General features: G+C 39.0%; 2 protein-coding genes across 9 annotated transcripts; one reads left to right on the forward strand and one right to left on the reverse strand.

Annotated features, from left to right (window-relative positions):
* The first annotated feature begins 38,723 nt into the window (after window positions 1-38,723).
* Window positions 38,724-68,403, forward strand: SGCE (sarcoglycan epsilon). Of its 8 annotated transcripts, XM_062605035.1 has the most exons (13): window positions 38,724-39,000; window positions 45,993-46,097; window positions 50,059-50,181; window positions 52,622-52,779; window positions 55,446-55,518; window positions 56,189-56,387; window positions 57,048-57,210; window positions 59,523-59,734; window positions 60,483-60,509; window positions 61,220-61,408; window positions 63,036-63,079; window positions 63,918-63,952; window positions 65,589-68,403. In XM_062605035.1, exons 1-13 carry the CDS (start codon window positions 38,886-38,888, stop codon window positions 65,637-65,639), a joined length of 1,494 nt encoding a protein of 497 aa, XP_062461019.1. In that variant the 5' UTR covers window positions 38,724-38,885; the 3' UTR covers window positions 65,640-68,403. The 8 variants fall into 8 exon arrangements, with proteins under 8 accessions (XP_062461019.1, XP_062461014.1, XP_062461013.1 ...); XM_062605030.1 differs by lacking the exon at window positions 63,918-63,952 and having other exon boundaries at window positions 38,851-39,000; XM_062605029.1 differs by lacking the exon at window positions 60,483-60,509 and having other exon boundaries at window positions 38,851-39,000.
* Window positions 68,404-69,149: 746 nt separating this feature from the next.
* On the reverse strand, window positions 69,150-99,358 carry CASD1 (CAS1 domain containing 1). Its single transcript, XM_062605028.1, has 18 exons — window positions 99,087-99,358; window positions 90,848-90,944; window positions 90,046-90,166; window positions 88,490-88,534; window positions 86,488-86,550; window positions 84,812-84,856; window positions 83,819-83,942; window positions 82,120-82,334; window positions 80,720-81,145; window positions 80,212-80,301; window positions 79,500-79,619; window positions 78,391-78,547; window positions 76,814-76,893; window positions 75,860-75,961; window positions 74,366-74,506; window positions 73,692-73,769; window positions 72,638-72,730; window positions 69,150-71,601 (listed from the first exon to the last, which is right to left on the reverse strand). Exons 1-18 carry the CDS (start codon window positions 99,217-99,219, stop codon window positions 71,335-71,337), a joined length of 2,397 nt encoding a protein of 798 aa, XP_062461012.1. The 5' UTR covers window positions 99,220-99,358; the 3' UTR covers window positions 69,150-71,334.
* Window positions 99,359-107,628: the final 8,270 nt, after the last annotated feature.

The following is a 107,628-nucleotide window of genomic DNA, read 5'->3' on the forward strand; positions in this document are numbered from 1 at the left end:
CATTGAAGAAAAGAGACATAAAGCAGAAATTTAAACATTCTATTTCCTTTGTGAATTTAGGCTAAGCATGCAGAGTGGCTGAAGAGCTTAGCGTGTACCAGGTGTGTAGCAGGAAGAGTTTTATAATTCACATAGAATCACAGAATAGTTAGGGTTGGAAAGGACCTTAAGATTATCAAGTTCCAATCCCCCTGCCATAGGTAGAGACACCTCACACTAAACCATGTCACCCAAGGCTCTGTTCAGCCTTGAACACTGCCAGGGGTGGAGCTGGGAACTTCCCTGGGCAACCCATTCCAGTGCTTCACCACCCTCACAGTAAAGAACGTCCTCCTTATATCCAGCCTGAACTTCTCCTGTTTAAGCTTAAGGCCATTGTCCTATCATTAGAGTCCCTAATGAAGAGTCCCTGCCCAGCATCCTTACAGGCCTCCTTCAGACACTGGCAGGCTGCTATGAGGTTTCCACGCAGCCTTCTCTTCTCCAGGCTGAACAGCCCCAACTTTCTCAGCCTGTCTTCATATGGGAGGTGCTCCAGTCCCCTGATCATCCTTGTGGCCCTCCTCTGGACTTGTTCCAACACTTCCATGTCCTTTTTATGTTGAGGACACCAGAACTGCACACAGTGCTTCAACTGAGGTCTCACAAGAGCAGAGTAGAGGGGCAGGATCAACTCCTTCGACCTGCTGGTCATGCTTCTTTTGATGCAGCCCAGGATACGGTTGGCTTTCTCGGCTGCGAGCACACACTGAAGCCAGCTCATGTTCATTTTCTCATTGACCAACACCCCCAAGTCCTTCTTTAGGGCTGCTCTGAATCTCTTCTCTGCCCACCTGTAGCTGTGCCTGGGATTGCTCCCACCCAGGTGCAGGACCTTGCACTTGTCATGGTTGAAATTCATAAGGTTGGCATCAGGCCACATCACAAGCATGTCAGGGTCCCTCTGTGCCTGTCAAAATCTCGGAGCAGATTCTCCTGGAAGGCATGCTAAGGCACATGAAAAACAAGAAGGTGCTTGGTGACAGCCAGCATGGCTTCACTAAGGGGAAATCCTGCATGAGCAATTTGGTGGCCTTCTATGATTGGGCTACGGAACTGATGGACAGGGGTAGAGCAGTTGATGTCATCTACCTGGACTTGTGCAAAGTGTTCGACATTGTCCCACACAACATCCTTGTCTCTAAATAGGAGAGACATCAATTTGATGGATGGACGACTCGGTGGATAAAGAACTGGCTGGATGGCTGCACGCAAAGAGTTGTGGTCAATGGCTCAATGTGCAGCTGGAGACCAGTAATGAGTGGTGTCCTTCAGGGATGAGCGTTGGGACCGGTCTTGTTCAACATCTTTGTCACTGACGTGGACAGTGGGATTGAGTGCACCCTAGGCAAGTTTGCCGATGACACCAAGCTGTGTTTCAGTTGATAGGCAAGCAAAAGAAGGGACACAAGCAAACATTAAACAATCTGTGAAACAACTGAAGCAATTTTAAAGAGACTAATTCACATCCAATTATGTAAAGTTAATTAGGAAAGTATCCACTACCATATTTACAGAACCAGAGCCAGAAACATTAAATCCTTTTTCTAACAGAAATTTTGCAAACAAAGTGGCCATTTTAACCCGTAACTTATATTTTAAACAGTGTACCCAAGAAAACATTTGTATCATTTCATGGCAGAATATTATACTTCAGTAGAAAGTAAGGCAATGAAATGGCTCACTTATGGTGACAGCCAAAGTACACAAGAAATCTCAAGTTTTCCACAATGAGAGATAATCACAGAATCACAGAATGGTTTGGATTAGAATGGACCTTAAAGCTCATCCAGTTCCAACCCCCCTGCCATGGGCAGGGACACCTTCTATTAGATCAAGTTGCTCAAAACCCCATCCTTGACCACTGCCAGGGATGTAGCAGCCACAGCTTCTCTTGGCAACCTGTGCCAGGGCCTCACCACCCTCATAGTAAAGAATTTCTTTCTAACGTCCAATTTAAATCTATCCTCTGACAGTTTAAAGCCATTTCCTCTCATCCTTGTAATATATATTTATGTCCTCCTTAAATGCATTATAAGGAGACTGTGTAGACGTTCAAGCAGACAATACCCAGCTTTGACACAGATTCAGCTTGGTCACTGACATCAAAGATACTCAAACTTACTAATCACTTACAGAAAAATTTTTAATTTACATCCTAATTTTCTCAGCTCCTGTGTTAAAGAATATTATTATAATCTCAAGGACAATATATTAATATTATATTATATTATATTATATTATATTATATTATATTGTTTTTTTGTTTTGATTGATGTGTCACTTTTCAAGACAAGACTCCTCATGTATGAGCATGGCCATGCAGCTAAGTATAGAAATCAGAATTCTGTGGCCTTTTACATTTTCAGTATTTCTGTGACAATCTATTTGACTAGAAAGTATTTTTAGGCTCTTCTAAAGCATGATTGACATTTCTGTTAATTCCTGAGCAACACCAAAATGCTGCACAGAATACTTCAGGGAAGATAAGAGACCAAGGGCCTCTTTACTACGTTAGCATAAATTCAGAGTAACCTCACTGAAGTTACAAAATTACTCTGCTTCCCAACTAATGGGAATCAAAAATCTATTCATCTTAAGATTTACATATGATACAGTATGACTGTTATTTTACTTGCACTGGTGTAGCTGCACCATTCAAATGACTCTGAATTCGCACATATGACAGGGAGAGAGGCCCAAGCTGTTTAATGGGACAGCATCCCTTTAAATTATACCTAGTATCTTTTAAATTGAGGCAGTCCTCCACCACTGAAAATAATTGCTTTTCTGTTATTTTGAGATGTGTGAATTATATTTACTGATAAACGTGACTGTTTGGGTGCCACTGAGGGGTTGTTCTGAGTCACTTCCACGCTTCTAAGCCACTCAGGTTTTGAGATACGGATTTATTTGTGTAGCAGAGCAGCAACACAAGTTTTTCCACATGGTTCAGGCAAAAGAAAAACGTCATTCCATCATGTGTCTCCTGTCAATGTCTTTCAAGTCTTCCAAGATAAAATCTGTATGTACACGTACAAATGGAAACTATTTACTTATCCTGATCTTTGGCTAAGAAAGCCTCTCTCTGCTATCCCGCCAAACCACTGGCAGGGAGGAGGTTTTTCTTCTTTATACATATCACAGCGTAAACAGAATTGAGATTTCTTTTTTTAACACTCAGACATGAATTCTTATTACATAATCCAATTTAAAGAGAAAGATCTTGTCTGAACAAGATACATACATTTTGGCAGATGAGGAACGTTCAAGCTAGGGTTCTCCTGTACCAGAGTAGCAGGAGTCTAAAAGTAAACAGCAAACAGCTGTAATGACGAGTTGATAACCTTTAGTTTCAAACATAAGCAACCTGGGATTGCAGTTAAGTGTAATTCTTTTCTATAGGAAGTCATTAATAGTTTAAAAAAGAGGGCTCATTAATATCACTCATTTGGCACTTTCAGAAGATTACACTGGTTTTACATAGAACATCTCAAACTACTTGCAAGCTCAAGAACAGTGCTAAAAAAAAAAGAACTTTGGCCTGAAAGATCTGAAGAAAATCTCTGATAATGATAAAAAAAACCTGCATGTTCTAGTAGTTTATCAGAAAGGCAAATATTAGCACTGTGAAGGCCTAAACTCAGACTTGTAATAGCCTTTTCTCAGTTACAGTGAAGACTATCACATCCATTCTTAAACATTCTGCTTCTAAATTACTCAAGAAATGCATGGTTCTGGTTGGACGAAAACAGAATTTTTACAAGGGAAATATATGAATTATACACTTCATACAACTACTTACAGAATTGCACTATTACTGTACGCACTATTTCATACAATAGTGTATGAAATGGTGAGTTTGCCTAGATGAAAAGCTAGAAATCTTAAGAATGGTCAAAAAAACTGTATTTCACATAGCTTTCTCTCATGGGCCCTCAACACTAAACTCTGAATTGATAGCACAATGCAGACAACTTTGAGTTACCAGCTTAGCTAGGGTGATGCCAGATAGCTGCAGAAAATATATGGTCTCACAGGAAAGGAAAAGCCTAAATGTTCGATCTGTTAGGAATCAAATTCTGGCAAAATTTCTATTTCATATTAAGCTGTTCAGATGGAGAGATTGCTAGGAAACATTCCCAAAACCAGATTCTTTAACAAAATGAGTAAGATACTCCAAGGTAAATTATACCTGTCATGTACTTCATTCGTCAGACAAGTCTCGTACATAGATACATGGTATAGAAAACTCTCCAGCATCAACAAGAAAGATGTAGTCTTGGAAGTATTACTAACACAACTATTCCAAACCAGAAAAGCAGAAATAATGGACAGTTGGAAGCCTTATAATAATTTAATAATTAATACAATTTCTTAATAGAAAATATTCTAACAAATTTCACTTTCTATTGAAAAGAATTTTTTTCTTAACAGTCAGAATCTAGAATACAGAAATTAATGGGGTTTGGCAGCCTGTGCAAAAGCAGTATCTCAGAGTATTTCTTGTGCAGTAAATATCCATTGTTATTCTGAGAGAACTCTTAGTGAGCCAAACAAACTGGCAGAAGATGGAGAAGTATACTTTACGAGTGTACTTAACACTGTCAGTATATAACACACAAATCTGACTACTGACTTTAGCAATCCTTACCTTGCCAAATCAGGTAAAGTTTTGTGCTGTGAAGAGAAGACAGCAAGTTCAGCTTTCCCCTTTTCCAACTGACTGACTATTTGAATTCAGTAGCACTTTGGAGCCATCCTGGAAACAGCAACAGGTGACTTCTCACAGAGAGAGAAAGGCTCAAGTTCACAAAATACAGCATCCTACTGGTGCTTTGCAGTTAGCAAGTGGGAAAAATGTTTGTCTGGATTGTTCCACTGTGAAGCTGACGTATATGCCTCTATTTGAGCTCACACTGTAGGTGTCCCAGGTCCTCCCAGTAACGTGAATGTGGGCTGGTTATGGTTATATTAGTGAAATTTGTTTCTCCTTTTTCCTTAAAAAAAATCTAGTAATTAGAAGAAATACAAATGAGAAAATAGGTGTTTAGATCAAAACAATAATCTGTCACTTAGCGTAGAACCAAACATAGTTTCCCATACTTTGGTTCCCTGCCGCATACTTGGATTGCATTTCCCCCTACCTTACAGGTACTGTCTTGCTAGTACACCCTCAGTGAAAACTCCCTCTTAATTCTCTCAGGCTAGATTTGGTAGCCAGTTTAATTTAGTGCATAAAAGCATTAAATACGTAATTACTATGTTCTGTATGGCATCAAATAATGAATGCAGGCCAGCTAAAAATATTCAGTGATTTTGGAAAAGCTGTGTTTTTTGACTAAGCATAGAAACCACATCACCATGCCACTGTAGAAATACAAGTTACCAGTTAGAGGTGTCTATAAATAAGCATTCTGTGCTAACAATAAAGCACTTGTATAAAGAGAAAGAGAAATCAAGAAGGGTGACCACTTCATCACACCATGGAAAAACAAAATGAGAACACTGATCCATCCGTGGCAGTGTTCAATAACAGGCTGGACAGAGCCTTGGGCGACACGGTCTAGTGTGAGGCGTCCCTGTCATCACAGGGGGGTTGGAACTAGAGAATCTTAAGGTCCTTTCCAACTCAACTATTGTTGAAATACACAACAGAATTAATGAATTAAAGTCCACAAGTTTCATCATCTTTAAGAGAGGGAAGGAACACTCGCATTAATCAGTATAGAATTATAGAGGAATACAATTACATAAATATTTGCCTGAAACAGAATAAGTAATTGCATGAGGCAGAAGAAACAAGCTTTTGAAGGATCTAGGCCATTGCCCAAGACAAAAATACACAGGAATAATTGCTATAAGGTAGCCAGCTTTCCACAAGAAAAAAAAAATCAAGCCACCGGGAGAACAGAGAAAAGAAACAGCACAGTTCTACATGCCAAATAAGTGGTCTAATATTAAGCTTTCAAGCTTGTAATATATATAAAAAAAAATTTAAAAAGCAACCATCAAGGTCAGTGGCAAGAAGCTCTTTGGCTCTTGCTGTTGGATGACAGGGGCAATGCCACAGTTGTGGTTTCAGTGCCTTTTTGGGAAACAATTTAGCATGGAAAATAATACTGAGTTTCTTTACTGTTCTGAAAAATTATGTTCCATTAGCTCTGTAAGTACAAATGAAAAGTGCATCATCAGACAAAGGGAACCTCTTGTCTTCTGACTACTAAGTTAGTGGCTAAATCCATGTAAGATACCTGGAAAATGAAAATATCCATTATTTAGAAGCTCCACTTCCTGTGCTTCAAAAAAAGGATGGCATTCTGGAAAGCTGCGTTCTCCTACGATTAGTCTGATGTAATACATATTTCTGGTAATAACAAAGTAGGTGCATGCTCTCTTAGAAGGGAAGTGACCCATCTCTAGAAGAACTCCTAGAGAAGTTAGAGAAGTTAGAAGTTAGAGCTTCTCTAACTTCTATCAAAAAGTGTTGGAATACGCCTGCACAAGGGGCTTAGGCAACGGATCCTTGGTTCTGCAGAAGAAGCTTCTATCTAAATGAGAGGTAAACAGGATTCTTGCTACCAAGGAAAGGTACATTTACATACAAATCACCCATCTTTTTTCACCAAACAAGTTATGTCTGATCCCATCATTTGCAGCTTTACTATGAAGTGACAAAGAGACTGAAGAGCTCCAGGATGCATCTGATGAATGGCACTCAGGGCTGAGAGAGCCATTGATTATTCAAGTGCCCCTGTTTAAGGGGGACCATTTTCATTCAGTCAGGCATGGAGTCATGCACACTTTAGCATAATAACAAGATCACTTAAGATGGTAGTAGGGCTTGGACCTAAATGTTTGTACGTGCTAGTGTCTGGGCAGCAAAAGCAGGTACTGCAAGGATGCTGCTTGATAGTTTAATAGAAGTAAACATACCAAAATCAGGAGTCTACAAGTGAACTGGAAGGGATGCAGGACCAAGAAGAAATAGGATGCAGAATTTTAACTGTTTTTCCAAGGGCTTTGCATAAATTTAACAGTTACGGTAAAATTCTTTACAATAACATCACATAAGTAGTTTTTCCTCTGTATTGTGTTGGAATTGCTTTGCGTAATACACCTCTTACAAATGACCAACCTCTCTTCCAAGCACTATACTGTAATCTGAGAAGAATGGCTGTAAAGTGAGGGGGAGAGAGGGCTAGAATGAAGGCTGAAGGAAGGAAAGTGAGATTACAGGGGTCTAAGCTAGTGCAGACCTACTACCCAGCTGTCTGCATTAGTTTCATGCTATGCCGCATGAAAGAGAAAACAGTGTTTAGGAATAGATGGTGAGGAGGTGGAGGCAGAAGGAAATGCAGATGGGTACAAAACTGACAACAACCTGTCAGATCTGAGAAGAGGGAAGTTGTAAGGAGTGTATGAGGAGGAACTTGACCGGTTTTGTTTATCTCTTTTGGATGTAGTGGAATTTTCAGACAGGGAATAAAATGATTGAAACAAAAGAAGATAAGGTGGCTGCACATCCATGCCTCTGTACAAGCAGCTTCAAGAGTTCTCCCAATGTCTTGACTATGATGATGAAAACTACGCTAACAAGCAATGGCATATGAACAATAAAATTTTGGAACGCATCATGTACTAGCTCGTAAGTGTCTTGGCATGATGTAGAATCCAATAAAAAGAAAGAAAAAATTGACATATATTTATATCTCTACAGAAGCTCTGTCTAGAATACAAGTCTTCTCTCCCATGTCTGTCTTTCCTATCAGACATAAAATAATCGGCTCCAGTTGGGGTAGGTTGTATGGTAAAGACACCATCTAATCAGTGGCCCAAAATCCCAGCTGTAGATAAAGTTTTGCTTTGTACTTCAGGAGCTCCAGCTTATCTCATAATTGGAATAGCTAAAAAAGTTTTTAAGAAGGAAAAGGAGGGAACCAACTCAGGCAGAGCAACAAATGAATGATTAGCCTACATGGCAGTGCTCCTCCCAGATTGCACAGAGGAACGACTAAGGGCAAAACCCCAGAAACAACAGGCAAGTAACTAGGGTGAAAGAGGGGGAGAAGAAAAGAGCATTTTCCTAGTCTCTTGTATTGGAGAGCCTACTCAATCAGCTTTGCACAACTGCTCTACAAGACTATATATGGGCAGTGAAGAGACTAATCTCATCAGGCAAAGAAATTTGTTATTTCACTGCAAGAAAAAAAATAAATGGATATTTAATATAGCATGAGATAGTAGTAACTTGTGGTGCTACTACTGGTAATGCACAGTGCCATTCAGAGAGGGAAAAAGAACACAGTGCACCAAGTCTTCAGAAACAGCTGAGAGAGTGGGAGTTTAGATCAAACCTAAATTCACGTAGCACTCCAGTTTCGCCCATGCATGATGTTCTAAGCCATTTGTAAGTGCTTTGGAGGGGCCATCAAGAACTATACATAGATGTATGCCTACAAACAGATACCACATTACTATTTTACTATCTTTGCAAAAAAATAAGAGAATGCTAGGCATAAGTTTAACTACATTCATTTTTTCACTTCCCACAACTGTAAAGCTGCCAACTCCCTGCCAGATGCCTGAATAAGATTCATGGAATGCTGGAGGGAGTATGCACCAAGTAAGGGAGTTTGAGATTTTGCTTTATCTGGGTTTCATTGCTCTCTCTCCTCCCCAGACACCAGATGGTAGCATTATCATGGATGGATCATTTGTTAACAGGGATCTTCTCATGATTCTCAGTGTAAGAATCATTTTATTGTCAGCACACAGGGCACACCAGGTTGGTCTTGTATATTAGCTGTTTGAAGTTTAAAAGGACAGCTGAGACAACCTCCCAGAAAAAGAAAAAATAATGGAAAAAATCTTTTTCATTGCAAAGAGAAAACACTGAATTCAATTCTGTCTTAACCACTGTAAATTTACATTGTATCAATGCATGAAATTGGGTTTTATCAGGATGAAGATTCTTAAGTCATCAAAATATTCTACAGCTTCCTTGAATTCATTATGTTTAAAAATTATGAGATATTCAGTAACATTGGGAACTGATAAACAGAATGAGGAATGTCTTTCTGACTATACTGAATCATCCTGATCACTAGGAAAGGAAATGTCAGTAAACCTCCCAAACTGTGAAAGCACTGAGTTGTTTGAAAATTACATTTAGGACTCTGAAACTATACTGTAAAGCTAGAAGTATGGGCAGTACACGCATACAGCTCAACTACCTGGTTTTAGGCAAGCTTTCTGGTTGTTGCGCATAGCATTTTCTATTGCTCTTAAATGCCCAAACCACTTATTTTTCTGAAGCTTGCTTTCAGTGCTGCTATAATAGTGAACTTACTATACATCCAGCAGAATTATCTGTTGGTGGTAGAACAAAAAATGGGAAAGACTGTTGAATAGTGAAAGCAAAATGAGATTTTTAGGGAAATACAGATGTATATATTGCCACTTGGACATTTCTTTTAATATGTTGAGTAAAATTGAGGTTCAGTAGTAGTACGAAAGGGTAAGTAAAGTATCCCTCAAAAGACAATGAGCATCACATGTTACTGGGAAGCAGAAAGAGAAAAAAATATTATGATCAGAAGACAGGCTGGACAAGGCACTTTAGGATCTCTAAGAGCAAGTAATCCACTTACACTCCTCCCTCCCTCCCCTCCCCCCTTAATTTTTATGGGTCTGTTCATACTGATGTTTTAGAAAACTTGCTTAGCTTGAGAATGAACAAGCTTATACTGTTTTATACTGTTTCCATTCATACATGACACTTACAGTTTCTGCCCTTGTAGCCTGCAGTCTGGCAACCAGTGCCAGCAGGAATTTCAGGGATTCAGAATCTTGAGATTGAGGCGTTCATTTTCATCTGCCTTCTTTCACGAAAACCTTTGCTCTATCAAATCAACCTATTGCAAAGATTGACTTCTGCTACATTGCACTTATGAGAAGATCAACCTTCTGCTCCCCTCCATTCTTCTTCCTTCCCTCTCAAACTGTCTTAACTGATGTAAACCATTTGATTCAGCACTGAATGGCAATCACTGACCATGTAGCCTTGTTTAACTTTTTGCCTTTTCCATTACATTTGTAGTAATCTTGAAAAGCACAAATTTGAAATCAAATATCCAACCATCTGCAACTACTACCAGAACTGAGATGATACACACTATTCGCAGATTGAAAATACCTGTAATACCTTGCACCACAGAATATAGAATTACCCATGATACATACCAGTTGTCCTTGTAGTCAGAGTCAGCAGAGCTAGAAATCTTGAGTTTGATCATGCCATCCATTTCAGTGGTAACAAGGTCCTCATGGATACAACATCAAAAAGAAGATTAAAAACTTGTTGCTGAAGAAATGAGAAAGTTTGCTAGGAGATAAGTCAGTAGGGGTATGATCCTCAGGCCACATAGGTGGGGAAGTTCAAGAATTTTTTTTGTAGGAATGAGTCATGAATTCTTCACTAACTGATTCATCTGTAACACAAGAAATTTTAAAGAGGACACATACAGAACAGTCTGTGTTCTTCATGGAAGGCTCAAAGTTGGAGAAGAAAAATAGATGCCCCAAAGGAGAACTGGATTTTTTAATTAGTGTGCTAATCTTGGGCATGATTAAGAGAATATTTGTTAAACTTTTTGCCTTCTGAGAGCAGACTGTAACTCATCACCAAAGAAGAGACTGGTTTTTAAGTAAGAGCAATTGTTGCAGACTGTACTGCCTTAAAATGTTCTCAAAGTACAGATCCACATTAATTAGAAAACTGTTCACGTCTCACGCACTACTGCTTGTTCTGTATTGCTTCTGGAGAAAGGAATTGATTTTGTATTTATTTTACATACCTTATTTAGGTGTAATTGATTCTGTTATTTCAACCTGTGCAAAAATACGTGTATAAAGTAACAAGATGATAGAAGCTAAGAAAGCAGCAGTCTTAAATATTGGGCAATGCCACAATTACTTCTACGTACACTTTGAAAGCTGACTTGGTATGTGTTATCAATGGCAGACAGTAGGAAATTACAGAGATGGTGCTAATTTTCCTGTGCTTATTTCTTTGTTTGTACAAGCCTGTACAAAGAAATCCAGTAAAGTCCAGACCAGCATCCTGCATGAATTTTTAAATTTTTTCAAACTTACTGAATAGAAAAGGATATAGACCAAATTCAAGAGTTCTGCTGGTGGGCTGTGCCCATGTCAATAGATACGTTATATAAGCAAATACGCACCAAAAGACATTACCTTCTTCCCAGTAGGTAGGTGCTGGAACTCTTCTTTTTGCCTGCTACTTCTTAGTTGAGCTAATCACAGCACCTAGTAAAACCACAGGGGAAAGCTAACTGCTAAGCACCTCCTGTGGCATAATCTTATCCCACTGCATATGCAGTGGCTTTGCTCTACATGGTTACAGAGCAGAGAGCAGCATGAGAAAACCTTCTGCACCTCCCACATTGGGATGCCATGTTTATACAGAGAAAACAAGGAGGAGGTCAGCTCCATGCCCCTTGACTACAGAGTCTCTTGTACAAGCTTGCTCATAGAAGTGGGAGCAGAGCTTCCAGTATTGTTCTCTCTTCTTCTCTTTACCCATGCACACAGACAAGGGTTAGGTACATAAGGCCACTGAGGGGTAAGCAGACAAGGAGGGGAAGCAACCAGAGCATTTTTCCCCAAGGCTTCTGTTTAGAGAGGTCAAGAAAGCCTGACACAGTGGTACAATCGTGTCTCATAAAACACAGTCATGGACTCAGTTTTCCTAGAGCTCGTGTGGGAGTGCTTGCATGTGGTGGGTTGACCCTGGCTGGACACCAGGTGCACACCAAAGCCTCTCTATCACTCCCCTCCTCAGCTGGTCATGGGAGAGAAAATACAATGAAAGGGTCATGGGTTGAGATTAAGGGCAGAGAGAGATCACTCACCAGTTACCATGAGGGGCAAAACAGACTCAACTTGGGGCAATTAGTTTGATTCGTTACCAATCAAATCAGAGTAGGATAGTGAGAAATAAAAACTGAATCGTAAATCACCTTCCCCACACCTCTCCCTTCTTCCCGTGTGTCACTCCTGATTTTCTCTACCTGCACCAGTCCAGGGAGATGGGGAATGGGGGTTGTGATCAGTTCATCATGTGATGTTTCTGCTGCTCCTTCCTCCTGAGGGGAGGACTCCTCACACTTTTATCCCACTCCAGCATGGAGTCCCTTCCACAGCAGAGAGTCCTCCACAAACTGCTTCAACGTGACTCCTTACCACGGGCTGCAGTTCTTCCTGAACTGCTCCAGCGTGGGCCTCTTCCATCGGTTCAGTTCTTCAGGCACAGACTGCTCCAGCGTGGGTCCCTTCCGTGGGTGCAGTTCTTCAGGAACATACTGCTCCAGTGTGGGTCTCCCACAGGGTCACAAGTCCTGCAACAAACTTGCTCCAGCGTAGGCTTCTCTCTCCATGGGGCCACAGGTCCTGCCAGGAGCCTTCTCCAGCGTGTGCTTCCCACAGGGTCATAGCCTCCTTCAGGCATCCCCCTGCTCCAGCGTGGGGTCCTCCACAGGCTGTAGGTGGAGATCTGCTCCACTTCCATGGGTTGCAGGTGGGTATCTGCTCTGCTGTGGACCTTTGTGGGTTGCAGGGCACACAGCCTGCCTCACTATTGTCTGCACCATGGGCTGCAGGGGAATCTCTGCTCTGGCACCTGGAGCACCACCTCTAGCTCCTTCTCCATTGACCTTGGTGTCTGCAGGCCTGTTTCTCTCTCTGGCTGCAGTTTCTGTTGTGCAGGTCTTTTCACCTTCTTAAACAGGTTAACCCAACGGCACTACTGCCAGAGCTGATGGTCTTGACCTTGCCCAGCAGTGGGTCCATCTTGCAGCCAGTTGGTATTGACTCTGTTTGATACAGGGGAAGCTTCTGGCAATTTCTCACAGAAGCCACCCCTGTAGCACTCCCCACTAGCTATGAAAACCTTGCCACGCAAACCCAATACATGTGGGAACATTTTGCCTCTTGAAAAGAGCACAGTACAAATCCCTGGCAGGCTGCTGCGTAAGTCACAGCCATGTTGCCAAGGACAAAATCGTAACCCCAGTTATTAGCCTAGATCCTCTTTTAGCATAAGTCAGCATTGCTTGAGTCACTCTGCATCAGCTTAACTACATAACACCAGAGCATCTGCTGAGTTCCTGTGAGCCTAACTCCTCTGCTATGAAGACAGGCTTTAACTTCCATGAAATCGGGAACAGATCAGTCCTGGGGAAGGTCATGCTTCCAAATATATCAAATTGCAGTTGGGTCTTGGGTGCTGCTTTTACTTGCTCCTGAACAAATTACTTGCTGGTTGCTCTAGGATCTTCTGGTCTACCAGTCTTTCTTTTCTTAAAAAAAAACAGACTTCAGTGAGTTTAACTCAAGGAGTAATATGGTAAAGGAAGGGCCTGATATTTGTTCAGATACAAACAGTATGATGCTTATGTAGTAAAAATAATCCTGGGATATGTCATACACATTGTAATATCTAAAATACAAATGAGTAACGTAACGGTTCAACCAGTAGCTCTAATAATTATCAATGGGTTGGAATTCTTGAGCTGCTTCCCACCTTGTAGGAGTTGAAGTCAAACTCTTTCGGGATTAAGTCTACTCTTTTCTCCTCTTACCTAACCTTACTTACTTACACTTTTAGGTTTCATTAGAAAATTTCATAGATTTAACAAATTCCAGACAGACTTCTTTTTTTGAAGGATTACTTAGTGGTCACTAAGTTACTTCTTGCCAAATTCTGGAATAATTGCCTCAAAGGTTTCTGTAAGGTAAAATATATTTGGCATGCATAATTGGAAAAGACAACATAAACCATACATAACATCCTTTAAATAAACAATTACAATAAGATTGGTTTACACAAGATGACATAAACAAGTATGCAAAATTTGCTGGCAGACCTATCTGGGAAGGTCATTAAAATAATTCTACTTTCATGCTTCTACCCTTCATTGGGAATCAGGCTTTTTTGTTTTATTTATTTATTTAAAATGGCTACTGTTATTCTTGCAGAGAAAAACCTGCCCAGCTTACTGATATTAGACATGAATGTCACAGTAACAACCTTCTTTTAAAGGACTCTTGTAACATTCTGAACAGTGCTTTTTCTAACCTAGTTTTCATTTTACAAGCTACAACCTAGTTTTCATTTTACAAGCTTTTCATCTCCTAATGAAGTTCAAATAGTAAAACTGACAATTAAGTATATCAGAAAGTAAGCACAGAATAAACGTATTTGTAGTGATTCTAAATTAGTTGATGCTTGTATTTCTTCAAAGAAAAGTTTAGATACTGAGAAGACGTTCCTTCCTTGGATGGGCAGGAAAAAAAAAATGCGTATCTGCTAGTTTTGCCTCCTGCTTGAGCAGTGCACTTTACAAAAGAGTGAATTTTATATTAGTATTGTTCTACCAAGATTTTCAGCAATAAGAACTATATAGTTAACCCTGACTTGTACCACATCAAACTAAGATAAATTCCAGCAGTTTGAGAAGAGTGTGGCTGTACATTCAACAGCCAGGATTACACAAGTTCTTCTCTAACCTAGTAGAAATATAGGCTCTCTGGGGGAAAAAGGTGCCTGCTGCTTCAGTGAAAGCTTTCCTAAAGCACCTTCATTTGTATAATAAATAGTGAGAACTAGGGGTCCAATGTAGAGAAGACCACAGCATATAATCATAGCTGCTAGAGAAAGTCACTGTAAATTTGATGGGATTTCAGGCCAACTTAGTTAGCAGCACCAAACATTTATTTCAGTGAGCGTGACAGCAACATTTACAAAAAAATGAGTGTGTCATGCAGGTCTGTAGATTAGTCTAATTAAAATGAATTAACCAACTTAAAGTTTGATTTTAAGTACAATTTTCACATGAAGACAAGCCCACTGTCTTGGAGCACTGCCCACAATTATCACACTTGGACATTTTGTTCAGAGCAGACATAACATTTTTTGATAATATACAGTATGTAGGATAAAGCTGCAGCAGTTTGTCATGGGTGGGCTGATCCTCGCCCACTTGAGTTAGACAGGTTTTGGAGGACTTGTGAGAACAGCAGAGATCTTCTCTCATGATTAATAAGCACGCAGCATTGTTCAATCTCCCAGGAAACGATGCTTTTTGATTTGGGCACGCTGTGATGAAATGGCAGTTGGATCAGCCCTGTCCTTTGTTCCACTGTCTTCTATCAGATGTTTATCTGCTGTTCTTATATGATTATCATTACTTTCTCACTGCACCATCCAGACCTTCATGACAAGCAATAGCCCCGATGCCTTTTTCTCCAAAAGGATAAGTGCTTGAGATTTATGATTCATCAGTTTTAACAGCCTTCAGTTTCTCCTCTAGTAGTCATCCTGCCCAGCATCTGTGGTCAACAATTAGGGATCTAGCTCAGAGAACAGTAGGGAACACAGTGTTAAGCAGCCTACCAATATTAACATTCAGTGGCTTGTTATATTCCACATCCACAAAGACCGTAGACTGTAGGAAAGAGAAGGAAAGGTCTTTCCCAGCATGACTTCAGTTTGGTCAACTGGTCACAGGAATAAAGAATTTTGCTGATGTTCTTCATGCCTGAAAGTTGAGGCAGCATACTGCAGAGAGCAAATTTAAGAACTAGGTAAACACTTGTCTCAGTCAAGCAGTAAGATGTGAAGAAACCCTTCCAGGCTTTAGAAATACAGAAATATTCTTCACTTGTGTTTACCTTTAATCACCACACCTGTACAGGGCAGTAATTTAACACAAAGTCATTTTAAAGCACACAGTAGGAAATATGATACTAGAACTCAGGCACATAGTGAGCACTAGTTTAGACGGTTAACTGCACACCTCTTGCTTGCAGGGTTTCTGTGCACATGGCTAAGAATGCCCAAACAAGGTCACCCAAACCCAGAGGGTAACAGCTTGTCAACTTCATATATTCCTGTGCCTCATATGCCTCATCTGCCACCCATCTTCCTCCTGTATTAGCTATTCTTTGATACTGGCAGTAATACAATTGGGTTTTTATCTCATAAACCAAACAAAATACTTCTTAAATGCAGAAAAAGCCTTTTAACAGATTTTTTTAATGCATCTCATTTTATTTTAGCTTCATCCACAAGCTAAGAAAAAATATCTTAACATTTGAGTCCTCATTTTTAAATAGTCATTGCCTTCAGTGTTTATAACATACTCATTACTGGTAAGAAACAGAAATGGGATTTCTTAATTTAATCACTGGATTAAATCACTAATCACATATGTTTGATATATTATACAGTGCAGAAATAAGAACAGCTATTCTCCCTCAGGATCTATTATTTCAACCAATTGGGGGGGGGGGGGGGGGGGGAGGGTGGTTCCAAACACTGTAATATGCTCTATATATGCACTTTATTTTGTTCTCTCTTTATGTTTGTGAAATAGAGATCAAAATAATTACAAAGGTGCATATTAAATACTTAAGCTCAAAACCACTGGAAAATCAGATGTTGGTATGATGGTAAAGAATACAGAAAAGAGTTTAAGAGAAAATGTACTTCTTTATACCATACCTTGCCATTTGCCCTCTTATAATTCAAACTTCACTCATATTACATTAAAGCTACAAGGTAATGGTCGAATTTAACTCTCTGTACAGAATACACTTCTGGTCTTTTCTGTGCATCAGCATTTACAGAAAACTGGAACTTCGCTGCAAGATTAGTGGAATCTTGTTTTCTTCCCCTTTTGGAGGTCCTCTTTTCGTAACAGGTATCACAGACCTAAGAAAGGGCAGACACTGCTCTATCCTCTCCACCTTTTTTCTCTACAAGAATGAAACACACTATCCCCATCTCTTCTCAGTATTTCAGGAAGATAATCCCAATGACTATGGCAACCAAATAACAGCCAGTTTAGTAGATCATGTCATTGGACTTCAGTGTGACTTTATTCATTACCTAACATCACTCTTGAGGGAGTTTGCTGCCTCCCACAGAATCACAATAAACAACCCCCATTACAGCTAACACTGAGTCATGGTAAGATACACTCAATGTTGTGCAAAACCCAGGACAGGTCAATTCTGGACAAGTCAGTGCTAGCACCTGGAATGACATCCCCAAGGCTGTTTCCTGCAGGATCATTCAGTAGCCTCTAAAATGCTGTACTCACCAGGTGGCTCTATCCATACATGTAATCGAGACATCTCCCCATGACCACTGCTCCCTCCTCATCTTCCATCGACTATGAGTATTTGGATTTAACAGAGTTTCCCTTTCTCTCATTCAGAAAATCTACAAAGAGGAGAATATAGTGGTTTTCCCTTTTAATACAGCTAGTATGAACCCTACAGGTACACAAAGCAGCACAAAGCAGACTTGGCGCCCTTCCAGATGTCTTTTTTTTTTTCTCTCCTTCAAAACATAATGAGCTGTAGTGCCTCCCATTAAACACCGAAAAAAGTAAATCTTTGCCCACTGGTAAAAAGCAAGATTATTATTTGACTGTTTCAAGACTCATCAGTTCTCATTCTCTGGTTCCCATGGAAATGATCCCCAGTGAAGTTTGAGAGGGGCTCTGCGCAGCAGAAATGCTGATAATAATGGAGAGAATTAAGTTTCTGCAGGGGAAAATCTTAAGTCATCTCCAAATGTTATGCAGGCCCTGGATGGCAAATCATCTGCTAGTTTCATTTTTGCCAATAAGAAAGTAGAAATGAGTAGTTTGCCATGTTGATTTTTAGTTCATGAGATTTTTTAGGGAAAAAGTGTACTGGAATAAGGAGGTTATTTTCTCTGAACAGAGACCAATGTAATCAGCATAAAGTAAAGAGTACCCTACTAGGCTGATATTAATCTAGTAATACACAATGTTTTCTGAGAGATTTTGTGTCTAAATTTACAGATAAAAATTATGTCAGCAGAGGTACATCGACAGTCTCCCTTGAAACAGTGAGAATGTTTCACTGAACCTGTACTACAAATTAATCTGATAGAGCAAGAAGTAATACATTACAGTTGGAAGTGGCCCAGCATCCTCAACAGAAGAACACAGAGGTAAGGGATATGGTAAAAAAAAAATAAAAATAGGAAAACAAGTATTCACTTCAATACAAAATTTTCTAAAATTCATGAGCACTCTATTAAATTCTGATCCCTGATGAATGAAAAGCAATAAGCTCTATAATGACAGTACTTCAAAAAAATCCTATGCTTAAAACTATATCTATTTATCTTCTGTAGAAAGAAGTTACATAGATTTAAGATAAGCTGGATGATTGAAAGAAGCAGTTACAATGATAAACAACAATGCAGAGACATGATTATCAGGTAAAGTATTACATAAATTATGATTAGCAACTATTTTATATCTTGTTTATTTTTACAGATTTGGAAATAGAGTACGCAAAGAAACAGAAAAAGGAGCTAGGGCCCTAAGATGGGGCCCTAACTCAGTTAAGGCTACATTCAACAGGGGACTGAAAACACCTACATAACTGAATAGTAATTCCAAACCCATAAACCAGGCAGCTGCAAGTACCTGCTCCAGGGGCACCTCCCACTCAAACAAGGAAGTTTTCTAAAATTTCTGCTGCTGTGCAAGCAGAAAATGAAGCATCTCAGCAGCTGTGTCACTTTTCTGTTCTACCTGAGACCCAAAGCCCCCCGGTGTTACCCTGACCCCAAGGAGCCCAATACCTGTGCTGAGAACATACCCAGCCTACAGCAGGAGCTCAGAGTCCTTCACAAACACAGCCAGAGAGGAAGAAATTGTTGCAAGTTTTCATTTTCACACAGTATCCTGCTGGTTACAGCATTCACTGGAAGAAAAGAAAAGAGGCACCTGGGTGAAAGGCCTCTTCATCAGGAGGAGGTTCCCCTCCTGCCTCCTCTCCATCTCCTGTCTCAAAACCATGCTGAAATACCAAGCTAGAAGGTAGACTAAGCATGGGGTGGGGAACAGAAGACGTGAAGTCCCCTGAGTAGTTAGAGCTGTCATGTGAATTACACAAAGACTGCATCCCTCACTCTAGTTTTGGAGTTGCATTTAAAATGCATGAACAAGCCTGGAAGCTGGAGTCCAGAAGTGAACCCTCCCTGCCGGGAGAGCCAGGCCAGAAGTCATTCTCCTCTGGGCCCCAGGACTCCTGCATTCCTCCCAGCCTACTCACACAGCCTTGGCAGCGCCGCTCCCTCCCCAGCTCCAGCCTCCTGCTGGGGCAGTCTGCTCTGTTGGGCACTCACCCAGGGCCTGGGACATGCAACTTCAACATACAACTGCCCAAGTGAGCAGCAAGCCCACACAAACTTCTCAGATTAATGCTTATAAATCAGTGATTCATGTATGAAGGGTATGAGGAAGAACCACCATGGGTTTCGTGGGTTTTTCTGTAGTTTTGTTTTACATAAAATACATAGAATGATAAAAGCATGGGCCAGAACTCAGAGAACAAGCTTTTCATGCACTGGCAGGAAAGGCAGTGTGCCAAGGGAAGGAGGTGCCTATTGCCCACGAGAAGCTAAATGCCAAAGCTGCAGAAGGAGGCAGGATCTCAGAGCCGTCCGTGTTTTCATTAATTGGCTCAGAGTGGCTTCCTGCTGAGTGCTGACTCTTTCAGATCACCCTTCCCCATATGCAACATCTATCACTCCAACTGTTTAACAGAGGTAATTAGGGTGCCAAACACTTGAAAGTTATGCACAGGAGCCCATTTTCCATTTCTTCACTCTGTTTTTTCATGTAGCCTTCAGCCTCTGCCGACCACTGTTTTCTATTTGCTAAAAAAAGATAGAAAATAAGGTTTCTGTTGCAGAGGGGTAGCAAGGATGAATATACTGAACATTCTAATGCTCATTACTATAGTAATGAGGTTTGTAGCACAGGATAAACCTCAGAGATAAATTTGCTGTCTGAAATCTTACCTATGCAGGCAGTAAACCTGAGAAGAAAAGCACAGTATGCAGCAATACCAAATGATTAGAATATTGAGGTGGTTAAAAAAAGACTGACCAACCAACATCTGTGGGAGGAAAATACCCCTACAGGCTATGCTAAAATCACAAGCTTTCTGCACAAAAGCAATAAGCAGCAAAACCACCCTCAAGATTCTGGCCCAGTTCTGCTGCCTACATGAAGGAAAGACAGCAATAGCTTAGGCCAGTACTTATCCCTTTGCAGCGGTGCAGCACAAGCAAGGAAGGGGAAATCACAAAGAACTGGCACAACCAAAATGATATACAATTTTTCATCTCCTTGGTTTGGGAGGGGAGGAAGCAGATGAACAGTTGCAGAAGTGAAAAGCTTTGGCATAAACCAAAATGGGGCTCAGACTTCGACCCTGCTGCCTGGAGAGACACATGTCTGCTTCTGAAAGCTGAGATTTCAAAATCTGGCTTTAAGACAAACCAAGATGGAATTTTCCTAGCTAATGGTTTCCAAACATGACTTTTGGAAAATAAGCAAAATGCTTAATTTTCTATCAAGTAATGATCCTGTACAACACAGGACAAGAACACAGAATTTAGACTTTAGTATCAGAATTTTCTATTTTTCTCAATGCAACTTCAGTGAAATCAACATGACTTGATAAACATTCTAAAATAACTGCTTTTTTTTTTTTATATTAAATGGTTTGTGGAGTTTTTGTTCTTCCGTACTCACAAGTAAAATTAATGATAAAAACAAAATCACAAAAAAAGCAGGAACTGAACACAAAGATCAAGTCAGAAATTAAGTACTAACAACAAAAAAAAAAACCAAACCCAAAAGACAGAATTTTAAGGATACAAGAATGAATGTAGGATGAAGAGGCTCTGTACCTTATAATGCCTCAGGTGAAAGAGTATATCTATCCAGAGTTATACAGGGTTTCAAAATGGTAGTCCTTGCCATTTAAAGTACATTGACATGGACAAGATTAGTGGACTTTGTATAAATCCTTAATACTTCTGGAAGCCAAGAGCAAATACACTACAGTTTATCAAATTAAATAGTTACTTTCTGATGCTTTTGCTGAGCTGCCTTTGCTTTATCACTGTGCCACAGGAGCATCATTTCAGCACAGATTGATAGCAGAGCCTCCCTCCTGTAGATAACAGAAGTCATGGGCTGAAACCCAGAGATAGAGAGTTTCCTAACCTCCCCTTCCTTCAGGCACAGAAATACATTTGGGAAGCTGCCCATTTTTTAACTGAGTCACATAAATTCTGTTTTATATGTAGAAAAATACGATAAATGGATAAAAATTAGCTCAGTCTGCGAGAACCCAGATTTTTCTAACATTCACCATTATGAATGGCTAAGAGCTGCAGAGGTGTTCAGCAGAAGCCCTGGTTTGGAAGCCAAGGTTGCCATCTTTTGGAATTGCAAGTGAAGTGTGCAGCTCTCAAGCAGTGCCATTGCATGAGGTCAGGAAATGGCAGTAGCTTAGTGAAAGAAAGTTTTGATCAGACAAACCATATACATTGCTAAAAAGTCTCCACCTCAAAGTGTTTTAATCGGTAGTAGCATCTGACTTCAGAAGAGATGCCCACGCTTTTCCTGTCATCAGTACTTACAACACCTAGGTAAGTTCAATACTGGTTCTACAGTTCAGTGTGAAGGATCCCAAATCAACCTGTGCATGGAAATGCAACATTATCTACTTTTTGAAGGGAGCATATGGCATGGTTTTCCATTTTAACCTCCATCCAGTTCTTCCCCTTGTCCCCATGCTCTTTAATTCACCTCATCATCATCCTGGAGGCAAGTTGGCCCACTGCTGCTTACTTGGGAGTTTTTCCATCTCCCACTTGGTATAGGGCTCCAGCTACCACCCTTACTCTCTTGCATGTCCCATCCCACACTCCAATCTCTCCTAACTGTGCAGCTTGTGTTGCTCTTACAGAAGGTGCCATCTTCACTCTCCCGCATCCAGTGCGCGGCAGATGGGATAACAGGCAGCCTGTTTCCTCTCATGGCCAAGAATCCCTTTTTCCAGCTCAGGAGCCATAAACTGTCAGCAGATTAATTAAACCATTTCCCAGAATCATGAGATTCAGTTCTGCTCCTCAATTTCAACCAGAGTTGTTCTGAAACCCAATAAAATTTTCATTTGAAGATACTATGCGAAGGTCATATGCACAACTGTGATGGAAATATCTGTATAAAGCAACTCCATCATTTCAGATACTCAGAACTGGACATGGCCTAAGCATCCTGCTCTAGATGACCCTGCTCTAAACCAGGATCTAAACTTCCCATCAGTTCACAGTGCTACGTATTTGCTTTCCAACCATATGTCTCCATGCTTTTTTCCCCCTCAAAGGCACTCCTCTGAAATATCCACAAACTTACAATTCCCTCCAACCTCCAATTCACTCTGAAAAGCCCTTTTGCTATGATGTCTGCAAAACTTGATGGTTGGTGGGTTTGTTGATGTGTTGTGATCCAGGCACTCTCACTGCCCTTTTTAATCCTTCTGTGCTTCTGCAGTCTTCTGTCATCTTGTTTTATACTTTGGGTATAAACTCTTGGAATAGGACTAGCTTTTTGCTCTGTGATTATATAGCTTCAAGCACTTTATGCATACATATGTACTATGGTAAAAGAAAACAGTACTAAAACCCATCTGATGTAAGTTTAAGAAAGTACATTATCACTCTTATTTAAGTACATTGTAACTCTTATTTTATCACTCTTTTTTTTTTTTTTTTTCCCAAGTAGGTTTTCATTCATTTCACTTAAGTTTAGACATTTAACTGCCAGAGACCTCACGGAAAGTCAGATAAGCATCATCAGCAAGGTATTCATCTCACTTACCTCAAGACACTTACCTCAGCCTAGTATGATCTACCTCTCTCTCTTCATTTATTAGAAAAGGATCATAAAGACATAAAACCTAGCCAGCTGAGATTATGCAAAAGGACAACCTTTTGACTAGACACAACCCATTAGTAAGCATGTAGCTTTGACAACTTTTATTTAGATGGCCTGGACAAAATCCCGTATTTTCTTTTTCCCCAAAGAATGGAAGAGAAAAAGGTCAGTTCTCTTATAACACACCATTGATGCAATTTAGCTACAAGTTTATGCTTTACTATTTGGAGTCTTTCTTCAGAGAAGCTGGGAGGAGATTCCAGTGTGCATCTACTTGTTGCTGTGCATTGACCCTGCTTTTTTGGGAAAACCACCATTTTTCTCATCACAGACTGTAAAGCTGCCATGAAACAGAAAAACCCACTCAACTGAGCTATTTAAGTTTCAGTTAAACATGCTTAAGACCTGGCTTAGGCATTCCTAAAAGATACATAAATACTTTGTAAGTTAAGACAATATTGGAACAGTACCAGTAACCTAAAATTCTGTCGAGGACTGAGAAAGTACTACTAGAGTAACTCCAAAAGTTCTGGTAATTAAGATCTCCTGTAAATGGCATTCAGTGTTCTGACATTTATATTTGGGTGAGGAAACAGCCTGTTAGAAGTAATAATGGGTAAGTGTTGTGATACAGAAAATACGGAACTCTAACAGTCTGTAATTAACAACTTACACAGCCATGCAGTTAATATCCTGCCTTTTCAATATAACAAAGTTACACAATGACAGTGAGAAAAATGAGTTTTTTTCCCCAACAAGCTGACCAAAGCTGTGCAGTGTCCTACACAGTTTGTAACTAATATTGAATAAAAGAGATTGAGAGAGAGAACTTTTTGTTTCTTTGTTGTGAAATTCAGTCATGCAGAGAGAGAACAAGTGTTTACTATTCTCTCTGAAAAAAAAGCATCTGTGATGATTGCCAAGAAGGACTTGCACACTAAATGATGTGAAAAATTTTGATCAAAGGCTGGAAATACTTTAAGTTGCATTTGAATTTCAGTAGGAACAGCGATAAAACCCATTTGTGGATATATAGTGGTCATCTCCAGGGCTACTCAAAGGAGACAGAACTCATTCCAGAGCTTGCTATGCTTTGTAAGTTTATCATAATGTAACTGCACCACTGACAAAGATTAGAGCTCTTCATTATTTTTTGAATGGGCGGAGAAGGGGGAAAGAGGCAGGTGGGATTTAGTTCCAGTTTCAGCAGCTTTAACTCGTATCTAAGCATGATTTTACTCACTAAATAGTCTTAGTGATCCTAATATTGAAGTAGTTACAAATAAGTAGCATTCTTCATATATAAATGTAGAGGCAAAAAAAGCTCCAAACCAACAAACAGGCTTTCAAACATAAATATCAATTCAAGATTTAGTGGCATCTTAAAATCAAAGGACAACCTTGCTGGCAGCACACTGCTCAAGATTATTCTAAAGAATCTCATTTGGAATACAACTTACGTTCTTTTGATTGATATGAACTCATCAAGCTAAAGCTTTTCTGAACTGTTTCAAGGCTGAGTTCAAGTTACAGACATTAAAAAGAAGGTGGTGATACAAAGTCTTCAGTCACTGGCAAAGAGGATAGAACAGAATCATAGAATCATTCAGGTTGGAAAAGACCTTCAAGATCATCAAGTCCAACATTACCCTAGCACTGACAAGTCCACCACTAAACCATGCCCCCAAGTGCCACATCTTTTAAGTACCTCCAGGGATGGTGACTCCACCCCTTCCCTGGGCAGCCTATTCCAATGCTTCACAAACCTTTTGGTGAACAAATTTTTCCTAATATCCAATCTAAACCTCCCCTGGTGTAACTTAGGGCCACTTCCTCTCATCCTATTGCTTGTTATTTGTAAAAAGATACTGGCACCCACCTCACTACAGCCTCCTTTCAGGTAGTTGTAGAGAGTGATAAGGTCTCCCTTCATCCTCCTCTTCTGCAGACTAAAAAACCCCAGTTCCCTCGGCTGCTCCTCAGCAGCTGATGTGTGCTCTAGAAAATGCTAAATGTTCTCATGAATAATGGCTCATTGAACTCAAGGTAGGCAGCTGAAGCAAAACCGGACATAGCTTCCTTGGTTTTGTTTCTTTAGTAATTACAGAGGATCAGTAAGATCTTTTAGAGATCTGTATTCTGTGAATGTTCCAACATTTAAAGCTTTAAGACAAAGCTCAGCCATACTGTGGCAGACACACTACCAGCACTTGAAGTTAGGTGTTACTATTACTCAATTTGTATGAAATTGTGAGCTCTTGCTGCAAGCTAGGGCCTGTGTTGTCACACTTAGGCAAATACGCTACACTTTCTGCTTGAACAAAAACTATGCACTTGGTCTGTACAAGCCAAACACTTTTGTTACATGATTATTAAATATTCTTTGTACCTAGCTCCAAAGCATAAGCAATAGAGAAAGGCACAGAAATGCCAGTTAAGAGGCATCATTTGCTATGCCACACCTACTTAAATATCAGATCTTCAGTCTGGCAATTCCAATGAGAATATTCAGCTCTGTTCAACTATACTTACCACGTGACTATGTTTATAATCTTACAGCAGTGTCCCCATTCAAAAACACTCTTCTGTGCTTTTACAGCTCCAGCATCCTCCTGTTTTTCAGAACAACACATCTATCATTTGTAATTGTTCCTCTCTCCCACCACTCTGAGTATTTTGCCAAGTTCTATTGAGTCCCACTTTATAACATGTCCTTGAAAAATAAGCAAGTCCTTTCTCTCACTCTCTGTGGTTGGAACCTTTCTCTGAGCTCTGACAGTCTTTCTTCTCAAGTTCCTAAGCTACTGCTACCTCCTCTGTTTCTTTTTCTAATTTCTACTTGGTACTCCCACAGTTGCTATAAACCCTTCCCACAAAAGCATTCACTCTCACAAACCATGAATCACCTCACTAGCTTCCTCCATCCTAGCAAGCAAATATTTCCAGTTTTGCTTATCCTATTCTTTTGGATACTGCCAATTTTTCTTTCAATCCTATATTCAATTGTCTTCACACTTCCAATCTGACTCCATTCTGGCACTGGTAATGCAAAGTCACTTCCTTCCCCCTGCAGCAAACTTTCAATATCACCTTCTCAAAATATATCAATACCAAACGTATCATTATTCTACATACATTCTTCTAGGAATATTATTTTGCCCAAGAAAAGTTAGGTTTGAGTATTCCTTAACCAAACAACAGGAACTTCCACACACAGCTTTCTACACAGCCTGTGTGGCAGGTTCACATTAGAACTTCACAGTGAATTAAATACTGTAATTTCTAGCTTAATGCAGCTGATCTACTACATAAAGGTCCTCCTACACAGTAAGCTCTCTCATGCAGAGATTTTGTCTTTGTTCTGACAATTTACTGAGAACATGTATGTCTTTAGTTCGTATAATATAGGATGCCTATTCCTTGTAAAAGCAAAATAACTCCCTGCCTTTTCCTTCCTTCCAAAAATACAAACTATCCTCCCTCTCCCTGCACACCCCCCCCCCCCCCCCCGAAAAGCTAATCAACAAACCTCTAATTAAACTGAAGGACTTAGCTTGCCTGGTGGCAGGATATTACAGCTCAGGGGATGGTATATGCTTAAAATGAAATGTTAGTTTCACAGGGAAAACATTCACACTTCTTCTTCAGATTGACAATGTGAAGTGGTGTAGCCTTTATAAAATCGTGTCTCCCCAACAAAATAAAAATTTTTCTTCCTGTATTCTAACTAAGCTTCTAGTTTCAAATTAAACTTTCCTTACTGGAAAACAAAACCAAAAAACCAAAACAAACGAACAACAGTCTTCTGTATATGACACTGCCCCAAACCTCCCATGATTGGGAAGGCTGGCAAGGCTCCGACAAGTTTAAAAAACAAAGTTGACAAGAGTGTTCCCTTGCATTATGGCAAAAAACCCACCCCAGAATCTTTTAGCAATTGCCTACTTGCTGCAGACATTCATTAAAGGTCTCTCCTCAACATGACAGCACAATTGACAAGCCCAAGAAACTCCGAACTTGCTGTGAAATCTTGATGTGGCAAGATGGTTTGGCTACCTCTAAGAGGAGGAACAGAGAGGGGCGATCAAGAGCAAAGAATAAAAAAGCACCAAACAAACAAGCTTTTAAAAGCAGCCTGGAGGGAAGTCACTCACAGATAGGAAAGGCAGGCTGGGGTGTCAGAGTGTGGTCTGGGAAAAATTTTATAGAGGAATTAGGGAAAAAAAAAAAAAAAAAAAGAAAAAAGCAGCTTCTGCTTCTCTCCTCTGGCTTTGGAGTTTTGCAAACTGGAGGCAGGTATACCATTGCCAATCCAAAAGTCACCTGAGCTGGCCTCTGAAGCATGGTGGGAGAGAGACACTCCAAATCATGTCCTGACTGTGACCAAGTAACTGTGAAGGGTAAACACTACCACGTGTATGCACGTCTGTAACACAGACCTGTAGGCACACTGAAGATGGTCAGCATGGTCCAGCCCAGACTCTATGGTGAGGTGCTTATTGTGCAGACTCTGGTTGCATTGCCTGCCCCAGAGTGGGTACTCAGCCAGTTAAACAGAAGCAAGATTTAAACCCAGAAGCACTGTAAGAACTCATCACACAGTAGAATGTAGCTAGAATGTAGTAAGTTTTATAGCACCATGTTGATTTCCCTTCACTGGACAGCATTACCATACTACAAATCAGAGAAACTCACAGGCAAAAGCCATAATGTTCCTTTGAAATGAAAGCAGAGTAGTGGCAAGAAAAAGCAAGAGATATTTCACACAGACAAGCAGAGAGGTCTAAATACTGTTCTACACTGTTTGCAAATCTGTACACGAAAGAGCAAAACCATTTCTGCAGGAACATGTTGAAGAGAGCACGGTGTATTTAATACACTTAAGGAAATACAGTGCATGCATTATCTTTCAGGGTTAAAGAAGGAAGAGATTGACAAAGAACCTATAATTAAAAATTAGAACATTATTCTGAAACTTTCTGTACTAAAATTTTATGCAGAAAATAAAGTGGAGTTATAAATATTTAAAGAGAAGCAACTGAGAGATTTAATGGTAAAAGTTCTAATCAGATTGGAGAGGAAGATGTGTGTGTGCTAAACAGAGATTTAAAACAAATTTCAAAATAATTCAGAGCTACTGTGGGAAATGGAGGTCTTACTATACAGTTAAAACATGCAAAACATTCAGAATGTCAGCAAAACCAACCTCTAATATTAAATCAAGAAGCTTTATATCTATCGTCTGTGTTTGGCATAGAATTTGTTTTGCAAAAGAAAATGGCACAGATCAAGATTTTCAGTGTGCAGAACAACACTTCTGAATAATGAAGCTCAACCTCACTTAAAATCTAGATTTGCTAACAATGCAAGAACTATGGAAATGACAGATCACGACCATAATTTGACTTAAAAGTCTGTAATAATGCTGTGCTAAAGTTCAGTCTCTTGAAAATGACTTCAAAACAAGAGACAGCTATGGTCTATTGGACAATAATATGAAAATCCTTAAAAGAATTCTTACAGAAACCTGAGGAATCCATTACAGATCTTATTTGGTATTACTGCATGACAAGAATGTCAGGTAGGTACTAATGATGTTTTGTGCTCAGATTTATTAGCTTGATGTTGTTGCAATAATATACAATACTCAGCTTTTTGCACTAAAAAACAACCTAGAAAGATTATAGTAATATGGTTTACATAATCCAAAACCTCTGCATGTGTATGAAGGCAAAAACAGGAGGCTGCAACCAACCTGTCCAAGATTGGCAAGTGAAAATATTGAAACATGAATGCCCAGAAAAATATTAATGCATTAACTGTTTGGTCCCCCAAATTTGAAATTACCTAACTTTCCAGGGTGCTAGATTCTAAATTACAACTGAAGTCAATAAGAGTAGTAAAGCACAAGACCCTATGTAGGCTGTTCCTTCTCAGATTCTATCTTCTCTGATCACCTGTCTTCAGCTGGCTTGTCCTCCATCTCTCCAGATGAAATCCTGCATTTCAATAACTCTTTATGTTATTTTTTCCCCTCATAGAATCATAGAATAGTTAGGGTTGGAAAGGACCTTAGGATCATCAAGTTCCAATCCCCCCTGCCATGGGCAGGGACACCTCACACTAAACCATCTCACCCAACGCTCTGTCCAGCCTGGCCTTGAACACTGCCAGGGGTGGAGCATTCATAACTTCCTTGGGCATCCCATTCCAGTGCCTCACCACCCTCATAGTAAAGAACTTCCTCTTTATAGCCAATCTAAGCTTCCCCTGTTTAAGTTTGAACCCATTACCCCTTGTCCTGTCACTACAGTCCCTAATGGCTTTCCCTGCCCAGCATCCTTATTAGCCCCCCTTCAGATACTGGAAGGCTGCCATGAGGTCTCCATGCAGCCTTCTCTTCTCCAGGCTGAACAGCCCCAACTTTCACAGTATCACAGTATCACAGTATGCTGGAGATTGGAAGGGACCTCAAAAGATCATCTAGTCCAATCCCCCTGCCAGAGCAGGAACACCTAGATAACGTTACACAGGAATGTGTCCAGGCGGGCTTTGAATGTCTCCAGGGAAGGAGACTCCACAACCTCCCTGGGCAGCCTGTTCCAGTGTTCCGTCACCCTCACTGAGAAGAAGTTCCTTCTCAAGTTTAAGTGGAACCTCTTGTGTTCCAGTTTGCACCCATTACCCCTTGTCCTATCATTGTTTGCCACTGAGTAGAGCCTGGCTCCATCCTCGTGACACTCCCCCTTTATATATTTATAGACGCTTATAAGGTCACCCCTCAGTCTCCTCTTCTCTAAACTATAAAGACCCAGCTCCCTCAGTCTTTCCTCATAAGGGAGATGCTCCACTCCCTTAATCATCTTGGTTGCCCTGCGCTGGACTCTCTCCAGCAGCTCCCTGTCCTTCTTGAACTGAGGGGCCCAGAACTGGACACAATATTCCAGATGGGGTCTCACCAGGGCAGAGTAGAGGGGAAGGAGGACCTCTCTCGACCTACTAACCACCGCCCTTCTAATACACCCCAGGATGCCATTGGCCTTCTTAGCCACAAGGGCACAGTGTTGGCTCATGGTCATCCTGTCGTCCACTAGGACCCCCAGGTCCCTCTCCCCTACACTGCTCTCTAGCAGGTCGTTCCCCAACCTATACTGGAACCTGGGGTTGTTCCTGCCCAGATGCAGGACTCTACACTTCCCCTTGTTATATTTCATCCCGCTATTCCCTGCCCAACTCTCCAGCCTGTCCAGGTCTCGCTGGATGGCAGCACAGCCTTCTGGCGTGTCAGCCGCTCCTCCCAGCTTAGTGTCATCAGCAAACTTGCTGATAGTACACTCAATTCCCTCATCTAAATCATTGATGAATATATTAAATAATACCGGTCCCAGTACTGACCCTTGAGGCACTCCACTAGTTACAGGCCTCCAACTAGACTCAGCCCCATAGACTACAACTCTCTGGCTTCTCTCCTTCAGCCAGTTCGCAGTCCACCTCACTACCTGGTCATCCAGTCCACACTTCCTCAATTTAGCCGTGAGGATGCTGTGGGAGACTGTGTCAAAGGCTTTGCTGAAGTCAAGGTAGACCACATCCACCGCTCTGCCATCATCCATCCACCGTGTTATTTCCTCATAAAAGGCTAAGAGATTGGTCAAACATGATTTCCCCCTGGTGAAGCCATGTTGACTGCCCCTCATAACCCTCTTATCCTTGATATGCTTTAAGATGGCACCAAGGACAAAGTGTTCCATCACTTTCCCAGGGATGGAGGTGAGGCTGGCCGGTCTATAGTTACCCGGGTCCTCCTTCTTGCCCTTTTTGAAGACCGGAGTGACATTTGCCTTCCTCCAGTCCTCAGGCACCTCTCCCGTTTCCCAAGACTTGGTAAAGATGATGGCGAGTGGTCTAGCAATGACTTCCGCCAGTTCCCTCAGCACCCGCGGGTGCATCCCATCTGGACCCATGGATTTATGGACGTCCAGATTGCTCAACTGATCTCTAACCCATTCCTCATCGACTAAGGCAAGTCGCTCCGTCGACCTGACTTCATCTAAGGTCTCAGGGGTATAGGGCTCTTCAGGACTGCCTGCAGCAGAGTAGACAGAGACAAAGAAGGCATTCAGTAACTCTGCCATCTCTGTATCTTCTGTCACCAGGGCACCCATCCCGTTCATCAGTGGGCCTACATTGCCTCTGGTGTTAGTTTTGTCTGCCATGTACTTGAAAAAGCTCTTTTTGCTGTCCTTGACCCTTCTCGCCAGGTTTAATTCTAAGGAAGCCTTAGTCCTCCTAGCTGCCTTCCTACATCCCCTAGCAGCAGCCTTATATTCCTCCCAAGTGGCCAGCCCCTCCTTCCATGACCTGTAAACTCTCCTCTTCCACTTGAGCATACCCAGCAATTCCCTATTTAGCCACACAGGTCTCTTGGCCCTCTTCCTTGACTTCCTGCGTGTCGGGATGCTCCGATCTTGAGCACGGAAAAAGCAGTCCTTGAATGTCAACCAACTATCTTGGGCCCCTTTACCTTCAAGCAGCCTTGCCCATGGGATTTCCCCTAGCAATTGCTTGAAAAGGCCAAAGTTTGCCCTGCTAAAGTCCAGGGTTGCAATTCTACTTGGTATTCTACTAGTCCTACCACACAAGATCCTGAACTTCACCATCTCGTGGTCGCTGCAACCAAGGCAGCCCTCAACCCTTACTGCTTCAACCAGACCCTCCTTGTTAGTGAGGATGAGATCCAGCAGCGCTCCTCTCCTGGTCGGCTCATCCACCATTTGCAGGAGGAAGTTATCATCCACACACTGGAGGAACCTCCTGGACTGCGGCTGGGTTGCCGAGTGGTCCTTCCAGCAAACATCTGGGAAGTTAAAATCCCCCTAACCACGGCCTGTGACTGTGAGGCCTCTCTCAGCTGCCTGTAGAAGGCCTCATCAACTTCCTCACCCTGATCTGGTGGTCTGTAACAGACACCTACAACTTTCTCAGCCTATCTTCATACAGGAGGTGCTCCAGTCCCCTGATCATCCTCGTGGCCCTCCTCTGGACTTGTTCCAACAGTTCCATGTCCTTTTTATGTTGAGGACACCAGAACTGCACACAATGCTTCAACTGAGGTCTCACAAGAGCAGAGTAGAGGGGCAGGATCACCTCCTTCAACCTGCTGGTCACGCTCCTTTTGATGCAGCCCAGGATACGGTTGGCTTTCTGGGCTGTGAGCACACACTGCTGGCTCATGCTCATTTTCTCATTGACCAACACCCCCAAGTCCTTCTCTTTAGGGCTGCTCTGAATCTCTTCTCTGCCCAACCTGTAGCTGTGCCTGGGATTGCTCCAACCCAGGTGTAGGACCTTGTGCATGATCTGTGACATTTCATAAGCCGAGAGGTTTGGCAACTGTTAGTTACCTACTTTGCCAGTCAGACAACACCGCAACACAGTGATACACGATTAGTTTCTCCTAAATCAAATAGGGCTTATTTGCCAAAAAATATAAGCGCTCCATGTGCAAAGGCATGGCAGTTAACCGAGTCACCTGAGCACAATCTTGTTTATATGTGGCATTTCTCCTGAAAACTAAACACATCTGGCTCCTTTTGGTACTTATTCTCTGGGGAATAAATGTTAATGTTTGCTGCTCTCAAGTCAATAAACATCTCATAAAACCACATCTATACAAGACACAAAAGCAGCCCGAGATCCTGGCTATGAAGTGTACACTCATCAAAACTAGTTCAGATATGTTTAGATAAGGCACGCCTTTGGATCTCAGTTTAGAGAGAACCACATTCAACAGCCCTGAAACTACAGCCTCCACATTTTTCTTGCTACAAACCTGATTATTGTGCTATGTGGTATACTCTTTATTTTTTTAGTCTGTCTTAGCTGCAACCCTTGAACAGCTACTTTTGACCTGGTTCTCTCCACATAAAGTAATACCTCACACAAACACACTGGAGAGCACATGATACTTGTTTAAAATAAAAAATTAAAGTATTTCACTGTTCCACCAAGCAAAGCTTCTTCTGGAATAGAAAGACAACTTGTTCTTTACTCTCTGAAAATCTTGGCTTTTTTTCCTAGCATCACTTTAAATTTCATGCCTTCAGGCTGAAAGCATTCAATTTTTCATCAAAACATTTTCTTAAATGTGCACATAACACTCACATCTGTCACAAGTATTTGCTCTGCTCCTTTGAGGTGTTTCTGCAACTCCCACACTCTTGGCAAAAACTGACTCCAGGTACAAATTCAACACCCTCCTTTATTCATCATCTAGGATGTACTATTAACTTGCTTTTTTTCAAACTTGTTGCCTTAAGCCCTGGGTGTTGAAAACCCCTTTCTGAGGAACCACATCATATTCAGTGTTGGCCCATGTTTCCACTTCTTTGGGTTGAGAATTCATAATGAAGCTGGATCTGTGTGTTGCATAACCCGGCCAACATGATGCTGACATCAAAGGCTTGGTACCTGCAAGAGTTCCGGCTAGGTGTGTTCCATCCGCCCATTTATTTATAGACTCCATCTTGACATGGAAACTACTTCTCCAAAGCACTGATGATTTATTGAATCAAACACAATAAAGGACTTAAGTTCACAGACATACACAGTCTGATGTCCTAAATAGGACATTGAACGTTCAGTCTAGATTACATATCCAAGGGGCTAAATTACATTTGCTACAAGTGCTGGTTCTAGGATAATGTCAGCCCTTTCCAGTAAATTTTGTAATAAATTATTTGGTCAAGGGAGAAGAGATGGACATTCATACAATGAAAAAATAAAAATAAAATAAATCTTATTGCCAAAGATGAGGATTTACTCACTCAGCTTGCATGGGCCAATGTGCTCATCTAGCCCATTGTTTTCTCTAATAATTCCTTTTGAACTACTGTGCATCCAGGGAGGGCATCATTATGCAGCTGCACTCCAGGGCCTATGCTCTGCTAAAAAGAGGGGGAAAAATAAGAAAATTAAATAATGCAAAGTATAAATATTCTTGTTTCCGCAAGCAGGAATATGAAGTACAGAGGACCTTACTCATTACAGTATCCACAAAAGGTGCATAGCTTTGGGCAGCCACATGTTAGCAGAATTTAGAAGCTCTCATTTTTCAGCCATTAACTCTAACTGTATTTCACATATGCTTTTGAACAGACACCCACTCTTACCTTCCCAGGTGGGGGAGGTTTGCCTTGATGTGGATTACAAGAAAAGCTGAAACAGGAATTCTTGTGGATAACTTCAGAATTGATGAACAATGAAGATTCGAGAGTTAGTTCAGAATTTTTAACTAATTTAGTCATCAGACTAACTTCTCTATGTAGAATTTACAAGAAATTATGCCAAGTTAAAACCTAGAGATTTAGAAATGACAGAATTCCCAGGAAGATGAAATAAAAAATAATTTAGTGATACTTACACTGGACTAAGTAGTCTAATCCAAGTAAGACAGGCAGACATTTTAAGAGATTCAGATAATGGTTCTGGTATTCTGGTACTATTTTTTGCCCCACGATAAATATGTAAACTATTTATCCTCTGTGCCATTCTACAAAATGCAGCCTTTCTCAATACAGAGCAAGGAGAGAAAAAAATCAAACTTGGTCACTGTCTAGTGGTATTTGTACTTTTCCAGAATAGCAGCTAGAAGTACAGAAATATTAATTCTTTGAACCAACATGTTCCCTAAAAGCACTGACCACAGGAAAAAATGTGTGACAGAAATCACAGTCAATACTTCTCTTTTAAACTAAGGTATGAGCAATCAGTGATCACCCAGCAGCAAGTATGTCTGAAATAGAAGTCTCATAAAAGAAAAGCACACCTCAATATTGTTTCACTGTCTGCTGCCCAACGAGGGAGAGAGGGGCAAACATGGGCCATGTGTACATACAAAGAGAGTGAAAACTCTCCTATAATGCTGACAAGAACCAGTGTTTCAGGTGCACTAGTGCATGTCTAAAAAGCCACAAGTACTCTCAGACATGTGAAACCATACCCTCTATAATAAGGCCAAAGTACTGACACAGAAGGCTACTGGCCATACAAGTGTTGGGTCAGCAAACTGAAGTAAGTCACATGTGGTCTGTTTTAACTTAGAGTGCACTTATTTCTTCCAAGTTCTTGTTTTTTAATTTGTTCTTGTTTATCACTTCCATATTTGGCCATATATAACCTTCTTTCTCCAAAGCCATGGTATCTTCTGCAGTACTACATTACATAATTCAATCTTCTGAGCTCCTCCTAATCACTTAAAATTCCAGGAAAAAAGATAAAATACATGGGCTAAATCAGGTAAAAACACAGCTCATAAAAATCTCTGTTCAACTCTAGAAGTTAATTTTGAATACTGTGCTTTGTTTCAATAAGCATCTGTTGGGTACTTATAAAAATTCTTAAACCCCTCATTTCTGAGGATTTTTTTGTTGTATGTAGTGTCCTGTAGCATAGCTACACATAAAATACATAGTTAAAGGCTGCATTAAAAACTAGTAATATACCGCAGGCACAAATTACCAGCAGATGTCTACCAGCCAAAAGTCTTCCAGTAAACATGAGAAAGACAAAAGTACAGAAGAAAAATGTAAGAATCCTTGGAATGTAATAAAAGGTGTTGTTATGAACTCCTAAGGTCTTGCAAACTGGAACACGAATTGTAGTTGTTCTTTTTATGTCTTACATAATAACTTGGCATACTAGTCGTTACCCTTACTAAAAGCTATATACAGATACACAAATATTTTCCCCACAAGAGTGCCTAAAAAACAAAAAGGAAGAAAAACCCCACCAACTGTGCTTCCTTCTTTTAAACAAAAAATCATGTGGGCTCACCTCTGAAGCACTGAACACTTGCAAGCATTGAGTATCTATAAAGATCAAGCTGGAAGCACCTGTATCCTAAAAGACAAATGTACAAATGCATTAGGTTGTATTGCTTCTGCATGAATCTGTGAAGAGTAAAATAAACCTTCAAACCCAGTGTGCAGAATGCATGGGGAAACAGCAACTGTCATTGCATCCCTAGAAAAATTAGGGGTTTATACTCTGGAATTAAAAAGTTTTAGCTAAAAATTAATGCCAACTCTTTTACTCACCAAAGTAAATGCACTATATATGGAATATGGAACAATTTCTGTAAAAATGTCTCATCACTACATCCCTTTCCATTCATTTCTGTTACAGTCTGTTAAATTACAGTATAAGGAGAAAGAAATACAGAGGGAGTATTTCTAACCAATATCAAGTCAGTGGTGGCTGACTTAAACAAGTTGTTTTGCCCATATCACTTCATTTCATGAATGAGAGGGTAGAATTCTTAAGAAGTGCATAGAATTACCCAAAGTTTCTCAGGTAAATCAAAGTCTGTCTTGCAGAGCTGGGTCAGTTCTGTATGCTTTGGAATCCCAGCCTCAAGATATGACTACCAACAAAGACATAGACCCTCACTCATGTGCAATGGCTGCTGTGAAGGAAGCAGTGGAACAAGCCAGGCCTTTGTGGCACTTCTCTATGAACCAGTAACATGTCTTCTCAGGCAGTGCATCTCACAAGCACACTTTAGACAAACATAGCCTTCTTTCTATGCAGAGGTGGCAGAGCACTGAACACTACTACACTGCTGATACCGTATTAAAAAATGATGGTGGCGGTTTTATAGTGTCTATAGAAATAACATCTCGACATTACTTGGAAAGAAAATGGTAATTAATAAGCTGGTAACAGTACAGATGTTCACTCAAGACACTTCACTAGCATAAAAATTGTTGGAAAACTACCAGCATTCTCACTTGTTAGTCTAAACATTACCATCACAGGATGAGCTAGCTATCTGAGATCATTATGGCACAGTTGCACCTCAATGGCTTTGTATGCTTCCATAAGGGAATGAATCAAAAACTCTCATATAACTTCAGAGTGGAAGCAGGCCTACATAAAATTACAAAGTCTCATGAAACAGAAGAGTACTTCTAGACAGAGGTAAATGAAAGAGTGTGATTTCTGCTCTTAAATATCTACGTACTCAAATTAAAATGTGAATACATTCTGAAAGTCACAGTGGAAAGAGAATAAGAAAAAATCCTTTATCTGGGATAATGAGCTGGCTAAAACGCCAGGGTATCCTGCACCTTAGTATCTGGCAGAACTTCTGTGCTGAAGAGCCTCTTACTACGTAAAGTTCCCTTTCCTGAGATGGATTACTGGAAATTTAGAGCTGTAACAAGCCTAAAGCCAGACAAGGTAAAGTCTTCTACAGTGTCTTTTTATTCCCTGCTTATAAAGAGTTCAACACAGTCAATACAATTTGAGTAAGCCAGGTTATATTTCTTCCTTCCAAACCTCAAAAGCAGACAATCATTATTCTTCGCAAATGCATTTGGCTCACTAGAGTGGAAATGCTTATGAAATATCATGAGAATCAAACTTCCGTATGCAGAACAAAAAAGGGAAGGTCATTTCCACAGATAATGGAAGACTTACTGCAATTTGCAAATATCAAACATGACAACCCACCAGAAGCAGAAAATAAAAGGAGCAACATTTATTCGTTGAGCTGGGGTTTTATTTGTGGAAGGTAAACGAAGATCTTCAACTGCATTCTATGCAATTAGAAGCAAATATTTCACAGAAACTCTCCATGCAAGTCTTGCCCCTGTTTAAAAGGTACTTCTATACTAGGCCATACAGCAAGAGTCACAAATTATTTGTTAAAAAATCTACCCTCCCATGCATAACTAAGAAATATCAAGTTTTAATAATGTGCTAATCAAACTTACTAAATAATAAATAATACAGGTATGGGTCTAGATCTGGTTCTATATGTAGTTCTAGCACAGGGATTACTCTGATAGGTAACATATCTAAAACTGAGAGGGCGCAGCTCCCTGAAATAAATTGCTGTATTTACAGAGCGCTGTGTCCTACTGAAGTGGTTATATATGACATACACATTCACCCACCCACCAAATACATCACCTTTGCCTGCTTTTGACAATATTCTTCCTTCCAACGTAGAGCTTTGCTTCCACATTGGGAGCAAATACTGTGCTACAGACATGAAATGGCAGTTAAAAATCAGCAGTTAGTCCAGAAACCATAATGTGTGAAGTGAGACAGCACAGGATGATCAGACTTGACTTAGGAAATTTGGTACAACCTTTAATAGAGGACACAAAGCTGCAAGACAGCAATGTGAGAAAAGTGACAAGCCTCCACACTCACTGCAGCCTGGAACTTTGGACCCCTGGCCATCCCCTCCACAACTCTGACAGCTGCAGCTGCTGAACACTGACAAACAAACCACTCTGGACTTACATGAAGAATAGTGATATAGAATTAAAAAGGGATAAGATGTTCAGAAAACTGATGTTGCAAGGACCTTAGCCATGATGTCCCTGAAGAGCACACCACACCTGCCTGCACCAGCCAAGCTTCCAAGGTATCCTGCCCTGCCGCTTGTACCCTGGCTTCAAGGGAGGGCGCTGGGCTGCAAGAAGCCAGTAGCACGGTACCACAGCTGCTGCCTCCCCTTTCCCACCGGGCGCGTTAATCGCGCCTCGCTTTACCGCGACTTCCCTCCCCGCCACATCTACACTGCTGGCCTGAGGCGAGAGCGCCGGCAGCCCGCCTCTTCGCGGAGACAGTGCCAGGGCAGGGAAGGCACCGAACCCTGGCACAGACCCACAAGCCAGCCTGTTCCCACCCTCAGGGGAAACGGGTCCTACGGACCCTGCTCTACGAAAGCCCCCCACCGAGCAGCCCAACTAACCCGCGCCCATCCTGCTCCCCCCAACATGGCCGCCGTAGCCGGGGTGTGGAGGGAGACTCCTCCCGACATGCCCCGCGGGGCAGCGGCGCTGCCTGGAGACCGCCGGCGGGGTGGGGCGGGGAGGATGTTGTGGACGCCGCGGGGCGAGGCGGCAGCAGGGCACGATAGGATACGGTGCGGCGCTGCGGGGTCCGCTACGGAGGATGTGGCGGCAGCGCTGGCGGCAGCAGCGGCAGGAGGAGCGGGGAGCGATGCGGTACTGCGCGCCGGGGCCCTGGCCGCACGGCGGAGGCGCGCTCACCACCCTCCTGCTGACAGGTCGGTCACCGTGGCGTTTCACCGCGGCAAGCGGCCACGGGCCTCGCCGGCAGCCGCCGGCCTGCTCCGCGGTGTCTCTCTCTTCCGCAGGCTGCGTGTCTCCTCCCGGTGGTGCCGTTCCCTCCCCGCGTTGCCCTCAGATTGCGGCTCGCTGTGCCCCCTTTTCCCCCGACGCCGTCTGCTGTCGGTGCGGGGTTCGAGCCGCCCCAGCATCCCCCTCTCCGCCACTGCGGCTCCGGTGGCTTCCCGGTGAGACGGAGAGCACCCATAGGGGGTGCAGGGATGGCGGCTTGCCCGCCCCTAGCCTCTGCCCTTGCGGAGAGGACCGCTGCGGTTGCCCTTCCCAGGGCGGTGCGGCGGGGGAAGCGCCCTAGTCCAGCTGGGGCCGTGAGCTGAGAGAGCCCGACCGGGGCGGGGGACGAGGGAGGCCTCGCGGCGTGTGAGCGGGTTTGATGGCGGGGCGCGGAGCGAGGCCTGCCTGAGAACCGCGGGATGGCGGGGCCAGCTCCGCGCCCCGGGCGGGGCAGGGCAGGGCAGGGCAGGGCTGCTGTTCTCCGTTCTCTCGATGTGACAGGGCTGGTGCGCGTCCCCGAGGGCAGGGCTGTTTTGCGTATGGGGGGATTTTTCATATCCGTTCCGAAAATTATTTTCCGGTTTGACCACTTACTCCAGTACTATCAGAATTAAGACTGAAGAAAATCCTGCTCCTTAATGCATATAAACAACAGCTCTCATGCAGTAGGCAGGTTTCACACCCCGCAAGGTTCTTCACAGTGAAGTACTACTAATGGGAAACGCTTCATAGCAGTCCATCCACAGGAATGCCTTTCTGAGACTGTTGTTGCTACCCCAAGAGCAAGTTAACAGCAAGAAATCTATTTCTTTAGGTTATTTTGTGGTCTGAGAGTTTGGTGGTGGGTCGTCTAAAAGCTAATAGTTTGCTCAGTATCTTCTCAAATAATGCCTAGGTACACTTGTAATACTCCTTCAGTGCATAGCCTTATTTGTCATAGTTTACATATATGGTAATAGGATACTGGTTCAGAAGTTACATTAGGCATTGGGTGTATTAAAGATGCAGTTAGCGCCTAAGTGTTAAATTGCTCAGTGTGAGAGTAAGGGTTTGCATTTGTTAGATGTAGTATACTGCTTTCTCCTTATGTGGAAATTCTTCCTGCCTGCCTCTCCTATTTATGCCTGTTGAGATCAGTTGTGGGATAGCAGCTGAGAAGGAACTAGGGCAGTCAAGTCGTTGTACTAATCTGACCCAGATTAAAAAATAAAATATATTGTCAACAGTACTTCCTTGAGTGTAGTTATAGGAGGGAAAAGCTAGCCATTCCATTAGCATGCTTTTCATTAACATACTAGTAGAGTAGCATACAGAAGCACATTGTTTATGGGTGGTACAGCTTACATGGAGGCATTTTAGAGGTCCTAAAGCCAGACATTAAGAAATCAGTTTTAAAGCAGAAATCTATCTTCTAGGCATAACTTTCAGTGTGTAAAGAGAGGCTTATTTTTGCTCCTTAGGTTTTCAGATTTGTTAGAAGTCCATTAACATACTTCAGGAGTTACAGTCACCAAAGTGAAGCCCTTTCTCCAGAAGAAAGATTGTTTCCAATGAAACTAAGAAAAAAAAACCTCAAACCTAAACATATCTATTTTGGTACAGCTTTTGTACTCTTCTCAATTAGGTATTGATATATTTACAGCAGACACTATCATTGTAGAGTTCCTTTTTTTTTTTTTTTTTTTGGCAGAGCTCTAGAAGTAGGGAGGGAGTTGCTAATTTGTAATACTAACAAAGGAATTTGAAAGAAACAGAAGAGCCAAGAAAACAGAGAACACATAGTAGGTTCCCTCCTAATCAGTTCAAATGCTTTTGAAGCAAGTAGTAGCAAGAAGTAGTAGATCAACCAAGAAGTGCTCTAACCTGAGAAGAGTTTTTACATGACTGTCTTGCTGTAGTGTTTTCAGTGTGACACAGGGTACTACAGACTGAAAGCTGAAGGTGTGGATTTCACTATTCACTGCCAAGTGTTTCTGTGTTGGAATTAGCATGAACATGTTACATAGATCAAAAGTATACATTGTTTTGTTAACGGTGTAGTTATGGTGCTCATTATGTAATACCAAAAAGAAAATGTTGTTTATGTAAACATAGAGAGTGTCTCAATGTTGTTACTAGGGCAACACAAACCACCAAAATGCCTTTTAAATGCAGCTAATTTTTAGTGGCAGTCCAAGCCATGAAGGTGAGACTTTAGAAAGAACAATCTAGTGATCAGACAGAAGTCTCAGTGTCTTGGAATACATGACTTCTGAATTCCTTTAGTCTTTGAAATCAGTTGCCACCTCAGAAATTTGGAATGTAATTGCGGGGATACTCTGATAATTTGTATCAAGAGATTACAGAAATATAGGGGGCATCATGGAATAGCAGGTTTACAGGGTGACCATTGATTACACAGGGTGAGTTTGAGCTGGATTGTGGGAACTAGCGCTCTTTTCCTCACCTTTTCATGGAGAAACTAATCTAATTTGGTTCTCAGGCCTGCAGTAGGAGGGAGAATGGTGGTGGGTAAATGTTGCTATTAATAACACATGAGGTTTTTTGTTCTCCCAGTACTTAATTTGCAGCATTCCCAGGAAAGCAAATGGTGAAGTTTCACAGTAAGACTGACAAAATGCCTTATTCAGTTACTTGTCTTAAATGAACTCAGAGAAATATTCAGATGTTACAATAATCAATGGGGAGCACAGAAACAAGTAGAAAAACATTACCTACTGAACAAATATGAGTAAGTATAGAGCATAGAAACATTTCTTGATTTGGTTTGAACTTTTAGGTGGTTATAATAAATGGAGTGCAGAGGAACCTCAGCAATCCACAATGGAGAACTAACACAAATTATTTCTTATGTAGTAGCTATCACTGAAGAGGATTTAATCTGTTAGAAAATACCTAATCTTTATGTGAATTTCCACTGCGAGAATCCACTTTAATTCATAGTAAATTTCTACAGTTATGGTTGCTTATTAGGTATTAGGTAAGAGGAAGGGGTATGGAGGTTGGAAAAGGAGGGAGAGTAGGTACAGTTTCTGCCTCCTCTAGTGACCAGTGGGGCAGGTATCTCAGTGCTGACATCAGTTAGTGGATCCTCAGTAACAAGAGTGAGTGCAAGCTCTGATTTCAGCTGTGGGCTAGCACATTGATGCAGATGGCTTTATTTTCATTTGTTTCATTTGTTTTGAATGCACATTGACAGATGTTTTGTTTCAACTTGGTGGCATCAGTTTGTAATAGTTCTGCTCTGCAGTTCTCAGTAGCCCATCAGAAATCTGTGTTTCCAGCTCAGGATGCAGGAAGGACTCTGAGCCAGATGGGATATGTGGCAGAGGAGTGCAAGGGTATTTTTTTGGAGCAGGGTTGTACATTAAGAGAGTAGGGGGTAGTGGAAGAATGGCCCAAGGTCCTGGTCTGTGGCTTAAAAGTATCAAGCATGTGTTTAGGTCGGGTCCCAGGTGAAGGTATAGGTGTGAAAGAGAAGGGAAATACTGGGTTTTGGGAGCTGGAGCTGTGTGCTGCATTAGTAGTGGGAGAGACAAGCTTGAGATCCTACTTCAAAGAAGCTGTTAGGAGGATAGATAAAAGGTGCAGGATGGTATATGGATGTTAGAGGGCAATAAAGGAATGGGGAAGGTGAAGTTGGTCCATAATCTGTGGGTCCTTTTTTTGATTGTGAGGTGGCAGAAATTGTTGTGGGTATCTTCTCTGTTAAATATTTTGTTAAATATTAATGCTTAAAATCTTCTTACACAAAACCTGTGCTATACAATTAAAGAAAGGGAGAAATAATATTAAATGATGTAAATATGATGTATAGTTATAATACAAATATAATTAAAGAAAAATATTGAACAAAAATTTCTAGGAAAATAAATCTATTAATTAAAGAAAAATATAATGAAATAAATAAAAACCAAACAACCAGCAACACTGTAGCTGCACTTCACCTGGGCACCTTCAAGTCCCTGGCACAGAGCTGTGAGTTGCTCTTGTTATAAGCAGTGGTGGGTGCTTCAGTAACTGCAGTTACATGTGTAACAAGCTGAGGAGCCTGACACTATTCACATTTTTTTCAGCATGAGAACAAGGCTGATCAAATGAATTCTAAACTGTCGCTTTGATAAAATGCATAGTTTGGTTCCCTGTATTCTGTAGTATAAGGCCTTTTTCGTTATTCTTTAATCATATTCACAGATCTTCCCTGAGCTTTCTTCATGTCACTGTGCTTTTTGAAGCCTCATTGTAAGTACTAGACAGCATTTGAACACTGATCATATCTGTGTCAAGCACAAAAATAAAATCTCCCTGCTCCTCCTTGATGTTGCTGTTTGCATATCAGCCATTCTAACCCATCTTCTGCTGAAAGCTTCTGTTCAACCAGTTATTACCTGATGTATGTCCCTAGTTTTTTATCAAAGTCTAGCATCCCTGAGGTGAATGCTCTGTAGTGTGCATATGGCACGCTGCCTTTGTTGCTGGGTATGCGACTACATTTTATTCTATTGAAGTTCATATCACTGATCACCTTTTTACCAAACAGTGCAGACTGTTCTATGTTAGCAGCATGTCATTTCATTATTTATCAATATCCTAGCTTTTGTTTTTACCTGCAAATTTTATCAGTATATATTATACATCCAGGTAATTATATATATATATACATATACACATACATATATGTGTTCGATTGAATAAGGTCATTGCTAGAACCTTGTGAGGCCCATTAGAAATCTCCTACAACAAATTAACTATCCAGTATTCCTGTTTTCTTGCTTGAGATTGCAAGTCAATGGGCAGTGTGCTTCTGGATTGTTTTATTTCACACATGTTATTTGAAATTAAATATATGGTGGTATATATTTATATGAAAACATTACACTGTAAACTCTAGGATATGAAAACAAGCATACTGTTTGCTTTTGCAGTTCCCCTGTGAAATGCAGTGTAGGGTAGAGGTGGACAGGTAACCTCTTTAATCCCCACAGGTAAACCTAGTACAACTTGTGAACCCAAATCAAAAACACTGATCATTTATATTAAAAAATATATTTTGGAACTTTTTTTTTTCTTTTTTAAAATTCCATTTAAATATGCTAGAATGATTTTGTATCTTTCTCAGTGCAAGTGATGCACTGTATATCTAAAGGTAAAATGCTGCTATCTTCATTAGAAAAAATTGTGGGCTTGTCAGAAGTGTCTGAAAACATGTATTAAATCCTTATTGACTGTGGTAATACTCTTCTCCATTTAATTCAGTAATCAACTTTTGTACTAATTGTTTTGTTTGATGCTGGTTTGTAGCTGACAACCTTCTGATTGCCCAGCTCATTCTATTGGAATATTGGAACAACTTTATTTTACCTTTTTTTGAATTTCTTGAGTCTTCCAAGAATTACAGAAAATTTACACTAATGGTCACAGGTAGTACTGAGTTGGATGATCCGTAGGATGTTATGATATTAAGACTTGCAATGTATGCAGATCAATTAATCAGGGAGAAAGTTGTCCATCTTACAAGGCAGACATAAACCAGTGGATGTGAATAGAACTTTTTGTCATATCATATCCTTTGTGTGTATTGAAAATGTAAAGAAACTTAACAAATATTCTTAATTTAGAAACATTATGGTGTTGGTATGGTAATTTGAACACAATTTTTTAATTACATTTCATCCTCAATTCAATTTTATATTTTTTTGTGTATATTACCATTTATAAATGGCTTACTCATGCATAGATTATTTGTGTATCTTGGCTATTGCTTCAGCCAGATCTGTTGGGCTTCCTAAATTCTGTTCAGAGAAGGCAGTATCGGTAATGTAGTATCTGACTGGTGCAGCTATGTCAGCAGAAGTTTCCACAGATGTTTAAACTTCTAATATAAGCAATATTTGCATACTTTGAGTGTTTCTAGTAAGTATTTATTTCTTCCTGCAAACTGGTGTATTTGTAGGCAAGTACTGCTATTTGACGTTTCAGTGTTTATATTTTTACAAGGAAGTTAAGATGCTACTGATAACATCTTTTAACTGGGGTTTGGCATGAGTTCTCACTCCCAAACTATTTCAGAAGAAAGGCTATTTATTATGGCTACTTTCCTTTTCCCAGCATCTGACTGCAGTTGCTCCCCTCTGTACTTTCAGTTGGCATGTAACTATACAAACAGCTAATATATATACAAAGTCATCACAGAGGAAAGGGAACAAAAGAACAAAAAGTGGGAAGTAAGGAATTTTGCTACTGGTGAAATGGAGTCATTCTGTCAGCTCCACAGCTGCTTTCTTTCTCCTGTAATCATTTGTTCCTCACCATGTTTAAACCTTCTTGCACCTTCACCTGCCCTTCAGCTGTTTTCAGGCTGAGTTCTGGCTGTGTGGGTTGAAGACAAACATTTTTAACTGGTTCGTTTTTCAAAATTGGTAATTGGTTATGCCTGCAAGGCAATTCGTCCCATGTGTCTTTAGATGAACAAAGTATCTTTATATAAGCAAAATGGTGCTCTTGGTTATATTACTTTCCCTATTTTGGCCAAAATATACTGTGCCAGTGAAAGTAACTTTAGCTATCTCTTTGGCTGTATAAGAGATTTTTGCCAGTGCAAATATATTTATCAGAGAATGCTTTTCATCATCTTTAGTATCAGTATAATTATGTCAGCAGAAGTGTCTGCAGAGGTTTAAGCATTTCAAGTGAACTTGGCTTATTTGGAAAAGTAAGTGTCAAAAAGCTGACTGTCAGGAAGATTATTATATGTTTGTATATACAAATCAAGCACTACCATTTTTTTTTAATCTGAGGTTCTAAACTCTGACTTAAACCAAACCCTGGTTTAGAAGGCATCTGATCCCATCTGATATTTTCTTTGTGGGAGTCTGTTGATCTGACTAATTTGTTTTTGCATTTGTTTTATTCTGAAAAGCGTTTTTGTTAAGCTGTGCTGATGGCAATAGCGGAACAGTTAACTGGACGACTAAGCAAGCCCACAGTTATATTATCAGCAGAATAAAGGCTGTTGAGAAGAATGGTGAGTTTAGGTTGCAAATTTAAATCCCATGTTGGTTCAGTCAAATCTGCTTTTAATATTACTCTTGCTTTTTCAGTCATGTCCTTGTTTTAGGAATAGATTGGTGTTAGTTCAAGGTAAGTAATTTGGGAATTTTTACATTTCTTCAGTCTTTTAAACATTCACAGGCCTGCGTGTCTTTGTGAGCCTTCCCCAGCTTTTCCTGTTCCTGTAACTTTGCTTGAAATACTGGCTGTGTGTATACCTAATATTGCACATTTTCTCATCGTGGCTGGTTGCTTGGAGATATCTCTGCAGTTTGCATAATACAATAACTTGTCTGTAACCATAAAAAAAACACTTTTAATGTATTTATGTAAAAAGACTATTTTACTGTCATTTCTGCAAGTACACATAGAATATTGTAGCTAGTTACAGTAGCTGAGAAAAGGCTTTGCACTGATTGGCCATCCAGGCAGGCCATCTGGATTGGCCCCCAAATGAAGTTATTTCTGGGATTGTGCTTCATCTGCTAAAACTCAGTGGGGAGAGAGCCCATTGAAATGACAAGAAAAAATTTCCAGGTGGATTTTTTTTCTGAAGATCATCAATATACAGGCTTCAGCTAACATGGCAAATCTTCTGAAATTTCTGAAAACTGGGATCACCTGTATCTGATAACAGGTTCTGGGCTGGAGGCTGATATAGTCTTAGCTGAATTCCTGGCTCTGCCAGTGTTCAAGACCTACAAGAAGAACAACTGGGACAGTTTCTGTACATGTGTCAAAAAGAGTGATGTGTGTTTTCCAGCCTTCAGTTGCCAATTAATGTACCTCTTTCCCAGTCTCTGGAACTTCAGTCTTTCTGCATCAATATATCTTATGATCTACAGGAAGTCCTCCAAGTGATCTGGAAACAAGAAAGAAGAAAGTGCTGTCAAGTTGCTGGTAACTAGTTTTTTTTGGTTTTTTTTTTTTTAATTTTTTTCCCTAGCAGGGATCTGTTGTGATCTTATATGGTGAAGATTTTTAATTTACCACGTTTAGTTTTACAGAAGCCTTTCACAGTTCCCAAGAATTTCATGTACCACAGGGAATTTGGCCAGGCAATTCACATCTGGCAGTCTGCTGTATTAGTATCTAGAAGTTGGTAAGTATATTCATTTTCATCCCCAGATCACCTAAGATGGTTACACATTCATCTCCAGTCTCAGGCAGTGCTATGAAAATAATTGAGGGGTTTAAAAGCTTTTGAGGAAAATAGCATTTCACTCACTTCGTTATTGAAAAGCAGTGATTACTGTAGTGGGCTGAAGACTCGTCATTTTCCTTCTGACTTTGAAGTAACTTTGTAGGGAAAAAAGAAGAGGGCTTCTCTGACAAGGGGGGCAAGAACTTTTGAGTTCTTAATCTCACAGCTGGTGTCATTACAATGTGTTTGTCATTATAAGATAAAATAGGTTTGTGGGGTTTTTCCTTCTGAGAGGCATTTTTAGACTTTCACCAAGATAGCTGTTTTCTATCTACATTAAATCCTTATTTATATGTTTATTTCAGCAATGGAACATCTCATTACTAGGAATAGGCATTTAGTAGTGGCAGTAGTTCCTCTAAACAGACAAAAGAAATGTGTTACTTTTTTTTTCTTTGGTAACTGCTGATTCTTATTTTCCCTCCTTTCTAAAACTATTGCTTATGGAGAAAATATACATTACTTTTTTCCACCATTCTTCCTGTTTGAAATAGATTTTCATCGTAGAGTCAAAGCATTAGAAATGGAAAAATGGATTTTTCTAGATTTGTGACACATTTTCAGCCAGCCACCATGGTTTTTTTTTGTCAGCTTTTCCACTTTGAGCTGTTATAAATTACATTTTTAGCTTTGCGTGAAAATATTTTAAAGGAAATTAATTAGTTTCCATGCTCTATTTACAGATTATTCACAGAAGTGAGTACAAAAGTTATTTTGGTCATCAATTAACTCATTTTAATTATACAAATCTAGTACTTATGTTACGGTACTTAAGTCTACATAACTAAAATTAGAGTAACTGTTTTATTAACCACATGATATTGTAATAAACTATGTAAATTTCAGGATCCATTTTAATTTTTGTCTTTAAGGTAAAATTATTAGAAATATATTCTGTTCAGTACTGTGTTAAAAGCAGTTTCCAAAAGTGGGAAAAAGCAACTGCTGTAGAATCTGATCAATAATATATTCAGAATTTGAGATTATTAATTCTGCAGTACTAGGCTTGAAGACTGGGAAGTATGTAACTAAATGTGGATGTCTACATTACAGATGTCTGCATCTCCTCTCAGCTGCCTCTGCAGTCAGTGGAGATCTAGTCAGTGTAGTCAGGAATCTAGGATATGACTCATCTCATTTACAGGAGAAATTAAATTAATCAAGCCCTTGAAGTGTCTGTTTCTTCTCCACTGACTATAAAAGGAGCCTGACTAACTCAGCAGTGGATGTTGTTTCTGTAGGCATCTAAAATTAGGTGAGATAGATTCCACACAGAGTGCGTGGTTCGAGGGATGGAATGTCTGTGATTAATGCCTAATTAGCAGTGGCTTTTTAAGTGGATCTTGAATATGGAGGTTGGTATAATAAGGCTGGAGAAATTACACCAGGATTGGATGAGATTGATCCACATTTCAAATGTATCTTGCTTATTGAAATTAGCCCTTTTATCTTCTAGGGGGCAAGAGTTTGTTCCTGTGAGTTTCTTATGACTCTGAGGTCTTTCTTGGAGTTGCTCTTCTCTGTGACAGTACCCCTGTATTTTATGGCCTATAATCTTTGGAGATACGATTTATCATCAGGTTTCTTTCAGTTTAGCAAGCAAGGCAGGTAGCTGTGTGTCTCTTTATTTACTGCTTGTGTAATCCTCATCTCATTGACAAAATTTATCAGCAGTGATTGATTCTTTCAGGGCATTAGCTTAAAATGCAATAGGAATATGGAATAGTAATATCGCCTATAATCAGTCCTGTTAAGACATGATGAGAAATACCTATTAGATCAGTATTCTCCATTTACATTTAAAATTCAAAACTTGTTGATAAAGTAGTTTCCTATCCATTTAATACATCCTAATGATTTTTTCTTTAATTCTTCTAATTCATTAGATGTGTATATAGTACTTGTCAAATGTGTTATAGCTAAATAAGATTTGCCTTTACGAACTAAATTTGTACCTACATAAAGAACAGTATATTGCTTTTACATATGCTGGTTGTTCCAAATTAGATTTGCTTTGAGTTTTTTAATTCTGAGTCTTGTAAAATGTGGCTTCATTTTTTTGTTTGGCATCAGTGACACCTGGCTGGCCTATAATTACCCATGTCCTTCTGTTTTATCCTACAATACAAGCACAGCGTCTTCAGTAATGACCTTTCTAACCAGATTCTTAGATGCATGTTACCTGAATGTGCTGGGCTAAGAAAGTCTAGCTTTAAGAACTAGAAATCCTCAACTGAAGTAAATTGCGTTGTCTTTCACTGCACAGGAATTGAAAAATCTGCCATTTCTGTTCAGTGAGGAATCGGTAGCATTGATTGGTGAGGTTCCTTGCATTCCTCCTGTTCCTTATTTTTGTGTAAAATATCAAGAAAACACGACTGTATCTTTCACTTAATGTATTTTTATTCATGTAATATTACAAATAAACCAACTATGACATTACAGTAGCTTTCATTGGTGTTTTTTTTTTATTTGCCATAAAAATAAAAACTTCTGAAATCCTAACATAGCCAATTTTGTTTATTGTAGTCTTGTTGGCAAAGAGAGGGCTTGCTCTGCGTTCTGTTCTTAAATCTATGCAACCTTTTAAAAGCCTTATTAACAGGTGTCTAATATTTGTTGCTTTCCTTCTCCCAGATACCCACATTGCTGTTGAAATGCATGCTGTATTATCTCGAGCATGTCTCATTTTTGCTTTTTTCTGTCTCTTATCTTTCCTTCTGCTTTTCAGTGTACACGATTCTGTCTAAGGTGCACTCTGATCGGAATGTATACCCTTCTGCTGGAGTTCTTTTTGTTCATGTTTTGGAGAGAGAGTACTTTAAGGGGGAATTTCCTCCTTACCCAAAGCCTGGTATGGGATGCTAAGATCTTCCATATTATATAAAAATGTAGTGGGTTTGGGGGTTAAGTTTTAAAAATTTCAAATCTATTTAGCATACCTTATGGTTCAGCATATATTGTTCAAAAAAACAGTTTTTAGTTTCTATTGAAATACATTAAAATGAAAGTATTTGGTCCTACAAGTTTAAAATGTTCTGGTTTGTGATTGTCATTTGTGAAAAATGCATGTAATGTGTATAGTGAAAAATGTACTTAATTTGGGAAGGCCGAATAACGCATTATATATCTAAGATTAGGAAGTATACCTTTCCTTCAGTTTTGCATTATATATGAAATTGTGAAAGTTTAATAATTATGTCTCTTAAAAAAATGTTATTTATTTGATCACTATTTGAGACTTAGTGTGTATCAGGCTATAGGAAGCAGCACTTTGCAAGTGTATAGTAAATTTGAGACAAAATGGAAGATTAAATCAAGTACGAGATTATGCAGTGATGTTTTCTTTCATTTAAAACAAATGCATCTTTGGATTCAGCTGCCTTCTTATATTTAGGAACAGTTTAATGTTAGTAAGCAGTGTGATCTCCTAGGTATGGTGTTTTAATGTATACTAAGGTAAAGCTAAAAGATTGATCATTGGCAGGTTAGAATATGTATAAGCAATCTGGGGGGTGGGAACAGCATTCTGCCTCATATGCTTATCAACAATGAAAAGGAATAATAAAATTGAAATTCTTTAATAAGCTTTTAAATTTATTTGAGAGTACTATTTTCAAAACTCAACTTTAAAGAAAAAAAAAGCTTCTGTTAGCATTGGTTAAATTTTGTTATGGATAAACCCAAATGTTTTAAAAATCTAATCTCCTTGAAAACTGGAAGTTTTTCCTGACACTTATTCTGGAGTCTTCAGTTCATGTAACAGCAGCTGTCAGATTGAAGTTTGCCTCTGTCCCAGTTTTCTCGCAGTTTTGTCACGTATATGTCAGGAATCTGGAAGTTTTACTGATGGATTGTCTTTTGAATCTTTAGAGCCCCAGCCTGTCTCAACATCCGTGTGATTCAAAGGCCGTATGAATCTGATTTCAGATACTGCTGAATTTGCCGTGCCCATAGAAGAAGGTGATCATATCAGAAATTCACTGTAAGGCCAAATGTTACCATGGTTCTTTTTTTTTTGTCGGCTGTGCTGGATCATTAGCGTGGCCTGCCTTGGTGAAGGGTTAACCAGAATATGTCCCAGGCAGTTTTCACAGTTTTCCCCAAATCATTTGTACTGCTGGAAATTTTAATTACGAATGAAATAGGTCAAGTTACTGGGATGTCCCAGCAGAACTGCAAGGGAAGTTGCATGGCACCCTGGTGATGTTTTGGTGTGGTTCTGGTCCCTCTTACCCACAGCCCAATGTGTAAATATATACCTGAAAACTAGTTACCCTTTGGCAACAGGTCTTAGTCTCTTTGCTCCTGTCTAGAGGTGACAAGACATTCCTTTCTTCATTGGGCTCAGTTTCTGCCTTCTGTGCCAGCCTGCCTGTTACCTCCTCTTGTCAGTTGGCCTATGATGGTTGCTGTTGCCGTTTCTAAGCTAAGTTGGAGGAGCACAGGCCCTTGCACTGCGCAGGCTCAGAATGGATTTGCTGAATTCTGTGCCTCAGCTGGACAGTGCTTATGCCTCAGTGGTGAGGATCTGGTAGTGCTTAGGCGTGTTTGACTTCACTTCCAAAAGCTAAAATAAACTGAAGACATGGCCAGACATTTGTAAGAGTATCGTTAAGAACCACAAGACCTGTTGTACTAGTTTGATCTGAGGGGCTTTTACAGGTTGCATCTGGACCATTGTATTTAGTAGCCATCAGTGGATCCATTTTGCAGGTCCTTTTTTGAATTTATTTCTTCTTTAAAGAAAAAATGCTGCCAGGCTGTTAGTGCTGAAGACCTGTGTGTATGTCCTGATGCTAACAGAAGCTTTTGGGCACTGATGATTACACAACTACTTTTTACATTAAGCCCTCCCAGGTACGTTTGGTCCCTGGAGCCATCATCAAAAACATAAAAGAAAGTTTGGGCAATTAAAGTACTGAGAGCTTTGTGCTTTTGTCAGTAAGAAGGTTAGATGCTTCAATTCTAGGTGAGAACTGAACTCTGAAAATCAGACCTACTAGCTGATGAACATGAGCATTCAGTTAGCCAGGATTCTATGAAGTACCAGTACATTCATCTCTGCAGTTGATTGTACTTTTCAGATATGAATTTCTTACTACTTACAAGTGCTGAGTAGGAGTTCACAAATTTCTGACATGGTAAATGTTAGTAATTTTCTTTTATTTTTTTTTCTTTTTTCGTTTTGGAAAGGTTTAGAAAACATAGGATAAGATTTTCTAGTGGAAACATCAAAATCAAAGCATATTGCATTTTCTATTAAATATTCTAATACACCTTTTCTTATCTAGGTGAAATAAGTAATGATCCTATAACATTTAATACCAATTTAATGGGTTACCCTGACAGACCTGGATGGCTACGCTATATACAAAGGACACCATACAGTGATGGAGTGCTGTATGGCTCACCAACTGTAGAAAATGTGGGCAAACCAACCATCATTGAGGTATTTTCTTTCAAAATTTCATAAAGATGTATTTTGGTTTAGAGTGTAAGGTTCAGAACTGTCAACAAGTGTTGCCTCTTATTTTTGATGTTAATTACAATAATTGAAAAAAAGAAAAAGGGCAGGGACTTGTGACGTTAACATTTTCTTTTAAATACCATTATTGGTAGGTACCAATAGGTACCATTATTGAGAGGAAGCCAATTTGCGTGACATTTCATGTTTTAAGGTATAACTAGTAAATAGCAATAACCAGTTAAGCTTAATATTTGTAAATGCAATACCTTTTGATTCATAGAATGGTTTGGGTAGGAAGGGCCTTTAAAGAGCACCTGGTTGCAGCCTCCTGCTATGGGCAGCGGCACCTTCCACTAGACCAGGTTGTTCAAAACCCGACCAACCTGGCCTTGAGTGCTGCCAAGGATGGGGCAGACACAGCTTCTCTGGGCAACCTGTTGTTCACCACCCTCACAGTAAAGAACTTCTTCCTTATATCTAATCTAAATCTACCCTTGATTCTTGCCCTTCATCTTTCTAAGAGGCATTTCATTTCAGTAAATTATGAATATATTAAAGTTTTATACAAAATACAGGGCAAAAAGCTTTGTAAACCACTGTGCTTGAAGAGTAATAGAATTCTGAACTTTGTAACATTCTACCCTAAATATCATTCAGACTTTTCCCCAGTGGAAAATAAAGTGTTCAGTCAATAAGCAGGTGTTTGTTTGTTCTTTTGTTAAATTATTTTTTAATCGAACATTCCCTGGTTCATTATTCATGTTTACTGAATTAATTTTTAATTAGCATTTACATGTATATACTACTCTTCTTAAAATCGCAACAATAACAAAACCTGCTACTTTATTTTTTACAATTAGCTGTCCATATATTTAAAAGCACTAATTATTAATTTAGTAGCAGTTGCAAGGATTAAAGGACTGCATTTTCTGCCATGTATGTCATAGCAGATGAATCAGACACTGTGTGGTTCACAGTGTTAAGGAGAAACCTGCTCATTAACTTTCTTTAGCCATTTTGCTGCTTCAGCAGTACATTTCTCTTAAACCCTTCATGAGTGTGTTGGATTTTTTCCTAAATGGCATTTGAGATATTTTTTTCTTCCTCAAGAATGACATCTCTAAATGTTGAGTTATACTGTAGATAATGTCACCTATGCTTAATTTTATACACATGATTCAGTTTTGATTTCAGCGGGGCTAATCACATCTGTATAATTAATCATGTGCAGAAGTACTTGCAGACTCTGCTTAGAGAAAACCGTTATTTAAAATTGCCCTTTTTTAAATGGCATGTGCTTTGAGATTCTAAGATCTTTAGAACTCCATTCCAAGCATGACCCAAAGTCTACATTTGAACTAAATTTTGCCTAGCATATAAATTAATTCTTTGTGGTCCCCCTCTTGGATGTGGCTTTTGAATTTTTTGAATTAATTGTATAGTATGTGAGGAGGGCAGATTGCATTTGATCCGCTTCCTTATAGGAATGGTTGCATATTCCTAGCCTGAATATAACTTTGATTGTACTGTAATTCCTAAGGTGATGTTATGGGTAGGTCAGTTAATTGGAGGAAGCCTCATAATTAGGAAAGCCTGAGATGATGTGTAGCACCGCAGTATAGCAGGTAACGTTCTCGAGCACAGGCTTTTTTGAGAGCTGCACAAAGATGGTTTGTGTCTGCCTCTACTGAATATTCATTCAGTCTCCACCACTGTCACTACGTACAGGTGCATGGCCCACAGTGGCAACTGTTGGAGTGCAGCTGCCAAGTGGCAACTTGTGCAACCAGAGTTAGGTTTTCTAAGTATTAATGTTTAAACTTCTGTTGAAACAACCTTTTGAAAAATTAATAGAATCCAAGATTGGAAAAAATTATTTTAAAATAATTTTCAGAATTTATTTTCTATTAGTTTTATAATAAAAATGTTACATTATATAAGATGTGATTGTGTCAGGTAAGCTTTTCTTTCTACACTTAAAATGAATCTGCAGAAGATATTCCAGGGCATTTTTCCTTTTCATTTAAATCTCTTAAAAGAAGCACAACATCTATTTTTGTTTAATAATCAATGTCACAATGCTTTGTAGCTCTGTTTGTGGAGAAACAATGTAGTTCTGTCACTGTGGCCACTTCTCTGCCTCTCCTTTGTCCTTGAAATGAATGAACTAGAGCCTAAAATAAGGCAGAAAGTTAAGTCTCTTTCAATTTGTTTTATGAAGGGTTTACTACGTTTCAGGGAAATCATAGAATAGTTAGGGTTGGAAAGGACTGTAAGATCATCTAGTTCCAACATTGCTGTTTATGGTTGCTTTTAAAGATAGCAGAAAAGAAAGAATACATGTGTATATCAGAACACTTATCAAAATACATTATCTTCACATTTATGCCTTGCATAACTGTATTTGGCTATAGACTGATTGAGAAAATTCCAGTATCCTGACTTGAAGGTAGTACTGCATCAAATAAATTGATTTTACCTTTCAAATTCTATATTAATGAATGAATGCTCATACATTTCAGTATAAGGAGGCAAAGTATTCAAAAGGTGGTATTTCTAAATTATCAATGTAATTTTCATTGATGTTTCATTTACCTGATTTTCATATTTGCATTGTTGTTTTGCAATTGTTATGTTTTTCACTCTAGATCACTGCATATAACAGACGTACCTTTGAGACAGCAAGACATAATTTGATCATTAATATAATGTCAGCAGAAGGTATGTACAGAAAACAGCTTATTGTGTTTTGAACTGAGTAAGTCAACCCATCTCATGGGCTCATGTTCTTTTAAGATAAAAAATCCTGTGAAATAGTAGTCTTGTGTTCAAGCCAAATGCAGGGCACAAAAGGGGAGTAAAGGGTTTTCCCCGTTTTGATTCAATTTATTCCTTTTATCCAGATTTTTTCTGTCATGTAGGACTGTTATTCCTCAGTCAGTATTAAAGTCTGTTTGCCTTTTTTTTTTTTTATTAATTTGATTCTCCCCTTTTCAGCATGTTTATATATTTACAGTCTGGAGCATTGCAGGTTGGAATCCATTGTTGCTGCAGATCAATTCTGCCCCCCAAATTAGCATGAGTAATGATAGTCATTTTATTAAAAATAGTAATTTTACCTGTTTAATAAAGATTTGCCAGCTGAGACTCCTCCTCTAGCCTGTTCCTTCATCTCACAGGTGTTTTATAAGTAACCAGTGGTTTTCAGCTTATGTAATAGCTAATGGTAGTGTTTAATTAAGTGTAATCACATCAAAATGAGTTAGTTCAAATCGAAGATTTTTGGAAAGGTTGATCAATTTTAAGATGGTATTATGTCAATCATGATTTCACATTCTTTGTTACGGAGCCTTTGTTTAAGGCAAAACTCTTCCTTTTTCATCACAAATAGATTTTCCTTTACCGTATCAAGCGGAGTTCTTCATACGGAATATGAATGTAGAAGAAATGTTAGCAAGTGAAGTTCTTGGTGACTTTCTTGGAGCAGTGAAAAATGTATGGCAGCCAGAACGTTTGAATGCTATAAACATTACTTCAGCCCTCGACAGAGGAGGGAGAGTTCCACTTCCTATTAATGACATGAAAGAGGGGTAAGCACATGTGTCAGTCTAATGCTTTTGCTTTACTCTTCTTTTTTTTTCTTTTTTTTTTTGTTTTTCTTTTTTGTTTGTTTGTTTGTTTTTTCTTACTGAAAAGCTTAATATTTCTTTTAGGTTTTCTAGGAACCTTGCAATTACTGTTTTATGCTTCAGGATTAGATATGCGAAGTTTACTGATGCTCTGAGCCCCTGTTATATCATGGGTTTATTGTGTTAGATACCATTTCAACAGTTCTTATATATTGATTTTACAATCCAAGGAATATTAATAAATCTCATTAATTATAAAACAGTTGGTAGTAAATATGCTTGTTTCCAATTCTGGTCTTATTTCTGAGCAGTTGTTTGGCATGCTTTTCAAAACAAAGGTGTGATAGAGCATAGATTACAAAGAGAGATTTCTAAAAGCATTTAACATGTAACGGTGTCATTTGTAGTTGTGCTCTTACCTAGTGAAATTTAGTTATGTGTTTCAGGAGCACTGTGGACTTTCATCTGAAAGTGATAAGCTGAAGTATTGGGGGAGTTTCAGTCACTGAGTGTAAATTGCAAGAATGCACTATTTCCAGTTGTGATTTCTAACAATTAACAAGTCCTTTGGGGAGTTGTGAGAGGTATCCTGCCAGCCTCTCCTTTCATCTCTCTCTGCAGTGTGTATGTTATGGTTGGGGCAGATGTTCCATTCTCCTCATGCTTACGAGAAGTGGAAAACCCGCAAAATCAGCTGAGATGCAGTCAAGAAATGGAGCCTGTAATAACCTGTGATAAAAAATTTCGTACTCAATTCCATATTGACTGGTGTAAAATCTCTCTGGTGAGTTATTTGATTATTGCATCAAAATGATATTTGTAGGAGTGCAGTATTTTATGCTAGCTATAATTAAGGTGAGAGTTTTGCCAGCCTGGCCAGACAACCCTGCCAAATTATTCTTTATTATGACTGATTGACATTATTTTCCATCTAGCAGACACTCTTAAGATAGTGAAAGGATTCTGCTATGTAGGCGAAATTCTATTAGACTTGAGCACCAATGCAACTGCCATATTAGATTTCACTAACAGTGGTTTATATAAATGGCCAGAGAACTCTAGAGTTTACAGAAGTAAAAGTAATAAGAGAATCATTTAGGTAGGTGTAGTTCATTAATTCAGTGTGCTCATACTGCTAGTTACTCTTGCATTGCTAAAAAGTGTGTGTCTATATGCATATATATATATTGTTTTTTCAAATACTGAGTCCACAGCACTGACCACTTCAATAATTTTTCTATGCTGTTAAAAAAAAATCTCTCCGAAAATTGTCTAAAACATATTTAATGTTAAAAATGAAGTAGGAAAAGGAAAGAAAATACTGTTGACTAATGAAATCATATTAAATGGTGACATCCTTCTGGGTCAAATACAAGAAAAATGATGACGGAACACTAGACTGTTTGCTATGGAAGGAGTATAATACCCAGAGAGGCTTTTTAACGTTATTTTCCTTTAGTTCTGGTGAGGAAGACCAAGAAATTTTACAGTAGTGGAAGAGAGCATTGCAGATAAGTTTCAGCAAAAATGGGGAAAGTACATAAAGTAGGCTTAGTTGAGTGTTGAGCTGCTTCAGACCTTACCCAAGAGGAACCTGAAAGGGAGGCTTTTGTACAACTGAAAAAACATACTGAGTATGAGAAAAAGTATTTATACATAAAATCAGTTAGATAACTTCCAGCCCTTTCTTTCTATTAACTTTTAAATAGGAAAGCTGATAGAAAGTTGGAAAACACTTGTTTAAAAAAAAAAATCAATTTTTTTACTGTTTACTGGTTTTCTGTTGAGAAATTGCAAAAGGTACCTGTATACTCAGCAGTACTTTCCAGCACCTGAAAAGTAATAGAAGTCTTTGTCAAGAACAAACTTTGTCAAGCCTTTGATTTCCTTCTACAAGAGAGAAGTAGGACAAAGGTGCAGCAGCAGATGTAATTTCTTTTTGATGAGTTTCTTTGATACTGTCTCATAAGCAAACTCAGGAACATGGCCTAGCTTCATGCTAGGATCTAGTGGAGAGCTGGTTGCATAGCAGTAATCATAGTAGAATTACTAAGAATTCCTTGCCGTTCTTCATTAGTATGGAATGCACTTATTAGACGGAATGCACGTACTAAATTTGTAGCCCACATGAAACTTCAAGGATTTGCAGGTGCATTGAAGGACAGGACAGAATTCAGAAAGGTCCTCAGAAATTGGAGAAACAGCCATAGAAACACGGTCTCAGAGAAGCATCGTTTTCTGCAGCAGCCTGTAACCCATCCTTCTTGAACTTGTTACTTGTTTAGGTGCCATGTCATGATGACATGAAGATATCAAGAAAATAAAGGTAGAAAATTGAAAAGTCATGTATGAAAGGGAGTAAATTAAATGCCTAAATATGGGAAATTCAGTAGCAAAGAAAAGGGTTGTATTTCTAGGAACATTCGACATACAAAATAAGTTAAAAATTACTTGTGACCCCAAATGCAGCTTCCTCTGGAAGTTAGTTGAATTAGGAGGTAGAAAAACCTTGGAACTCTGGCTCTCCTGTTGTGGTGCTTCCTGCATCAGGTGGTTGAGTGAGGCAATGGAGCTGCTCAGTCCTCAGCACTCGGTTCAGGCCTCTTGCTTCTTTTGAGCAATGTGAGGGAAGAAGGAGGAAGAAAATCGTAGGTACTCCACTCTTCATCTCTACCACCTTCATACAAAAGAGGGCAGTATTGTTATTAAGGAAGACTAGTCAGAATGGATGAAGTAATCAAAAAGAAATCTGTTAATCAAATAATCAGTTTCCAGTAAAAATGTTTACTGAATTTTTACTCAAGTACTATTTGTAGTTAATGTTTAAAACCAGTGTATTTGGTAGGCAAAAAATAAAGTAGTAATAGTAGAGTGTTACTGCATTGGTGAGAAGCTTTCAGCAAAACGTAAGCTTTTATTGTTTAAAAAGAAATTGTTGGATGAAATTGCATAGCACTTGTCCAGTGTGTAATACAGATTCTTTTCTATTGAGTGGTTGGTTAAATACTGTCTCATTTTACCTTCTCTTACTTTGTTACATAATCGCATTTTTTTTTCCTTCCTTTTTGTTTTTTTTTTTTTTCTCCTGGTTATCAGGTTGACAATACAAAGCAAGTTTCCACCTTTCAGGAAGTGATTCGTGGAGAAGGGATATTGCCTGATGGTGGAGAATACAAGCCACCTTCTGATACACTGAAAAGCAGAGACTATTACTCAGATTTCCTAATTACACTGGCAGTGCCCTCAGCAATAGCACTTGTGCTTTTCCTAATACTGGCCTATATCATGTGCTGCCGACGGGAAGGAGTGTGAGTACTTTAACAGACTAATAAGTAATTATGGATTTTTCTAAGATTATAATTCACAGAAGTTTGTTAGAAGAATTCCATTCAGTTCATTAAAAACATTTAAAACAGGCCAAGACATACCTGCCTGAAATATTGAACTATTCCTCATCTAAACACAAAGAGTAATTTCCACGAGAGTGGATATAGGGACTTTAGTTGTTCAGTTGAAAGGGTTAAAAATCTCAACATACACACAAAACTCCACAAAATTGTGCACAACTCTCCAAAATGCCCCAGACAAATAAAATACTAATAAAGGATCGCTGGTTCAGGACAATATTAAGTAATTTCTAAAATGCTAACTTCTATAAAATAGATTTGGTTGAGGAAATGAACTTAGACATATTCTAAAAGAAAAACACATAAAAGGAAAGCAGCAAGTAACGTAATTTCTGCCATTTCTTACACAAACTACAATTTCATTTTGTCACAGAATTTATTTTAGCCAGAAGCTTGTTCTTTAACTTGCATTTTCATTTCTCTGTGTATATGTCTGTGTGTGTGTGTCTGTCTCTGTCACCAGTATCACATCTCTCTATGTGCGTTCATCAAGGCCTCACCATAAACACAGCTGCAAATGCTGCCAAGTTGCATTTAGCAATAACCTTGTCAGCATTTCTACATCACGTACTGTTTTCATCATCAGACAGATTTAATGTTCCAACTATCAATGCTATTATTTAATTCATAAATTTTGTTTTGTTTTTAGGGAAAAGAGAAACATGCAAACACCAGAGTAAGTGTCTTCTTTCCTGTTATTTTTCTTTTACCATTTAATTTCCATTCTCAGTAGCTTGTCATGCTTCATACATGTGTGTCATAATCTTCTTCCATTCTCTCTAATCCATGGTTTAATTCATAAATGTGAAAGCTGCTTTTAAATCAGAGTCTTGGCAAGGGTAGAAGACCAGAATAAAAAGGGTTTGAAATTAACTGTCAATTCAAAAGTAAACAGTGCTGTTAGAATAAATATGGTAATATGTAATTTATACTTCTGGTCGTTGGACTTCCTAGCCTATATCTTAATGGCAGTGGACAGGAGGACAAATAGCCTGGAAGGTATCCAGTGCCTATACTATGAAGCGTTTTAAAACTAATCTATATGAGTTACGAATCTACCACTATAATCAGGAGTTAACCAAAACTTTTATTTTAACTGCAGCCAATAAATGAAATATTAGCCATAAATTGCATAGTCTTGGATTCTATAAAAAATACTTATCCAGACAGCAAAATCTAATGGAATAATTACTGCTTTAAAAATTAAATAAATCCAATATTGATTAAATTAGCTGTGTAATGGTTTACTGTAATTGCTGCACTCGAGAGTCTGTAGCGTGCATCAAAGTCCTTGTATTTTTAAGAAAAATAATAATTATAAAAGTCTGTCCGTTTTGATAGAGCACTTACAATATGTATTTAATGTTTTATTTCCTTTTGACGTAGCATCCAGTTGGTCCACCACAGTGCTATACAGAAATCAACCAAAGAGCTTCGTGACATGTCTAAAAATAGAGAGATAGCATGGCCTCTTTCCACACTCCCAGTGTTCCACCCAGTTACTGGTGAGATTGTACCCCCCCTTCACACAGATAGCTACGATAACACCAGTATGCCACTGATGCAGACACAGCAGTAAGTATTTAGGGTTATTTTATTCCTTAATACTATGTTCCATGATTTAAATATGGATTCCAGTGCTTGTCATCTGAAATCTGTTTATTATGGAAGTATCAGTAATGACTCTGTAGTTCAAGATTACACTGATACTTGCATTTCAAGCAGAAAGAAAGGCCTTCTGTTATAAAATTAAACAGCTGGGTTTCAGTCTGCAGACTTGGCAAGCAGCTTTGCGTGGAACAGTTACATTTCTGCATATTTTGGAGGAAACCGACTTTTGACAGAGGAATCAATTAAAACTGTTTTATTTTAGACATTCTGCTTCTTAACCCATGTCTCTGGAGTCCTGGTATAAAACTACCGCTGGGTCGGTGGTAGTTTCATACCTGAAAATAGATCCGGACTTTGTAAGTAGTTAGTCATGTACCTGTCACCCAGGGTTTATGTTTGCGATGTTAGCATTGAACAGAAGAGCATATTCCATTACACAGATAATAAATGCAGACTTGCCAGTGAAAACGCTCAGAGCTCTCGGCTGTTTCCATTGTTGCCAGCCTTTCTTCAAGACAGAAACCAGAAACACCAGAAATTTCAATTCCTTGAAGTCCATTTATCAGCAACTGAAGAGAACTATTGACACAGACCCACCTAGAGCTCTGCATGTGCTCTAATCCAGACAGGCTGGTGGTGCTGTAAAAAAAGAAAAAAAAGAAAAAAGGCATTTCTGGATAGGTTTGGTTTGGAAAGGAAATGTTTGGTGTCTGGGTTGAGCAGATGTGAGGCAATGGTCTCAGATGTAGTCGGCGTTGCTTTTCAGTGCTGTGCTATGGCACCAGCTCCAGTTGGTAGGTCCTCAGCTGGCAGGCCTGCACAGCCTCAGTGATACTTGCCCAGTGCCAGCACTAACTTAGTGCTAGTTTACGCGTGCTTGCCTTGAATTCTGTTCGTGATACTGGTGTGTGCCAGAAGAGTATTTTCTTCTCCCTGTCCCAAAGCTAAATGCTACGGGAAGTACAGCTGTGCAAATGATCCTTTGTACCACTGCTGTGAAGTGCTCTACCTTGTCTTTTACAGTTTCCTCTCTATTCAGAATGGCAATTTTTTATGACCAGGGTTCCAAAGGCTTTCTTGAGTAAAGTATTTATCTGCTTTACCCACATTCCTACCCCTGATTCCTTTCTGTGCAAACAACGTTAACATCTGGTAGCTGTTAAAATAGACACTTCAGCAGGACACAAAAACGTAACTTTGCCTTGATGAGTGAAGTGGTCCAGTGTGTAAGACTAGCTGACCATTCATTCCACAGGTAGTAATTGAGTTGCAAATGCTCTCACCTTTTCTGTAACCATCACAGAAAACAAACTTTGCATAACGTCAGAAACCTGCAGTGACTCGTTACCTCTGTTTCACCAAGTCTGGGCCTTTGAACCTAGTTGTCAAGTGGAATAATAGGAACTACACCATAACACTAATTCTTTCTCTGGCATTGACTTGGCTGGCCTTTTGACAGCTCTCTTTACATAGTGAAAACGGGTTATTGCTTCATAAACAAATAAATGATTTTTAAGTACTAAACTTCCATGTATAATATACTTCAGACTTTGTGCGGAAGCATTAAAGATATTCAATTGTTTTTTTGTAGGAACCTGCCTCATCAGACTCAGATTCCACAGCAGCAGAGTGCAGGTCAGTACTGAGAAAATACTGTACCTATTAAGTGTCTGGTATGAAAGAATCACAAATGCATACAGTATATTGACAATGGAAACCATTTTCAAATACAGTAAAGTGTAACAGCATTGTCATTCCAATTTTTTTTTTTTTTTTGATACATCAGGAAAAATTTTGGGATGTGATTGATGGAACAAGTAGGGGAAATGGTACATTAGGGCTCAGCATGAGACCCTGGAATATAATACACTTAACTCAAAAACCTCCTCTTATAAATAATTTTCTATTAAAACAAAAGCTACAACCAGGTTCCTAAATGCAGTTACACTGCTCAGATTCTCTACAACTTGATAGGAAGTCAAAAATTCTAATCCTTGCCAATACTAGTTAAGCTCTGAAGAAGGAGCTCTTTATTTCTGTTATTAAGCATAAAGAGTCGACACTGGGGAACCTGTGGTGAGGCATATATCCATGCTGGAGGTTTCCCTGTCTTAGTCATCGCTTTTACAGCATTTTCCCAAATCCTGATGACTGAGATTGTGGATGGCCCTATCAGTGTATTGACTAGGTGCTGGTTGCTCTTTGTAGCTGGTTTATCAGGTATGAGAAAAAACAAAGCCAAAGCCATGTAAAAGGGGATAAGGATCATACAAGGAAAATATAGAGGCCAAAGTTTAAGTTTTGAGTATTGAAAGAGGTATTTAGGCAGAACTTGAGCAATATATACATACTGAGTATAATACAGGAACTACAGCTCCAAGAGGAAGGCTTGTTTTAACTTAGGAGTTACATAAACAACTCTTTCTTTTCATTCAAAATCCTTCTTCTTCATTACTGCTTTCGGGGATTAAAGGAGAATTTCGTATGACAACATTTCAAAGATTTGAGGCAAGTATATAATAGATGCGTCTGCCCACGTGGGGTTTATTTTGTGGTTATCTGGAAATTAGAAACACATTTATAACAACAAAACCTGACTGCAGTTTTGCTAGCTTTGCTATTTGTATGCTTTATTATTACATGTGCTGGAAATAGTGGATGATGCTGGCAGTTAAAGCCTCCAGCGCTGGTTTGGGTTGACATTTAGCACAGCTCATAACACTCACTACTGCAGGCATTTAGAAGGCAGAATAAGAATGTCGCACAGTTGTCCATTCTGTCTTGCAGTGGGAAAGGTGCGAAATCACCAGGTAGTGCTGTTTATAGCAGTGAGATGTTTTAGGGGGTGCGAAGTACAAGCTAGCATGGGGTTATTGCTTGCAATTCGCACTGAAGAACTGTTGTGAAAATAGGTCTTCAAACCCCTGCTGTGTCTGTATTTTCTCTAGTATGTCATTTTTGGTAGAATGCACCTGTTCTTTTACATTCATCACAGCTGCTGCCTGTGACAAGCTCTCAGAAATTGGGGCAGATGGGGAATGTATTTGGGACAGACAATGTTTCCTCCTTTTAGTTCACAATGATACCTTCCTTTGTAACTCAGGTGCAAATGAGCACTTCCATGCCATGATGGCGTGTTCCGCTGGCAGTTTGTCTTCTAAAGGGTATCTATGACTAGTGTGTCAGCAAGTTAGAGTTTTAGAAAGTTAGGATTTAAAACAAAATTCAGGTGCTCCTGAGTTGTTTGGGTTTTTTTTTTCAGTAGCATCAGTACAAACATAGCAATCAGTTTTACTGATCTGTTCAAGTAAGAAACTTACAAAACTGAAACACTTCAGGCCAAAAAAACCCTAATGAACTAGATGTTCATTGTTTAATTTTCTTCCTTTCTTACAGAAAATTCCCAATAATATACTCGGGATTATTAACATACTAATAGTCACCATTATGAATAAGAAGGTATTTCTATCTTAAAGCTTCAGTAGACCATATTTAGTCATTTGAAGAGCAAACCATCTCTAATAACGCCTGTCATCTTCAGGAACTATCTGAATCCCCGATAAGAAACACTTTTTTTTCACCTTCACTGTAGACTTAATAGCTGACATGATCTCACAAAGTTAAAACCAAATTGGAAATTATTGTATGAAAGATAATGACTCACACCTAATGTTTCTGTTGCACTGCTGAATATCGCTGCTGGTCTCCAGTATGAACAGGTACATTAAGTTTTATAATTGTCTTTCTGCTGATTGGCAAAATTAATGAGGACTATTTTAAGGGAATTAAATGAAAAAGTTCATAGCATATTCCTACAATGCAGAAGACTAAAGAGTGCATGTACACTGCACTGCGTTTTCCATTTGGAGCTACACAGTCCATTGTGAAGTCCGTTAGATGCCAAATAGAAAAATTCCAAGCTAAACATTTTTCCCAGCTCTCTCCCTTCCCAGAAGAGTGCAAGCAAAGCTTTTTCATGTCTGTGCTGTCTTTTGGTCCAGGTTGTATTTGTGTTTCTCCAATGTGGTTGTTGATAAGGGACTAATAAATACTGTTTATGTACTGTGTGACCAGTTAGCAGTTCAGTATTGTTGAAGCATCATCTGCTACTAATGGATTACATAAAGATCTTATCTACTTGCAGGTAAATGGTATTCCTGAGGAAAGAAAACTGACAGAAGCAATGAATTTGTAATTGGAGAAGGCAGCAAATTGTCTTACTTCCTTATTTGTTCTGATTGATGCATGAGTTTTTCTGGTGTACATTGTGCATGCCCACAGTATTGAGATGATTTCAGTGCCAGAGAGTACAATCACTTCCACACAACTAATGTACTGTATCCTTTTGTACTTTGGACGTTTTTGACAATTTGTAAACACTGATAACTTTTTATATTTGTTACATTCAGAAAAGAATCTTTCAAATATATGTATTAATAAATATCAGACTTTATTCTGTCTTGTGAGCTCCCCTGAAAGATTTAACAGGGAAAGCAAAGCTTCGAAATAAGCACCAGGTTTGAAGGGTTGCTTGCAGATTCTGTTGGATGGGATGATACAACTGCCTTACGTTTGCACACAAAAAGCACTTGTGTGTAAGCATGAAAACTTGTGCGTTATCCTGAGGCTCAGAATAGGATTCCAGATTTAGTAGGCTTTAGTTTTTTAGAGATTATCAAAATTTAATGAGCAAAGTTATTTTTGGAAGGAAAAAAAAAACCCTAACAAAAACCCCCAAACCAAACCCTAAAACTACTCCTGTTGAAAATTGGATTTCTGTTCCTTTACCAGATCTTTACTCTATTTGAAAGCAATAAAACATTTAAAATCTGTCCATTCATTCATCTGGTTATGTTAGACAAGACTGTTGAAAACTACTGTAGGCAGAAATTAGTGACTGCAGATAAGCAAGAGAAACTTTTGTTACGGACTTTCAACTCTTTAAACATACCCTTTACATTTTTGTGTGTGTGATGTTGCTGATGCCCCAGTGCAGTTTATTTTTTATATCATCTTCCACATTCTTTGTTCTTTCTGGAGCAGAGTTGTGGGAGAATGAGTGATCGAATAAACCAGGGGTTATTTTTTAGCATCTTAAAAAGGAATTGATTGAACACACACCTTTCCAGAGGCGCTGATTTTGAGAGGTGTTTGTGCAGCCAAAAGCTTAATAATCCCAACTTTGTTAAAAGGATCTGAACTGAGGTTGCCTCATTTTTCAGTAGCTGGTGATAATTTATCTCCTGACGCTTTTCTGTGTATTTTAAGTGTATTTTTCTGATGCTTCTTTAAATCCTCAAATACAGCGTAGCACAGGACTTCAGGGTCTCCAGCTCACACCAACAGCTCTTGCACTTTGAACTTGCAGCACTGTACTGGTTTGAGCTGACACACTTTGCCTTTTCTCTGCAGTGTTTTCTCTTTCAGCAGCTTTATGTTTATCAGGACATTGCCATGTAAGCAAAAAGCTGCATCTGCTAATTGCTAAATGCTGGCTGCATCGCCTTAGCTGAGGTTTCTGAGGTCTCTGCTAAGATAAATTGGGAGTAACACAGGAATTTAAGACTGAGACTAAAAAGAAACTGGAAAATAAGATAAGAGTTTGGTCTTTTTACAAAGTAGGTTTTTTTTTTCTTTAATGTTTTATGGTTATGACCCTGTTTATTCAAAGCACAAAACTTCACGTCACTTTTTAAGCAAACAATGGTGTGTTAATAGGCTTAGACCTGAATGCAACATCTCAGTGGATAGTTAAAACAAGTCATGAGCTGCTTTTTTAGACACATTTTATGCAATGAGTATGACTGTTGCAGTAAGGTGTACAGTCAGCACCCCATACATTTTAGGCACTTGTATATTGTCAAGCCTTAAACGTCAAGAATTTACAAGGCTGCCCTAAATGCGAAGCATGACCTATAGAATGTGTTAACAAATGCCCCTAGCCACAGGCATAATGCTGGTGGTTATGCTAGAAGAGGTAGCTCAGCTACAGCTGCAGAAGTTGAAAGCCAAGGTAGTTATTGAAACAGTCGGAACAAAGAGCCATTCCTACTTGCCTCCAAAGCAGCATGCATCATGCCCACCTACCTCATCCAAAAGGGACCAGGGAAGGGGTTTCATCAGGCAGCCAGCCTCCTAAGCCCTCCTTTTTCCAGCAGCTTGGATCAGTGAAAAGTGAACTGGGGACCTGCACACTGCGGTATATAGAAATTACTAATGTACAACTTTTATCCCTGCTGTGAGGAATCCGAGTCCAATAAATATTTGTTTTTTTCCCTTGGTTCGATTAGTTTCTATGACTGTTTTCAAACCATGAGCTGTCAGTGCTTTCAAACAGAAATGAATGGAATGGATTTTAAATAATGATTTTTAATGCAGTGTAAGATGAAACTTTGTAAATAGTATTGGGTCTAGATCATAACAATTTCTGATAACTTGAGGACTATGACAATCAATTATCTACCAGTTGAGCTGCTCCCCTCTTACCTGTATTAATATGTAACAGTGCCAATATACCTATGGAAATTTCTGAAGCTGTTATGTACATGTATGAGGAATCAGTGTGTGCCGGGGGGGTGCTCCACCTGTTCTGAAAAGAATCTCCTGGTGTAGGTGACTTGAGTATTAAGCACACCTGAACTATTTCATGATTGAAAGGTTCATTTATTTGAGGCAAGTTTAATAAAATATTTATTTTTTCATTTTAAAACAATTACTATGGAAGCATAGATTTATAAAGCTGGCTAAAGACATGTAATGGTTAAAGAATTAGTAACAGGTGAAAGTGGTGATAGTTAAAACAGTACATTCCCATCCTCTTTTAATGATGTACGATGACTGTTTGAAACTGATATTGTGTTGATGAAGTGATGGTTGCAACCAAATCAAATAGAAAGCACTACAGATGTCTTTGTAAATATATGAAATGTAAAATCTAATAAATAGAAAAAAATGAAGTAGTGATCTTGTTGCCGCCTCGTTATTTTACATGATGATGCCTGAACAGCTTTGTGGCACAGTTGTTAAAAGTCTGGACAGTGACAGTGGTGGTAAGTGTCCAAGAGTTGAGGTGGAGCCAACTGGGGAGATGTTGGAAGCAGGGAGAATATTTGCACCTCTTGGCTCAGGTGCCCATGTTAGTTGTTATTTTCCTGATCATAAAAGGAGCTGTATCCTTTGCTTAAGGAGCCCCTTCTTCTATGTCGTGTGGGACTCAAGTAGCTAAATTAAAAGATACATTTTTTAAGATAAATCTTAAGGATTATAGAATCATAGAATGGGTTTCTTTACATTGCCAGACTGAAGAAAAGCCAAGTCCATTCCTCTGCTTTCATGCAGAGCTCTGCAGCAGCTTCCAGCTTGTAACCCAATACAAGAAAGTACCTGACCCCTCCACTCCAGAATTCTGCTGCTGTCCCCTGAGCTCCAGGGGTGGTTTTGGCTACTGGAGCTGGAATTTCATCAGACCCGGGACGCTGTGATTTACTGCAGGAGAAGCTTTCTTCCTGCACTGTGTTATCTGAAATAATTTGTGATGCAAGCAAATATCTGCCCTTCAGTTGAAGTAACTGAATCCAGAATACCACTCTGGGGAAACCACAGTACTAACCTGTAATTTAAGGCAGGCAGGACAGTGAACTGTAGCCCAGCTGGAGTCAAGCAATAAAGAGTTTATACTTAATTGATGCTGCTCCCATTACAAAAATAAGCATCCACAGCACGTTTATTTAATGTTTAAATTACTTCATATTTTTACATGACCTGAAAAGAAAATATATTTACCCCACATACAGTAATAGTAAACAAGTGCATTATTGCAAACATTAAAAATAAATCTTTTAACCAAGTCTGTACAAAAGTTAAATAAAATTATATCTACAATACTTAAGTTGTGAAGAACAAAACAGAAAGTCTCTCTCAAACTCACAGTTTCCCCGTTGCTCCTAATACTGGCATAGATGGAGGTTATGCATCCTGCCCCCACTGCAGCGTTTGCCAGCACCGTTTCTTGCAGCCAGTTAAGTAGGTTGACTTTCCAAGTGTTGGAAGTTACACATGCGAAGAACAAATAGCTGAGTCTCTTTCCCATAGCTTCAGAATAGCTTGCAGTAAAACTGCTGAATTTGAGGGAAGTGAATGATTTCTTTTTTTATGATGAGCTGGTCAATCTTTAAAAGAAACTGTTCCCAACCAAAAAATCTGAAGCCATTCTTTTCACTTTTTTTTTTTTTTCTTTCACACACATTGGTGGCTGCAAGTTTGAATTCAGTTTTTAAACTGGGATAAGATCAAAGCCATGTACGTGACATGGTGAGACATTGGTACAGGTTGCCCAGAGAAGCTGTGGCTGCCCTGTCCCTGGCAGTGTTCAAGGCCAGGCTGGACAGGGCTTGGAGCAACCTGGTCTAGTGGAAGGAACTAGGTGATCCTTTCCAACCCAAACCTATTCTATGATAGTATGTATGGTACAAATTAGGATTCATATTGTTTATAATCATATGTAATTGCACAAATGCTTAGAAAATAATACTGTGTTTGCGTTTTTGACTGATAGTAAGTGATCAGTAGAAGAATAAAATGAAAAAGCAACCAGAGGTCAAGCTGTGACATGAACCAAAACCACAAACACTAAAGAAATGACCATAACTTCACTAAGTGGAACATAAATTGCAGCTTGTCACTGCCACACTGAAGGGCCATTCTTTCAGTTTTAGTTTTTATGCTAAAGCAAAGAGTTTGTAAGAAAGATGGGCACTCTTAAAATGGGTGGGGGAAAAGGTTCCTCCAAGTAGCTCCAATCTCATTTCATTTGTAATTCAGAGACTCAGCCATCTGCACGCAACAAGATGACCACAGTCCCTCTTCCTCGTGATATCAATAGGCTGACTTGCATTCCTGAAAGTTAAAGTATTATTACAGGATAAAATATGGCACCAGTTCCCCAATGAGACCTAGTTCAAGGTCACCCACAACTCAGAGGTTCAAAGATCACCATTCCCCTGTTCTCCCTTCAGATCTGATGGAGTGGTTACGACGGCATTCCCTCTGACCAGAAACGGTTGGAAAAAATTCTCCATCTTGAACTGAGTCTCTGAAAATTATTAATCTGTTTGTTCACTGAGATTTTACAAAGAACTGCACAGAGTTACAGGAGTTAGTGGAAAATGTATGAAAAAGCAAACAATTTTAGGGAAAAAAAAATCACCTCAGAATTCACCATATTTGCTGAAAACATCTCAAATTTAAAAAAAAACAAAAAGAAAACCCCATAAACTGTTATGTAAACTTGTATACAATCTTAAATTGCTGAATTGGTGATGACTTTTTATTCCTGCGTATAAAGGGTTTCACATAACATACACTATCTCCACCCAAGATACTCATTTCTACATTACCATTTGTTCAGAAAAATGCCCTGGTTTACCAGTAACTTCATGTTTCACATCAGCTAAAGGTGACCGTTACTGAAGCATCACACCTTTGCTCTTCTTTATTCCTTGATGAGAATGATTCCGGCATGTGTCACGTGAGGGCGGTTCTCCAGTAACATCCACTCTTTGTTCGGCTGACCCATGTTAAAGGTAATTCCATGATATGCCCACGGTAGTGCTCAACCATTTAACTTCACTTCTTCATGTCACGTTTAAACATGTATGTAAACAGGAACATATATCCAGTAGAAAAGACTCATTTTCACATGCAATTCTGTACAGTGCATTCTTGGCTCTCAGATTGTTTGAGAAGGCTGTTTCCACACAAAATATGTACATTTGCACTATATACATTTATTTTCCACACAATTTAAATGTCTTCTTGTGTCTCCAGTTGAGAATTTTTGTTCAGGCAGACACAAAATAAACCTGAAGAAAGTTTCCAAGAATCTTTTCAAGTCAATGTCTTGACTGATCTTGCATTGCTGAGAAGAGGTGTAGTCCAGAGAAAAATCCAGCTACACACAGCAACCTTTTCAGCAGAGTTGAGTTGTCTTTAGGAACCACAATCTGTGCCAGATCATTGGTGATCTGAGAAATTTCATGTGCCACACACACAAATATGAAAGTGCTGACAAGAACATTAAACATCGGATATCCAGGAATGAGCACCAAGATCCCCTTTGTGTCTGCTGCCAGCCAAATATGGTACTGACAAATGAAAAGCTGAAAGAAAAAGAGAGTGTGCTTATGTTTTCTTACATAAAAACATGACTATTACTATTGCATCAACTGACACATTATACTTCTGCTTAAGTCACATTAAACATACTCGGAGAAGCTGTTTTCCACATGCCTTTCTTTGCTCTTAAGACAAAACTATTAGTCTGTCACAGTACATAGCAAAATGGGTTTGCCTAGTCCTTAACCAAATAATACAGCACAGGGCAGCATCATCTACACTATGTCAGGAGAGATGAGGAATACAACTCTGCTCAGCTACTCTGTCTGTGGCAAGGAACTGAACTAATATGCTTGCAAATAGAAGACAATACTGCAACTGCTGATGAATGCAATAGCTCCTAGAGTTGGTCATGATCAGCACCTTCAAGTTCACTGGGAATCACAACAGTGAAAATGTCATCCTTTAAAAAACAATTCAAAGTCATGCACTGCGTAAGTATAGTACCACAATGAGTTTGTCCTGTAAGTTCGTTTCCCTTTTTAAAATGCATTTTAGTAAATACAATAAAATGAAACGTTTAATATTATTAGGCAGCAAATCAAATGGAAAGCAAGGTAATTCCTACTGTTTCAAACACTCAATGGAACAAGATAACATCTGCACTAAGAAGGGTTTTGCTTGTAATGTTACATTTGTTTATTAATGCAGGAAAGCTTTCTAGGGCAAACACGTAAGTGTACTTGCATTAGTCAGATTCATCATGATTCTTCAACTGGCTTAAACTTTTATCTACCAACTGCATACACACCACATCTTACTGCAGCATTAAATCCCCATTCTCACAACCGTAAACTCCCCCCACAAAAAACGTGAGAAACAGCTTTGCTACTGTGAGATATTTCAGCTATGATTTTTAAATGTAGACAGAAGCTACAATGCTGAAAGAGGTCAAACACAGCAGCATGGTATTAAATAAGCCAATAAATGTTTTCACTATTTATGTGTTATACCACAATTAATAAAACCACCTTACACTTCTAAGTTTCAATTCACCGTAGTTCTGATTGTTCTACTCACCTCTAGAGAAATTTTGCCAAACCAGGCAAAGAATGAGCTATACACAGATCGGATGTAGCCAGGAATGTTCCTGATGAGGATGAAAGCTAAAATCTATTTTGAAAGAATTAAAAGAAGAAAAAGTGACTGTGGATGACAAGCAGGTTACACACACACACACAAAAGGTTTATTCCTTTTCACTGTGTAAAGTGAAGTACATCATGCATTAAATTGTCTTTAAAATCTGATAAGTATATAAACCAAACAAAAATCCATGCAGTTTATACTTAAAGTCAGTCTTGAAACTGCAAATCCCGCACATGCATTCTTATAGCATAGCAAATCATATTTACATCTTCAGTACAATCACAGTCTTGATGTTGATAGGTATTACTATACACTTACAAGGTATGGTCATAAAACATGTCATACCATGCCAGCCCAAAATTAAGTTGGTCACAAATCTGAGTTAACCCTCAGTTTTTAAAGAGAGAGTGTCAAGATGGACAAATTCATATTAAAAAATTCAGTCATACATGCTGCCCCCTCAAGAGGGCAGGACACACTGCTAAGCAAAGGAACCAGAGAGGGAATAGTCAGACAGCTGTGGTATAGTGGGGCAGGGGACACGGTAAGAGGAAAATATAAGTTTCAGAAAACCACACTCATGCCTCTGTGGCCAACCTCTTCCCTGCCTGAAAGCGACTAAAGAGTCCCATAGGTGCTTCCTACACTAATACCTCACAAACACTTTTTCTTCCCCATAGCTGTCTACTTTTCCACTGCTATGCACGTACTCAGAAGTTTGGTCTGGACTTAAACAGTGCCTATAAAAGCTACACTAAGGACATCATGGTTAATCAAAAGCATAATCACAGTATGCGATTTCAGTGCTTTGCGGCAATGAAAACCAGCAAGCAACACAGTTAAACCCTTTTTCACTTTCAGACATTTGAATGAAGCTGACATTCCATACTAAAACAAAAATATACTTAAAACCAATTTCTAAAAGAGCTCAAACAGTAACAGAGTAGATTCTACCACTGTAAGGAAAAGGACCATAATTTTAATTACCTGCACCACAGAAACAGAAGGGTGTAGCTCATTGCACTCTGTCTTGTTTTTACAGCTACTAGCCCAAATAGAGTAGGCCTGAAAGACACAAACTTCAGTCTGTGTAGCAATTCTATGTACTATTTAAAAATTAAACAAGAGGTAAGCTATTTTGAAGTATTTCAGCACTAAGTAGTTGGCTTACTAATACGCGAGACAGTAATATAAAAAAAATACATTTTGCTTAGTAGGAAAAAGTGAAATATTAATATTAGAAAATATTTCAATAGAAAAATTACATTGTGCATAATTTTGTGTTTCTCTCAAATTACTCTTTGCAAGTGACAAATACTGAACTTAGTCATACCCTAAGATAAAGGCATACTGTTGACAAATTTTTTATCACAAATAGACAAGCAATCAAGAGCAGAGGTAAGAGCTGCATTATCTACCATATCACTTTTATGGACCGATTTTCTTGTAACCTTTGCAATGAACTGAAAAGAGTGATGACATTTTCATCTACAGTTGACTGAAAGGAAAACTATTTCAGTGAGGAAATAGGTAAGGCTGTGCAAAAAAACACAGATCAAGATTTGACTTTTTAAATCAATGTATTTTCTAAAGAAGAACTTTGGAAAACTTGCTGTTTAGAGGTTTACAAACCTGATCATACAGTTATACTGGGTACGTACCAAAAAGGATACAATTGAAATAAATAATAAAACATTTGAAACTCTGTTGGAGAAAAGAGGATCTCCTTTTCCTTCTGATATCATCTGACGTTTCTGCAATGCCAGATAAATAAAAGCGAACAGCATCCCATGAAAAACCACCTGTAAAAGACAAACAGACTGCAGTGAATATTTCACGGCTTTTACAAGGACTTCAGGTACAAACAGAAATGCTACAGGATAAATTATTTGTAATACCAAAGCTTAGGTTTCAAAAGATCCTTTGCCAGATTTACTGAAGCAACCAAAAACTGGCTTTCTAAAATAGGTCATCATAATCTGCATTTTTAACTCAAAAACTACAAATAGAAGTACTGTTACTAATGCTTCACAGAGCATTAAAGACATGACAATGAAATTTCAAGAAGCTTTCAAGTACCGACTATGCCCTCTGCAATCTATGCTAGCACTGAGAAGTGCTTTCTCTGGGGAAAAATCACCAGTCTCTGGCCTTCTCCCAAGCTGGCAGGTGAAATCATCCAAGAAGCACAAGTGCTTCCCTGTCTCACAGACGCAGCTCTTCAGAGTGTTTTACGATCTTACGCCAAGTTCTCATTAGCTAGCTACACAACACTGTTTCAGGCCCATGTGGTGCTTGTCTTCACTATTTTTTTTTTTGAGACTTCCTCTTCCCCTTGATGCTGCTGCATCACAGAATACACACTGCTCACAACAGCAAAGCTCCAAGGCTGAAACATCTTAATGCAGCGTGCGCTGCTGATGGGAGCAGCCTGGGACGTGACAATAGTGTGTGCTTCACAAATGAAGAATGCCAGAGGGAGAAGTGTGCAAGCAATCCCAGTAAGGATAAGCCTAGCAGATAAATGCTCCCATCTTAGGAACTCCACTTACCTTACCAAGAAGGCAAAAAAGAAGACCAGTGTCTCCCTGTTCTGTCCCCCTACATTTTAGGGTCAGTAACTGGAAAGTACTTTGCCACTGGAAAACCATTTTAAAATATCATAGAATCACAGAAAGGTTTGGCTTGGTAGGGATCTTAAAGATCACATAGTTCCAACCCCCCTGCCATGGGCTGGACATCTTTCACTGCACAAGAATAGTCTGGTTTGAGCATAAAGACCCTGATTTTAAAAGTGTTTTGAAGGTTACCTTAAAAAACAAAAAAAAATCCTTAATTGATACAACTTTCAAAAAATACGATTAGGAAAGCCACCATGGTAACCTGCCTTGTATTCCAATAGCCTGAAGTGCTACAGGTGTTACATTTTCGCAGTCAAATTTTTGAGAAAAACCAAATCTAGGTCACTTTATGACTTTTTTAAAAGCAGGATCCAACAGCAAATAAATCAACATCCCTCTTTTAAGCAAGGCTTTGATAGATATTTGCAGAAACAACCCGCTGGGACAAACTCCTGCTTTCCCTCACCACCCTGTCCCCCTAGATTAAAAAATACACGTAAACCAGCAGTCTAACTTTATACAAATGTTACATACATAGCGATCCAACTTCCACCTAAACCACCATTCATAGACATTCCCATTCAGTTCAAAACACTTGGACAGTGGCCAAAAGGAAAATATCTTCTCGAATGCACCCTGTAAAAAATAAACAGGGCAAAAGCATTAACACTGATGTCAACTATATTTACTACATTTAAATCAATACGCTTTCTTTTAGTATTACCACTTATGTGTTTCACTAGCTGGATGACATTACCTAAGTAACAGGCTTCTTAGAAGGCACTCCCCCCAAAAAAGAAAAAAAGCCCAACCAAACAGAACCAGAAATACTTCTTCAGATGAGAAAGACTTTCAGTTTTGCTTCCTATAAAGGTCTTCCCATTTTGTGCTTGCAGGCTTAAAGGGAGAGATCGACTGATGTGTTGGAATAACAAATGCATACTCTACCAAAGACTACAGTTCAACAGGCTTAAAAAAAAAAAAGAGGGATTAAAACCACACAATCCCCCGTGTAACATCCCGGAGTGACAAACTCTGTCTTTATTTCTGTCAGCTACACTTGCGGCATGCAGTAAGTCACTAAATTAATTTAGCATGAGAAGCAGTCTTTTGATAAGGTATTAAAGCCAAAACCCAGTCTCTAAGAGACACTGATCTTCATATCACCGCATCACCATGTGTTTCACCGTATGCTAGCAAATAAAAGAAACCAACCCACCCCAAACCCAAAGCATAGACCTTTGTATTTATTAAGTTTGTAACAGTATACTGAAAAAATGTCAAGCATTACAAATGAGTAAGACAGATACAGAATTGTGTTTTTTCCAGCATCCGCACCAATTCAAATATGAAAAGAAACAGGTTCCTTTTTTTCCTTCTATCTTTATGATACAGGAACAAATGTACAAGCTATGAGCACATTAAAGAGTAGGGATAGGCAATATACTCTAAGGTTATCAAGGATAAAAGTAGTAAAAATTTACAAACCTGAGAATATGACAAAAAATATATACATGTCAGTAAGCAAATCAGTTTCAGCAGTAAACCAAAGTGCCACAAGCAGTTTCCTGATGAAGAAATAAATTAATCAGTATATGGTCAGCAATTTTTCAATGGCAAACCCTAGGACACATTAAATAATCAATGTTCAAATATTACCAGCAATATTTTAGCACTAACCTCATTTACATATTAAATTTTGCTTTAAGCAATTAAATGAAACATTCACAGCAATTAAAAACCTATTAATCCTAAAATAAGTCTCGTGTCTCAAAGAGGGACAACATACAAACAGAAAGAAGAGAACTTGGGTATTCAACCAGAAACACTATTTTAAAGCATGCTTGCCCAAACACTGCACAGCAGTCCTTCTTCCAGGAGAATGTAAATAAATAAATAAACTAAAATGCCCAACAGCTTTTGTAATGTGAGATAAGTAGAGCATACATTATTAAACACTGAGGTACCAGCTGTATTCCAAAGCTCAACTGCAGGTCATTAGGGACAAGTATCTTGTGAAAGGAAGCCTGAAAAACTGCTCCTCAAAGCTACTGACTGATATTAAGCTCTATCAAGCCTCAACACTGCAACAGGGATCATCTCTCCCTCTCTCACCATATAAATTGGCAGCTGTAAATTGCGGCATAAACAAGTGAAAGGAGTCACTGAAAGATTTTCTAGTTTCGCAAGACACTGTTAATCTGAAGTACACAACAGTAATTTGTCTGTATCTGGAACAGAAACGCCTTCGCAGGAAAAACCCAAAACACTAGAGCTATTTGCCTTTGAAGTATCTTGCAAAACTACTCTCTAATTATATTTTTACATCTATTCCTAGCATGCATTTGTTATATTTTATTGTTGCACCTGCAGACTATAAAATTTGGGTATTACTCCACCAACACGGAAGGAGGACCTAAGCCTCTGAAGGTTTTATTTCTAATTTAGGTGAATTAAATAAGCATTTACCACTTGATGACAGCTTTTCAATGAACTGCAATGCATAAAATAAGCCAGGATTTCACTTTGATTTTTACTCAAAATACCCATATCACAAGTCATACTGCTGATAGTTCACTTAATCTAAGATAACAAACCCCACATTCTTATTTGGCAGGATGTGGCAGAATTGGTGCTCAAGATGGATGAGACATATTGGTGATGCAGAGTGGGAAAGCCTAAACGCTCACTGCTCATGCCGTACCCATTAGTACATTACAGCAACAACGGACAGTCAGCTAGCACGGACAGGGTAACCTATCATTTTAGCTTGCATTCAGTAATATTATAACTTTTTATCACACACATTTCTGATGTTCAAAACCTATTAAAAAGTATTCTAATATGACTGTAACCAGAGTCAGACTTTATTTATCAGCTGTTACATTTTCTAACTGACACATAGTTCATCTATGACAAACTGTATTTCTGTGAATAGCTGGATTAGCATATTTTGACTATGTTACAAAGCGACTGAGATCCAACAGTACCATTTTCTCTATGGCTATCACTGTAATAACATGAAAATGCTTTATAGCAGAAATAAATAAAAAAAATAATCTTACCATTTGCCTTTTTCTGGACTATCTGAGGCCATATAGCTAAGGTGGCATAAATGATCATAAACCAGACAGTGACTAATGGCACAAAGTAGTAAAACTGATAAGGTCGGTCCATCACTATGCACAATACCACAACCAAGAAATTGAGACGAAATAAAACCTGGAGAGTGTCAGAGGAGAGAAGACATAGGATATATAAGCTGGGAGGCAAAGCTGAGAGAGATGGGGGACATGTTTTTCTAGCACTGTATGAAAATATTTATGTATTTTACATCTCACATGCTGATTATATTTCAGCTGAAACACGGCTAAATATCTCAGGGAATACCAACAATGCAATGTAAGAGTGCAGGCCGATTATGTAGTAGTGGGCCTCCTGTTCTATACTGGCCTACTTGGGTAGAGAGAGCACTGAAAACAAGGTAAACCAGAACCGATTATTCCCCAGGCTGGGGACTGAGTATTCCAGTTGCTGGATGTGTTTAAAGGCTCCGTGCTTTCACTCCCACAGCTACCCAGCTAGATCTAACACTTGGGTAATGCCATTACCAGTACCACAATCAGGCTACAGACATATTTTTAATGAGCACGATGACCCAAGTTACATGACAATATAATACTTAACAGAAATAAAAGATATATTCTTTAGAAAATAATTTTAAACTGCTACAGCACACACTGGGTAGGAAACTTCAAAAGTAGGTTAGTTTCTCCAGTATCATTATGGTATGGATATTCATTTCCTTTATTAACAAATGTAGGCTCCAACACACTGTCTTTGGAAGCATGCCTGGATCACTGCTTATATATTGTTATATATTGGATATTGCTACTGCAATGAAAACTCCATTGCTATATACTGGAAAATGTTTGTCTTGATATTTTAAAGCTTACATACTTACATTTTAAGTATCATTTATTCACTACATGTTAGTATGAGATAAACATTACCAATTAAACAGATCAGTTTACATAGAAACAAAAGTCATTTTCAATGTGAAAACCTTGGTTAAGTAATCTGATATCAAAATATTTAGGGAGTAAAAATACACTATGGATATTGTGCTATCTGAATAAATTTCTTTATAAAAGCAGTAAATAGATATTCTTACCTGACAAACTCTGTATACACCAAAGTCCCCTTTTATCCAAAAATATGAGAAGTGTCCATAACCTGTTTGGAACAGATATGCAGCAACCAAAACTCGAATGTGCATGTACACAGGCAAAAACTGTCAAGAAAAATAGAGTACCTTTTATAAATGTCCACATAAATGCTTTTGGCTTTCCATTTTCCCCCTCTATTTAATGCTTTTTCTACATTGCAATATATCAGGTTTAACTAAGAAAAGAAACATTATCCTACAATTCCCTGTTTCTTACTAAGCTCTGTTGGTGCCCTAACCTCTTCAACGTTAAAATGAATTTGTTCATTTATTGCTCTACACTTTCCACATTCTATGACCAGCTAAAATAGACTTAAGAGGGGCTCTTTGAAAGCTTGCCTTCAGCAGGTTCAAGTTCACAACATAAAAAGGAAGTGTTGCCAGCAATTAAAAATAAATCAACATAATATTCTACCTTATTTAGGGTATACTTTTTCTCTGGTCAAACAATGCACAAAGTGCTTGTGTCAATGAAATCTACACTTACATACAAAGAAAAACAAATCCTGCTGATAGCGTTTTAAAAACTACAGGAACAGCAGCATTAGTTATTCATCCTATTCAATTTTAATACACATTTGCACTGTCTTTCTTTTGAAGTAACATACACCAATTGCACTCCCATTAAAAAAGAAAAAGATAAATTCAAATCACTTACAGTGCTTGCTCCAGAGATATGATAAATCAAAATAACAAGTTGCATCCAGCCCTTCCATTCATCAGTCTGCTCTCTATTTAACACTTTAGTCTAATGCAAAACAAAACAAGAGTGTTGCTATTCCAAAAAGTACAAGGAACATCTACAAAATGAGGAGAGAAAGTTCAAAACAATAAACCACTTCATGGGTAAATAGTTCTCAACTTAAAAGTCTTCCGTCTAGCGAACACGGGTCTATCAGATTTTAATGTGATATATACGCTCTTGTATTTGAGCTATCCTCAGTCCCAATTTAACTCAGTGACAATGGCTAAAAGCACTCATATCCATTTGCTTTCAAAAAGCTTTTGAATCTAATTCCATGCAACCATTACACTGCTTGCGAATGCATTTTTTTGCAGATCAGTTACACTGACTTTGAAAATTTAACTTTCAGTATTTAGCATTTAGTTATTTACACTCAAACTTGGAAACAATGTTATAAGCCGAATGTCAACACGATCATTACCTCTTTAGTATTTTCAGTATAAAATACCCCCAAAACCAAGATATAGACGATTGGTATGAAGAAAGATGAATGTGTATAAAATTTATTTTCCTTCATGAAAAGATTTGCTCTGTCACATAGATAAAAATAGGTCATGATTAGACCAAGTTTGCAGAAGGACTGTAAGAGCATCTCTAAAGTAGAAACATTAGGAGTGCCGACGGCAGGTTTCTTCTCCTCTCCACTTTCCAAATCAGTGCATGATTTGCTCTTCCGATAATTATTCCGATGAATTAAACTGATAATTAAATATCCAATAATGGACAAAGTAAAGAAACAGAAAGCTAACTTCTGTATCAGAGTGAGAGGAGGCTGAGGCTGGCAGCAGGAGCCATCAATGGGCTTCATTATCTTATTGCAGTAGACATTCATCAGAATCATCGCATTCTGTCAAAGAAATAAGAAGTTTTGTCAATTAATCACTAAAAAAAACATTAATATTTTCATTGTAATAAGTCTTCGAGACCATGCACTGGCATAAAACATATGCAATGCTCCCCTATCATTACACACATAAAATTTCACTGTACCCCCATACACCTAGTTGCGTTCAACAGTGCAGCCAAAACACCTCTTCCAAACATGAAACCCTTGAGCTTCTTCAGGGAAGCAAGAATATCTAATCCTAATGCTTACAATAACAGGGTTCTCTCTACTGGGTGTAAAGCTATGAAGAGCTAAACTGAGTACAAATGAAAAACAGCTCACAAACTTGGGCAATAAAGGGGCACAGTAATGAAACTCTAAAACATGGCAATGAGACTGAAACCTATGGTGCAATGGTATGTAGTTCATCCAATACTTTAAATAAATGGAAATCTGGGAAGGAGTGGAACTAGAAGTGACCCAGTGAGAGAACACTTTCACAAGAACACACTGACAAGGCCCAGACATGCTGTGTGCATACAGACATTTGTAGGTTAAAGATAAAATAAGAAATAAAGTCAGTTGCAGTCCACACAATCAGGAAAACGTATGTATTGTTTTCTTATCATTTTTATACTTCTTACTGAATAAAATTACGTGAGCACATAGGTGAAAAATTAAGACTTATTTCTTAGTACTGCTTTACAAGTAATTCTCACCCTAACTGATACATGCAGATGAAGGCATGAAGTTTGCATGCAGGATCTAGCCAATTAATAGCTATTTTGAAGTAGCTACACACTAACATCTTTGCTGCTGTGTGTTTTTTTAACACTGTTTGTAACTGACTGCCCTCACACCTACCGGGAAATTCTGAACAAAATTGCCTGAAGAATGCGGTTCTCATTCCATTCATACCGTCTGCTATTTCAGAACATTCACTTAAAATCTCGTTTTACTACTTTTCAATGTTGACTGGTGATAAAAGCACTTACTGTATCTCTGCTTGATTCAGGCAGATGCAGACCATCTGTAGACTTCATGATAGTTTCTTGTGCTATCAATTTCGATACACTGAACACTTTAACTTTAGCTTTGGAATTTCTGGAGCTGCTGTTCAGAATATGAACAGCTGCTTCATTGTAAGCATCTATTTTCTCATTAGTGATCATTTTCCGACTTTCGCTCAGCATATCTTCATAAACAGGATCTGAAAGGACAAAGAATGAGCACATTAGCTTTCTACTTGACAAAGACATTTGCTTAGCTCAAGTTCCACAGGCATTTAGATAGTCACAACTGTTTAAATGTACAGCGAAGAACGAGAGACTGTTACAGTAACTAGAGTTGTTTACGATGAAATGTTCTTATTGCCAGTCCCTACTCATGCATATGTACTTATAGATTATAAAGCTTTGGCCAGACATGAATGCCTGTTTAATTTTCCCAAATCCATGAAAAGCATATAATGCTGGAGTACAGAGCTGCTTATGTCTTTGGAGAAGGCAAAAGCAGACTCCAAAACCAAGAGAACAGAAGACAGGCAGCAGAAGAGACACATGGAAAAAAGAAACAAATCTATCAAACCCATTAGTTACTGCAGAAGAAGCCAGCTTCTCCTTTCAGAAAACAGAACACCACTTAATTGATTGCAGGCTTCAGAAATCATGTAGAGCTTAACACAAAACTATACAGGGTTCTGGATCAAAAAGGTCAGCTGGAGATCAGTAAGTCGCTACAAAAAGCTGCTGATGTTCTCACTCTGATGAAACACACTCTATGAACTGTAAGGTGATTTACTTCAGCTACCTCATGCCTGTTTTTGGACAATCAATGTCTAGACAACTCTCTGTACAGACACCTCTTCTTACTTGTTCCATTAAAGAGCTCGGAGATGACTTAAATGGACTGCATCTTTATCAACAGAATGGTGGACCACACCTGACAGCTAATTGCTTCTAATATAAATAAACACAGTTTTGAAAGAAATGCGAGAATTCTAACTGAGATTATGATAACCTAAAATGCTATGTTTTATGGCAGATAAAACAGGAACACATTCTATATACGAGCTCACTGTTCAAAATCAGGGATGTATTATGGTTTTACTTGAAAAAAAAGCAGAAGAATGTAACCTTGGTGCCCATAATAAAAATTTCACAAACGCATTGTGAACCATGATTTCTGGCCCTTAATCTTAACTCATCACTGCTCAGAAGCAAGTTTCATGCTGGAGACTTAAATTGTCCCTGTTCTCAAGAGTATGTCCATTCCAGACACACACAGAGAATGCACTTGCTGAACCTCTCTTACTATTTATGTAATCTGAAAATTTAATAGAACACAAACACAAGAATACAGCTGGTTTATGCACTGTGTTCTTGACTCCCAGGAGGCAGGTATGGAGCACAGCACAGGGAGGACAGACCTACCATATTGAGACTGAGAGTAAGCTAACAAAGAATTAAAGAGTTCAGAAGGCAAAACATTTTCCTGGGTGAGTTTTAAATCTCCATCACTACGAACAGCTAGTTAGGTTCCTGCTAGTTAAGGCTACAAGAAAGGCCAGACTGGACTTCAATCAATGCCCTTTTTACTCTGCAAGTAAGCCATACGGACTAAGTCTCCCATATCCTACAAGGCAATGATTCAACAGATACGACAGTACAAATTATTACAAATTCATTACTTTACCTTGTAAGACCCAGTAAACATCACTAGTTTTCGCTAGTTTTTCCAAAAGAGGTGCAATTGAAGTGATATTGATTTTATACTGTGTGAGGGCTTCATTGCTGCCATTATGAATCTTGATAGACCACTGGAGAAATAAAGAAAGAGATTCAGCACCTGTATGTCTGAGGACCCTTAATTAACTGATTCCTTTGCTCTTTAGTAGCTACTTTTCATTATTTTTATAAAGCTAGATTATTTTTCTTAATATTCACTTTTAAAGTGCTAAATATTTCTTTTGGACTAAGCAGCTGTTTATAGACAATTACATTTAAAGAGACCATTCAAATGCAGAGTATATAATATTCAACTTAATGTATATTTGATTTTTCAAAAATCAAATGAGCAGTCATTCAACTCGTGACTCCCAGGACCAGCCAAGTACTAGAACAGATGACTTCGGGGAGCTGTTGAGATCTGTCCCTGGAAGTTTTAAAGAACTGGTTGACTCTTATCAAGTGCAACACAAGTATAACTGATCCTGCCTTGTGTCACACTGATGGGTTAGGAGACCTCTTAAAGTCCATGTCAGCCTTGTTTTCGGTGATGCTGCAGCCCATATAAGCCTAAAAGAATTATGGATGCTCAAATAGAGCATTCCAGATTGGACCATGCTCCAAAGCAGTATTTTGTGACTGAAAAGTGTTTATTAAAAATTATTCTCAGTTAGTAAGCAAGTACTTGCATTTAACTTTTTTAAATGAACAATGCTACTTTATTAGCTAATCAATGTTATCAACCAGTATCACTGCCAAAAAGCAAGTACTGTACATTGCACAGCTATAATAAAATATACCTGATATTTTAGAACTACTTGTAACAGCAAATTCACTGAGAGTATATTTTTATTATAAAATGAGTTTTAAAACTTTATTATGTAACCAACTTGACAGCATTAAAAGTCATCCTAATAGGACTTTCTTCTTTACTAAAATGCCCCATATACGTGTAACTTACCGTGGCAGCTCCTGCTACAATTATATGAGGTTTTGCCACAGAACTCTAAGACACAAAAAGTAAAAAGAAATTAGGTTTAAAATAGTCACAAACTATACTCAGCAGGTTAATTAAGACTCATCTCTTAATTAACTGTGACTCAAATTGTCCATCAGTTGACAGTTATCAAAGAATAGATTACAGACATATGACAGAGACCATCAACTTGTGATACCCTAGAATTTTCACATAAAATGTGCAAAAGTGCAAAGGATCAACAAGCACTCACAATCATTATCAATTTAGAAGCATAAATTCACTTCAAGAGCTATCTAAACAGTATCTCCTACTGTCAAGTAAACTGTAGATCATACTATTGAAGTACTTTTTCTCTCAGTATCTTGCAGCATTGTCAAACATCAGTTTGTGCTGTTGTACTGACTGAAGTTGTTGCTCCAGAGGTCTGAAAGTTAATTCTAGGACAAGAAACAGAACATGTCCTCAAACAGAGTTGTGTAAGGAAACAACAGTACTGACCACCTTAGTATGAGTTTTGCCTTGGCATTTAGCAGCTCTCCATTTTTTGTAGTAATCACAGAAAAAGAAAAATGAAATTATAAGTGCAGCTATCTTGATAGAAGCTGTTGTGCAAGAATGACCAATAGAGTAGCAAAAGAATCACTAGGGACCATTATAAAATAGCTCCAGGCTATTTAAACGTCAACAAAGGAAGAAACAAGAAAAATTTACTTGCCAATCTGTAAATATATTACTTGTTATCAGAATTACACGCATAATTTTATGCTGAATAACATGAGAAGTTGAATCATAACTGAAACATAAAATAACTAGTATGTAATTTGAAGGAAATACTACGGAAAGATAAATTAAGGCATTGTTGACTTTCCAAATTGCCTCTGTCCTTCAGTTTGGAACACTGAAATTAATATACAAAATCATAGAATACCTTGAGTTGGAAGGGACCCACCAGGATCAGAAATGCTTGGTCACATAAAGACAGAGCCATCACAGACAAATAAGCAGTGAAATGCCAGATCTGAATAAAATCCTTTCAGCTATTAATGGGAGGGCTGAATCTCAATCAGCTCAATCTGAAACCAGGGCAATGCTGTTGTGTGTCCTAAATTGTAGGTGAGCAACGGTGGGGAATCACAGCAAGACCCTTGTCAAGGTGGTCTGAGATGATGCTTTTCAGAAGTCACTCCTCTTCCAAAAGCAACAGGAGGACACCTGTGTGATGACAGCCTATGCCATCACTGCATCATCATCTCATCACAGAAAATGTGTAGAAGTGAAGAAATCTGGTCCTGAGATAAAGGTTGGACTTGATGATCTTAGAGGTCTTTTCCAACTTGGTTTGATTCCATGATTCTATGAATCAACTTGTTCCAAGGAAGTAGGGTTTTACTGGTTTGATCTGGGGTTTTGGGGGGCCAAGTGAAGCCATCTTGGGACACTAGGAGATGCCCAGAAACATATACACTAGTAAACATCCCCTTTTCACTATTTCGATGTCAAATTTCACATCTCTGGGATGTAACTGACTGAATGTATGCAATATGCTACAGCTGCTGGTAATTATAGCTGTGTATGTAAAAAAAAAAAAACAAAATGGGAAGGTAGTAGTCCTCAGACAGTTGCTGTATTTTCCTGAACCACAGTTTTTTAAGACAAACCTCAGTCCAAGATTTGATACGTTGTCTCATAGAGCCATTAACTTCTGGATACCACAGGAAATCCTGTCAAACAAATGCAGGTGTACTCTGTAAGCTTAAAGACAAGCAGTAGAACAATTGAAAAAATACAAAAAAACAAATTAATTACTATCAATTCAACTGTGAAGGAAAAATCATTTGGCCTAGTCAGATTTCCTTTATAGTTAGTATGAAAAGTCAGACATCCCCCTCTAGCACGCAAAACAGAAAGCAAAGGAAAAAAAAACCAGGGGGAGGGGAGGCAAGGAATGGGATGATGACAAAAAACCCTCACAAACCACAAAGCTTTGCTCCCATGAAAAAAGAAGAAATTTTCATTCAGAGTTCAAGAGTTGGGATTTCACCAAGAAAATGATTTTTCAGTTTCTGCCAAACAGGATGTCCTTGGACTTCTAACATGATCAGGGATAAAATCAAGCTCACAGCTATAACTTATTTGTTAGAACTTGCCTTTTGCTCAATTTTGCACAGTTTTTACTAACAGGTTTTCTTTGTTCCAGAACTTACTATAATTGACAGCATGAAATAATAATTTTTGAACAGAACGGAAACCTAACAATTTACTTTACACTTCAGAAATTATCAGCTGACATTTTTTAGACGTCAGGAGTAGTGCCCAACTTTCACCTAGAGGGACAGGCAAAACTGAACTCTCCACTTGTTCCCAGTGATTTTCGCTTTTCTGGTCAAGTATTTTCCACATTTAGATTACTGGGTCACAGCCAATAGGATTGTGAAAATTCAGCTACCATACCAATAATGTCAACAGCAATACAGTATCAAAACAAGGAAGCAGCAGACTAGGAATATATTCTTAACTATCCAGACATCTCCCAAAAGCCCAAGCCTGACAAACTCAAATCTTGGTGGTTAGATACCTGCCAAGGCTTAAGGAGCTCTGAAGATGTAGTTATGTGTCAGCCTAAGTCAACATAAATCACACTGCCTCAGCCCCTTTGTCCTGGTTTGTGTTCTGCTCTCTCTGTTCTAGCATTCAGATAACCATACGATGAGACACATCTGACCTAAAAAGAAACCTATTAGGTAAGTTTTTGGCTGAATTTCTTCCTAAAACAGCAGACTCCACACCTGTACCAGGGCTAGTCACATCACGAACACAGAAGCATGCTCTGAAGGGCAGCAGTGGGACAGCAGAGGCCTAAACTGCAATGAACTCACACCCTAAAATGTTATTTTGTACCCTAAATCTTGACCACATACACAAACAGGTACTGAAAGCTCACTTGCAGACAACTCAGCAAATACACTGCTTCTTTGGTTTTCATGAACAGAGAATGAGTTGTCTCCAGGGCATAAACAAAAACATGACCAGCAGAATCCCCGCGCAGCTGACAGCTGTCATGGGAAGCAAAGAAAGCTATTGAGGACACCGGTTTCATTGCCAAGCAGAGAACAGAATCCTTCATAAAACCTACCCTCCAGTACTCTGTTTGTTTTCTTTTTTAAAATATCCACATTATAATAAACATTGTGGTTATTTCTCCATGTAAAAATAGTGGAGGGAATACTTGTTGGGATAGCACAGAGAACTCAATAGCAGTTACGACAATTAACACTCCAACTAAGTTAGGCCCAGATACATATTCTTACAGCAGTGGAAGAGTAAACTTCCTGGCAAAAGCTATTCTTGGGAAGGCCAAATTATAATATCTGACAAAAAGAAAAATTATAAATGCTTCCAGGACTTACGCCCAAATCTAACACAGAATTGAAGTACTGAAAGCCAAAGTCTCTCGAACCATCTTATTCAAAACATAATATGTTAAGATACTCTCTGATATATTTTGTGGAAAATTTATAGTGTTGATGGTCTAGAGCTTCCTTTGACTTTTACAGTACTTGCGGAAAATTGAAAGATCCAGCTCTGACTGTAACTTGGAATACATTGTATGAAATAATAATATGATGATGACTTGCAATTTCACACTAGATAAAAACTTACCACTTTAATTGAAGCAGATTTATCTTCAAATGGGATATTTCCATGCTGTCAAAAAACCCAAAACAATAAAACCAAAGTGAGACAAACTCTTGGAACGGAAAAAAAAAATATTTACATTTGTATGTTAAATTGCTCTCACCCGGAGGTTTATTTATCCTCAGCAGAAAGGATTTTTCTTGTATAAACTTGTCAGTATACTCATGAAAAATATTTATGTTACTTTCTTGATAAAACAAGGTACTCGAGTGAAGGTTACTTTTCCTGTAAGAAATCTATCCAACAAAGTCTGAAAGGTTTTCTATTCACTTTGTTAAAAAGGCATGAAATATTTATCTACACTTAGCCTCCCAAAATGAGAAAAAGACTTTTTTTTCTCTTTCTTTTCTTACACTGCCTTTCCTCTAGCCTTCCTTTTCAGCTGCCCAACTTCTTTACACAAAACAATCAACACAGTTTTAATTAAAAAAATTTCAGGCAGAAATAAAGTCTGGAATGCATTATTAAATTTGCTGAGTGTTATTGTAAGAAATCAGAAAGGAAGCAGTCAGATGCTGCATATATATTTGTCCTTTAAAATATTACTAAAATACAATACTAGTTTCAGTCCTGATCCAAAAGAACAAGTGCATTTCTCTTCCACAAACTGAGATCTTGATTTCCTAAATACCTGACAAAAGATATGCCTCAACTCAAAATCCATTATAGCACTCCATCATCTCACCATCACTTTTGGGCAGCAGCTGTGACCTAACCAACAGATGAGGAAGACTGAAATTATTCAGTCAGTCAAACATCCTGTTTTGACCGTAAGTGACTGCACGCTGTCTGCTGGAGAAGGCACCAGCTTGCACTTCTAAATGACAGAATTACGAAATGACAAATCTGATGTGCAGTTAAAAGTGAACTGTGTCTTTTCCCTCACATATGTACTTAGATCCCTGAAGGCATACGCCTAAGCATGATACAGCAACAGAAATCAATTTCTGTTCAACACATGATACAGCTAAATCCTTTCTTACTGCTTCCACCAAACAAACTTACATTCTTCACCTTATAAAACTCAGACAGCTCTTCAGCAGTGATTAAAAGGAAGGTAAGACCAGAAGTTTTTTTTAGTTTCAGCTTCAAGTTAGATCTGGAAATCTGTCATTGCCCTAAGGATTTTTAGGAACAGATTAGATCAGCAATTCACTGACATTTAAAATGACAAATGATAACCCACGAATTACTACTACTTAAAAACACACAAAGGAGCAATCTTTTTTTCATCAAGAAGCCAAATAGGAAGCCCAAGTTGCTATGGGACAAGTCAGCTTCATTAATTTATTCCCACACTGCCACAAATTTTCACTCAAGCTTCCTAGTTCACTTATCATTTGTACCCAAACAATTACCTTGGTCTAATCTTGTTCTCCTCCAAAAGGCCTTTTTTGAGGTTCTTCTTCCTGATGGCTAGGCCAGCAAATGGTATAATTTCCTGTTTGCTTTTTTTTTAATTCAGAGGTAATTTAGGAAGACAGAAACAAAGACATCATCAAAAGAAACTATTGCCTCACCTTATTTCCTTCTTCTTTGACTTGAGGATTTATGAGTTTTATAAATGAATAGAACAGCTGTCGAATTCTAGAATCTCCTATAAACACAACATGTTTGTCTATGAGGCAATTTTTTGCTTCACTGTAAAACAAAATAGCAACATTCATGTTACAGGAAATTTATATTTTAGGAAAAAGTCTTTAGAAAATCTAAAGAGCAATACAGATAATTCTAAGCATTATACCCAGCTCTAAGGAATGGTAAATCTTTTTTTTAAAGCATGCTGAATTAATAAAAAGTTTAGCACAATTTGCATACAAATGAAAATGAACTCTCCTGCTAATAGGCAAAAAATAAAGCAAGCTTTTCTATTCTGTGGTGCTACAAACACAGCAGTTTCCAAATGGCAATAAAAGCATAATTCTAAAAAATAAGTCTCTTGCTAGTAGGTGAAAAAAAAGTGAATGGTGATTTTATTTAGGATTTTTTCACTCATGATTCTACACATAAGATCAGCATTTTTCCTTTCAGCAATCTGAAAGTGACACATGAAGCTATGCAAGCTCTCCATAACATGTATCAGTACTAATATCACCAACATTTACTTGAATTCTTATATAAAAATCTAACTATGGTAAACACTGTAGACACAGAGGTAATCTACAAGGAAAAACACTTCCTTCTGACAAATGCTGCACATTTTCCAAAGCCTAGAGAATCAGCTATAAAGAGAAAAATATATGACACTGCGATCACTACAGCTGCAGTCAAACAGTGACTCTTCTTTCCAAGCAGAAAACCTGAAGACATGAGTTTTCTTACCTGTTTTTATACTTATGCATCATACAACTGTGGGGTTGCCATACTTTTTCTCCAAGAAATCTCCCACTGGACAGAAGATACTCACACGTATCACCACCTTTAAAACGTTAAGATCAGATTTCAGACACATGAAGTTCAAACATAGCCCCATTGCCATTAAAAGCAATCATAATTTGTCAATATTTGAACCACAGGACTTGAAACAATCAATAGCAGCAATAAAACCAAACTCATTGTAAAAACTTCTGGCACAAGTTTCTGCAAATTCTGCCTTCTCACTTATCATACCACACTTCTCTGTAAATCATGTTTCTATCCACAAAGGTTAATGATCCCATTTCTGTTGTCAGAAAGATGTGGTGACCTAGAACGGCATTTCCAACAACAGGTGCCGATCCACTGTGCTATCTACTATCCAGAATACACTAATATGAAATCAAAGAATACAACAGTTCAATATCCTAATCTTCTACACCAAATCACCATATACAGACAGCATCTTTTACAGAACATGAATGTCAACGTGAGATTTGCAAGAAAGTCTACTCAATCTCCTTGTTCAAGACATAGCAGTCACGTCAAAAGAGGTGACATTACATGCTGGGTTGATAAGCAAAACAAAACCCATTTATACCAGAACTTGCTGATCATTCTCAACTGCAGGTACCTTTTCTAGTCAAGAAGTTTTACCCTAATTAGGATTAATCACTTTACAGGTGGTGATGTTCCAGGTCATTGTAAGTTCATATAAATAAAATACTTCAGTTATGATATCAGGGACTGTTATCTCCCAGCAAACTCCATGTCAGATTCTGTTGCCTTATAACTGAACACAGCTGAACATGGTTCACTGCAAGAGAAGTTGCCCACCAACATTTTTGTCATACTCGTCATTTCAGACAAACAGAGGAACGGTTGTGAATGAAATGGCAGGTACCTGTGCTAGCTTGTTCAGGAACAATATATCACAGGCCACAACACTTTCTGTGAAACCTTGACTTCCTTAAACTCAACTAAGAGCTGCTCTTTTACTCCACCAAAACTTGCACTAATCCTAAAGAACAGGGCGTTTTCCACCTGCTCTTTTCAGGGCTGCTGTAGGCCACATACTGTAATGAGACAGACTTTCTGCTTCAATTACTATGAGGAAATCTGAAGCATTATCTAGAACTGTAAATTAGACGAGGTGAACAGAATGAAATGCAAGTACCCTGAGGTCTGCAGAAATGGGAATTTACAAGGTACTGCTGCCTCTACCGAGACCCAGGCCCACGGTCCTCAAAGATCCTCAAAGATCAGTACAACCGTAAAAAGCTTTTAGTAAAAAGAGACAGAGCCATGGCATCACTTCCCTTGTGCTGAAACAAAGGCTTCCACAAGACCACAGTCAAATCTATCAATAAATAAAGAAATAAAAAGTGCATCAGGTAAAGAAAGACCTTGTGTAACATTCTGATAAGAAAATATATCCTAAGTTATGGTCCTAAGATCACAGCGAAAGCTAGTTAATTATTACAGGCACTGAAGCAACTCTTCTTTTTGGTTGCTTGGTTTTCAGATTTTTTGAGTTGGACATAAGATAATTGGGAAAATTACTTATTTCCATAGTTTTCCAAAGTGTCCCTGCCCATGGCAGTAGGTTTGGAACTAGAAGGGCTTTAAGGACCCCTCCAACCCAACCCATTCTATGACATAGAAGCGCAGACAATGAGCTTTCCTCTCTGAAACTCCTCCTTCCTGTTTTCATAAAAATCTGAAAAAAGCAATGTACAACAGACTGTATTGTAACTGTCACTCCTTGGCTCATTTTTCCACCCAAACCCAGCAGTAGAAACACGATCAAGTTATTGTTTACAATGATTTAAGGCTACTCATTCCAAAATGCAACTTTAACAACCAAACTTGCTTTCTCTCATGGAACTTCAATTACTTTTCACTGCTGTTGCATTGTGACTTCTAAAAGAGCTGGAATAACATGAAGAATTGCAACAGTCTTGAAAAAGGTCATAACTCTAGGCTTGGGTTGGCTGGCTGTGAACAACCCACATGACATACTCCTAATATGCAAGATAAACTGTTTTTTATTAAAATTGTCATCCTTTACTCCTACTTCTGGTTTTGGAGGCAGATTTTGACACATGGAAGAAAAATCTGTTAAAAATTCAAATAAAATATATACATAGTGATAAACTCCTATTTTTATCATCAGTAAGAGTCTACTAATCATCCCAGGGTAGTTCAGGAATTCTCTCAAATTGGCTGGTAACGTCTCAAGCAAATGCTTGAGATACCACAAATCAGATCAACACTTCCTTCCTAATTGCAATGCACATGTACTGTCCATGTCAAACTGATTAGCTGCTACACAGCAGCAATGAGATGTGGCAAATGGCCAGATGCAGAAGGCCGCTTGGTTCTGAACATTTAAAGAAGCTCTCATGGAAGTATGCTGAGACCACAGATGAAAGGCGAACTCCAGGGCTTTCCAGAAAGGTAGTCTCTGTAACTCTCCTGTTTTTCAACCAGCATAGGTTACTCCAGGTCAGCAACATCATTTTCTTTTTCCAGTCTGTGCCTGTTTCATTATTCAGTTAAGTACGATTTCTGAACAGATTACAGATCTTCCAGAAGAGTCTTTCAATGCCTTTCTGCTCTTCTTGCAACTACTGCTACTTAGAAGAAAGCTGCTGAGACTGCTGCCAAGATTTCTGCAGAAATAATGCAGAACACAGCAGATGACATGGAAAGCGGACTCTTCATCTACTTTTTAAATATGTTGGCATTGCTCAGCTATGCTGGACAGGCATCTTTCTAGTAGAAATAATAAATTCAAAATTACCATATTTTCCTTTATTTTTAATTTCAAATAAAATCCTTTTTCGATACTCTTTCAAGCAACATAATTTCCTCAATTCTCAAACATACACACTTATGTCAAGTATCATTCTGAGCAAGTTGCATAAAAATCAAATTGTCAGAAATAATAAAAAACATCAAACTCATTTTGCTTGTGATCAGATTACGAGAATAGGTGATTTACAATTATTACAGCTACTGCTACAAAGCCCTCCACCATGCAGATGATGAAAAGTAATGTAAGAGTGAACTATGTAAAAGAAAATCCTCTACTAACTAGAATCCCTCTGAAATCCATTAATTTGCTGAGGAAGACGCATAACAAAGTAAGAACAGTCATGCATGGTCAGACCATGACCTAGGTCATTCTACCCTAATATTCTGCCTTCAACAGGGGCCAAAAGCAGATGCCTGGGGACTAGTAAGAAGAGGGCAAGTAAACATCAAGTTCTTGTCTAATATTCTTCCATGTTCAATCCAGCGACTTCCTGAGCTGGATGTGGTTTCTCATATTTTGCAGAACCTTCCACAGATTTTTTCTGACAAAGTCATGCAGTCTTCTCTTTGGTTTTTTAGCATCTGCAGCATTCTCCTATGAGAGGTTTTCATACCCACAGCTGCTGCTTGAAGAATCATATGGTTTCTCCTAGATTTACTTGGTATACCCTAGTTCTTCTGTACAAAAACAGCTCACACTCACATCTATCATCATTTTTAGATCACTATCAATCCTTCCTCAATCAAGTTTTCAAAACTGAAGAATCTTAGTTTACTAATTCTTCATAGGAGAGCATGCTCCATATCTTGAGTTCATAACTCAAGCTTGGAAGCTCTGCACTCCATGGCACTCCCATTGTGATTACCAAGAAATAAAACAATCCTCCATTCTACAATACGTTTAAGGAAATAACATTCCAAATACCACATACTGTATACATTGTAAACATAAAGGTAATACTTTAGGCCAAGGAATTATAGCTTCTTTCCCAACTCCAACTACTGGGTATCTCACTATTTCCCTGAGCAATACCAGAAAGCTCCTGAAACTCATCAGGAGCATTACTGATGTCTGATATCTTAAGTCTTTTGTCTTTCTTTAAACATAATAGTAGAAGGTTGGGGTTTTTTGGTTTTTTTTTTTTTTTCTGGGGGGGGGGGGGGCAACGAGGGAGGAGAGTAAAACAAGACTGAAACAGAGCCAAGACAGTAAACTGGAGGTTGCACGTAAGAGTGCTTCCAGAAAAGCCCAAGTCTTATTTAGGAGATGAAATACACAGCAGCCAAAGAATCACCCTCATTTTAATATACCACTCCTTCTTCTTAACCCTTAATGAGATCTTAAAAGAAGAAAAAAGGAAAAAAAACGAACTACCACAACAAAACACAAGGAAAAGAAATCTATTCTATACACAAGTGCTATTCTATACACAAAACACAGAACATTCTTTTTAAGTTCTCTCTTAATGCTTTGTGTAAATAATCCTAACAACACATTACGCTTTATTTTCATCACTTTACACTTAGATACACTGTGATGTAGTTACACAAAGACCATATTTCCTCTAATTTTATTATGCTCATTATTCTAATTTATCATTCTTCAAAATTGTGGGTTTCCACTGAAATTCTGAAATCTCAATCTCTTCGTTCAATGGGAGAACAGACTATGCTTCACAATGCTTTCTCTAAAAGGCATACACTATTTTGAAGAAATGGTGATTCAATTGTTCCCTATTTTTCAAAATAAAAATGTAGTTTTAAACAGGATATATCAGTGCTGATTTTAAGAATGTAAAATTTAAAAAAAAAACCTTATTTCCAGCAGGGTTTACGACTTGACTTCTGAAATATGATAACTGAAATATGCACAGCACTAACTTCACTGGATAGCTTATAAACATTTAGTCCACTTAACTCCCCACTGAGTATGCAGTTTAAAGGCAGTCTTTAACGTCTCCTAATTAATTTTAAGTTTTGCAAAGCATGTAGGTGACCCTTAAATATGACAGTCTCCCTGAACATGAATTTGACCTTCCACAACCCCAGTTCAAGGTTTCTTCATACAAGTAACTTTTATACACGCAAGTTTTACTGGGAAGTGCACTAATCCATTCCCATCTACAATATGTATTTGCATGACTGAGGCAAAAATTAGCTGAAACTTTTATATGTGAAGACAATCGGACAAAACAAAGGAGTTCTAATTAAAGTCTTAATCATCCAAAAGCTCCCAAAGGAAGCCAAGACAAAACCAACCACTTTATAAAACATATGCATATTCTAAACACTGATGCCTTTGAACTTTTCAATATTGCAGTTGGAGAAGAAAAATAGATGGCAATCTGGAATTCTAAACTGAGTGAGATAAACTAAGCAAACTACCAAAAAGTTAAATCATCCAATTGCCACTGTTTGAAACCTTATATGTCTGAAAACATAGAACATCAATACTCTCACTCTTATCCAGAGATAGTAAGAAAAAAGAAAAGGTATGAAAGCAGCAGCCTCTATGTGCCTTTATCACTCCCAGAATGTCTTCCTTGCAAAAAAACAAACCCCAAAACAACAAAGCAAAGAAAAACAACACCCTCAAACCAAATAAAACAATCAAACAAAACCCAAACCACACAAAATTTTAAAAGTAAGTGTTCTCACTCATGTAGTCTTTGCATACCCATGCTTATCCCACAGAAAGAAGGATTCACTGATAAACCTTCTTCACATGTACCATTCTCTGTCTGGTTACATATGTTCTCTGTGGCTTTTTACTTCTGGCTGAACTGTCCAAGGGAAAAACTGCAGTAAGACAGTCTAGAACATCATCAGTGTGCTTCTGTGGTATAAGCCTGACTTTGTAAATAATAAAAAACATGAGATAACAGAGTATTTTGACTTAATACATTATTTTTCTGCAAAGACAGCTGTGGTCTTTGCCACCTTTTATATGCCTTACTAGACACCAGGATCTTGTATGTGGCTTTAGACATGCCTAACTCCCTGAATGACATGTCCATTTTCAATCTCATTTTCTCCATTATTCAAGCAGTTGCTGTTTCAACTAATGAAAAATTTCAGTTATCAGGTTTAAAGACCCAGGTTTTGGTGGGAGGGGAAAACCCCACACATCCCACAAAATAGATTTCAGCCCTTTTTGTTCATTTGCAGCTCTCTTTCATTTCGTCCAGATTCCTGGACATCTGTGAAGGAGAGACAGTACTCACAGGGGTGGTTAATTCATTGTTAAATTTCTTGTTTGCCCCACTGTGGCAGAACATATGTTCACGCAAGAGAGTCTGTCTTGTCTGCTCTCCTATTCCTGACAGCAGCTAAGGACAGATATTCAAAGACAAAGCACAAAAGCATGACAAATAGAGAGCAATTCATTCCCTAGACTGTCCGGGCTTTCATAGCCTGGCAACTTCGAGCCACAAGTGCAGCACATTTACATCCCCATCTCATCCACACTCTGCAAATCAGAATAACCCTTTCCATGGTATTTTTGGTATAAAATCTTGGCAACATGTTTCAAAATGCCTTGCATGAGGAGTGGGGGGGGAGGGGGTAAACAGTGGTTTCTTCTGATCATTTTAAATGTATTGCATGCTAATTTTTCAGTTGATACTCTCTGTGTTATGACACAATCACTATGAATTTACCTTCCCCCAATAATTCATAATATTTGAAATCTTCTGGTTTGTTTTTGTATAATTGCCAAAAATACACTGACATTTACTGAATTTCAGATGTTTGAGGTCACTGAAGGCTTGTAGAATGATCTCTCAAGCACCTCTGCTTTTCTGTTTCCTGAAAACTTTTGCCTGCTATAAATGCCCCACCCTCCTTTTCTAAACCATTTGTCTTTTGAATGTTATTCAAAGCAGCCGAAGATGGTAACTGTATTCACTCCCACTCTGTCTTATCTTTTAAAGGGTTACAGGAAAGCCTCACTGTTACTCTTAATAGCTTATAGAAACTAAAAGCCTTACGCAAAGGAACTTGTTGAAAGCTTTGTGAAAATTCATATATACCATATCATCTTACATAAAGGCCTGCTGATTCTCAGTTTTGCAATTTGTGACTCACCCCCTCATTAAATCTCCCACAATATATATCATTTATTTATATTATGGCTTCATTGTAATCTGCTTGATGTGGTAGTCCATACTTTCTTACACCGGTGTTGCAATCCCTCTTTAAAAAGAAGAATCACACTTGCCACCCTTCTTCCACCTAGTTTTGCCACTGTTTGTGCCTTATGGAATACAGCACAACAGGCAAATTCAATTACTTTATGCTTGAGCTCCTCTAGAATTCAGTGAATGCTTCCATATCTTGCAACTTAGCACTAGTCAGTTTATCAGACTTACTGACATGCCAGCCAGGGGGGAATCTAGAGAACTGTATCCATAAAGATCCCTACCCCCTTTCCCATTTCCACAATAAATCTCTGCAGCCTTGTCTTCTGTGAACTCTGGCAGCAAGTGTTAGAACACCAGTTGTCCTACAGTAAACACATCTGCAGCGATCTGTCTTTGGACCAACTTTTTGATTTACCCAAAAAGACATACCGCATTTTTTAGCGTGAATCGGAACGAAGCAAGAAAGTATTTCCTTTAAGCAGTTCCACTGCATTTACAGATCATGGCAAGGTTCACAGCTTCAGGGACAAAACAACCCGAATGAAGAGGCATAGCAAAGCTCCCCGCACGCCTGTTACTGACATGCACCCGTATGCAGCCCTGACACGTTCTCCAGCTGTGGTCACCAGATCGTGGTTACTGGCTTGTCCACAACCACTAGTAACACATGAAACCAAACAACTCTTTTATTTTGCTTCATATACCAAAGAGTCTGCATTTCGTTATGAACGGTTCAAACAGCAAAACACGATATACCGAGCCTTACACCAATTTTAATCATTCATTGCCATGTCACGGCCGTTAACCATCTTGTAGGGAAACAAGTGACAGGGAAGAAGTCACCCCCTGGCCGCCGGCGAGGCCCCCGGTATAGGGCTACGCTCACAGCCAGAGCTCCGCGCCACCACAGACCCCGCCAGTCATGCACGCCCGACGGGAAGCGCCGCAGGCTGGGCCCGGAGGAGGGGGCATTGCTCCCCTCCCGCCGCTGGTTCCCCGCCGCCACCGTTCCCAGGCTCGCCTCCCGCAGCAGCCGCACCAAGCTGCACCCTCCGCAGCAGCCCGCAGGGGCAGGGGTACGAGCGTCCTCCCCACCGCCCCTCGGCTCCGCTGCGGCTACCCTGGGCGGGCGAGGGGCCGCCGTCCTGCCTGCACGGCCGCGGTCCCCGGGCTCCACCTGGGCTCCGCCTCCCGCTGCCCGCCAGCCGCGGCCCCCCGCGGAGCGCCCGCGGCCGCCCCCTCACCTCGGTAGCGGCGGGAGGCAGCGTGGCAGGCGGTGAGGAGCAGGACGGCGCCCAGCGCCAGCACCTTGGCGCTCCTCACGCTGAAGTAGTAGTTGATCTCCCGCTTGCCCCCGGTGTAGGCCAGCGCCGCCATCTTGGTTCCTCCATGACAACAGTGTGCGATGGAACGGGCGGGCGCTGCGGGGCAGCACTGGGTCCCCGCTGGCGGCTAAGGCAGACCCCGCCGCTACTGCCGGCTGCCACCGTCCCCACCGGAGCGGCTGACAGCAGCCCGACGCCCCGCTGCTGGGGCGGAGCCGCCGCCCTCCTCCTGGCGCCGCTTCTTTCCCTCGCCCTCCAGCGGGCGGCCCCAGCGCTGAGCTTCCCGCCCCGCGGCGGAGCGCCCCGGGCCAGCGGCTGAGGGGCGGCGGCGAAAGGGGCATCTTACCGGCCCCCGGCAGCTCTCTTGTCGCCGGGGTCCATTGGGACTGGGCTCCATAAGGAGTATCGGGGTGAGGGGTTGTTCCTGACCCGGTACGTGACTGCTGGCACCGGGCAGTGCTGGCTTTCCTCCCAGCGATGCTGAAATATTACCGAAGGGAAATCCTGTTCCTCCACAGGGAGTTACCCGAGTCGTAACTGGGGAAAGGTGCAGGGCAGCAAATCTGCTCTCCGCGACGTGCTCCTTCCTCATGGTGAGAAGCTGCCCATCTGACCCACCGGGCCTGGAGCAGGGCAGGTGTCCACACTAACCACACTGCCATAAAATAAGGTGACCGTATATAAACCGTATATACACAGACATAAAACTCAAAAAAGGTGTTCAGTGTGTATTCGCATAAACATGGGAAACAAGCAGCGAGCAGTCGTCTCTGGTTTTTATTTCACCATCCTTCAATTTCCTTGTCATCCAGAAAACGCTGTTCTGAATGTTCTGCAAATCACTGAATTTGATTATTAATTGAATAATACATGAAAAAATAAACATGGGGAAAAGAAGTGAAACTTTTGAAACAAAACAAGGAAGTTTAAACACTACAGGCAAAGTTTTATTTTCAAATATCTGAAAACCAGAAGAACTTAAGGTATTATGCAAACGCAACGTAGTGTACACACAAAATCTGAGTTCTTCTATTATGTGCGGTTACTAAATATTCCATTTATATCCCATTTCCACCCAACCAATGTTTTCACTATCATCCGACATACAGCCTGTATTTCTTTCTATTCAGTTCAGTCTTTTGATTAATTCACTTTCTCAGCGATGTTTCTAAATAATAAAAACACTTTGCAGTGTTAAAGTGTTCAGGTTTATTCTTTCAGGGAGAGAAGGGAAAAAGGTACCACGTAAACTCCCAAGTGCCCAGATTTGTAGTTACTGGGTCGGGTTTTTTTGAATTTCAAATTCAAATTTTTCAAAACTAACTTTGGTTCAAAAACCAAAACAACAACAAAACCAACAGAACACCACCCCCTCCCCCTCCATCTGGTCCTAGTATGGATTCTTTTACCCCATAAATGAAAAATTCACATTCATGGCTTATTTTTTGGTCACACATCATTCAAAAAGTCAGGAATTTTCAAAGCCTTCTTACTGTGAACAAACTTTATTATTTGTTAAAATATTCCTGTTAGTACTTAGCTTGCTTTGTCCTCATTTCACATGTGTTCAAGGAACAGCTGCAAGTTTTTACACTTTAAGAAGCAACTTAAATATTAACAGCTTCTCAAACTGAAAGTATTATGGCAGTATATTTTGTAGCTTTTTGCACTGTTGCTCATTCATGATTCTGAACAGTCTTATGAAATGTGAATTTCCTGCAGTCATGGGAGACCACAGACACTCTCCTTCATTTGCTTTTATAACATGTAAACATGAATGAGTAAGACTTTTCATCTGACCAAAACATATTTGCTTCATCCTGGCTCATTCTGCAATATAACTGTGTTAAGCTTGCAGGCTGTGTTGCAAGTTCACAAGGTGAATTTATGACTGTGAGTCTAGCACTTCAAAACTTACCCTAATTAATGTGGTTACTGTAAGCTGTATAGATGCAGAAAGGATGGAGTTCAGCTGGAGCTCCTGAAGTGTTGACTCAGCTTCTCAGTTAGGTACAATGTTTGAACAGAGAAATATAACTTTTCCTCTCAAAAAGAATTCAGCTCTCTAGTGCAAGGTCTCTCTGGAGGATTTCAGGGTTCATAACTTGAATCAGCTTCTTCCAATGAAAGAACAGCAGAAATTAAAAAGTTACCAAAACAACCATATTACAGATATCACAGAAAATGACAACATCCAGAAATGCTCACTCCGTCTCACAGCCTTCAGAAGGCTCTTTTAAATGTGCTACCTGCTGCTGGAAGTCCCTGGGAAGTCCTCATTTGTCATGAAGCACTAACATTTGCCTTCAGTGATGCTTGAAAATGATGTGTGGATTACATGTCTGTTATTTTAGGACTGTTCAAATGCATACTGATCTTGTTGCAGGTTGAATAAGAAAAATCCATCAGTGTATATTAAATATTTACATGGATGTAAGGCATCTGCTTTTGCTTCATCGCTCCTTTGGAGACATTGCTCAGGTGTTCAGCAAGAGAGATCTCTCTCAGTTCAGTCAGAAGCTTTTGGCTGAAGTGCCATGAGTTAGGAAGTGTTCTGCATGCATGCAGCCTTGCTTCTTACAGATACCTCCTTGTTTTTCACAGGCTAATTGAAATTGGCATGTTATAACTAAGTAACTCACACCGAAGCCACTATATATAATAGAGCTGATATAAAAGGCTAATTAGGGATTGCAAAGTACACTATGGAATCAACTCCAGACATGAATTACTATTAGCTAGAAGTAGCTTTGTAAATTATGTGCCTAACCTATTTTCCTGTCTGCCGATAAACTCAGAGTGCTGGAAGTAAACCAGAAGTCTGCCAGCTCTTCTGATCTGTCAAACCTCAGCTTTTGTTTTGCAAATGCTAAAGCTTCGCATTGGCTTTCTGCTTGAACTGCTGGAAGCACCAAAGGCTGTCAGCAGGAAGAGAATACCTACAGCAGCTGCAGAGAGAAGACCCAGCAAACAGAGAAGCAGTTCCTTTGGGAGGCAGAGGAGATATAATACTACTGCATGCATGGGGTAACATCCATGAATATTAACATCTGTGAATATTAGGAATGAAAAGCATCAGGAGGCATTTCATGTTTCTATTTTCTACAGACATAGCCTTGGCTTAACTAAATTCATTATTTTCATAAGAGTGTGGTGTTGTGTATGGTCAGTAATGACAGGAGCTAAAAAGATTATTGTGGGTTTTGGCTGCACTACTTCCCCTATGTGTCAATGTAATAAAGCAGTCAGGAAACGTGGGGTTCATCTCACATAACTCCACCACTTAGAGGGAACCAATCCATTTTAAACTAATCATTGATCTGCCTCTGTAGAATGGTGCAAGTAAGGTGCCAGTAATTTACTCATTAAGTTAGAATTAAGGTGGATGATTTACCATCAGGAATGGTGACTCTGTTGAATTTAGGTATTAAGTTTGAATTGAACAGATGCTACTTACACAGGTCTAATTTTGGTGAGATAATTCTTCCTCTGCTGCTTCTTCACTTTGCTTGTCAGGCTCAGTGTAAACAGAAGGAGAGCTTTGTGCTGTGGATCAAACCTGGCTCACACATACGAGATTGCTGATCAGCTTAGTTCACAGTAGATCCCCTTCTCTTGATTTTCCTGCTTTCAGCATTACAGTCACATGTAGCTTAGATTTAGTTAGATTTACTGTCTTTGGTCAAAGGCGCACAGCAATCCCAAGGACTGAGCATGTAGGAACAGATGAAGTGACTACTACAGTATAAAGTCAGAGAAACTATATTTAAACAGTCTCAGTCAAAGGAATACTAGGGCATTCTCGTGATGTTTTCCCTTTAGAATTTTTATATCTGTATAGGAGTGGAATTATTTTTGCAAAAGTATATCTAGCAAGGAATGTAGGCAAATATACTTTTTTTTAGAAAAGAGCTGGAATTAAAATGGTGGCTTACCTCTAATCTGTAAATTCAGTAAGGAAAATGTTCATGTTTATAAGGAACATACTGCTTGTTATATACTAACTGAATAACCCCTACTTTACCTTAGAGGTTAAGTGTTAAACCGTTAATCAGTAGCAACAGCCATATCCCAAACCATTTCACACCCTAATTTAGTTTGTGCAGCATTGTCAGATTGCTCTGGTCATATTCTAATTCCAGAAATAAAGCTGTGTCTCCAACAGATTCCTGAGAAGGGTAATATTCTCAATACTGCAGCTTTTGTTTCAACAGCTTTTGTGTATTTGCCAAATGATGGCATCAGGCATTTTAATTGCTGAGTTTTCAGCTTTGTAGGAACAATCAACCCATAAGCATGAAGTTTCCACATGGCATGTTCCAACCCAAACCGTTCTATGACTCTATGTGCATGCATGGTAGCTGTTTATTGCAAATACTTGATTGCATTAATGAAGAGGTTGTACAGAGAGTAAGATTTATTCTCAGTAGACCTATTCAATCAAACAACGTACCCTGAGTACTGTCTCAGTCAAATAATGAAACTAAAATATCACCAAACCTGTAAGATCTTAGGAATTCTGACACAAATTGCTGCTTTTGCAGATTTCTGATTTTGTAACAGTTATAAAAACGGTTCCTCAATAGTCTGTACTAAAATCAAGCTCATATTAAGTGAAGTAGTTTTGAAATCACATCTACAAAGGCTATATTTAGCTTTATCAGTAGTAGATAAATACATCTGTGGTTCTATAACATGAGTCTCAATAGTGTTTCCATTTCAGGTTTCTGTGGATCTAAAATAGAGGTGGATTGAAGGAACGGAGACAGGGAAGGGAAATGATGATGATGATGGCTTGGCTTCGTGAGCAAAGATTTGGGAATGGCTTTAACCAAGCTTACCATAAGCACTGTGACGAAGCATAAGTGGGATATCCAAATCTGATTGGAGAAAAAGGCTGTTTAGGCAATCAGGAAGTGTCCAACCATGACTGTCAACTCCTGAGCTAACTTGAGCTACTCATGCACTGGTCCGCCCACATGCAGCGTTGGATCTTCAGCTTCCTGTGCACCTTGTCACCTACCGTTTAGACCCTCACATGTCCATAGACAAGTGAGAGTGAGAGTGAGCCCTTCCAGCCTGCGCAGTGGATTTTTTAGGTGAAGTGCAGCTTGTGCAGAACTGGCCCCACCCTTTACACCTGAGGTTTAACTGCCACGGCCTAGTTAGCTGGGACGGTGACAGCAAAGTCCACAGGTCATAGGTTTTTTAAGAGTGTCCTTCTCTTTGATGGAAGACCATGCAAGGCTAGAAGGGAAATAGCCAAACTGCAAATGTTTAAGTCATCTGTCCTCTTCCATTAAGGACAGTGGAAAGGTTGCATCTTTCTGCATCACAGGGTGTAGTCAACATGGTGCAGTTAATGCAGTCTTCAGTCCAGACCAGGTCTCTGCACAGTTCATTGATGAAAATCTGTTGGTTTTGCTTAGATTCTTATCCTCAAAGTTTCATATTCGTCAACGTAAAGGGTTAAGAATTTTCCATTTAAGTGAGTTTCTTAGTTTGCAGGTACTACGTTTTTCCTATTACCCGCCTCTCTTTGAGTCTTAGTTGAGAGAAAATGGCAGTCACTGTTAGCTCGTTGTTAAACTGAGTTACTCTTATTTTATCAACATTTGTTTTCACATTGTTCCTCTTCCCGGTTCCCCCTTATGCTCCCAGATGTGTCTCTTTAAAATTCGGAATACTTTATGGGACAGTCTTTGGAAGCCTACACAGCCACTGTCCAAGCTGTGTCATAGAATCATAGAATAGTTATGGTTGGAAAGGACCTTAAGATCATTAGAAGTCTTCTCTAATACGTATTTCATCCTGTAATTACCATGTCCTTTTTAAAACAGAGAAAAAAAAATTATAAAAATACAATTTCCATTTTTATCAGTGTAATATCTAGAAAAAATCATTAACTCTAATCATCATTAACATTCTGTGCAGTCAATTAGTAGTCTGTCTGATACTGGTCCATTAAAAAATTCTTAGACTTGAGTTCGGAAAGTCCTACTTCAGTGTCTCAGGCAGCTTATGGTTAGTGTGCAGCTAAAACATATCCTTCATCAATAGTCACCTTTGTCCACTGATGATGTTAGGCAGGTGTACTCTGATAAAAAAGCCAGGTATCTGTGTGAGAGTTTCTTTTCATTTATTCATTACCCTATTTCATTTATTAATTACCCTGACCTGAAGCTAAGAAGCAAGGAAATTCCAGGAAGAACTTTACCGAAAACACTAATTAGGGAATATAGCAAATGAACTAAAACAATGTAATAGAAGACTGAATGAAATACATGGGCAGAATAGTTTTTATAGATGTAATAGACCAAAAAACAACTTAGTACTGATTCTTTCTACATTTTAAAATGTTAAAGAATATTAGCTAAAGAAATGTTAAAAAAAACAAACAGGTAGATGATCCAACTGTTCAGGAAGGATTCAGTGCATCTTGAAGTGCAACCACCCAAACAAGCATGGGATTCATCCCAGAGGAGCAATGCCTGAGTGCACATCATTTCTAGGGGTTAATATCAAATCACTAATATAAAGCTCCATTACTACAAATTTAACATGAAAATATAACTGAATTTTCATCCTGTCTATAGGCCAACTAGGTCCAGTCTTTAGTCTAATTTTTATACTTTGTGCTACTGAAACAAGTGTGCTCTTTCCCGTGATACCATCTGGAAACAGTTTAAGCCCAAATATATAGTTTTTTAACATGATTTATAAGATAATAGAACTCCTATTAAAAGCTTTTAAAAGTCTTTTCACACACCTACTTGCCTGCTAGCCCTGCTTGGACAGGCTTCACTCGTTTCAACTCTAGGAGGAATCTTTTCGTTCTGTGCTTGCATAGCACCTACTCTTTTAGCTTTGTTCATGACTTGTGCCTGTTGATGCTCTTCAGTTTTCAAAGCCTGAAGTCTGTAATGGGGTCAGCAATCAACATAGAGTGAAACACAGCAAAGAAAAAAGGAAAACAGGCAGAACCTTTTGTGTGATCAAAAGAACATCACAAAGAGGCTCAGATAATGAGGAAAGTTGGATTTCCTTGCAAAACAGTGTTCACAAGATAAAAGCAGTATAAGGAAGGAGTGACATTTTGAGAGTTGAAGGTAGGTAAAAAGTTAGAACAAGAAGGCATAGCTTTTCTGTTAGAAAAGAAAGTGAGAAGTGAAGCAGCCATTATTCCCTGCAGTAATGCCTGGAACAGTGGGATGGGGTAGTCCTTGAGACTGGACAGAAGCAAACTTCAATGTCACAACGCGTGGAGACAGTGTTCTCACGGGAGAATGCATAATTGGTACATAAACTCTGAATAATCCTGAAAGATACAGCAAGGCCATGAGAGGCCCAAAGAAGCTTAAGCAAGCAAGAGAAGAGGCTGGAATTCACCAAGTTAATGAGAACTGTGGACCGTTGGCAAGCTTTCGAGGTCGAGTTCTCACACCTGTGTTTAACCAATTATATGTTAGTCACTAAGGGTCTTCAGGACATGTATCCAATCCTAATATGCCAAATCACTGTAAGTGCATGTAAGAAATAGTATATAAAGGGTTAAGGATTTGTATAAAACGAACAAGAAGCATAACTCATATTGAGTCGTTCTCTTGATTCCGGTCACTCTGTCTGACAACAATGGACATTTGGCTAAATAAAAAATAAGCACAATGTAAGTATGAACGATGAATGAAGTTATGTCTCCTACTGCCTATGAGAAACTGGAAGAATGTTCCACTGTGTTTCAGACCCCAAAGCTGACTGGCATGTTTACACTTATGTATGATTGACACTATGTTTTTGTGCACTTTAGTGTTTCAGAACCTCTCCAAAATAGAAAATGAAATATTAAATATACCTATGTCAATTGGCAAGTACTTGACTAGGCTATTTAATGCTGCTGGGGGGGAGGATGCACTGCAATTCCTTCATCTGGCCACTGAGAATACCCCAGCTCTGCAGAGCAATTTTTAAGCTGTCCTCAATTCAGCAGCCTTCCCTTCATTTTCTCAGCTGCTGTTGCTTATCCAGCAGTGTTTCAGGCAGGGAAACTGGGTGATTGTAAAAGAAGCACATATTTCACTGTGGAACCAGCTATGAACAAGCTATGGTATTTAAAACTTAAAAGCAAATATAAAAATGGGAAAGTGTGAATAATTTATGGGACAAAAGCTAAAATGGAAGAGTCAAAACATGGGAAACTTTATTTGTGCATGAAAAATTGTGGGTGACTGTTAGGGGTGCCTGTGCAAAAATATACTTTTTGGAAATTATTAAATGTCAACTCTGATTTTTTTCACGCAACTGATAATTATATACTTGATTCTGTAATATTGTTTCAGGAGTGAAACCCAAGCTATATTAGAAATGGAATAAACCAGGTTTTATAACCTGTATCTCCAGAAGGTCATTTCTCACTGAACTTGATGTAACTCTTGTCTCTTTCGAATTATGCTAATTTCCCAAC

The sequence above is a fragment of the Pezoporus occidentalis genome, unplaced genomic scaffold (assembly GCF_034315485.1).
Source record: "Pezoporus occidentalis ecotype Australia unplaced genomic scaffold, CSIRO_AGI_Poc_V1 ctg9, whole genome shotgun sequence".
Lineage (NCBI taxonomy): Eukaryota > Metazoa > Chordata > Aves > Psittaciformes > Psittacidae > Pezoporus > Pezoporus occidentalis.

Bases quoted from the DNA above. Each gene is read 5' to 3' on its own strand.
- SGCE (XM_062605035.1), top strand. From the start codon at position 38,886: ATGTGGCGGCAGCGCTGGCGGCAGCAGCGGCAGGAGGAGCGGGGAGCG. The intron at 57,211-59,522 runs GTGAGTTATTTG...CCTGGTTATCAG, and splicing joins ACTGGTGTAAAATCTCTCTG to GTTGACAATACAAAGCAAGT. The intron at 63,953-65,588 runs GCAAGTATATAA...ATCTACTTGCAG, and splicing joins CAACATTTCAAAGATTTGAG to GTAAATGGTATTCCTGAGGA.
- CASD1 (XM_062605028.1), bottom strand. From the start codon at position 99,219: ATGGCGGCGCTGGCCTACACCGGGGGCAAGCGGGAGATCAACTACTAC. The intron at 81,146-82,119 runs GTAAGTGCTTTT...TTTCTTTGACAG, and splicing joins CTGAATCAAGCAGAGATACA to AATGCGATGATTCTGATGAA. The intron at 74,507-75,859 runs GTATGTAACATT...TGTCTTTTACAG, and splicing joins GGTGGAAGTTGGATCGCTAT to GTGGTTTTTCATGGGATGCT.